Source organism: Sebastes umbrosus, chromosome 6 (genome assembly GCF_015220745.1).
Source record: "Sebastes umbrosus isolate fSebUmb1 chromosome 6, fSebUmb1.pri, whole genome shotgun sequence".
Taxonomy (NCBI): Eukaryota; Metazoa; Chordata; class Actinopteri; order Perciformes; family Sebastidae; genus Sebastes; species Sebastes umbrosus.
In genome coordinates this window covers 107058-251236 of record NC_051274.1, presented here as the reverse complement: position 1 = coordinate 251236, position 144179 = coordinate 107058, and the positions used below count along the sequence as shown (strand labels likewise).

Here is a 144179-nt window from a genome sequence, read left to right as displayed (position 1 = left end):
TATGCTGAAAGGTTATTATGGAATTATTTGCCCAATGATGCCAAAAACGTTCTGCCTACCCTCGCTTTAAATTCACTTTGACATGTAAAATTGGTGGAGTGACCCTCAGAACACAGATGGAAAGAGCAACAGAAAAGTCAAGAATTAGGTAATTTACAGTTGGTTCAATTTATGTGTTCCCTTACGCCTACATCTTACTTTTCACATTTTATTTTTTAAACACCAAATTTACAATTATATTGCTTCTGGTTTGTCAAAAATACTTTGTGTGTTCAAAACTTTTGAATGTTTAAGAGCAGCTGAGCCCAGTGTCCAGTCATAGCTAACATTAAGTAATCTTTTTGGTTAGGATGACTGGAAACTATTGACCTGGAACTTATGTTATAAGTATCTGTAGAAAACTATGGATGCTACTTTAATTTCAAGTTTTTGTATGTCTTTTCCCAAATAAAACTTACTTAAAAAGTGATCTTTGTGTCCACAGAGTGTTTTCATCCTCGTCGTCAAAGCCTGGGCAGGTTCTAGCCCTGGGCAGGTTCTACCCTACTGTATTAGTGGACAAAAACACTCGGTAATTATATCGCTATTGCAGGGTGAGTAAAAACCAAAGAAAACTGTTATAATCTACTTCTCTTTATACAAGATTTACATCAGCACAGTACCTAAATGTGCATGATATTTCTAATCGTACAGACAAGACAACTCAGTGAAAATATTTGATCAACATGGACACATTGGACTGAACTCAACCTACCGGGGTAAGGGTGAGCACATCACTTTTGGCTCCAATTTTCTGTTCAAAAGTATTTTACAGTAAGATCCTTTCCACTTTCTCTTCTTCCTCCCACTCCCCTCAGGCGCTGTGTGGGGATGGACTGGGATAAAGATGGAGACATTTTGGCAGTGATTGCTGAAAAATCCAGCTTCATCTACCTCTGGGATGCCAGCGTCAATAAATCATCCCAGATAGACAGCAGCATGAGGTATGGCAATCATGCACCATATTACCAAAGAGGGAGAAGATAGTGTTGGCTTAATTCTCTGGAAATCCAATGCCAGTGTCAGCACATTCATAATTCCAGACTATATCACTCAAACAGAGCAACTGTCATTTTTATGTAGACAACTGTAGCTGTAAAATTATTATTAATCGCTCCCAATACTTCCTGCTATCATTTGTTTCACTCCCCTGGCTCCTATGCCAGGATCCTGTTTGTGGACTTCAGCTCTGCATTCAATACCATCAGCCCAGCTCTGCTACAGGACAAGCTTTCCCTACTGAGCGTGCCTGACTCCACCTGCAGGTGGATCACAGACTTTCTAACTGATAGGAGTCAGCACGTAAGGCTGGGGAAGCAAGTCTCCGATACCCAGACCATCAGCACCGGTGCCCCCCAAGGCTGCGTTCTCTCCCCACTGCTCTTCTCCCTGTACACCAACGGCTGCACCTCCAGACACCAATCTGTCAAGCTCCTTAAGTTTGCAGACGACACCACCCTCATCGGCCTCATCTCCGAGGGTGATGAGTCTGCTTACAGAGGTTGACCATCTGGCATCCTGGTGCAGCCAGAACCACATGGAGCTGAACACTCTGAAGACAGTGGAGATGGCAGTGGACTTCAGGAGAAACTCAGCCCTGCTCCCCCCCCTCATCCTGCGCGGCTCCCCAGTCAATACGGTGGAGTCGTTCCGTTTCCTGGGCACGACCATCGCCCAGGACCTCACCAGTAAGGCCCAGCAGAGGATGTACTTCCTGAGGCAGTTGAAGAAATTCAACCTGCCACAGACCATGATGGTGCACTTTTACTCGGCCATCATCGAGTCCATCCTCACCTCCTCCATCACCGTCTGGTTCGCCGCTGCCACCGCCAGAGACAAGGCCAGGCTGCAGCGGGTCATCCATGCTGCAGAGAAGGCGATCGGCTGCAACCTTCCCTCCCTCCAGGAGCTGTACACCTCCAGGACCTTAAGGAGGGCAGGGAAGATTGTGGCCGACCCCTCCCATCCCGGACACCATCTCTTTCAGACTCTACCATCTGGCAGGAGGTTAAGGTCCATCAGGACCAAAACCTCACGCCACAAAAACAGTTTTTTCCCCATGGCAGTGGGGCTCTCCAACAGCCCATCCGCCCCCCTGTGACTGTCTCCCTCACATACACACTACTGCCCCTCCCCCCCCCCTGCCGACACTGACTCTCCCCCTCTCTCAATATTTGCACTATCTGTTTACATCATGTTTATTTTTGTTTATAGCTTATTTTGTAAATTGTACATTTTATTCTTATTTTATTCTACGTTTTTATCTATTCTTTTGTTATTATACTGTTTGACTGCACCAACAAAGCCAAAGAAAATTCCTAGTGTATACCTCTTACACCTGGCAATAAACACCTTTCTGATTCTGATTCTGATTCTGAAATTTGACACAAATTCAAAAGGTCCCATATCATGCTCATTGTCAGAGTCATACTTTCTACTAGAACATGTTTACATGCTGTAATGTTCAAAAACACTTTATTTTCCTCATACTGTCCCCCAACCCTTCGTTTTAGCGTATTTCAACGGAATTGCGTTGGTAGGCAACAGCTAGGGTCAATGCTGCGTCCCAAATCACATACTATGCACTACATACCCATTATGTGTAGAGATGTCCAGAGATGGTGCATTGCGGACCTCTATGGGGAGAGAGTTCCAGAGGGTGGGGGCTGTCAAACTGAAAGTGTCTGTCCCCAAAAGTTTGCATTTTTGTGTGAGGGACGGAGAGCTGACCCGTGCCTGAGGATCTCAGGTTCCGGGGCTGTGTGTAAGGGTGGAGGAGGTCAGATAAGTACTGAGGAACCACTGGTAATTTACGTCGTCACTTCCTGAGAGCCTCCTTGCTGGTTGGAGACGTGCAACCATGGTAACCATGGTAACCAGTGCCAACCTCATGTGACCAAACAATGATTTGTGAGAACCATAAAGTCTGAACTAATTTTTAAAAAATATATTACGCTTAGCAAATTGAAATCTTATACTTACAGTTTAATTGAAATTTAATTAATTTTATTGACGTTACAGAGCTGTCCGTCAACGTGTGTTATGAACTTGTCGCCATTACATCATTGCATTGTGGGATATTTATGCCGCCATAGAGTCCAGCGTTTGCATACTATTGGTTTCACACTAAGGTTTCGGACATACTAAAAAATCTCACATACTGTTTTAACGTACTAAATAGCATGCTAGTTCTGGAATTTCGGATGCAACACTTACACGGCAACCAGAAAAGAACTGGGACAATGGTAAAATTACTGGGAAGTGGTCTAAATATTTTACAGTTATGACATCACAAAGTTACATAAATCCTGACAGCATGGTTAAAGGCACAGTTTCTGAATACGTGCTGTGTATATTTCTCTGTGGATTGAGCATTTTGATACTGTCAGAGTATTTACATAGCACTTAAACCTGCTTTTTAATAAAGAAAAGACATGGAAATCTCACTTTTTACAATATGGGACCTTTAAAGTTTATAATAATGATGTTATTGTTTAACTTCATGGCATATGTTTACCGTCCTGCAAGTATTTAAACTTCAGGTGAGCTTGTCTGTTGGCAAGAAGATACTGATGCTCTTCAATATCAACGACCTTGAAAACTGGATAGAGTTGACCTTCCAGCGCCACTATGGAAACATCATGTTCTACCGCTGGTACTGCACAAGATCACACACTGATGAAACACTGGTACTGAATCATGGCAGTTAGGTATTTGTACTGAAGTTAGTTCTATTCCTCTCTTCAAGGTACGGTAATGGGTGGGTATATACTGATTGGCTTCTCCCATGGGTACTTTGTGGTTATTTCCACTCACATCAGGGAGATTGGGCATGAGCTCTATCAGGCTCACAACCATAAAGATAGCCTCAACAGTGTGGCCATTTCACCAGCGTTAACAAGGCTGCCTCCTGCGGGGACTACAGGACACACAGGCCTTCAAAAGAAACAGCATAGCCAATCTTGTTTTTTTGTGAAAGTAAAAAAAGCCCTGTGTTTCTTGCTGCAGCATAAAGATCCACGAGTTGTCTGAGCTCAAAGATACTACTATCAAAGGGCCATCTTGAGCGCACCACCCACTTCTCCCTCATCTGCCTCTCACTCTCCTCCTCCAGGTCTGGACCAGCTGAACTGGACAGATGACGGCCAGCTGTCGGCGGTCTCCACACAGAAAGGGACGCTCCGAAACCTCAGTATGAAACCAATAGTATGTGAATTGCAAACTAATTCCGGTAAAATGTTACAGTATGCAACGCTGGACCATGGATGTATAAAGAGAACTGGATACAGCGTTGGAGGCAGGCTCCCGTTCATTCCTATGAGAGTTACTCGGTGGCGCATGAAGCCAAAATGGCTCAACTGTCGAGAGAAAAAGTACCCGGATCATCGCCGATCTTCCTTTAACTCCTCCTCTCAGCCCTCGCTCCAGCCTCGGTCTGGGGCTCATTCACATGAACGGAGGAAGGGAAATAACTCTGGATTCGGCTATTAGTGCATTTTACACTTTTAGGACCTAATAATGTAAAGGGACTGTTTGTAACTTCTTACACATATAAATCAATCCGTGTCAGTGTCCCATGCGCGCTTGCGTGTGTCTACGCTGTTCAGACTCAGACTCCAACACAAACTACAGTGAAGCACCAAAATCTCTTGGTTGTATCTAGTGAAGCCCATCTGTTAAACAGTGTTGGCCGCGGTCGGAGGACGCGGGGGAGACCTTAGCTTTGGTCTCCAGGGCCGGAGTCTCTGCTGTACTCTGCTCCTCTGCTCCTCTGCCTGTCTTTACTCACACACCGCGCTCGTTCTCTCTCTCGCTCTCCAGCTCTCACGTGCATGTGCGCACACTCCACACTGCAGAAGAGTTAGTTTAGCTCTGAGAATATCTAGTGAATGTACAGTGACAGGGCTCCTCAGCGAGAAACGTTACCATCTCCGACCAAAACTCCGGTGTCTCCCGTTCCCTCCGGCCGCGGTCGGGAGGCTGAGGCAGGAAAAGCCAACTCTAGGATCAGCATTGATTCATGGAGAGACCTTCGTCTGGTCAGCTAACATTACTGCCAAGCAGCTGAAATATAGAGTGATATTGTGCTTTTAGCTGGCGTGTGTCGCCTCACTGTGTTGATCGATGCTCGTTCATGTCTACGTAGAGCGAGCACAAGCGCGAGCAACAGGACGCAGACCTTTGTTGACTTAACGGCCACAGGTGTTGCTGTCAACAAGACATTTCTGATTCTTACAAATAGTCCCTTTAAATAATGGCTATTCAAGTGTTCATACTGGGTAGTTCATTTACTTGAAGAAAAAAAAGATCCGCTGATATACAGACGTCTCTTTCCCGATGTAAAGCTATGGGAAAAGGTCTTTCTGGGCCCAATGGCATCACGTGACGGACACGGAAGTTGTATTACCCCCGTTTGGCCATTATGAAAGTTGGCATCAACAACCGGCGCTCTTCTTGGGGTCTTGCGCTGGACACTACAGCACCATAAATGTCCCACAATGCAATGCAGCAGTAATGACAACGTTCATAACGAACCTTGGTGGACAGCTAACATCGATAACGCTTCAATTTAACTGCAAGTATAAGATTTCACTTTACTAGACATAATATATATTTTAAATTAATTCAGACTTTGATTCTCACAAACCGTTGTCTTAGTCACATGAGGTTGGCCCGGGTTACCATGGTTACACGTCTCCAACCGGCAAGGACGCTCTCAGAAAGTGACGACGTAAATTACAGCTGAGTGTGTCCGAAAAGATACTATACTACTGTTTATACACACAAAAGTATGTTGAACGATAGTACACATATTGAGTATGTAGTGCATAGTATGCAACAAACACCATGTTATGTTGTCCGTTAATATTTGTTATTAAACGGCTTTGTTGAATACTCAATTCTGATTGGTCAATCACAGCGTTCTACGGTCTGTTGTTTCAGACAGTTGCCATGTATAACAGCCTGTTACTATGGGCACAGTTGATGTTAGACTCTGGCGGACTGTGTTTTGTCAAATTATTGACTTCTTAAGTAAGTAGCCATATAGTAAGCAGCATAATGTACAGCTACGGGGTCATTGTTGTGAAATAAACCCTGACAATGACTGGCTCGCTGTACATTATCCCTTACTTAATCATGTAAAGTATTGCTTTGTTTGTCAGTCAGGTTTTAATAAGCTGAAGGACATTGAGTATTTGGGGACGATTGCCAGCATGTTCCTTAACCCAGACTACGCAGCAGCGCTGTTTGAAGGAAAAGTGAGTCAGGGCTTTGTTTCTCTTTTTATTGACCAATTGATTGATTATTGAGCAGGCTTCATCATTTATTGTTGTTTTTTTTAGCGTGAATATACTACAGGTCTGTGTGTGTATGTTTGGATAGAAGGCAAAGACCAGTATGAGAATAAGCAGATGAAGTTGTTTCCAGACGATGACAGACAATGTCGGCTCCTTTGCCACGCACTCACCGCCGACTTCCTCTACTACGGCACTGATGTAAGGCTCAGCACATCCTCACCTCAGTCAGCCAACTACATTTTGTTTAGTAGGACATAACAGGAGGACACTATTTAGCTTAAGTAACATGTTTCCTCGGTAGCTGTGTGAATGTAAGCATGTTTCTCGTAAAGCAAGTTTACAATGAAGCTCCTCCACAAATAATGATCGGAAGCCTGACTCCATATGTTCTCTTTTCATTATCTTCCCCTCCCTTTATCCCTGCCTCTCTTTTTCTAATGGATGTTATCATCTCTCTGTCTGTCTGTATCTCAGTCAGGTAATGTGGTGTGTGTCTTGTTGGAGGACTCGGAGACTGTGAGCAGCTACAGCCACACGGTTGGTGTGAGGAAAGTGTTCCCAGACCTAAACGGTGCACGGCTGGTTTTCATCGACGACAAGAACTGCGGCTTCCTGCTCTCCCCTGCAAATATCAGTGCATGGTTATGGTTACTTGACACATCTATGCACGTATACAGATAAACATATAGTACAGTGTACTCCGTGGTTCTTTGCACTCTAATAGAAGCAGCTAATCAAATACCCAGTGATGAAATATGGTAAGACGGGTTGCATTCATATTTTATAGAGGTAAGAAAGTAATAAAATAAGGATAATGATGAATAATAAAGTTTATTTATATGGCACTCAAAACCAGAGATTACAAAGTGATCAAATAACAGATTTGGATTAACAAGAGTCTAAATGTGTGTGTGCGTTTGTGTGTGTCCAATCCAGGCTACAGACTCCTGCTCTGAGCTCCCAACTTCTCTCCCACCATCACCGGAGTGCTGTGGGACAACTGGCCTGCTGACAGAGGAGTGTTTGTAACTTATGATGATGACAAGGTCTACACCTACGCCCTGCACAAAGCCATCATATATGGTAGGGTAACGCCACGCCATCACACACACACACACACACACACACACACACATGCACACACACACACACACACAGCAACTGTGTATATTTTATTATGTAAATCAACAAAATACTATCATCTAACATCTAAATGCATAATGCAAAAAATTGGGGTTATATGTATGTATAATATGCAAGAATGAACTAAAAACAATGTATAGACTAATACAAAAATAATCCCTCTCCATCATGACTGATGACCTACTAGCAGTGTGTGGTGGTGTGTGTTTCTGCAGAGACCCTGCAGCCCTCTGCCTGGATTTTCTCTTTTCTTCTGATTCTGCTTTACTTGGGACGCTGCTGGCCGTCTGCCAACAGCCTTTGGGCCCCACGTGGGGGTGTGACGATGTGGGGATGTACAAACTACTCTCTAACCGAAAACGGGAGGTAAGCACACAACTAAAGAATTATGGCTGCAACCAATAATAAAACAGTCAAATTAAAGCTACTGCTCAGATATGCAGGGAAAAAACAATCATGAACTATTCAACTTAACACTACGAGCTCACCACGGCAGCAAACAAAAACAATCTGAAGCACTATAAAATACACTGCTGAATCCAGCACACACGATTATCAACCACTGTCTACATCAACCACAAAACACACAGGCTGTTTCTGTTCTGTTAGTTTACTTTATAAGATACGGCAGGTGTAAAGTATTTATTCAAACAGCTCATAGTGAAGTGAGACAAACAGGATCATCAACGAGGGGAGACGGGAAATATAAAACATTCATCCACAACATTTACTCAAACTGCTTTTTCAGTTCCAGCACCTAAACAGTGGTTCCAGGTTCCTGTTACTTTATAATGTAAACAAACAATCCGTCAGCAAGGAAATAAAAGCCTCTTGTCTACGGGACTAGTCTCTTGAGTGAGCTCCAGCCAGCTCCTAGCGGTCTCTGAGCGTGACTACCCGGCTGGCTGGCAGCGACCCAGGCAGGCGCTAGCTAGCTGTCACGGCAGTTTGTGGAGCTTCTAAACTCCGACAATGGTTGAGCAAATGTTCGATTCACCATCTAACTTCGTAAAACTGCCGATATTAATAATCTACACAGTTGATTTCTCGCCTCAAAAACTTTCAGAAGTGAATTTATTGATGAAAAAAATAGCCTTAGAAAATATAATATAAATATAAATAAGAAATATATGTAGATATATATCTATATTGTTTTGGTCATGCACATGCTATACATTTTCACTATATTTCCTAAGTGACCTTAATTTGTCATATTTTGTTAGCAGCTCTTATTTTGAAAGGGCGCGTTGCCTGTCTCACTCAATATAGTACTTGTGAGAGAACAGCATCATTGTCGTGTTTTCCCTCGTATTCATATTTCCCCTTTTACAGGTAAGAGAGTGTTGAAAACATCTTTTGTAATTCATGACAGCTCCTTCATGTTACAGGGCTTGAATAGATGGTAATTACCCGCAAAAAGAGCCTCTTGAAATAGTTTTATTTTACTCTGAGAAAACTGTTATGCTAGCCGTTTCAAGACGGGAGCTAGCATCATTCGTGCTGGGTCGAGCTCCATGCAGTTAGAGCGAGGAGAGTGAGCGGTTATTTTAGAACCTCCTGTACAACATGCAAAGAACTGTGGCACTGCAGGTGTACAGAATGTAATGTTGAAGATCAAAAATGCGTTGAACATGTGTTTTCACTGATAATTCTTACTATAGTACATGGTTTAAGACTAAGATCTTGGTGAAACGTTAGAATTTGTTATTTCAAGGTGAAACAATACATTTCATTTGTAACTAAAGTAAAACTGAATGTTTCACAGAAAGTGTAATTTGGTTAAAACTATTTATAGAAATCTGATTTTATGTTTGCAGTGAAACTGAGATTATTTCTAATTACTGTGAAAACTGATTTTTTTTGTGTTTTGTTTATAATATAGTGACAATCCAGTTTGTTTTGTAAAACAAAAGAGTCACTGTTAAGTTGTGTTCTCATCTGTAATGTTAGTTATGTGAACTTTAAGTTGTATTATTTTGGTGAGCACTTTTATTGTAAGTTATACGTCCTGTTTTATGTGACGTGATTTCCTGTGTAACTGTCGTGATTGTTTCTGTCTACGGCATATGTTACGTTACTGCACTTCACGGCAATGAGGAATGTGAGCGGTAAATTACCCATGCCATGGCTACTGATGTGTTTACCAGTGCTGTGAAGAGAAAGAGAAAATAAACAAACCAAACGACATATACGGTGTGATTTTATTACAACATGGACAACGAAGCAGAAAACACAACAGGTTATGGGCCGAGGCGCAGCACAGGAGGAAGATGGCAAAGGTTAGTTTTCAACGGAAACAAAAATAACTACGAACTTTGGGAGGTGAAGTTTCTTGGCCACTTGAGAATAATAGGCTTGAAGGAAACAATACTCTCCGCCACTGACCCCGATCCAGAAATTAATGCAGAATGCTACGTGGGACTAATTCAATTCCTTGATGATAAAAGCCTCTCGTTGGTGATGAGAGATGCGCCGGATGACAGAAGAAAAGCCCTACAAATACTACGGAGTCATTACGCCAGTCAGGGTAAGCCAAGAATTATCGCCTTGTATACAGAGCTAACTTCCCTAAGGGAAGAGCCTGAAGAGACTGTGACAGACTATATCATACGTGCTGAAAGAGCAGTAACTTCCCTAAGAAATGCAAAGGAAGTGATTAGTGATGGACTAATAATAGCTATGATTCTGAAAGGCCTCCCAGAGTCATACAAGCCTTTCGCCATCTATACGACGCAGAGCAGCGAGGAGTTGACGTTTACTAAGTTCAAAAGTAAACTCCGAAGCTATGAAGAGACAGAAAAGTTCGACACCAAACCAAAATCGGACAATGTGTGAAAGTGGACACAAAGTCAGTGACCTGCTACAGCTGTGGAAACCGCGGCCATATGGCGAGAGACTGCTGACAAAAAGGAGTACCTAAGTGGTGCAGCTACCCTAGGAGGTCGACACACAGTGACGAAACATGCAGGAGGAAAACCAGTCACAAAGATGATGCAAAACAAACTGCGGAGAGACAAGAAGACAACGAGGAAGAACAGACATTTGTATTCAAGGCCAGCCAAAAGTTTCTACTAGACAACATTAAAAGAAATGTAATAATGGAAGATTGTGGAGCTTCATCTCACATCATCAGAGAGGAAAACCGATTTGTGAGATTTGATGAGACTTTTGACCCAAAGAAACACTACATGGAGCTAGCAGATAGAAGCAGGATGAACGATGTGGCATTGAGGCGAGGTGACGTAGAGGTGTCTTTGCAGGACTCCAAGGGGAAATGTGTCACAGTCACACTGAGAAATGCCTTATTCATTCCAACGTATCCTCAGAGCACATTCTCCGCGAAAGCAGCCACAACCGATGGAGCTAAGCTTCAAGGAGGGACAAAATGAACTCATAAAGAAAGATGGAACAATCTTCCACATCGTGGAACATGGGAGATTGTACTACCTGAAAACGGTAAATAACCACGGACAATACATTGATGATTCAGTAAATGACAAGATGTCCAGTGACAAAGTGAATTTAACTTGTGATGTCAAAACATGGCATGAGATTTTGGGACACTGCAATGTAGACGATGTATTGAAATTGCCAGATGTAGTAGAGGGCATGAAGATCACAGGTAATAACCAAGATAGAGTGTAATGTTTGCACAGTGGGAAAATTTGTCAACACCAGAAATAAGAAAACAGATGCAAAAGCTAATGTGCCCTTGGAGTTGGTTCATACTGATTTGAGCCAACCAGCCTAGAGGGACACAAATATGCCATTTCATTCACAGATGATTTTTCAGGCTCAGTGTCTGTGTACTTCCTTAAAAACAAGAGTGAGACAACATTAGCAATGGAGAGGTTCCTAGCAGACAGCGCACCATACGGCACTATAAAATGTATCAGATCAGATAACGGCACAGAATACATGAGCAATGCTTTTCAGTCACTATTAAGGGAAAAAGGTATAAGACATGAGACATCATCCCCTTACTCTCCTCACCAAAATGGTACAGCCGAGAGACAATGGAGAACCCTTTTTGAAATGGGAAGGTGTCTACTATTAGAAAAGGGATTACCAAAAGTACTGTGGCCTTATGCTGTTCAAAATGCTGCTCATATTCGCAACAGATGCTACAACGACAGGACTAAAAAGACGCCATACTTCATGATAACAGGAAGAAAGCCAGATCTCTCAAAAATGTGGGTGTTTGGATCAGATTGTTACGCAAACAAGCATGATCACAAGAAACTGGACCCTAGATGTGAAAAGGGAATATTTGTAGGGTACAGTAAGAACAGCCCAGCATACCTGCTCTATAATCCACATACAGAAAAGGTGTCAAAACACAGACTGGTGAAATTCATTAAAAAGAACAGCGTTGAACAACAGACACAAACAGATGAGTGTGATTCAGAAATCCAGGCATACGAAAACAGAGAACATGGTAATGAGAATAGTGCTGATGTGCCACAGAGTCAGGACAGTACAGAAAATCAGATCCTATGTGAAAACGAGGAGAGTGTAAACACAGATGATACAGATGGGTTACAACAAAATACAGAAAACGTAACCCTAAATGAAAATGAAAACAGTACAGACGCAAAAACTAGACATAATCAAAACCATCGCTACCCAAAAAGAGGAAAGAAACCTCCAAAATACTTGGAGGATTATCTCCCAGACTTTAAAGATAATGATGTAACTCAAACAATTGTCGATTATTGTTACAGGACTGTATGTGGGATCCCCCAAACCTATAGTGAAGCCCAGATGTCACCCGAGGCGCCCAGATGGGAACACGCTATGAAGGAGGAGATCAACTCACTTAAAGAAAATTACACTTTCGAACTGAGCCCTTTACCAGAAGGTAGAAACACAGTAGGAGGAAAATGGGTCTTTGCCCTCAAAGAGAACACAGAAAAGGGAAAAATCTTCAAAGCTAGTGTCGTATCTTTCCTGCGACAGTGCTGTTGAAGTGATGAGAAAGGATGCTCCGCGGACACTGTTCTTGCTGGTACAATAGAGTTTATTACAAACAAGCAACAAATGTCATAACGAACGTCTAGAGCGTCCAGAGGTCTCAAGTCAAATCTGAAAGTCCTCCACTTTGGGGCTCTCGCGCCTCCTTATATCTGTTTCATGTCATGTAACATCTGAGCTGAGCGCATGACCATGTATGGCTCCTTTGTCCTATATGTTTATCTTTTAGCCCCCGGTCATATCATATGATCATATGTCTCCACGCATGCTTCTTACTCATAAGTTTACAATTAGGGGTCTCACTGTTTTGTGCAAGACTTGAAAATATACCACATATTCCCCCCTTCGAGACTTACACAAAGTCTCGAAAAAATAAAAGAAGAGACATACAGGTGTATTAACATGACAAATTTAACAACCCGCCCCTTTTACCATTGAAACAACTGTATGGAGTATAAAAGTGAGAGTGAAAAACCTGTCAGGCAGCTAATCTTTCTTGAAATATCCATTAAACAATGTAGACAGGAAAATTCTCTCACGGTCCCTCTGCCAAGGCGACCATACGTAGTACTCCATAATACTGAAATGAGGAAATTTAACAATTTGTGTGTGGAAATGACTTAAGCAAATACATATGGAACTCTCAGCAAATCAAAACAAAACAATGTCCAAAGTCAGGCTGGTCGACCCATCGCACCTTTCTATGGACCTTTTCCTGCCTACCCCACTGTCCCTAAACATCGAGAAAAAGAAAACATCTGAGGTCCCATTATATTTAGAAACCATCATTTGCCAAGCATGTAATACACAAAAAAGACAATTCATTTTTAATAATACTAATGTAACATCTAAGAGAAGACATAAGACTGTATAACACTTCAGTTTCTCAGCAGCCTTGACTCCGGTGTAGTATCGATGACGTCTTGACTCGGGATGTTGTATCGCCAGTCCACGTTCAGAGTTCTTCAGGCCATTCGTATTTTCATGTTTGAAGTGTCTGAACCCATTCAGCCCATCGGAGTCCCCGACAATCCACCACCCTCACAGTGGTCTTCCCCCAATATGTTCTAGAATGAAAGACAAGAAAACCAGTATCTTTTGCATACAGAACAGATACAAATTAAAACATCAAACACAGAATAAGAACACTTCTATAAGTAAAAATGTGAAATTAGAAATCATATAAGAACACTTCTATGTGAAATTAGAAATCATATTGTCCATTAATCATATTGTTCATTTTGTTGCCATACCCCCCTTTTGAGACTAAACAAAGTCTCGAAAGAGCAAAACAAAATCAACACTACAAACTACGCAAGCAAAAACAGAGGTAAATAATAGGATTATAATCATATGAGATATTTAAAATGGATATTCCTCCACCAATTCAATCTTTATCGCGTCATCAGCTTCGTGTAATAATGGCATCAGCGTTTGATCGCCGGGCAGCACAACTCCAACCCATTTAATTATCATAGCCTTTGCAAAGGTCAACAACAGCGTGCAAAAACAAAACATCACACACAACGACAGAACGAGCGCTACCAAAACCTGAACTAACACTGCTCCTAGTGGCCCCAATTTATCCTGCAACCAAGCATTTGCAGACCATCCCGCGTCTTCTGATGGGCCAAACGCATCTCTTATGAGCTTCAATGCCTCTATGACACTAGTCATATTATCAGAACTATCAGGAATCAAAGTGTAGCAGGCATCTCCCGTTAAATTTAAAGCAACACATAAGCCCCCTTGTTTGGCCAAAATATAATCAAGAGCCATGTCATGTTTCAGCAACGTCAATCGGTGACTTCTCTGAGTGTTTGACAAAAATTCGAAACCTCTTATGGTTTCGTTCGCAAAGCCTTGCAAGGTGTAGGTAATGTTGTCGATGTGATCTGCCAAGAATGTCACCCCATACCATGGAAATAATCCTATTCCCCACTTTTCTCCTAAGCTTATTCTCCAATGGTAGGACTCCAGTTTGTGAAACTGTGCCAACTCACGTTTTCTCCTACTACGTGAAGCGACATCAGATTGAGCCTCATCTGGCCCTACTCCCTTCTGGATAGTAAGAACCTCATATGGAAGTTTCAACAGTGACATATAACAGCATCCTGTCCACCCATATGGTAGAAATATGTATGCCTTATTACCACAGACCCACCAAATATCCTTGAAATTTCCTATAGTCACATTCCCCGGCAATATCTGGTTATGTACCCTTAAAATTGTCTTCTTTTTGTGTTGTGGTACCTGAAAAGATGCTTCATACGAATCATTACTATTCCCACGTTCCATTTTACCCAAGTCCATCATATATTTATCACACTCTGATAACCCCATAAACGTTCCCGGCCCTTCATGAGTTGTATTTGAACAAAAACAGCTGGTAGCTCCCACTGCTGTCACCTCCATTATATCAGGGACCGCTGTTCTGATATCTTCATGCTGATCAAGTACATTTACATATGGTAATTCCCTCAACCAAGAACAATTAAATCTAGGCCTAAACAGATGCACTGACCAAGACATCAGTATATCTCCTGCTGACTGCTGGTGATACAACAGCCATGATAATGCATAACTTTGACACCTAGTGGTTAGTGGTTCTGGTATAGTCTCTAAAATCGAAGACCATGTGTTCGGCGATAGGATTTTCACCAGACACGGACCATCCTTTTTCACAACCGATCTTACGGAGTGGGTTACTTGCTGGAACCATAAGTTCCTACCTGCCCAAGGGTCTGCGATCTGTAACACTGAAGGATCAAACCCAAATGCCTTCCATTTAGTATCTCTCTTTTGTATTGTATGGTATTGATCCATCATGTACTCTGGTATCTGATCAGAGTCAACAAAGTTATTATCTATGTTTAAAATAGTCCTCTGAGCTGTCATAGATGCCTCTACATACTTCTCTTCTATCCTCTGTTCTCTTGTCGTATCTTTCCTGCGACAGTGCTGTTGAAGTGATGAGAAAGGATGCTCCGCGGACACTGTTCTTGCTGGTACAATAGAGTTTATTACAAACAAGCAACAAATGTCATAACGAACGTCTCGAGCGTCCGGAGGTCTCAAGTCAAATCTGAAAGTCCTGCACTTCGGGGCTCTCGCGCCTCCTTATAATGTGTTCATGTCATGCAACATCATGCAACATCTGTGCTGAGCGTATGACCATGTATGTCTCCTTTATCCTACATGTTTATCTTTCAGCCCCTGGACTTAGCGTATGAACATATATGTCTCCACGTATGCTTCTTACACATATGTTTACCTTTAGGGGCCTCACGGTCTTATGCAAGACTTGAAAATATACCACATATTCCCCCCTTCGAGACTTACACAAAGTCTCGAAAAAATAAAAGAAGAGACATACAGGTGTATTAACATGACAAATTTAACAATCCGCCCTATTTACCATTGAAACAACTGTATGGAGTATAAAAAGTGAGAGTGAAAAACCTGTCAGGCAGCTAATCTTTCTTGAAATATTCATTAAACAATGTAGACAGGAAAATTCTCTCACGGTCCCTCTGCCAAGGCGACCATACGTAGTACTCCATAATACTGAAATGAGGAAATTTAACAATTTGTGTATGGAAATGACTTAAGCAAATACATATGGAACTCTCAGCAAATCAAAACAAGACAATGTCCAAAGTCAGGCTGGTCGACCCATCGCACCTTTCTATGGACCTTTTCCTGCCTACCCCACTGTCCCTAAACATCGAGAAAAAGAAAACATCTGAGGTCCCATTATATTTAGAAACCATCATTTGCCAAGCATGTAATACACAAAAAGACAATTCATTTTTAATAATACTAATGTAACATCTAAGAGAAGACATAAGACTGTATAACGCTGCAGTTTCTCAGCAGCCTTGACTCCGGTGTAGTATCGATGACGTCTTGACTCGGGATTTTGTATCGCCAGTCCACGTTCAGAGTTCTTCAGGCCATTCGTATTTTCATGTTTGAAGTGTCTGAACCCATTCAGCCCATCGGAGTCCCCGACAATCCACCACCCTCACAGTGGTCTTCCCCCAATATGTTCTAGAATGAAAGACAAGAAAACCAGTATCTTTTGCATACAGAACAGATACAAATTAAAACATCAAACATAGAATAAGAACACTTCTATAAGTAAAAATGTGAAATTAGAAATCATATAAGAACACTTCTATGTGAAATTAGAAATCATATTGTCCATTAATCATATTGTTCATTTTGTTGCCATACCCCCCTTTTGAGACTAAACAAAGTCTCGAAAGAGCAAAACAAAATCAACACTACAAACTACGCAAGCAAAAACAGAGGTAAATAATAGGATTATAATCATATGAGATATTTAAAATGGATATTCCTCCACCAATTCGATCTTTATCGCTTCCTCCTCATCCACGTCCGTGTCAGCTTCGTGTAATAATGGCATCAGCGTTTGATCGCCGGGCAGCACAACTCCAACCCATTTAATTATCATAGCCTTTGCAAAGGTCAACAACAGCGTGCAAAAACAAAACATCACACATAATGACAGAACGAGCGCTACCAAAACCTGAACTAACACTGCTCCTAGTGGCCCCAATTTATCCTGCAACCAAGCATTTGCAGACCATCCCGCGTCTTCTGATGGGCCAAACGCATCTCTTATGAGCTTCAATGCCTCTATGACACTAGTCATATTATCAGAACTATCAGGAATCAACGTATAGCAAGCATCTCCCGTTAAATTTAAAGTCATACAAAGGCCCCCTTGTTTGGCCAAAATATAGTCAAGAGCCATGTCATGTTTCAGCAACGTCAATCTGTGACTTCTCTGAGTGTTTGACAAAAATTCGAAACCTCTTATGGTTTCCTTCGCAAAGCTTTGCAAGGTGTAGGTAATGTTGTCGATGTGATCTGCCAAGAATGTCACCCCATACCATGGAAATAATCCTATTCCCCACTTTTCTCCTAAGCTTATTCTCCAATGGTAGGACTCCAGTTTGTGAAACTGTGCCAACTCACGTTTTCTCCTACTACGTGAAGCGACATCAGATTGAGCCTCATCTGGCCCTACTCCCTTCTGGATACTAAGAACCTCATATGGAAGTTTCAACAGTGACATATAACAGCATCCTGTCCACCCATATGGTAGAAATATGTATGCCTTATTACCACAGACCCACCAAATATCCTTGAAATTCCCTATAGTCACATTCCCTGGCAATATCTGGTTATGTACCCTTAAAATTGTCTTCTTTTTGTGTTGTGGTACCTGAAAAGATGCTTCATACGAATCATTACTATTCCCACGTTCCATTTTACCCAAGTCCATCATATATTTATCACACTCTGATAACCCCATAAACGTTCCCGGCCCTTCATGAGTTGTATTTGAACAAAAACAGCTGGTAGCTCCCACTGCTGTCACCTCCATTATATCAGGGACCGCTGTTCTGATATCTTCATGCTGATCAAGTACATTTACATATGGTAATTCCCTTAACCAAGAACAAGGAAATCTAGGCCTAAACAGATGCACTGACCAAGACATCAGTATATCTCCTGCTGACTGCTGGTGATACAACAGCCATGATAATGCATAACTTTGACACCTAGTGGTTAGTGGTTCTGGTATAGTCTCTAAAATCGAAGGCCATGTGTTCGGCGATAGGATTTTCACCAGACACGGACCATCCGTTTTCACAACCGATCTTATGGAGTGGGTTACTTGCTGGAACCATAAGTTCCTACCTGCCCAAGGGTCTGCGATCTGTAACACTGAAGGATCAAACCCAAATGCCTTCCATTTAGTATCTCTCTTTTGTATTGTATGGTATTGATCCATCATGTACTCTGGTATCTGATCAGAGTCAACAAAGTTATTATCTATGTTTAAAATAGTCCTCTGGGCTGTCATAGATGCCTCTACATACTTCTCTTCTATTCTCTGTTCTCTAACTTCAACAATGTCCTTACTGCTGTTCACGCTAGGCTCTATGTTTGACATTTGCTTCTGGATTACATTAATCACATCCTTAAAGGTCCAAGATGTCATATTAGATGTCTGCGTTGTATTTACAAATGTCGTAGATGCCACGGATGTCGTCGCTGTTGTAGCATTCATCCCCTTTGAAGTCATAACTAGAGTAGTAGCCTGAGTAGGTGTATGAACATTCTTAGTTGTTTCCGGAACTGACATAACAAGCTTTATCTGTGTATTAATCACCTTTGGAGTGGTTACTGTAGTAAATTGTTTCTGAACTTCTTTAGTACTCATAGAAGTTCCAAAATGTCTCAACTCTTTTATCAGGAGTGACACTCTACGAGTCACACGACCTTTGATCCAATAATTTTGATATGGAACAAATTTAAACTCCGGTTCTTCATAAGAACACATGTATTCTCCTTCGTCTTCCCGAGTAACGTTACGCAGGACAAGGGAACAATCATCTTTAATTTTCATCCATCTAACCTCATTAAACAGAATATACTTCCTCTGACCACGAGGCACAATGTCATCTTCAGGTCTTGTCAACAACAAATCTTCACCAAGACTATTTTCCCATTTGGGAAGCAAGTTACCTCCATTATTCCATCTCCCACATTGACAAGGAAGGTAAACTGTTCCTCCTAACTTAGCTCTGATCACAGTACTCAAAGGAGGTGACGTTATAGATATCACCTGAGGCGCCTTTGTAGTTACATGTGATGCATTTATACTTTCAATAGCTTTTGCCATTGAAGGAGTAGATTTCTCTTCCATTTGTCCAGCTTTCGTCTGGAGAGTTGATGTCATCGTTGTCAATTCTCTTGTTTCCCCAACCTCTTGGGAGTCTATACTCTTATTCCCCCCTAGTATCACTAGAGACACCACGCGAACTCCAAATCCTAACTCGGACCGCTCACTTCCATTATGTCGATCGTAAAAAGAACACCTGTAATCACCTTGATCTTCCTTTTGAGGCTTATATACATAGAGACTACAGTCTCCCTCAACCCTCACTCTCCTTTTGTCATTAATTAATGTATATTTCCCTAATGGTACTGTCTCTGACAGATCTAGGATCTTACCATGGCTATCTTCCCACTGAACTCTGAGTTTCCCTTTACCACTATTTTCTTCTGTACACTGACATGGAAGCCGAACTGACTTTCCCAAGGTTACTTCAACCCTGGTTCTAATAACGGTCTGGTTTGACTCTTCTCCTAACTGGTCTCGGGCTCCTTGGTCTAACTGGATCCCTGGGTTGTCCTGCAGCGGAGTCACCGCCCTTTGATATCTCTGGCGCTTTGCAGGCAACTGAAATAGGTCCTGCTGGGTCTGGGACATGTTGAAAGACAATGTCTCTAAATCTTTTTTCCTGTCCATCAACTGCCGAGTCATTTCTGGCATCATCAGGAATGTGTACAGAAACATCAACATTGTCCACAACCTGGGTGATCTCTCCTTCTGAATTCTGACTCTGGGGATTTTCATGCATCCGCCCTTCGGCTGCATGTTCTCCCTTATTTTGTTCCACAGAGTCATCTCGACTCTGTGAGGGTTGTACCTCTTCTCTGGGTGCTTTAACACAGTGTGATAAATGATACCATGTGGGAGACCCCTTAACCTGGACCGCGGTTCCAGTACTGCGAACCACTTCAAACGGTCCCTCACGGCGTTCGTTATACCACTTCCGTCTAAACACCTTCACGAACACCTGGTCTCCAGGTTGCACTGTGATCCTTTTTTGCTCATCGAGCTTCTCCTGCACCTCCTCCTTAGTTTGCCTGTCAGACACATATGTGGATATTCTTTTATGTAGATTAACCATGTATGTGACATACGTTTGCATTTCATCTTCTAAAAGGGCCAAACTTGGACCTTTCCCACTTGTCCGCAGACAAGGCGTTGGCATCAGTCTTCCTGTAACCAACTCATGAGGTGTCATATGTAAATCGCGGAGCTCACTAGAGCGACATACCATTAACGCCAATGGAAGTGCTGCTATCCAATTTAACCCCGTGTGCTGGCATATTTTGACAATACGGTTTTTCAGAACACCATTCATTCTTTCGCAAATTCCTTGACTTTGTGGTCTATATACTGCCCCAAGACGCTGTTTAATTCCTAGTTTTTGCAAAATCAATTTCACCGTCTTATCCACAAACTCTTTCCCATTGTCTGAGGATATTCGATCTGGAAGATTCTGTACCAAAGGTGTTGAATCAATAACAGAACCACAATAATAGTAACAATCTTTATTTGTGTATCAGCGAAATAAATACAAACTTGTGTGACACGATCAAATAAACACAACAATTTCACTACAATGGAAAATGTAACAATATACACAAAAAAGTAAAATACTATTAATGTAAACTAAAATTATTAAGCATAGCTTTTCAGTGGCTTTCAATCTGATTGTAGTTGTGTTGTGTTTGTAAAAAGCTGTGAGGTCAAGAGCCCTGCAGTGAGGAGGAGGAGGATCTATAGCCCATTTCACCGTTTGTCCCAGTTTATTTCCTGTTATACCCAATTACATGAACATGAGCCCAATCTGTTGTATAGCAATACAATTTCAGTCTCCTGAGTGTCATATTATAGTTTAATATATCCATATATAACATACTGTAATATTCTTTGGGCAAGTACTTTTCCAACTTATCTGAACAAAATATTACTGCTTCAGAAACAGTTTATTAGATTAGCAACTTTTTCGAATGCTGTTATACCAAGTGCACTTTTTTTTTTTTAAATTGCAGTTTTAATTAACTATATATGACATCAACATTCTTCAAACCTGTGCATTTGTCTTTAAGGCGAGATATAAGGATGCAGATTTACCTCATTGTTTTAGATATTATTTTGTTAACAACTCTCAATTCCATAATTACCCAACCAGACAGGCTGAGAATCTTCATCTTCCTCCGTATAAAACATCCCATGGTCAGTTTTCTATCAGATTTCGTGGAACTACTCATAGAATGAAAATGTCCAAATCTAATGGATTCCTCTGTGTCATTGTCTGTGTATAAAAAGAGACTTAGAAATGCTCTGCTGACAAAAACATTTGATTTTGAAAGAAATTATCACTCTTTAGAAACTGTAAATATGGCAATTGCTCCTGCTTCTACGTATTTTTTTTTAACTTTACTCCTACACTTTACACTGTATATTTTTATAAGTGAAATGTTTTGAACACTATCATCTAAAATGGTGATTTTTGTCATGGTAATATTTGTACCTATTGTATGTCCTTTGGGTGTGGTTTTTATATAAGCCATTGTAGGTTTCTGGTACCAAAACCTCACACGTATTTTACATTCCTTTCATGTGAATTGTTTTTTACTGTCTTTTTATATATGTGAAACAAATAAACAAATAGATCATATTCATGATGCTCATCTTTCATCTCGTTAGGGTGGCTCGGTCCTGTATCTGCCATATTTCAGCTGCTACATGGTTTCCAAATGTATTGAATGCATCTGGAGTTGGGTCAGCAGCAAATTGTGTAGGTGATTTTGCTAGTGACAGCAAATTTTGCTGTCACTAGCTCCTGCCAAAGCTCAAGTAAATTCTCCTCCATTGCTTGTTGTTGTTGACAATAGGCCCAATTCCAATCCGGCCCCTCCACCCCCCACTCTGTGGTGGAGTGCACTCTGTTTGTAGTCACACTCACAGCTCAATGAAGCTCCTTCTTTAAGGTGGAGGGGATCAATACAGCAGCCACTTTGGGACCAACTTCCCTTTCTCCTGCTCTCTTGAATTTCCCTCGGGATCAATAAAGTTACTATCTATCTATCTATCTATCTATCTATCTATCTATCTATCTATGTAAGGAAATAAATATCAGAATCAGAAATACTTTATTGATTCCTGGGTAGAAATTGAGTTGTGTTTTGCTCCCGTTCTAATATAAATATAAATATATAAAAATAGAGAAATCATAAGAAAATATAAATAAAAAATATATATAACGACAGTGCAAATAATACTGCTGAAAAATAAAATATATGCAAATAATATAAATGCATTCATTTATAAAAATGCAAGAATAGTGTAAAATAAGAATATTAGTTTAAATGTTCTGTATAAATACATGCAGTGTTTATGCCGGAGTAAACCAGATCATTGCACAGCTGAATTACTGCACTAAATTATTGCACTGTTAAGTCAGTATTGCACAGTTGAAGATATAATAAATTATGGGGCTATAGTAGCTCCTGATAGGGGTAAAAAAATAGAAATATATGTTGTGTGTGTGTGTGTGTATGTATATATATACATATATATATATACATATATATATATATATATATACAAGCTAATGGACATGTCTACCGTTTTCTAGACTGGATAAGGGTATATTTGATCCTAAATATAATCGACTTACTTTATGTAGTTGACGTCTGTATGACAATAAAGTAGAATAAATTAAATGTCTATCAGTTTGAGTAGATTATCAGTAAATGTTTGTACCGGTAGTCGCACTGAACTGACATCGGAGCATGTTCCATGACGAACACTAAACGGCGTTGCTCGTCGTCAGTAAGGGCAGCTGGTTAGTCTGCATCGATATAGGCTGCATCCCAAAGCTCTTAATTGCATCCCTGTTTCCCTCACTTGCGTCTTTTCCTTGCGTCTTAGTCCCTCCCACCAGGGAAGCATGGAGAGACGCAAGGGGTCTTTCCCATTAGTGCTTTTATACGGCTTGACTCCTCTCCTCGACTCGTCGACTCGCGTCTTAGTCCCGCCCACGGGAGATGCGAGCGGAGGAGGCGAGGAAAAGACTCGAGGAGAGAGGAAACGAGGAAATATGTTTTTAGAGACATGAGACGTCGTTTCCTCTGAAGCGTCACGTGAAGCGACGTCCGTTTCTGATGACAGCAGCAGCTGATCACATCTGGATCAAATGTCAGTGAGCTTTAACAGCTGTTTGTGTCTGAATTGTACTAATACTAACAAAGACAAGTGCAAGCTGCAGTCTGTATTTCTACTGTGGACTGAGTCCTGCTTAGAGGCTCAGGAAACATCTCTACTGGCACAATAACTTTATATTCTTTATTCATTATTAGCATCTTTAGTTATTGATATTCTGATTGTGAGCTCATTATTTCATAACGCAAATATGACTACGGTGTTTTTTGAACACTGGATATTATTTATTAGGCTAAAGGGAAATGTAAATGATGTAACTCATATCAAACCCGACGTTCAGGAATTATCAGCCTCATGTGACTGAATGGAAATGAGGATAAATGATGTAAATGTGTTTGTTGCTGACAGACATACTCTCCTTCTCTCTCTGACTTTAATAGTATCATTAATAAAAGTTAACGGGGAAATAACGGATCATGAAAAGACAAATCATTCTAATAAATAAAGAAAGTTATTTTAAGTCAGTTTGTCAGGTATTATAAACCCCTCTCAGTGTCGAGCTCCTTCAGTGGCGGTGTGTGAAGGATAGATACTGCAGGTCCTTCTGCTGCTGTTCAGAGCTTCAATTAACACAGATTTTAACTAGATGGTGAATCAGAAGACAACTAAACTATAAAACGTTTAATCTGTGATCTGTTTTCACTCCGGTATAAAACTCCAGTGATGTTGAGAGGTAAAGTTATCAGATCAGTCTGATCGGCAGCAGCGTCCAATCAGTGACTGATATCCAATAAGGGGGCGTGTCGGTCGGTAAAAGACTTCCGTGGGGGATACACTGGTGTATCCTCGCTCATAGCTCCTCCGGCAAGCCTCCTCGATCCTCGATCCTCGCTCCTCGATGCACAAATAAGAGCTTTGGGACGGTCTTCAAGATGGCGCACCAGAACAACGTCCGGTTCAAGCGAGGATCGAGGAGCGAGGAAACGAAAATTAAGAGCTTTGGGACGCACCCATAGACTCGCTGTTAGAGGGTTTTATAACCCACTTCCGCTCCCCAGTGATTGGTTTGGGATGGCACTGAATATGGAGGACCCTCCACTCGAACGGTGTGGAAGTGGGTAGGGAGCAGGTAGGGAGAGGGTGTAGGGATTAGACCGCAGCCTGTTTCCCCCTAGGTGCAACAACAACTTTGGTCCGTGTTGCAAATGCAACACAGACAGTAAAGTTCCTAAGTAGGCTACCCCTCCTCCATGTTTCCCGTGTCTTGCGCTCTCATTGGCTGTAGTCAGACTCCCTGGCAGGTCCATACTTTAACCTGATAGACATCTGTGAGGAAACACAATTCAAAGACGGTCTTTGAACAGTTCACACATAGCGCTCGAGCGCCGGTTTGCGAGCACCGAGCCAACGCCGCTAAAAACTGTCGGCGAGTGGAAAATCAGCACCAAAGTCGTGTAACTAGCCATAAACAAGCAGATAAAAAATTCGGGTCTTGGTCGGCGTCATGACGTAATCTTACGTATTCATGGTCCGAAAAGTGACGCAGGGCGTGCAGCGGTTCAAAGAGGAAGGAAGATGGCGGATAACAAAGGCGAGGAAGATATGGAACCGTCCGCTAATTCGGACTCGGTGCCTTCAGCGCAAGATAACGAGCAGCCAGAGGCGAAAGTTGAAAATGCAGTAATAGTCATAGAAGCGAATACAAAGGATGGTGACGAAATCGAGTCCGGTAATAACGCTAACGAGGCCTCTACACCCACCAGCGACGGCGGCAGCGGAGACGTTAACAGCGACGGGGCTGTTGGTGCTGCTGGTGCAGCAGAGGAAGCCAGTGGTAGCGTTAGCAACGCCGTCAGCCCGGCGGGGACTAGCAGCACCAATGCAGAGCCAACGGCAGCTGAAACTAACCCGGCCGCCGCGGATGCTCCTGTCGGCGGACTCACCACTGAAATGTCCCCCCCACCTACGGCTCCAGCGGCCACGCCGGGATCCACTCCGGGATCCACGCCGGGATCCACTCCCATCAATTTCTTGGATACGTGCGCAGTGTGTAAACAAAGTCTTCAGAGCCGAGACTGTGAACCCAAACTTCTGCCTTGTCTGCACTCCTTCTGCCTCAAATGTATCCCGCAACCGGATAGACAGATCAGCGTCCAGGTACCTGGACCACACGGGCAAACTGACACACACATCGGTGAGTTTTTTCACGAGTAACGTTAACGTTAACGTAGCTAACGTTCGATCTAGCGACGAGTCCTCTGTTCGGTCAGCTGATGGTAGTTACGATGAACTGCTGTCTGTCAAACGTTCGGGCTTCAACAGTTGGAGGGGCAAACTTCATTTATTGACATGGGCTAACGTAAAGTGATACCTAGCTAGGGGGTTGATCGGACACTTTCCATCTAGCGGTAGATACACTGATGCTTACCAGCCATTGAATTGAATGTCACACTATTGCATTGCACAGAAGAAGGTGGCGGGTCTGTCTGTGGTCCAACTGTTCACCACTTGTTCCATCATAATATAGTGCTTAATGTTAAACAAAAACATAAACATAAACCAAAACGATCGGTTGAGATGGTGCCAAAACTTGTAATTCACGTTATGTCCTATCATGGTTGTCATTTGGCACATTTCCAGTGGCTTCTGTTATACCAGTCTCTCGGGATTGAGCTATATATTTCCCCTCCCTCCGTAAATGTAGTAATTAATTTATTAGATATTGTTGTAATGACTTATGATGCTTGTCAGTAGATTAACAACTAGCGTTGGATGACATGAACATGAGTGGATGCTGATCAAACACTGCGCTACTAGTCAAACTATTCAGTTCCAACTAGAAACAGTTAGATATTCTCTAGTGAAGATAGTAGAAAAAACAGACATTATTAATAAACATTGCTTTCCTAACTTTGTAAAACAAAATGTGACGAATAAATACATAGATACAAGTGTCAACCCTTTTAATTCAGCAACAAATTGGCAAATTAATATAAAATGTATATAGTAGGTAAACATGAAGTTGAATTTAATAGATCGGCCCCATTGTCACCGATACCCGATGCAGCTATTTGAATCAGTATCGGCCTGATATCTGATCCAGTATCGGTATCGGTGCATCCATACTTGTCAATATGTTTGCTACCTTACTGCTTTTAAAAGATGCACACATCACACGTCCGCCTCAAAGATTCATTTACATTTTTTGAAAGCTTGATTGTCAGATACCACACAAAAGCCCCAAGAGTCAGTCAACAACAGTCCAGCTGGTGTAACAAATGCTTCATTCTGAGAGCAGACTAAAAGCAAAACTGTAGTTTTTGTAATGTTTTCACTTCCCCTCAGTAAAAGCAGACGAGGTTGAAAAGGTATATTCACTCCTCAAGAGTAAATGTATGTTTTGTCTCTATTGTTTTTTTTACTATTCAATCAATAATTATCCTCACATAGCCTCTCTCTTGAAGGTAGACTTCAGCAAATTAAACCTCAGCCTCTTTCCTGCCATCAGTCAACATTTTGTAGAGCAACTCAACTGATAGTATACTGGCAGGTGTCTGGACTCATTTCATGTTTATGTGAACCTCTACGCAAAAATAATTTGATTGCATTGCTGTACCAGAAACTGTAACTCCAACATCCATGTAAAACAGATCGAAGCACTGCCAGTCTACAAAAAATTAGTGTTGTATTTCAAGTTCAGCGAAGGACCCCTTACAAGTGTCTCATGGTGACATCTCATATTACTCCTTATTCTTCAGTTTTTAGTGTTGAGCTTAGAGTTTTATCTCCCCACAGTACCTGCCACCAAGCTATAACTTTATTAGTCCCAGTCTCAGTGGAGAGTTTTAATATCACATGGTCTAAAATGCTGTTTTCAGGAATTACATTAGTATTGTTTCTGGAGATATTCAGTATCACATAGTCTGAATTGTTTATATAGAACTGCCGGGCTTCTGGGGTAAAACTAATATATTCAGTTTTGGGAGGTTTCTATTTGCTTTTAGTAGATGATGTGGATGTGATGTGGATATGACCTCACTCAGCCCTACAATTTGAAATTGACATGGGAAAATGTTTTTACTTTAAATGTCCCTTTGGCCACAGTTGCTGCTCATTCATACTCTGGCTGTAGTGTTGGGAGGTGGGGTCTCTCAGTTAGGGTAATGAACTACGCAGCATCTGGCCCAGTCTCTCCATACTCCTTTCCTCAGCTAAAGCTCTAACATCTCAGAAAATTATTAATTGGCCACTTCAACCCTAACAGTTAAATCCTACCAAAAGTTTCTTAGCAACTGGATTTATAGCACTGATTAACATGGCTTCAAATAATAGATTACAAATTATGTCATTCTGCCCGGTCACAACACTTAGCCAGGCTACTGATTGATAGTATTAAACCCTGTGCTTTACCTGGTCAGAGGAAAGCTGGGATAATGATATGTTTCCTTTTTGTTAATCTTTTACGTGATAATCAGTTAAAGTGCATATTTATTTCTGAAGTCATGTACATAAAATGAGGAAATGTAAGGGCCAAGTGAGAATGCTGAGTTCAGAAACAACTTCACTGTTTCCTACTTAGACTGACTTATGGTGCCTTCAAATGGGTTTGTGTTTACCATGTTCACGAAGAGTCTATATGAACGCCCCCCCCCCACGTGGTATTCATGACCTCGTAAGTGGAAAGTTCTAAAAGCTCAGAGTTCACGCGTTGTGACGTGTTTGTTGGCATTGTCAGAAATGGCGGAGGCCATGGAAGTTCATTTTGCGGCGTATAATAAGTAGGGTTGTGTATTGGCAAGAATTTGGCGATACAATACATATCATGATACAGGGGTAACCATTCAATATATTGCGATTTATTGCAATACTGAGAGCAAGGTGATATATTGTGATTTTTTTCCTAATTTAATCTAACTGTCATAGTATAAAGACACACCACCATATGTATAAAATCTTAGTTAAAAAGTCACTATGTGTAATTGCTACTATGGGGACTAACATCATAACCTTTATTTAACTAGGAAGTCACATTGAGATTAAAACATCTTTTACAAGTGAGACCTAAAACATCATTACACATGAATACAATAGGACTCATTGGATCCACAACAGTCTCAGCTTTACAGTCATACCCAATTTATGCAATTCCAAGTCTGTTTAGGGACCCCTGTATGCAGAAACATTCAAACACACCATTTTAGTATAGGCGAAAATAACACACTTCTACTGCATGCAAAAAACAGCATGTGATTATCATAAAGTGGGCATGTCTGTAAAGGGGAGACTTGTGGGTACCCATAGAGCTCATTTTCATTCACATATCTGGAGGTCAGAGGTCAGAAGAAGAAGAAGAAGAAAGGCACGTTATTAATCCACGTGGGGAAATACATTTTTTTTCACTGTGTTATAGACAGGACACACACACACATGCACAAACAGGACCTATATACATGCGTTAATGAGAGAGATGTCAGAGCGAGGGGGCTGCTCCTGACAGGCGCCCCGAGCAGCAAGGAACCCCATTGAAAATTACCATGACAGTTTTTCCTCGCCAAAATTTAGCGAAACTTTGGAGCGTTATTTAGCCTCGTTCGCGACATGCAAGTATCACAGGGTTAGTACCGTGGGACTCCTTAGGTTTTCTAGTTTCATATGATGCCAGTACCTTCACTTGAGCTTTAAAACTGAGCCCACTAAAACCTCTGAAAGACAGAATAGCTGCCAGGTGGGCCATTTTTAAGAGGTTAATTAAAAATCGATACAGCATTTTGGAGAAGCGATACAGTATCGCAAAACCTAATATCGCGATACTCATGTGTATCAATATTTTCTACCACCCTTAATAATAAGTGAATATATTGTAGCAGTATTCTCATGACTTGACCACTTCAACGCCAAGCATATAGTGTACACGACTTCCCATGTTGTAAACACAAGCTCACAATCACAACCTTCATTGAAGGCACCGTGAATCATCCTCACGTTGTACTTCTCCTTTGTAATGTCTGCTGTAATAGATAGTAGCAGGACGTTATGTGGCATGTTGTTTATCTTCTTACTAATGTAGGCCTTGGGATATCCAGTAGTACCTGTCAGGTGTGTCTAAAGAATGCCATTAAATGTGCATTGACCTGCACTAGGGTTGTGTATTGGCAAGAATCTGTCGATACGATATGTATCATGATACAGGGGTTATGATTCAATATATTGCGAGATATTGCGATACACTAAGCAAGGCGATATATTAACATTTTTTTATCTAATTTTAGGAAAACTGTCAGTATAAAGAGCACACCACCACATGCATACAATCTAAGTAAAACAAAGTTAACTTTTTTATGCAATCAGAACAGTGGGATTTCCAGTGGGAACATCCAACATCATAGCACTACTTTGAGAGGCACATACACTGAGAGGGCACATCTCATGGTAAATGAAATAAAGTATTGACTGAGTAAAGTTTTTTGCATGTAAACTATTAATTAAATATCGATAGTGTTTATGAGAATTGATACAGTATCACAAAACATAATATTGCGGTATTTGATTTTTTCACTATTTTCTTACACCCCTCACCTGCACAATACTAGTCTTTTTTCTCTCTCGTAGCATTACTCATTGCTATTTGATTGCTTCATGATTAAATATGACAAATTACAAAATACAAATTATTTTCTGCTGGAACAAAATTACCATTTCCTATTATAATCTAAATAAAACTCCAAATCTACTTTGTGGTTTCTATTTTCTTGTGATTAAGTGAAAGTAAACACTAACACCAAGCAGAGTTGAAATGTGATTTTATCTGTCACTTCTACAAGATAAGTGACGTCCCCTGAGATTTCTATCTCTTCCTGTATTTCAGGGAGGTTTGGTATTATCTTGAACCCAGTGTAAGCTTGGATAGCATCACGCTCTGGTCAGTCACTTGTACTAACTTACCCAGCACTTGCATAACGACTAGGTTAATATGTATTTGGCAAAGCAATAGCCTGATTTGGCCCTAACCCAACCTGTTATTGGGGTTAAATATGCTATTATAGTCTTGTTTCCCCTTCATATATTCTTTTGATGAATGTGGAGAAACACAAACCTAATCCTGTTTTAAAATAAGGTTTTAATTGTCGTGTTTGTGTTGATTGGGGGTGGGGGGTGTATAGAGGTGGAGCTGAGCATGTTCCAGTTCAAAGTGACAGCTGTGTGGTGTGTGTGTGTATTTAGGGGTTGTGTGGGTTCCTCACAACACAATCCCAGTCCAGCTGCTTTCACAACCAATCACTCAGAGCCCCATGCAGCTGGAGCTTACACAAACCGGCTGTGTGCTGCTCAAACCAGTGTAGACCGGCTCAAACCGGCTTCAACTGGTTTTTACCTCAGTTGGCTGGTGAGGGGGAATTTTATGGGTTTATGAGGTAGAGGAGGAGGGGTGACATATATATTATGCTGACTCAATTTAAAACATTTATGCGAAGTTTAATAATTTGCATGATATTAGACTTCAGAAAATAAGTGGCAAAGTTAATGCAATGAGCTAATTATTTGTAGGGGTGTGTGATTATAGCAGTAATTCAACTAATTCCATTAACAAAGCCAACTAAAGCGATTAAGTGAAACAGTTCTCGTTGTTTGGCCATGTGATTTAATATTCTAATAAAAATGCCATGGATGACAAGATTGAATCTTCTGGAGACAGGCACTAAATCAATTAGCAGTGGGTGTCCCATGGTGCCAAGAATTTTTTATAACAGGAATTTACCTAAAGGAAATTATGGAAATAAGCAGAAAGTATGCCGAGGACCTCTTATTAATCCTCTTTTGTTTGAAGCAGGACTATTCTTAGCCGTAAGTTAAGGGGACTTCATAAGAAGTCAGGTAATAGCTTTCATATGGGCTTGTCCTTGATGGTCACTGCTTCTTAGGGATGCACCGATCCGACTTTTTCAGTCCTGATAACGAAAGCGATATGTGGGCTTTGGGTATCTGCCGAAACAGAGTACCGATGTGATACCAGTGTTTGATTAACGACCTGTATGCCTCACTGTGTGGAAGTGACTGGATCATTCTTTTATGTGTAGGACAACAACAGGCTGGACTTAAAGATGGCTTTCTTAGCTTTGTAAAACAAAATGTAACAAATAAATGCATAGATAAAAAATTACTGAATTTGTATTTATTATTAAAATGCTAAATCATACACCAGCAACTTGGTAAAAAATCTTCAGTATTAGCAGGAATTACAATTCAAGTGTAGGCCCTATTAATGCAGCGACAAATTGGTCAAAACTTCAACAGGAATTAAAATGCCAGTATATTATGTTTATGTTATGTAAACAGAATTAAATTGAATAGGTCGGCCCCATTGTGACCGATACCCGATCCAGCTATTTGAGTCAGTATCGGCCCAATATCCGATCCGGTATCGGTGCATCCCTACTGCTTCTTTGGTTTTGTCTGAAATAACACGTGTAAGCCAGTGTTTGACCTTTGGATCTCATTTGACCTGTGTTTCTTTTCTGTCTTTAGTAAACGTTATGCGCTGTTCAGTGTGCCACCAGGACTACAAACAGAGTGACATTATTGACAACTACTTTGTCAAAGATACGACAGAGGCCACCAGCACGTCTGATGAAAAGGCTGCACAGGTATGTCAAAACGGTTGGCCTTGTGGCCACAAGGCTTTGTACATAAGTGTATCTGCATACCTGGGGGATTCTGATATTTTATTTTCTGATAAAGAAACAACAAAGCAAAGTCTTATTTTCCATGATTCAGGCAGTTGTATATAGATGTGCACCAATTCCATTTAGTCCAGCCTGCAACCGTTTTCGTGTGATAACTTTCTTGATAGCTGCCAAGAGTATTTTGAAGAGATGTTCACCCTGTGCCACAGGGTTGTCAACCTCTATTAAAAGTAAAAAAAGTAAAGTAATCAACCTCTATTCCAAATATAGGAAGAAGCTACGTAAGTCCTATTTTTTGGGGGGTGGGAGGATACTGTACACAGTACTGTACTTTACTTTGCTATTGTCATCTATAGTGTTTGTTTGCATAAAAACACACAATTCAAATGATTATGATTATTTAAATATTTGTTTTGATTAAAATAAAGCTTGTCATCAGTAGTCGAAATGATGTATTATAAGCTGCTTAGAGCTAGCGTTAGGAAATTAAACAGATCATAATTCCATCTTATCTATTTTATATTGCTGTGAAAACTTCTCCTTCAAACAGCTGGATTAATCATGTTTCGCCAAAAACTTAATTTTACAATATTACATTTGAACACATCATGATAACGTTGTAATTTACCTTCAACCAATAGTCATTTTACTGAGCAGAGCTTGATGCCTCATAATAATAACTCAATGCCACCTCCTTTTAATGTTAGTAGCTCTGTAATTTAACCAAGCAGGACTGTGCTGCCCTCCGGCTGCTAACAGCTAACGTTACTAACTCTCCTCCTGTTGATTTCAACACAGATTTGTTGTTCACAGTGTCGCTTTATCAGCGTAAAAATAAGGTGCGTCACCTCAGGTTTAGTAGTAGTAGAGCCATGCTGTTGAGCGCTTTTTTTTTCTCCACCGTGGCTCTGGTCCCAAACAAACTGAAACATGATACAGCGTGCGTATGCGTCCTTGTGCATGCATAACTGTCGGAATCATCAATAAGAGGAATCGATAGATAGGGGGCATGACATGCTAAGGAATCGGACAACTACGGTTCTCTATTCCCATCAGTAGCCACTAGCGTTTTCCCTGTCTGCCAAAGTGGCGGGTGGCAACAATTTACCTGCATTTTGGCGGGTGGCGGGTGCTACTTTCAAGTGGACAGCTCTAAGTACAAGTGTGAATGCACTCAAGATGCATTGAGATATGATCCGATCGGAGCGCTTGTCTGCCTCGCGGCATGGAAACAGTTTCTGTGCAATACTGTATCCTGTCTGTATTATATTCAAATATATCTTATCTGTAGGCTATATACACGATCAGCCATAACATTCAGACCACTGACAGGTGAAGTGAATAACATGGATTATCTGGTTACCATGGCATCTGGCAGTGGGGGGGGGGGGGGGGGGGGGGGGGGGGGGGGTATATTAGACCGCAAGTGAACATTTTGAATTTTAAACTTTGTGTTGGAAGCAGAAGAAATGGGCCAGCGTAAGGATGTGAGTGACTTTGACAAGGACCAGATAGGGCTGGCTAGATGACTGGGTCAGAGCATCTCCAGAACTGCAGCTCTTGTGGGATGTTCCCGGTCTGCAGTGGTCAGGACCTATCAAAAGTGGTCCAAGGAAGGTGAACCGGCGAACTGGCGACAGGGTCAGACCCGAGGCTCATTGATGCACGTGGGGAGCGAAGGCTGGCCCGTGTTGTCCGATCTAATAGAAGAGCTACTGGAGCTCAAACTGCTGAAAAAGTAAATACTGGTTCTGATAGAAAGGTGTCAGAACACACAGTGAGGAGCAGTTTGTTGCGTATGGGGTTGCGTAGCCGCAGACCGGTCAGGGTGCCCGCGCTGACCTAATGTTATGGCTGATCGGTGTATCTACAGACTATCAGACGAGGCATGCAAAGTGCATTATTATCATACTGTCAGTGATGTCGTGTTTTTGTTACGTTGCGCTGCACAGAGCCGACACCCGCCTGCTTGGTTGCTCCCTCTCATCCTCTGCTCTGAGGCTCTGTGTCCGCGGCACGGAGGTCCCCAGGGACCACTGATAGACAGTAACATTATATTTCTATGTTAAAGGTGCTGTGACTTCTTACACGTATAAATCAGGTCGGTGTCTTATGCGCTCGCGTGTAGCTACGCTGTTCCAACACAAACTACACGGAAGCACCAAAACCGCAAAGTTCTAACTAGTGAAGCTTGTCTGTTAAACAGTGTTAACTCTTCCTGCTCCAGCCCCCCGACTGTGGTCAGAAGACACAGGGGAGACCGTAGCTTTGGTCTTCAGGGCCGGAGTCAATGCTGCTCTGCCTGCCTGCCTTCACTCACACACCGCGCTCGTTCTCACTTGCTCCAGCTTCTCATGCACACACACTGCAGAAGACGGGAGTCTGAAGCAGGACAACACAGTATCAGCATTGACTCATGGAGAGACCTTGGTCTGGTCAGCTAACATTACTGCCAAGCAGGTGAAATATAGAGTGATATTGTGCTTTTAGCTGACATGTGTCTCCTCACTGTGTTGAGCGATGCTCCTTCATGTCTATGTAGAGCGAGCACAAGCGTGAGCAACAGGACGCTGACTTTTGTTGACTTAACGGCCACAGGTGTCGCTGTTAACAAGACATTTCTTATTCTTACAAATAGTCCCTTTCATAAAATGTACCCAAATTCACGAATATGTAGGATATTAATACTGACATTCATGTAATATTTCCTTGCAACGTTTGCTGTTTTAGTCATGTGTTTACTACGTGTTTATTTGCATATAGAGTGGGGAAGTGAGATCCGATTACAAGTGGTCACTTGAGACGCATGTGGAGACGCCTTCTAATGCCAGGTGTGAACAGACGTACTTGGAGCTGTCCACTTGTGATCGGATCACCCAAGATGCATGCATGTTAATGCCAGGTCTGAACATGGCCTATGAGTCCAGTACTTTTATATGCTTATTGGTGTGATCTTCTCAAGGTGTGCACAAGCTGCGAGGACAATGCAGGAACCATAGGCTTTTGTGTGGAGTGCGGAGAATGGCTGTGTAAGACCTGCGTGGAGGCCCACCAGAGGGTCAAAATTACCAAGGACCACAAGATCCACACAAAGGAGGATGCTGACGCAGCCTCCGGTAAGATGGCTGACCCTCACTGCGAGGGCCGACCAATGTTTATCAAAGCTAAAACGACAAAAAGTCTAAATAAGACTAACCCCAGTCAAAGCACAGTGAACGTGGTGCTGCTGATAGGCTGTTGCCATAGTAATGGTGCTGCAGAGTCTGATTGCTTAGATGGTAACTGTAGCTGGGGGACCGTACACCCTGAAGCTTTGACCAGAGTTTTCTGAGGCCTTTTCTGTTTGCAAAAACCTAAACTGGCTTTGACATGACTTTTTTTGCTTTCTATTTTTGTCTTTCTTTTGTTCTGTCTTTCTTTCACCGGTTTCTATGATTAATTTGCCTCACTATTGATTTCTATCTCTCCATTTAAGCATCAGTGGTGTCTTTTCTCTCGTGTGTCTATAGAGTCTGTTGGTGTGCCCGGACAGAGGCCTGTTTTCTGTCCCGTCCACAAGCAGGAGCCACTGAAGCTTTTCTGTGAGACCTGTGACACTTTGACCTGTAGGGACTGCCAGCTGCTGGAGCACAAGGAGCACAGGTAGCTCAACATCTAACACATCCCACACATCTATAGAGACTGGCCGCAACCAAGGGCTGAAATACTACCAAAATGCTTGTAGCTAGCTCAAAACATCAGATTTCAGCATGTCAGGATTATTTTAGCGCCCTATTTCTACCAGGGGAGCAGTTGATAACTGAAATGATATGCCATGGGATGGGACAAATTATCTGTTATTGTGCTAATGTTAGCTGTGTTAGCAAACTACTTTAGTTATCTAAGGCATTTGCAAACAAAATACTGCATAGTTTTCTGATTTATCCACAATCCACTATAACACAAGTTGCATACTGTCAACATGCTTAGTGTAACTTACAGAAATATAGTTAGCCTGAAGGCCTTTTCACACCGGGGCCGAAAATTAAAAAAACAAAACAAAAATGTGAAAGTTTTGTTGCCTATTTTTCGTGTTCAAACCTTTCACACCAAGGCCGACACGAATATTTGCGTTCCGTGTCTTCCACCGAAAATTAAAGTTTCACACTGTCACACAATCCTCAATGCACAAGTTGTTTTAACTATAATAAACCCACAGTAAACTCTACGCACTGGAGACGGCTTGTTATTATTCCAAGTGTGCAGGTCTGTGTCGAAAGGTCACATTTCCAATGAAGCATGTTATTGTTACGATTGTAGATGCTGAGCTTATTGCAGTGGTTTTTATCATTCATGACTGGACTCGATCATATGTGTTTATTATTATGTGATAAATGGCCTTTAATACAAGGCTAATGGTCACTTTATAATGGTCAGTTTACCTCCGGGGCTCTGTGGATTTCTCAAGGAAAGACAGTGAGTTCATATGTTTCCATTGCTGGTAATAACAATAACAGGCTAATAATAACAAAGCTGTACCGGATAGTTTGAAACATCGAAGCTTCATTCACAACACTGACATTGTAATTATTACTAATAACTTTGAGAAACATTACGTGTAATAGTCCACCTTCTCTCTCCCTTACACACACAGAGAGCGACTTGCCGGCTGGCACACACCTGTAACGGGGCGGTCTAGCAGCAATGAGCTCTATCCATAAACAAAATTATGACATTGACGTCTAAGAAAATCTATTGATCTTATGATCAAAAGTCATTAGTTTATCGTTAGTTAAGTCATTAGTTGGTTTGTTTTTATCAGCATTCCAAACAGCTGCGGAACAATAAAAAGCATTGCAAATTAGGAAAGTTTCAGATTGGGTGTGGATAGGCTCATAGAGATAGATGGGTTTGAATTTTTAAATTGACGTGTGATATATTCGCACAAATTATTCGCATTTGGTCTGAAGAGACCTTAAAACTGCCATTTTGACAAAATGCTAACTGCACACGTAGGCATACTGAGTGTCCACAGTTTTCCAATTCTTCCTGCTGATGACTCACTTTTGTCTTCTTAAAGGCTCAGTTTTTCGGTTCGGCAGCTTATAAAAACTTATTTCTGTGTTATCTACCCTGTTGGTAGTGCATCCCACCACACAGCAGCTTTGAGGCATTTTTCTGCTGTTTGCTAGCACATAAAATTGACAAGGAGGCCCCTTCACGCAATACAAAGTCAGTGGAGATAGATGAATTGTTTTCCCCTCTGGTGTGGGGGGGACTTAATTGCGCTCTGTCTCTATTTTACTAATGGACTGTCGTTCTAGTGTCTATTAGCTTCTTTAACTGGTAATGGTTTAACTGGTATTTTTGGACTAAGTCTGCTAGCAGTCAATATTTTGCAACAATTTTCATGTCTGCTTATCAAATTTCTGTATTGGTTGTATACTGGTTTGGCATGTTTTCAGACAGTTTACATATACTTTATATTACTGCCTACAAAGTTTTTGATTGAATGCCTACCCTATATGCAGCCATTGGTTTCAGTTCATTTCAGTACATTATGAAAATCAGTTGCAGAGAGACCAAATGCACACCAAAGATTATGACAAACCGACCATCAGGTTTCGAGATGTGTTTGTCTTAAACACTGATTTACAAAGCAGCCGCATAAGTCACCTCCTTGATCGAGGTAATACAAGGACAACAATGGCCCAGCAATGTAGTCCTGTCTGATTAATTTTGTCCCTACATTATGCTTTGTCATTCACATTTATTTGTGTAACTCATTATCAATACATGTCTCAATGGGCTTCACAAGACCACATCGACAACAATTCCCTACCGAGCCGACAAAACGGGACGACATAAGGGGAAAAACAACATCAGGAGAGGAAGTTCAAAGACACCTCCTGTGTCCCCCGTGGTATCTCAGTGGCATTTATACTAAATGAACAGAAAGCTGATCAGTTTCAATAATCAGAATCTGAAATATGTTATTGGTCCCCGGGGGGAATTGGGACAGGTGCTCTTATATAAACATAAAGAAATGTAAGAAAATACAAATAAAGGAGTATGTAACATGTAAATTATGTACATAATGCTACGATATATAACACAATATATGTAGAGAAATGTAAGTAAATAATAAAAATAAGAATACAAAATGAGAATATGAGAAATATGTACAAATATGTGCATTACAGACATACAATGTATGACATATAACCAGAAGTGGGATCTATTAAGTGTGTTGAATATAAATGCAACAATAGTAGAAATATGAATTAGATAAGAATATTTCTTGAAATATACAATATAAATGCAGTATTAATAAATGCAATGAATTAAAATTAAAATCCAAGTCCAGAAAGCAAAAAAAAGTTTGTTATTCAAATCCTGAAGGTGTTGAAACTTCAGGGTTCCCACGCCTCCCGGAAAACAGTTGATCAATTTCTAGTCATTAAAAACACATGGAAATGAGAGGGAGGGTAAAACGTCCTAGAAAAAGATTTCAACATTCTCCTACTTTCCTGTAGCTGATAATGAACTACTAGGCTATCTATCAGAGTTCCCCAACATGGAGAACATTGCCATCTGAAAGGGCTAAGATATGTTCAGGACCATATGAACGTTCAAGTGGTAGTGTATGGATGAGAGTATTTTGAGCTCTCAGTTGTGTTGTGGAAACGCTGTGAACACACCCCAAGTTAAGTCACATGTTAGCACATGCAGATTGGATGACATTACATAACATTGCTTTCTTCCCGTTCCCAACGTGTTTCCAACAGTTGAATAATGTTAAATTGGTTAGCATGATTGGCTCAGCTGCTAAAGTTCACATGCTTGCTACCTTGTTTTGCCTACATCTGCAAGTGTTTTTGCATTATTCTGTAATCAGTTTGTCATAAATTCTAAGCATGTAAGAGATTATTTATGGATAAGTTATAGCCATTGACTGCCTGTCTTTAAATCAGACGGTGGATGGCACAATCCCTGTCTGTCATACCAGCTAGATCATCACTGAAAATGTCCTGGAAAATGATCTCTAGACACAAATCAGGACGATAGGGACCGAACTTTAGTTTTCACACTTCACAACCATGATATCAAGTCCTCAGCACAAGCCCATTGGTAGGTGATACCAGTAGTTTGAAATTCTTGTGACTTGAAGCCCTGTTGCTTTTTCATTTTAGTTATCTAATCAGGGACTGATTTACATCTTGCAAGGTGAATGGAAGCTCCCACCTGGAATACTGCTCTTACCTACTACAAAGCAATAATAGCAATAATTCCCTGCTCAGATTCTCATAAATCCTATATTAGTAATTAGTAAATCCGTGGTCATTCAGTTCACTGAAAGTTGTTGGTAACTAAAAGTGTGTTACCCTCCTCTACTCTCAGGTACCAGTTTCTGGAGGAGGCTTTCCAAAACCAGAAGGGCATCATTGAGACCAGCGTGGCCAAACTACAAGAGAAGAAGAACTATGTCCATTACTCTGTCTCTCAGGTGCAAAGCAGGTGCGAGTTTTTCATCACCGGTATCCTCTCCAGTGCTGCCCATAGACATAGTTACTGCATGTTAATACCCATGGCAGTGGGCTGACAAATGCAGTCAGCATTTCTATTGGTGGCTAGAGTCTCTAAATGGAGTGTTTTTTTCATCTAGGTTAAAAGAGCTGAATGAGACGCACAAGAAGGTGGAGTATGAGATCAAAATCGCAGTATTTACTCTTATTAATGAGATCAACAAGAAGGGCAAGTCCTTGCTGCAGCAGTTGGAGGTAAGAGAATATTAATTAAGTCAGTTTGTTTGGCTAAGAGCTGCATAAAGTAATGCAAAACCATTTAGAAAATAGTAGTACATTTATTGTAATGTAATAGGTGTATTGTAATCACATCTTCTCATTTATTATAAACTGGAGAAAAAAAAGTTCGGAAACTTGTGTTTGGTTGATTATTTCTCTGTTGTTCCAATGCTAATGGTCATTGTATTTTACATGGTTGGAAAGCCTGTTTATTTACCTTCACAATGATGTCCAACTTGTAAGGATCATGCATTTGTGGGATGAGCAGCACAGCTGATTATGTGGGGAGCGCCCAAGAAAAATGTTCCAAAATGCTCCGTCAATGGTAAACAGTGTATTCTCCTGTTGGTATTGACTCTTGTTTTGAGTTGTTTGGTGGATTGGATGATTGAACTCTCTATCAGTAACAAGGAACAAACAAGACATATTGGCTATTTTACACTTTATTCATTTAATCCACCGTCAGGAGCCTCAGTAGCGGTGGAAGATCCATATGCAGCCAAAACAGCCTGGCTCCTTCTACTCATGCTGGTCACCAACCTGGTCACACGTTGCTGTGGGATGGCGTTCCATTCCTCAACTAGGATTCGTTGCAGGTCAGCCAGCGTGGTTGTGTTGGTCACTCTAACAGGTACAGCACGCCCAAGCTGATCCCACAAGTGTTGAATTGGGTTGAGGTCTGGACTCTTGGCAGGCCGTTCCATTCTCTCTACTCCCACATTGTGGAGGTAGTCTGTGATAACCCTGGCTCTGTGGGGGCGAGCGTTGTCATCTTGGAGGATGAAGTTAGGTCCCAGATTGTGGAGATATGGGATCGCCACTGGCTGCAGAATCTCATCCCGATATCTCCGTGCATTGAGATGGCCTTCAATGATGACAAGCCTTGTTTTGCCAGTGAGGGAGATGCAGCCCCCCCACACCATGACACTGCCCCCACCAAAGGCTGTTACTCCATCAGTGCTACAATCAGCATCTCAGTCTAACCTGCCATCCAACTTTGGCAGACAGAACCTGGACTCATCACCTGAACATGACATTCCCCCACATGTTCAGGTTCCATTGTCTGTGTTGTCGACACCAGCGCAAACGGGCCTGACGGTGAAGGGCAGTCATTGCAGGCTTCCTGGTAGCCTTATGAGAATACACTGTTTACCATTAGCAGAGCATTTTGGCAAATGTCTCTTGGGCGCTACCCACATAATCAGCTGTGCTGCTCATCCCACAAATGCATGATCCTTACAAGTTGGACATCATTGTGAAGGTAAATAAACAGGCTTTCTAACCATGTAAAATACAATGACCATTAGCATTGTGACAACAGAGAAATAATCCACCAAACACAAGTTTACGAACTTTGTTTTTCCCAGGATATAGATTGGGGCTGTCAAAGTTAACGTGATAATAATGCGTCAACGCAAATTTGTTTTAACGCAACTTGCAATTTTTAAGGTTGTAGCAGGCTCAGTTTTAAAGCTAGAGTGAAGAAACTGGTATCCTGTGAAACTAGAAAACGTAACCAACGGTATGATAGATTTTGTTGAGGAAAAACTGGCATGTCCATTTTCAAAGAGGTCCCTTGACCTCTGACCTCCAGATCAGTGAATGTAAATGGGTTCTATGGGTACCCACGAGTCTCCCCTTTACAGACATGCCCACTTTATGATAATCACGTGCAGTTTGGGGCAAGTCCTAGTCAAGTCAGCACACTGACACACTGACAGCTGTTGTTGCCTGTTGGGCTGCAGTTTGCCATGTTATGATGTGAGCATATTGTTTTATGCTAAATGCAGTACCTGTGAGGGTTTCTGGACAATATCTGTCATTTGTTTGTGTTGGTAATTGACAGATATACATCCATTTGCATAGAGTAAGCATGTTTTTTCCACTCCCATGTTGATCAGAGTATTAAATACTTGACAAATCTCCCTTTAAGGTACATTTTTGAATTGCGATTAATTACGATTAACTATGGACAATCATTCGATTAATCACGATCAAATATTTTAATCTATTGACAGCCATTTTATAGATATTAAATATATCTTGATATTTCGATGCATTCTGTTTACTAAATATGTTGTCACATGCCATGAATTACACAGTTTCCTCTTTCTCATGCCTACTTCTCTATAACAGCCTTGTTGTGACTTTTTCCCCCGTCATGTCTTTACTCAGTTCTGTCATTGAATCTGGTTTGTTATATTGTATATACTTGACTACTTCCCCATTTGCTGAGCTTTTATTTATTTAAATGTTTTTGCTGCATTCTATTATAGACTGCTGTAATAACCCAAGCTCTCCACAGGGATCATTACATTTTAATCTAATGAAATCTAATTATCCAATCCATCTACATGCACATTATTCTAACATTTTTGTAATAGCTTGGAACACTCATTTATCTAGCCTCTTTCAGTAGCAGTCCCTTAACCAGAATAATCTCACTTTCTGTCTAGAGTGTGACCAAAGAGCGCAGTATGAGGCTTGTGACTCAACATAAGGATACCACCCAGCTGGCCCAACAGATCCACCATGTGCTCAGCTTCTGCCAATGGGCCATCACTACTGGCAGCAGCACAGCGCTGCTCTACAGCAAGAGGCTGGTATGTTTCTCATGAGCCTCAGATTTTCAGCAGTTGGAGAGGCTAATGCCGACAGTGTTCCCCGAACAAAACTGAAGTTACACCGCAGACAACATGGCTGGTTTGTCATTACGAAAAAGCATTGCACTTTGGTCTGGTTTGGATCACAATTTTTGCTGTACTTTAGAAAAATTATACTAGTTTTAGTGTTAAATTGTAGTTTTTAGGAACGTTTGAGTTGTGTCTGCTTAGGGTTGTAGCTAGTATATAGGTATTTTTCTGTATGTCCTGGATAGATCATGACATTGTGTTTGGAGTATACTTCTGGATCAGCCTTTTCTAGATCGGTGAAGTTGCAAAACCAGCTTTTTTTCCCACGTGTGGATGGGTTTTATTTATTTTTTACGCTCAAAAAAGGGAGACTTCTGTTTACGTGGATTAGACTATTTCCACAAGACAGTCATCAATTTAGATAATTTAGATTACCTTATAGTGGGTTTGCGGAATAATGCTCCCAGTGGGCATGTTGACAAATGGGCTGCTTGTTTTTCAGCCAGACTCAGTAACCAACATTAGTGTGTGTGTGTGTGGGGGTGTGTGTGTGTGTGTGGGGGTGTGTGTGTGTGTGGGGGTGGGGGTGTGTGTGGGGGTGTGTGTGTGTGTAGATCCTGTTCCAGCTTCGCCAGCTCTTCAAGGCTAGACTGGAGCCAGCGCCCCAGGCCAACGGAGTTGTGCGCTTCTTCTGTGACCCTACCTTCTGGGCCAAAAATGTGGTGAATCTAGGTGAGAGAGGCCTATACCTTATTATTATCATCCTTCCTCAGTCAATATTTCTGTCTTATATATTAACTTTCAGTCTCTTATTGACTTATTCTAATCAAGATTAAGAGAGAACAGTCTGAAATGCCATTGAAATGTCTTTCATCAGATATTTCATGGTCTTTTGCATGCTTATTTCTCCATGACACTCATTATCTGACTGACAATAACTCTATTGTACTGTCAATTGATTGTAGTCCCAGTCTAGTGTTTTCAGGGCAACAGCAGTTCTTTGCCTTTCTCTGAAGAAAATAATTTAATACTGCACTCTAGACCGAAAAAAAACCTATCTGTCACGTTGTCGTGTACTCCAAGTACAAAGCAGAATGGCAGCTCATGTCTTGCCTTACTGTACAGTGGCTATAAACAGCGTGAAAATGAAGCAGTAAGCAATAGATTGAAGTGCTCCGTTGCAGAAATACGTAATAAGTAATATTTCACACCTATCTAGAGCATGTGCAATCCTTTAAATAGTGCTTATTGTTATACCTCGTCTTTTTAATGTAGGTAATTTGGTAATCGAGAAGATACCTCCACCTGCGCAACCGCCCGGTGTGATGGTAGGAGGACCACCGATTTCCCCAGGCCAAGGTCAGCACGGCAAACACCCAGGACAGATCAACCTGGCCCAGCTCCGGCTGCAGCACATGCAGCAGGCGGCCTACGCACAGCAGAAGCAGCAGCAGCAGCATCAGCAACAACAGCAGCAGCAGCAGCACCAGCAGCAGATCCAGCAACAGATGCGCATCGCTTCCCAAATGTCCCAGCAGCACGCCAGACAGGCCGGTCCACCTATGGGTCAGCAGCAGGTATGGAAAACATTCACCAGTTAGGGTAGCACTGTGGAATACAATGAAAATATATGCTCCAATCGACCATAGTGACTCACCAACATATTTGGAGCTTACTTCAGTTTTGTTCTTGGTGCACCAGAGAATTATTTTCTTATTTTATTTGATTTGATCACAGTATTTTATCTCTCCAGACATCTGAGAGCTTTACCAGATAGAGGTCTATCTATACAAGATTAGGAATATTTATAATGGAGCAGCCTAAGAAGACCGCTACATCTTTCAGGTCATTAACTACGAATGACTTAGTTGTCAATTCTTTTCCAAAGCTTGCGGTTTCAGATTGAAAGTCAACTTGCAGAGAATTTGAACTGAATTGAGATAGACAGTAAACAGTCATTAACTTTATTTTAATTTTATCGTACGTTGTGAGGTAATGCATTTGTGAGTAGGAACTGAAATTCGTACCTGCGGTGTGTGTTAAAACGGACATCATGCAACTGCAAAAAACATTGCGTGCATGAGCTTTTTTGTCACAAAACACAACAAGAAGAAAACAACTAAGCAGGCATGGAGGTTGTGAAAAAGGATAATTGGGACTTTAGTCTTTTGCTTGAACTTGTTGCTGTTTGGCAGCAGCCTTGAACCCTCCAACAGGGAGACAGTCCCTACTTGCCACGGCATCACCACACGACAGTTACTTAACTGAATCCTTTTGTTTTTATGAAGTGTTGCCTGTGATGGAGAACGTATCTCAAGCAAGGTACAGGTCTCTGCAAGTTGACTTTTATTCTGCACTGAAATGGATGAAAATGAATTACCTTTCTTTCCCTTCTTTTTTAATTAGTCTATTAATCATCATTTTAGTCAACTAAATTTTAAGAAAGGACAAAATGGCCGTCACAAGGGACAGGAACCCAAAGTGATCTAAGATCACTTAATTAATCACTTAAACCAGTCAAAAGCCTTAAAATATATGATTTAGTGTTGTTAAATAAGAAAAAGCAAGCAGTAACGGATGTATGAAGTGTTGAATTGATAATTCAAGTCTTCAGTTTCGATAAATCTACTCATGTCGGCATTAATTATATGTTTTGTTGCTATAGTTGCATGACCCTGAAATCCGCTCGCTGTTTGCATAAATTGCCGTGGTTGTGCTCATCCACTGATCTGGTTTTCACACAGTCAATGTATATGTATGACTTTCGACAGCCTCCGAGGCTCATCAGTATGCAGCAGCTACCGAGAGGGCCTGGGGGTATGAATGGTGGGCCAGGTCCCCCCATGTACCCCTCCTCCCACCATATGCGTATCGCGGGTCCACCGCAGGGCCGAATGCCCACGGCTCAGCCGAGACATAATGGACAGCAGTATCCCACCATGATGCAGCCTCAGCTCCAGAGACAGGTCAGTGCAAACACACTCAGGTTTCACTGTATGGAAATGGATAAACAGAGGTCATTTGGGTATATGTGATTTTGTTTTTTGTCTAACACATCTGTTGCTGTAAATGTTACAAACTGAAACTGCTGTACCGATGTGCAAATGTGTTAAAGATTGTTTAACCCGATATGTATGGATACAAAAGGTGAGGCCGGCCTGAGGCAGCCTAAGAAAGAAATATGCAGTATTTGCTGTATATTGTTTGTGTGTCCTTTTCTAATACCAAAAATAATAATTTGTGAATACTAACAGACATTTAAATGAGGTTTCATATACAGTAGCTGTTTTGCACATAGTAGCAGCCTGGTTCCAAACAATTATATCTAGTTTTTCATGTTTGTGGGTATGATTGTGTTTTTTATTCTTTAGAATTCATTTAGAATAAGATAATTAGTGGTGAGGCCAGTACACAGTTTGTCCACCAGAGGTCTCTAACAGGTTTATTTTTCAACTGTAAAATGTCCCACACAATCCTTAAAAATAATATTAATAATTTAAAGGATTCTTATAAAAATATTATTGTTTATGTTCTGTGTTTAATTGAAAAAAGTATTGGTCAGCCAATATTTGTTAGGCAGAGTCTGAAGTCAGGCTGATTTTAATGTCTGACTGTGAAATCTTTATGTACTGTATATGCTTAAAAAGAAGGCTGGTAGCACTGCTATCCATCTTTCTCCTTCTCAAGTATGAGTTCAGAGCTGCCAGTGTTAAGATAGAATAATCTAATCAAAGTGAAAATTATAAATTATATCATACATTTAAATTGAAAAATCTAACTTCCATTTTCATGTTTGAAAATACATTTGACCAAAATAAATTGAAAACTCCATTGACAAATGACATGTTACTGCCAAGTATAACCCCTATCGTGATATGTAATGGGGCTTTGCGATTTCATTTGCAGTAGCTTTAGTCAGCCAGACACATACAAGCCCAAAGAAAGCATTGACAGGTAAAAAGAAAAACAAGCCCAACCTGCAACCAGACTAATATGCCGTTATTTATTTTAGCAGATATCTCAACCTTGGCCAGAAACCTAAGCAGGCTAATGCTGTCCTCTGATTCGCCACTCTCATAGCATCATTTTTACTTCAACAGGCAGCTGTTTTCAATGAAAAAGTTCTGGAAACTCACTGTATACTACCTGCTCAGCACCAAACAGCAGGCAGACACAGTTAGCGACTAGCTGGTGAACATAGTGGAGCATTTAGCAGCCAAAGTGCCAGATCTTTCCCTCTGGAGTGGGGCAGGTACAAGCTGGTTGGTGGCCCAAAACAGTGTTTGGCTGTGTGTTTTATCTCCATTTCTGTCAGATACCAGACATGCTGTTTGTTGTAGTTGCCCTTATTGTGATGTGATGACTTATGATAGACAGCACTGCTGGCCATCCCTCAAAGTACCTAGATCTTAGACTCGTCCCCAAAGCGGATTGATAACGGTGGAAACAAAACCGTAGCCCTCAAAAATGGCTACATGTTACATAATGTTTTGTGAAGTTCCTGTTTGGGACAATGACGCCTTTATTCAAATGAAATTGCAACACAATGTTTTCTCTGTGCTATTTTTTTAACAGAATTCAGACAACAAATTAAAGCAAAAGTCCAGTTTGCATTTTCATTTTCAAGTTTATAAATGGACCTTTGGAGTTCTCTTCCAAACAAACAAAAGTTATGTTAACATTCAGTGTTACTCACCAAAACACATTGTGTGTATCCTTGAGGTCTAACAAACGCGTCAAGAGCATTTCCCTCCTCATAAAACATTTGCAAAAACAGATTTTTGAAAAATTAAATCCTAATGTCTTTTCCTAACCACTTTTCCTTGACCTCGATGGTAAACGTCGTGAGAGAGAGTTCATAAGGACTTAGGAAAAGACAACTGCAGCGCTCAGAGCATCCTACTGCACTTACACAATAGGCTCCGTAATTATGATGCCATGGCGGCGGATGTTATTGATGCAGATCTGCCGTGGTGAAACTCCGAAGATGGACTACAAAAGGCGCTGCTTCCCCCCATGCATTATTAAATGGTCGTGTCTAGAAGGGAGCCCGCAAATTGCAAAATCTGATCTGACAACTGCAAAAATTCTTGTGAGACTCACTGCCTGACTACCTATCCTAAGCAAGGTCAATGCCTAACCTTAACTATTCAAGGTCAGTGCCTAACCTTAACTATTCAAGGTCAATGCCTAACCTTAACTATTCAAGGTCAATGCCTAACCTTAACTATTCAAGGTCAATGCCTAACCTTAACTATTCAAGTTTAATGCCTAACCTTAACTATTCAAGGTCAATGCCTAACCTTAACTATTCAAGTTCAATGCCTAACCTTAACTATTCAAGTTCAATGCCTAACCTTAACTATTCAAGTTCAATGCCTAACCTTAACTATTCAAGGTCAATGCCTAACCTTAACTATTCAAGGTCAGTGCCTAACATTAACTATTCAAGGTCAATGCCTAACCTAATTAGCTCTTTCAGCGAAAGGCTCCTTCACCCGTGGTGTGTGAAACAGAGAAACTGTTACAGAGAAACTCTGTAACAGTTTACATCAACATATAATAAAGGATTCTCTTACATAACATGGACAACTGGTGAAAAATATGACTTCATTACCAAGGTTGGAATTGAAATAAAAAAAGGGAAAGAGTATAGGAAAGTTTAACAAAACAGGGACCCACTCATAGAAAAACAGCTCCATAGTGCTTCTAGAGGTCTAAAACTCCACAGGGAACCTTTTTAAGCAGAAAAACAAAAAACAGTCCATTTCACATTCAGTTAATATAATTATTGCAGGTTATACTTGGGAGTGCACTGAAAACTGTTTGTTTTGGCATCATTTTGGCAGTAATAGCACATTTTCAAACACGGAAATGAAAGGATTTGTTCAGGCAAATTAAATTTAAATTTGATCAAATTCTTTAATTGAAATACTGGCATACCTGAACATCCATATCCAAAATGCAGACGAACCAATTAAAACATTGTTATACAGGTGTTTTCATCATTCAATACTCTTTTGCACTGCCTTCCCAATATATCTATACATATGAAGCTGATTATTTGCAGATAACAGTATGAAAGTGTACATTTACTGCCTGCATGTAAGCTTAGGTAAGAGACACCTCCACTATATCCAGCCCCTTTTTCTTTGTGTCCAGATGTCTATAGAATCTGAGATGAGCCACCAAAGGTTTCGTTTCTTACTACAATCGGGGGTTTGGCACCTTTTTCCTACTTTGTCATTTGTGTCTTGTGGAGCATGTGTCACCCAAATGCATGATCATGCAACCATGTTGTTTTTCCTACAAAATGTTTTTTTGCTAAAACTCAGTGAATGACTTGCGTGAATTGTTCCTGTCGTCCCTCCTTTCTCCCGGTCAGTGTATCTTTTGGTCATTCGATTTTCCTTTCACAAACGGATATTAAAAAACAAAAAATGAGTGTTTATTTGATTTTCATTTTAAAATACAAAAAATAAAATTGAAATACAAGGCGTTTTTCTTCATCAGGGTCAAAAAGGGATGAACTTACCTTAAAAAAATGGGTTGATTTTCATTTTCTATTTCTAAAAACAAAAAATAAAATCAATAGAAGACATCCATCCATCCATCCATCCATCTGCAACCGCTTATCCCATTAGGGGTCGCGGGGGGGCTGGAGCCGATCCCAGCCGACATTGGGCGAAGGCAGGGTACACCTTGGACAGGTCGCCAGTCCATCGCAGGGCTGACACATATAGACAGACAACCATTCACGCTCACATTCACACCTACGGGCAATTTAGAGTCCACAATTAACCTAACCTGCATGTCTTTGGACTGTGGGAGGAAACCGGAGTACCCGGAGAAAACCCACGCTAACACGGGGAGAACATGCAAACTCCACACAGAAGGGTCCCAAGCCCGACTAGAAGACAGACACAAAAAAACGCCTGTTTTTTTCATATTCTGCGACCGGATGTTGCCATTTACAAAGTAAGAGTGCGTAAGAGTATGTGCTGCGTGTGAGGACGGTGCTGTGTATGAGAGAGAAAACAGTACGGTGCTGCTGTGTAACTGAAGGTGATGGACATGGATCAGTATGTAGTTTTTTGAAACAATAAAAGAGTGTGTCTCAGGGAAGAAGACATGACTGCAGAGTAACTAACTAGTAAGGTAGACAACGAGCTACAGCCTAATTTTAATCAAAACTAGCCGTCCAAATATATGAAATATGCTTTTGCATAATTTTGTATTGGGAAAAATATTCAATAACTTCAGTATTATACAGTGTAGTACCATCAAAATTACTTTACACATCAATGGTCTCCTCATAGTTGTACTACAACACTTAGTTTGGACAAATATACTTTTGCATAATTTTGGTGAATTTTTAATAGAAAAAATATTCAATAACTTCACGGTTATAAAGTGTAGTGCCACCAAATTGTCTCCACATATCAATGGTCTGTTCATGGTTATGCTACAATACTAAAAAAGAATATTGTATCGTTGCCATGAAGACCATTGTAGCGGGCAAACTTCCGTATAAATTAAACCAATTGTAGTATAACCAGGAAGAGACTATTGATGTGTGAAGACAGTCTGTTATCTGTTTTCTCTCATACACAGCACGTTCCTCACACCACAGCACCGTCCTCACACACAGCACCGTCCTCATACGAACTCTTACTTTTGTAAATGGCAACTTCCGGTCGCAGAATATGAAAAAATTGGTGTTTTTTCATTTCTGTCTTCTGGTGATTTAATTTTTTGTTTTTAGAAATAGAAAATGAAAATCAACCTGTTTTTTAAGTTTAGTTCATCCCTTTTTGACCCTGATGAAGAAAAACGCTTTGCATTTAAATTTTATTTTTTCTATTTTAAAACAAAAATCAAGTAACCACTCATTTTTTTTTTTTTTTTATATCCGTTTGTGAAAGGAAAATCAAATGACCAAAAGATACACTGACGTCTCCCCTTCCTTTTTCTTTCTTCCTTCCTTTCATTGTCCTTCCTTCCCTCCTTCCTATGGTCTTCTTTTCATCAATCCATCCCTCTCTCTTTTTCTGTGCAGCACTCCAACCCAGGGCATGCAGGCCCTTTCCCGGTGGCATCCCTCCATAATGCCAACCCCACAAGTCCCACTAGTGCCAGTATGGCAGGTGCCCACGCTCACCGCGGCCCTGCCAGCCCTATCATAGGTCCCATCGAGCTCATCCCCTCCGTCACCAATCCTGAGAACCTGCCCTGCCTACCTGAGATCCCGCCCATTCAGGTGCGCACATTCTAACCATGTATTTGTTGTTTTTGTAGGATTCATAACATTTCCTTTATTTACTTTTAAAGGGACTGTTTGTAACTTTTTAAGCGTATAAATGTAGCGGGTCGCCACACATGCGCGCTCGCATATGCGCGTTCGCGTGTGGCCGCTGCCTCTCCTCCTCTGCCTGCCTGCCTTCACTCAGACACAGCGCGCGTTCTCAGCTCGCTCCACCTCTAGACGTGAACGCGCGCTCACTCCACACTTCAGAAGAGTTAGTTTAGCTCTGAGAATATCTAGTGAATGCACAGGGGACGTTTGTGCAGAAATAACTGCTGCAGCTCCTCCAGACCAACAGAGGTTTCCCGTGTCTTGTGAAGTGACGGAGCTCCTCAGCGAGTAACGTTACCGTCTCGTTACCGACCGGGTGCCGGTGTCTCTCTGCTCTCTCCGGCTGCGGGCGGAGAGAGCAGGGAGACACGCTGCAGAGCCCCGCTGCATCAGCCTGCGCTGATGCAGGAAAAGCCAACACTAAGATCAGATCTAAATCATGTTCATGGGGAGACCTTCGTCTGGTCAGCTAACATTACTGCCAAGCAGCTGAAATATAGAGTGATATTGTGCTTTTAGCTGACGTGTGTCGCCTCACTGTTTTGAGCGATGCTCGTTCAGGTATATTTAGAGCGACCAAGCGCGAACCCGACGCTGACTTTCGTTGATTTCATGGCCACAGGTGTCACTGTTAACAAGCATTTCTGAAAGTTACAAATAGTCCCTTTTAAATTTTTGTGAGATAAATTCATTTTCTAATTGAAATGAAACACATATCGAATGTATCTATTGAAAGTATTGCATAATTAACATTATGATAAACAGTTGAACATTTTGAGACCAAGAAGAAGGAGTACAAATTTGTAAGCTGCGAGTAGCGATGAACGGGCCCTCGCACCTCCACGTGCATCGGGGGGTACTGGCAGGACGACGATCGACGCGGCCAGGCACAATGAAACCAGAACTCTGATGAGTGCAATGATGCCTGCCACAAGACTCTACGACAAACGGTTCATGAGTTATGAAAGGGGGCGTGGCTAATGTTTTGGGGCGGGGCTGTGAGTGTCTTTTTGCAAGTAAATGTCCTCAGGACTGGACTCTTATCATGCCTGAGAAATTTGGGGCAGATCAGACTATGTACAGTGGAGTTAACTCCGTTAACTTATCTTACCATTTTTGTTACCAAATTGGAGGTGAATCTGGTTAACTTGCTAAGAGAAGTATGCCAAGATATAGCGACTGTAACTTCCTGTTGCCACTAGTTGGCGTTATGAGTATGAGTGAAAATTTTACTGTAGATGTCTTCATGCCAGGACGCTCATCAAACGTCTTTAATTTGGAAAAGAACTGACCATCTGGAGTCGAGTTACAGCGGTTTGTTTGTTCATGGCGACTAATCAAAATTCACCATGCCGCCACGGCGCCACCGTTCAATAAAAATTCTCAATTTTCAAAAGGAAGCATCATCAAGTTCTTAAGGCTTTTCTGACCCAATTTGAGGTGGATGTGATTAATTTGTGAGGCAGAGTACATCAACATGTAAAACATTACATTTCCTGCTACCACTAAGTGGCGCTCTGACTGCGAGCCAAAATTTGCATGTGGATGTCGTTAGACAGGGACTTTTATTAGCCGAAGTCACAACAACTTCCTGTTTTTTGGCGAAAGGAGCCTTTTCGCCGCCATGCCATGGTAACATAGTTCGATAACTTTTTGATCTTTGGATAACTTTTCATCACAAAGGTCTTAAGATACTAATGACCAATTTTGAAGTTGATCAGGTTAAATCTCTAGGAGGAGTTCGTTAAAGTACAGCGCCTGGAAATGGTAAAAAGACAACCTAACATTCAAGATGGCCGACTTCCTGTTGGGTTTACGATATACCTCCAAATGACTTTTTTTTACGTCTCAACATGGTTCATATAACTACCAAATTTCCTACATCTAGGTAAAACATGTCGTCAAGGCTACTCAATACGGGGCACTAGTGAGCCAATTTGTCACACCTGAGCATGAAACCCATATCAAAGATATATTTCACGCACTTCTGATGTGTGTGCAAAATTTCAAGCGTTTGTTAGTAGCCCAAGCACCTAATTTTTCCGCCCAAAGACACACAATAAAAATAATAATCATTAGAAGAACAATAGGTCCTCATACCCGACGTTGTCGGTGCTCGGGCCCTAATCAGAAGAACAATAGGTCCTCGGATCCGACGTTGTCGGTGCTCGGGCCCTAATTAAAGCTGCAAGCAGCGTTGAGCGGGCCCTCGCCCCCTAGCGCACGTCGGGGAACACGCTGTCGTGCATTCCCATGAAAGTCGGACACTGCACGCCTCATGTGGCCAAAATGACCGTTTGTGAGAATAACAGTCTGAACTAATTTAAACACTATATTATTGCCTAGCAAAGTGAAATCTTATACTTTCACTTAAATTGAAGCATTCTTGACGTTACAGAGCTGTGCATCAATGTCTGTTATGAACATTGTCGTCATTCCTCATTTGCATTGTGGGATATTTATGCCGCTGTAGTGTCCAGCGTTTGCATACTGTAATATTTCACCAGGAATAGTATGCAATTTGCGTACTTTTGGTTTTCATACTAAAGATTCAGACATACTAAAAAAATCTCACATACTGTTTTAGCGTACTAAATAGCATGTTAGTCTGGAATTTTGGATGCAACTTATGTCTATTGACTGGTGTTCTTTCCCGTGGTTGAGAGTCAAGTTTCTATTAAATATATTCCTTTACAAAAATCCATTGACCTCTTGAGTAGCTTGATTCTCTCTTGATATTTTCCCTACCACTGTGCTTTTCTAGCTGGAGGATGCAGGTTCCAGCAACCTTGGACACCTCCTGTCTCGCTACATCACAGCCAGCACGCAGCAGCACCTTGGCTCGTTGGACATGAACCCCTCACCTGGACTGTCCACACATTCTCCTGGATCTTCAGGTACCCACACATTCAGGGAGATGGACTCCCATTCACATCGCACAGAGCTTCCTGTTTAATGTTTTTTGCTTCATTTCCTTCTTTGTTCTAATCACATTCATAATGGCCTGCCATTGGCTCTAACTGTAAAACACTGCCAAATGTTCAGATGTGACTTTTTACACACAGGTAATTCACTGGATTGACAAAAGCAACAACATTATTTAATGTATAAACCATTTAAATTCAGTTTCCAGAAAATGATCATGATATACCATTACCATGTTATAGAAGTATATAGTGTAAAATATTGGCAATGTTGCCCACCCTTCATCATATCCTGTATCTCCTTCCTAGATACTGTGTATATCTTATGTCCCTAGAGAAATTAAACTTTCATGTACTTGTACAATAAGAAATGATCACTGCTGCTTCGTCGTCACCTGTTTCCTCTTTCCTTTCTGTCTTCAGGTCTATCGAATGCCCACACACCAGCACGACCTTCAAGCACGTCCAGCACAGGCAGCAGGGGCAGGTAAGAAGATATGAAGTATTTTAGTAGCAAAACACATTTCTAGAAAATATTAAGACGCCAGAGTCCAAATTAACTGGATCAATAAATTAACCAAAGACTTAACCAAACTTTTAATTCTAGCAGTGAGTCACGCTGCTAAAATGAAGTGGTCAGAGTGACACGATCGAAGTAAGCAACAATCGATACAGACGAGACTTGGTCAAGCTGCATATGCTCAGCAACAGCAGGAGCCAACGTTCTAAGAGCATGACCCCGTCTGTATTGCAGCTTAAACCAGACGCTTGAAAACCTGTGGCTGGGTTAATGACAGAAGGTGGATGTGAAAGTGTGACACCCCTTGTCTCGTACAAGCATTTTATTAGTTAACAATGACTCTAATCTTTACCTAACCTTAATAAAGAAGTTTTAGTTGCCTAACTTTAAACAGTAACCCCAATACTCTTCTTTGTCACACAAGAAATCACCAAACCCCCTTAAAGAATGTGTCAGTCTAGGTCTTGCTTTATTAAAGCTGAAGTAGGCGAGATTAGAGCAAATATGATTCAAATATTTTTTTTATATAGAAAACAGTCGCTATATTGTGACAGTAGTACATGAAACAGGTAACCTGAAAAAATCATGTTCCTCTGGTGTCCTCCCGGTGCTCCTAACGGCATCTACAAGATTTTACAGACCAGAGGAAAACAAGCAGTCAGAGCTGATCTGAGGTCTGCTGTCCAGCTGCCGTCTATGAGAGCCGGCTGTCAATCACTCGCAAACTCCAACCAAACGGTCAAACTAGTCAGCGCTGATCAAATATGAATCAATATTGTGTAACTGTAATGTCTATTTCTCTCTTCAGATGTTCTCAGAATCATCTTGTAGTGTACGGTTTAGCTGTAAAATGAGAAAGTTTGTGACCCTGCCGCCATTGTGAAATCTGGTGAAGGATCGCCAAGATCTGGTCACATGACTGGAGCACAGCCAATAGAAACGCTCTCTCAATGAAATGACCTGTGATTGGTCAAAGTCTCCCGTCACAGGCTAGATGTTCTAAAGCCTGAAAACAGAGCCATGAGGAGGAGCAGAAGTCTAGTTTTCTCTCAGAACACTTGAATTATAATATGCTGAAAGGTTATTATGGAATTTTTGCCCAATGATGCCAAAAATATACTGACTACTGAAGCTTTAACACTAACGGGCCAAATGAAACAAGCACAGTGTTTGTTTGTCCTGTGTTCAACGTACTGTATGGACTGAAGTCACTACAGTTATTAGACTTGCAGTCTCAGTGAACTTAACAAGTGGAGTCATAATTAATAGTAAACTGGTTTGTAGTTGTTAATGAGTTAAAACAATTACGTTAATCATTTCTGCGTGGTTCATTTTTGTGTGTGTTTAAGCTGTAGCTCTGCGGGGAGGGCGGGGCCAGGAGGTGGAGCTGCGGGGGAGCAGGTGAGGGTGAAGCAGGAGCCTGGTACAGACGACGGCTACAGTTGTCCAGCTTCTTCTCTGAAGACCGAACGGGGCAAAGATGCTGGAAGGAGTGCCTGCATGGTATGAATACTGTTCTTCATCTATTAGCTTTAAAATGTGTGATAAAAGTACTTCAACAAGTATAAATTCATCCATATACAATTACATTTGTCGAAAAAATTGTTCAGTTATTTATGATCTTACCCAAGACAGACAAATGTCCATTGTAAAGTATGCTAAAAATAGATATGCCTGATAACTGGATGAATTCTGACAGAATCCATCAAACTTTGCCTTGGACATACTCAGATATGAGCTTCTTATTATTAAAGAAAATTGGGAAGATCACAAGGAAGATGGAAAATGGGACTGCAGTATGGAAGAAAATGGGAAATAGATACAAGATTATACATGTGCTAGGACTGATGAAATAAGAAAAGTCAGGAAATAAACTTTGCTCCATGTCACATATTCTTTGACATTGCTTCTGGGGCTCCATACTTACAGACCGTATTCTAAGATATACGTTAAAATAAAACAATTGTTCAGAAGATTATCATACTGTTTAAACCATCTAATGTATTGGTCTGTGTTTAACCGCCAGATGAGCAGTCCAGAGAACAGCCCCCATCCTGTATTGGGAGTCGTATCTGCCGGCCAAGATGCTCTCAAGGCTTTAGGGGAGCGCATCAAAACAGAACCCCAATCTGAGACATCTTGTTCTGGACTAAATGGCTCCAGTGCCTCTTCTTCCACTTCCACTATGACCTCCACTACCTCATTATCCTCCGAGAACAGCAGCAACACAGCAGGCGCTCCGCTCACCAATGGAAACTCGGACACCAAAGGGGGAGGGGCGTCAGCTGGAACAGGCAATTCTGGTGGGAAAGAGGACGACCCCAATGAAGACTGGTGTGCTGTTTGTATCAACGGTGGTGACCTGCTGTGCTGTGACCGCTGCCCCAAAGTGTTCCACATGAAATGCCATGTACCCACCATAAAAATCTTTCCAACGTAAGTGATCAGTATAGGTGGTTTTGTTTTTGGGTGGTGTATTTTTATAACAACAGTTTAGTTGCTGTTGCACACTGCCACGGCACTCATGCTGAAACACGCAAATGCACACAAGAAGAACTGCAAAGTTAAAAAAGAGCAGAAAAAAGCCAAAATAGAATGGATGAGATGCTACATTAAAGCCAGAACATGTTTTAGGGGCTGTACATATGCTGCTTCTAAGAACGCGTAGAAAACGCCAGCCGTGCCACTTTTATCCAAGGTGATTTGGAGGTTGCGTTCCTGTCACACCTGTCGTTACCAAGCAACCAAAACCTGCGCGCTGCAATGACGATAATGAATTGCAGTAATTTAGCAGTAAAAGCCTCACTGACTAAACTAAACAAAGTCAAAACAAAGATAACTGGATTTCAACCACCGATTTGAGGGCGCAAAAAATGCGGCATGTGTACGGCCCCTTAGACATTGACTAAATTGATATCCGGTTTGTAGTAACAGGCTCATACTAGCAGCGAGATACCTCTGTCTAAATATAATGTCTAAGCACATCATGCATTACCACAACATTTGGCTTTGGCTGCAATTCATTGAGCACGCAGATGAAAGGTCATGTTAACATAATGTCCTCTGTGTGATTTCTGTGTCTTAGGGGTGACTTTCTCTGCACATTTTGCCGGAGTCTAACAACCCCTGAGATAGAGTACTGTGATGACAGCAAGAAATTCAAAGGAGAGCAGAGCCTGAGTCCTGAGGATCAGCGGGTCAGTACAGCCAAGACACTCTCAAAGTCCTCTTCATGTTTAGTACAAGGCAGCTAATACTCTCTCTGCATCTCTCTGTAGAAATGTGAACGTCTCCTGCTGCACATCTTCTGTCATGAGCTCAGCGTGGGCTTCAGGGAACCTGTTCCTAGCTCTGTAAGTAGCTACACACGCACGCACACGCACACACGCACGCACGCACGCACGCACGCACGCACGCACGCACGCACGCACGCACACAAGTTCAGCCAGTTCCACTACCTGACGGCCCAGATCCTGTATCTTTTGTCTTATTCCCTTCCTTCCTAAAGGTTTATTTTTACTCCTTTGTTTTATTAGTCCACGTACGTACGTGGACTAATAAAAACAAAGGAGTAAAGTGTTGTTGTTCTGCCCCAAACAGATTGCACGCAGATTGTCACAGTGGTGTTTTACATAGACATGGTTGCCACTTGGAATAACAAAGAAAAAAATATTGTGGGAAAGTTATGAAACCAACTGTACTTTTGGTTAAAATTCCAAGATAGTTTTACCTCTTTTGCAAACCAGGACAGTTTTGAAATGCATTGACTGAAAACAACTGGCACGCCTTTTTGTTTCCTGTGTGCTGTTATTTGTTTCTTGTTTTATTTTATTGCATACTTTATTCTATATTTTATGCTTTGTGGTTAATAATTCATTGGTTAGCTCTTGGTAGGCTAATTATTTTATGAACTCATAAAATGCTTTGAGACATGCTTGTGTTGAAGAGCTGTACAAATGAACCTAATTTCATATAGCCCTCACGTTGGTAAATCAGAATCAGAATCAAGTCTGATTTGAGTTTTCAATAGTTAAAAGAAGAGACTATTTTATGGTTATTTATATTTGCAGTATTCTCCACGTGCTGGGGGCAAATGGAAAATGTTGTAGTCGTTGAACTTTATGAAGCTTTTTGACCCATTTGGTTTTGCCGTGCTCCCTTACCTTTAGTGCAACATTGACAAGACATTCTTATTTTTGATTACTGTTTAGGAGGGTGTCCCTGTGGCCTGGTGGTCAGGGGCACACGCCATGTGGCCTCGTCATCCCTGGTTCAGTTACGGCCTGAGGCCTTTCTTGCATGTTTTACCCCGTACTCTCACTCCACATTTCCTGTCTGTCTCTTCTGTCAAGCTATCAAATAAAGACACAAAAAAACATCTTAGAAATAAATAGGGGGTTCATCTAGCAGCACTATAGGTGCAAAGAACCTTCTTGGAATTGCTCGGGTTATCCCTCCTCTTGTTCATTCTTGTTTACTGCCCTAAAAGTATCTGGTCCCACAAAAGTCTCAGCTTTACAATCACACCCAAGTTATGTAATTCTAAGACTGTTTAGGGACCCCAGTATACAGAAATATTAAAATACAGCTTTTCAGAATAGGAGAAAATAACACATTTGTACTGCATGCAAAAAACTACTTGGTTTTTGCCCAAAACGGCATGTGATTATTATAAAGTGGGCATGTCTGTAAAGTGGAGACTCGTGGGTACCCATAGAACCCATTTACATTCACTGATCTGGAGGTCAGAGGTCAAGGGACTCTTTTGAAAATGGACATGCCAGTTTGTCCTCACCAAAATTCAGTGTGTCTTAGGAGCGTTATTTAGCTTCCTTCTTGACAAGCTAGTATGACATGATTGGTACCGATAGGATTCCTTAGGTTCTTTAGTTTCATATGATGACATTTCTTTGATTTGTAGCTTTAAAACTGAGCTATAACCTTCAAAAGACAGAATAGCGGTCCGCCTCAGCGTTTTGGAGAATCAATACAGTATCTCAAAACATAATATCGTGATACTCATGTGTATAAATATTTTCTTACACCCCTACACAAAAGCATCAAAAAGGTTTACTATTTCCCCAAACCTAAACCTCAATTCCAGTGCCTTTGGGAGTTGATGTCTGATTTCTGAGTTTCTGTTTCTGCCAAACCGAAAGCCTCATTGTCCTCTGCCTCTCATGTGAAGGCAAATAGAAACTTTTTCAACATCCTCTGAAATAGTTAGAGACGTTGTCTGAACCAGTTTTGTTCAACCAGGTGCCGAACTACTACAAGATTATCAAGCAACCCATGGACCTGAAGAAGGTGAAGAGGAGGCTGCAGTTACGGAGCTCCCAGTACTACCAGTCCGTCCAGGAGTTTGTGTCCGATATGCGCCTGGTCTTCACCAACTGTGCAAATTACAATGAGGTGAGCAGCATGAGTATTGAGCCTGCTTTGGGAAATGGCTTGTGTGTGTGCATGCAGACGAGGGTTAGACTGGTTAGAGTTGAAGTTTGAATTGCCACAAGCTAATGACCATTTTCCTGCCCCAAAAATACCAGGTATTAGGTATTGATTATCACCTCAATGTAGTAGTCTAACCTGTGAAAACACAGCCTGACATTGGTAAGGGGTTACTACTAACACTGACTGTTGGAGGTTGGAGTATAGAGGCTTCACTGTGCTCTCTTCACACTGTCTGAACCCTGTTAACACTGTCTGCATCACAATGATAATAACAAGTTTGGTTTTTAATGGGTCACTGTGGTCACTTGATTATTTCATATTCGTATATGGGGAAATAATTTCTTTGAATGTATATTTTGGATGTATTTATTTAGTTTGATTCTTTGTTGTGGGTATCCGTTTAACTGCCTCTGATCTGGTGAACCCTCTGTGTCTGGTAAAGACACAGTCTTGCTTGATATGTCACTGAGAAGGATCCTTTATAAGCATACTGTATATGATCATGTACTACACTTTCCAACCACATGAGGGAGCTTCTGTTTTATCAAGTGAACAAAGTCTGGAATGACAACCCAGACTTCCCTGAGCCATCACTTAATTTGTTGATGTTAAAGGCTCTGAGCTGCAGGACAACCTCAACATATATACCATACCATATTATTATGGAACCAAAATGAACAGCAAGCAGGGTTCTCACCTGAGAAGGATGTTGGTAATGCTCCATACATCTGGTGTCATGTTAGTTTGCATAACTTATTGATATTGAGCAAGACATCACTGTAATGTAATTTGATTACTCAATTCTTTAAGTAATTAGTAAGTTATTATTTAGTGTGCAATTACTCATGTAATTATTCAGGTGATATAGGGCATCACCCATGGCAACACATATATAAAGGTCTAGGTTTTCAAGATAGATCGAAGCTCAATTCTCAATAAGAATTGTTTGAGCCTCCAGCTCTCGAAAATTTAACAATAGTTAAATCTTCGAGAGCTGGAGGCTCAAACAATTCTTATTACAACCATTTGAATTTGTATAATTAAAGAACCAGTTTCTCTTTAATAACAGAAAGTGCCTTCAGGTACTTCTTCAGACATTTAGAACAGTTATTTCATGAGAACCTGTGTCCACCTAGCATATACACAACAGAAATGTAATATTTCTTGGTATGAGTATTAGAAAATGTTGAACTGATGAACTAGTACCAACACAATGTAGAATTTCAACTAAGAAATGCTGTCTCTCTCCAGAAAAATCTGCCTATAAATCTATTTATCGACTTAAAAAAACAAAACAAAAACACATAATGGAAATTCTATTTCTCAAAGGCGATCAGAGGTTTTTCTGGAGAGCTTTGGAGAGCAGCAGTACTTAAAGCGGCAGTTAATTGAAGTCTTTGATGACGTTGATAGCATTCCCGGAAAATACTTTCTTCAAGAATAAACTATTTTCAGTCGGCTACATTTACATAATCTATGATTGATTCTTTTCTGTGCTTATATCAGTTGTAAAGGCAACTTTCTTGACACATACTATCAACATATAGAACCTTAAATAATGCATTTGTTTACACATAAGTGGTGAAGAAAAATCAAAGACAGAACTGACATTTGGTAAAACAGGAAATCTGTCTGTAAAAAAAAAATATATATATATATATATATTTATTTATATATATATATATTTATATATATATATATATATATATATATATAAATAAATATATATATATATATAAATAAATATATATATATATATATATATTTTTATATATATATATATAAATATATATATATATTTATATATATATTTATTTAAAAATATATATAATATATAATATATAAATATATATATATATATATATTTATATATATATTTATTTATATATATATATCTATATTTATATATATTTATATATATATATATATGTAGATATATAAATATATATATCTATATATATATATTTATTTATATATATATATATTATATATATATATATATATGTAGATATATAAATATATATATATAAATAAACTGGGGGGAAAAAAAGTTCGGAAACTTGTGTTTGTTTGTTTATTTCTCTGTTGTTACAATGCTAATGGTCATTGTATTTTACATCGTTGGAAAGCCTGTTTATTTACCTTCACAATGATGTCCAACTTGTAAGGATCATGCATTTGTGGGATGAGCAGCACAGCTGATTATGTGATTAGTGCCCAAGAAAAAATGTTCCAAAATGCTCTGCCAATGGTAAACAGTGTATTCTCATAAGGCTACCAGAAAGCCTGCAATGACTGCCCTTCACCGTCAGGCCCATTTGCGCTGGTGTCGACAACACAGACAATGGAACCTGAACATGTGGGGTGGGGGGGCGGGGGCGGGGCATCTCCCTCACTGGCAAAACAAGGCTTGTCATCATTGAAGGCCATCTCAATGCAGTGAGATATCGGGATGAGATTCTGCAGCCAGTGGCGATCCCATATCTCCACAATCTGGGACCTAACTTCATCCGCCAAGAAACAACGCTCGCCCCCACAGAGCCAGGGTTATCACAGACTACCTCCACAATGTGGGAGTAGAGAGAATGGAACGGCCTGCCAAGAGTCCACACCTCAACCCAATTCAACACTTGTGGGATCAGCTTGGGCGTGCTGTACGTGTCAGAGTGACCAACACAACCACGCTGGCTGACCTGCAACGAATCCTGGTTGAGGAATGGAACGCCATCCCACAGCAACGTGTGACCAGGTTGGTGACCAGTATGAGGAGGAGGTGCCAGGCTGTTGTGGCTGTGTATGGATCTTCCACCGCTACTGAGGCTCCTGACGGTGGATTAAATGAATAAAGTGTAAAATAGCCAATATGTCTTGTTTGTTCCTTGTTACTGATAGAGAGTTCAATCATCCAATCCACCAAACAACTCAAAACAAGAGTCAACACCAACAAGAGAATACACTGTTTACCATTGACGGCGCATTTTGGAACATTTTTCTTGGGCACTACCCACATAATCAGCTGTGCTGCTCATCCCACAAATGCATGATCCTTACAAGTTGGACATCATTATGAAGGTAAATAAACAGGCTTTCCAACCATGTAAAATACAATGACCATTAGCATTGGAACAACAGAGAAATAATCCACCAAACACAAGTTTCTGAACTTTTTTTCCCCAGTTAATAAGCATAGATTATAAACTAGAGATGAACTAAAAGTATCATGTTCCCTGTAGTTTCATGTAGCCTTTGTGACTAAGTAGACTTAAAAAGAACAACAGACAGAGTGCAGACTTTACTTGCTGTTCATTTCTGCAGTAACAGTTTAGGCTTCTGCTTGAGCACAGTAGACTGTAAACAGATTTCTGATCTGTTATTATTTAACCTGCCTGTGCTGTGAAATATTTTCTTCCCCCCTGCTGCTTCACTGTGTTTGTTGTAATGTTATTGCCCCTTTTTAGATGTCTCGAATAATCCAGGTTTATGATGAGGAGAAACAGATTAATACGCAGGTAAGCCGTTTCTAATGGAGAACAGATGTCCTGTCTCCTCCCACTGAGGCTCCAATGAATGTTTTTGCCCTTCATCTTAGCATCAAGAATTCGTGAACATCAGACTTGGGGCAGTCATATAGTTTCCAACTATAGAAATGATGCATAAAAAGGCTGAAAATGGATTCCATTTCTTTCCATTTAGTCTTAAAGAGAGGTGGTAAGAATGGTATGATAGGTTTCAGGGTCTGGAGGTGTTGAAAAAGTCTTGATATTTGGTTATATTTACTTCAGAGGTCTTGAAAGCAGTCAATTTAAGGGGCAGGTATACTCCATCAGCACTTCTTGTTGGATAGCTTTGAATATATCTCCTCCCTCCACACCTTTCTGCCATTGGATCTGGAGGGTCTGTGCCTGCCCATTTCTGTAACTTTCAGAAAACAGACGAAGCAACTTTCGGATCCACTTAACGTCGTGTTTGGCCAGCTGTGCGTGGTCGGACAAAACGCTATACGAACCACAAACTCATGGGTGGGTCGGGATGGAGGAGAGGGGATATCAGTGGTAACCGCTGTATGAGCATAGTGCAGTGCAGAACCAATGGGCATAGGGCACAACAGAAAGACTCACAATGCACTAACATGCATTAAAATGCATGCGCAGCTGGCCCGGCTATGTAAACAAAGCACAGAGAAGCTCGGATTACAACACACACAGAGGGAGAGCAACTTCATTCTCTGCTCAGGTAGACATTACGCCTCTATATCTTTACATAGCAAACGGTCGTTTGCTGCTAATTAATGCTCTGGAACCCTTTATATAGAACCCTTTAATATAAAGAATCAATTTATGTAAGATGAGAATGAACGGTTATGTGAGAGTATAATGCTATGTATATATGTGTATATACAGTATACATATATTTCTACACAATACATTGGAGTGACTTAACACCAGGCTGAAAAGCAGTGTTTTGCTGCCCTCTAGTTGGAGACTGTTTCACCTCTGACCACACCCAGCATCACTGATGGGTATGGTTGGCTGTGCTCACATGTGTACTCTGTTCAACCTGTAACCACTTATACTTTTACTGCAGCAAAGTGAAAAGTTAAACCACTGGAGGTCAGCAAATACGAGATTTTCAGGGGGTGTTGAGTTCCTCTTTAATGTGAAAGCAAAGTATACATATATGTAGAAGTGAAGATGTTTAGAGTTGTTCCGATACCAGTATCGGAAATGCTGATACAGCCCAAAATTCGGGATCAGGTATCGGCGAGTATGTCAGTCTATGCACCGATCCAATACCATCATTTATTAACCCAGAAGAAAAATTAACTTGTTTAACCAGAATTCTGTTCTTCTTAGCTGCTCCAAAACAGCAGTCTTCACTGTGCTGTCGCCCTGGATGGATCATGGCTGCCACTGGCTACTACTGTTTTAGAGCAGCGAGGAAGAGCTAGTTTGTCAGGTGATGATAGCAAACAACAACAGTGTAGAGGGTAACGGTAACGGTAGTCAGAGCGAGGAAAATGTCAGCCATTTGGCAATATTTAAAAGTGGAAAATCCAATAAGTAAAACTGTATGCATTTGTTCATGTTTTAAGGGTTCAACCTGAGCCAGGTCATACAGCAAAGATAGTAATCATATCACATCCATACATAGTCAGTAGTAAACAGTTGTTAAATAATAATAATGATAACTATATATATTTTTTTTTCTTATCACGCTGGTATCGGATCGGTAGTCAGTATGGGCCGATACCGCAAGTTCAGGTATTGGAATCGGCATCGGTAAGGAAAAAATGGTATCGGAACATCTCTAAAAATGTATAGTTATGCGAGTGAAAATGTGTTTTGAAAGTTAAGTGTAAATTAATGTTAAAAGTATTTGCAGGTGAGAGGCCCCAAAATGATTTATGGCTTGCATGGCCGCTAATAGTTTTGGTTCATGATGTTTTTAAGCAAATCGCTGCACATGAGCAACAGTCCAGACTTCATTTTGAGTGGCTGTGGTGTCATTTATTGCCAGTAGAGTTAAGATAGCTGACCAAACACACAGAATCGGGGGTCTCAAATTGATTTACTTGGGGGCCACAGGTCGTTCTCTCATAGCGAGGCCGGTTGTAGTTTGAGACCCCTGAATTATAAACGTAGGTAATCTGAAAAGCTCCAAACAGTCGTGGTGGGAACACTTTGTTAAATGAATATTTATTTATTGTATGTTTTTAGTTTGTTGGTGTGTTGTCTGTTGAGAAAGCAGGGACGTCAGTGGATGTTGGAAAGGCATTAAGGCTTTTCTTTTCATGTGACATCTACAGAATTTTTTTTTTTTTTTTTTATGTATAAGTGGTATTAAAAGTATTTTAAATGTTCATGTTGTTCTAACTGGTATTGAACAACCAGTTTTCAACAACCTTTTAAAACTGCAGGTGCTTTAATTTTGCCCTAATGGTTGATTCATTGACTCTTAAACCGTATGGAAGTATTTGAAAGCAGCCTTATTGAAATGTGGAAATGTGTCATGGAGCCACAGTGGGACAGGGCGGCAGGATATCTCTGCTCTGTACAGCAAAGTTGAGCCGGGGCCAGCCTACCACCAGGGGTCTTAACCACATCTAATTTGTCTCCTCATTCTCCTCTTCCTCCTCCCTGCTTCAACCCATTCATTTCTCCTGCTTAATGGTACTCTCACCACTTACTGCCTCCATATCACTCTTCACCCTCTTCTTCTCCCACCCTCTCCTCCTCCTTCGGCAGGTGGGATCAGAGATGGCGATATCTGGCAAGGCAGTAAGCCTGTACTTTGAGGAGAAATTGCTGGAGATGTTCCCAGGCGAGAGCTTCCCCGAAACCCCTGAAACACCTGAAACCGAGTGCCCGGACACAAAGGAAAAGGAGGAGGACTCGGACGACTCTGAAGACGACTTCTTACAGCCCAGACGCAAGCGGTTAAAAATTGATGAGAAATTGGTCCACATCAAGTGAGAAGCAACCACAAAAGAAACAAGAGAAGTGAAAAACTGTCTTCCTCACGTCAAACACTTCTCCTTTGTTTGAGGCAGCAGACAAAAAGGACGAGAGCCGCTGTACAAACCGCTTGGTTTATCTCATCCTTGCCTTTTCAAAGAATTACTGTCAACTACATTAGACATCTGCCTTTATCAGAACTCTGGAGGACAGAAACATAGAAAAGCTGCATTCCCTCCTTATTTCATGGACACTCGAGCTCGCTTGTACAGATTTTGAAGTAGGACTTGTTTTGTAGTAGTTAAGTTAATGATTGCTCCCTTTCTTTTCTATCCATTTTCATTTGTAGATTTGTTGTGACAGTTGCTTTATAAGACATTTGAATCCCCTGTGCCCAGTTCTTAATGTATTATATCTATACTTTGACATGAAACCAAGTATTTGTATGACTTTGTGGAAACGTTATGTAAATAAGAGAATCTAGCCCACTGAAGGTATTCCTACAGTATAGATGTTTGGGTGCGTCATCAATAAAACCTGTTCTTGAAATATATCAAAGAAAGTGTGTGGTGTGGAGTAGGTTTGGTGTTGCCATGTACATCATTTTGGTTTAATTTCTCCAGGTTTCAAGAATCCTGGTTTCAAGAATCCTGTCTTCAAAATGACTGCCTCCACCACAATACAATTGAGGGTGGATGGAATCTCTATAGTAATTCTTGCAATCTTAACAGCTACCTGTGTTTACAGAAATAGTGTCCCCTTCACTTTGGATAATCCACAGACCTCACTGTCACCAGCACAGCAGGAAAACTACAGAAGTTACTGGTAACATCAGGCAAGGCAAGTTTATTTCTAGAACACATTTCATACACAAAGGCAATTTGCCGTCTCTGAGCAGCAATCACTCGTGAACTCCGATCAAACGGTCAAACTAGGCAGCGCTGATTAAATATGAATTATTATTCTGTTACTGTAATGACTATTTCTCTCCTCACGTTTTCAGAATCATCTTGTAGTGCACTGTTCAGCTGTAAAATGAGAAAGTTAATGACCCGGCCGCCATGTTGAGATCAGTTGGGGAAATACCAAGCACCGCCCACCAGCCAGAGCAAACTTTCTCATTTTACAGCTAAACGGTACACTACAAGATGTTTCTGAAAACATTTTATGTGAGAAATTACAGTATTACATTACAGTAACAGAATATTAATTCATATTGGATCAGTACTGCCTAGTTTGACCGTTTGATCAGAGTTTGGGAGTGATTGACAGCTGCCTCCGTTGAATGAACAGCCAATAGGAACGCTCTCTCTCTAAAATGACCTGTGATTGGTCAAAGTCTCCCATCACAGGTTAGATGTTCTAAAGCCTGAAAACAGAGCCATGAGGAGGTGCAGAGGTCTAGTTTTCTCTCAGAACACTTGATTTACAATATGCTGAAAGGTTATGAATTTTTTGCCCAACGATGCCAAAAATATTCTGCCAACTGCTGCTTTAATATGCTAATTAAAAGAGTATGGCAAGTTGGTTCATTGAGAGTATTTAAGATTCAGTCAAAGGTAATGCTGATTATAGGAGATTTTAACCCGGATTTAAAGGTGGTCAAAGTTAGTGCCAGTGTAATCCTCTGGAAGTTTGTTCAACTTTGTGGTGCACATTAACTAAATGTTGCGATGGCTTATGGCTCTATGATAAGAAGAAGTCGGCATTGACTCCATAAAATATCGCAGCCTCGGCTTCTGCATTGCCAATTTCAGTCCCTTCTTTGTGTTGTTATAAGCAGGGCCTGCTTAAGGCATAGGACATATAGACGGTCCCCGAGGGGGCCACCTTCTGGGAGCCCTTCCTCATTCTCCTCATGAGCTAACAAATGAACAAATCAAGAAATAAGGAGAAAGAAAGAGATAGACTTCACCCCTGTAACTCTTGTTGTAGTGGAACTGACTATAAACACTTTTAAGCCAACAATATCAGGGACCAATTGTTTATTAATATTAAAATAAATACAGTTATTTATGAGACTAAAAATCTTAATTTTGGTCTTATAACCATTGTGATGTCTGATGAGTGTTGCGATTTACGAGGTCCCGTAAACCACAACACACAATAGGCATCACAATGGTTTTTAAGACCATTTTTATTTTCATAAAAATCTTAATTTTGAGGGTGTCGGTGAAATCCAAATTTCGTCTAGGGCACCAAAAGGGCTCGAACCGGCCCTGGTTCTAAGCATTTTGACCCATTAAAGAAGCCACAGGTCCGAGTCAGTATACGGGAAGCACGTGACGACAGACCTGAGCATCAAACCGCAGCAGCTGACATCAGCTGACATCAGCGGTCTGAGGTGCTGAGTCAGTCAGGCTGACTAACTGTCTGCTGACATATTGTGAATCACCTCAGAAACTTCAGAAACAGGTCGTGGTGGAATCCTCTTTTCTTTTTCATTCAAAGTGTCCAGTCTTCCAGGTAGGAGGTTTTCTCTTGACAATCGTTATCTTGAAGAGATCAAACCAGGACCAGTCGTTCTGATTAAACAAGTAACCTCTGTTGTATTGTGATAAACAACAATTAGCCATCCCATCATCTCTGCATAGAACAGAAGAGAAGAAGTGTCATTGTTAAATGACTTAAAGCCTAGTAACCTCTCCAAATTTCACTGAGTGAATATTTGCATACAAGCCCTTTTTTTACAGCGGATTTCCCCACATGGACCTGGTATTCTAGGTGTATTGTTTTTCACGACTGCACACTAAAATGCAAAGCTGGTTGAAGAATGCAGGAGGCCTCAGGGCTAATGGCGACTCCGGACTAATGACTGAATTACCATGTGCAGCGAAATAATCCAATTTAACAAGGCTTGTAGATATGTGATGAGAGTATGTGAAATGTGTGAGCCCTGGAACATCAAATCGGCATGGTTAAGTTGGCCCAGTTCTACAGATAAGTCACATTAACATGAAAGCAGACCGTTAGCTTGTTACACAGCATTAACAAATGTGTCGACCAGTCTCACTGAGGTTGATCCTGAACGTTGTGAATCACAGTAGTGATCATTTGTTCATCGACCTTCAAAACCAAAACCAAAAACAACAATCCTGAAAGGGAAAGAAAGATGTTTTTGAGAGATCAATTACAGTCGTTTTGTTCTATGAGACACAATGTTCTGATTATCATGATGTGCAGTAGATTAACCGATAGAAGAATAACCGATGCAAAAAGAGAAAATGTGTTTTTTCTTGCCAGTCTTACCCTCATACTCTCCTTTTATGTTCTTGTGTTAAAATGTAGTTTAAACAACTCGGAGGGATGTCTGTCACACATTTCCAACCCATGACGAGGGATATAATTCTTATTAAATGGACGAAATATACATTCCTGGAGCCCGACCCAGATTAGACTTTTATTTTGAAGTCCTGGCTGGTTTGTATTGGAGCTCACGAGCCGCTAGTCACGTGCCAATTTTGATGAGCCTTGCAGTGACGTTTCAGCCTAACGACCAATCAGATCATGGACACAGACCTAGCTGCTTTATTGCTTCCGTGTTGCCTCTTCAGTCTCTGAGAAGTTGTTGTTCTGGTCTGAGGACTCTACCGCCATGTCAGCAGCCACACAGGCAAGATCACTGGCTTTTATTCATTGTTCTGTTAAACACTTTATCGCCATGTCAGCGGCCACACAGGCAAGATCACTGGCTTTTATTCATTTCCAGTGTGGTATGTTGTTAAAAGCCACAGGCGAGACCAGCTGTCGGTTATTAGCTAGCTGTAGTTAGTAGCTAACAGTTATCCTGTGGTTTCTGATAAGTGTGTTTTATTTTGGTGAAAAAACTAAATGTCTGTTTTCTAGCTTTTCCTAATGTATAATTGTAGCCACACGTAGCACCACTGTATTGAACTGTACCAGCAGAATGTGGATCTAAACGGGCTGTTCTGATGTTGTTCCGTGTTAACTGTTAACTGGAACTCGGTATTATCTCGAGTGTATGTGTTGTTGTCTCTGATGTTTTAATGTGTTGTTGTCTCTGGTGTTTTAATGTGTGTTGTCTTTGGTGTTTTAATGTGTTGTTGTCTCTGGTGTTTTAATGTGTTGTTGTCTTTGGTGTTTTAATGTGTTGTCTTTAGTGTTTTAATGTGTTGTTGTCTTTAGTGTTTTAATGTGTTGTTGTCTTTGGTGTTTTAATGTGTTGTCTTTGGTGTTTTAATGTGTTGTTGTCTTTGGTGTTTTAATGTGTTGTTGTCTTTGGTGTTTTAATGTGTTGTTGTCGCTGGTGTTTTAATGTGTTGTTGTCTTTGGTGTTTTAATGTGTTGTTGTCTCTGATGTTTTAATGTGTTGTTGTCTCTGGTGTTTTAATGTGTTGTCTTTGGTGTTTTAATGTGTTGTCTTTGGTGTTTTAATGTGTTGTTGTCGCTGGTGTTTTAATGTGTTGTTGTCTTTGGTGTTTTAATGTGTTGTCGCTGGTGTTTTAATGTGTTGTTGTCTTTGGTGTTTTAATGTTGTTGTCTCTGATGTTTTAATGTGTTGTTGTCTCTGGTGTTTTAATGTGTGTTGTCTTTGGTGTTTTAATGTGTTGTTGTCTCTGGTGTTTTAATGTGTTGTTGTCTTTGGTGTTTTAATGTGTTGTCTTTGGTGTTTTAATGTGTTGTTGTCTTTGGTGTTTTAATGTGTTGTCTTTGGTGTTTTAATGTGTTGTTGTCTTTGGTGTTTTAATGTGTTGTTGTCGCTGGTGTTTTAATGTGTTGTTGTCTTTGGTGTTTTAATGTGTTGTTGTCTCTGATGTTTTAATGTGTTGTTGTCTCTGGTGTTTTAATGTGTTGTCTTTGGTGTTTTAATGTGTTGTCTTTGGTGTTTTAATGTGTTGTTGTCGCTGGTGTTTTAATGTGTTGTTGTCTTTGGTGTTTTAATGTGTTGTCGCTGGTGTTTTAATGTGTTGTTGTCTTTGGTGTTTTAATGTGTTGTTGTCTCTGATGTTTTAATGTGTTGTTGTCTCTGGTGTTTTAATGTGTTGTCTTTGGTGTTTTAATGTGTTGTCTTTGGTGTTTTTATGGCTGATTGAGTGTGTGACGAAGCTCTGAAAACTTCCCATCTGTGCCATATGGTTCGATATGTGGAGATATTTTTGCCACATTCTTTTGTATACTCTCTTGGAAGCAGTATGTAAACAGTGTTTGTAGGCTTGCTATGTAACTAGAAGAGAAGATGTAGAATATGGGTGTTATTTGTTAATATGCTGGATATTTACAGAGCCTTTTTCTCCAGCAGAATATGAGGACAGACGGAGTCCTTACGCGGGGCGCCTTTGGATTGACCACTCAAGGAAACTTCACTTCATTGTGCCCGAATGGGTCCAAATGGGTTTGGGAAGGGCTCGGGGAATGTGCCCAGGATGCGAGGGATATGGCCAGCATCTACCTAGGCCTCCTGTCCATCCTCTGCTTCATGGTTTCATCACTTCCGTAAGTGTTTGTGTTGGTGTCTGTGGCTCTCAGAGGAAGTGTTCTTTTATCTAAACATCATGTCTAATTCTGTCTGTTGTTTGTGATTGCAGACAGTACTACAGCTCATGTAAAACAGGGAATATGGACAGCGCCCTCTCTATTTGGTTTCTGCTGCTGTGGTTGGGAGGTGACACCTGCAATCTGGTGGGCTCCTTCTTGGCAGACCAGCTTCCTCTTCAGGTAACTTTTAGTGATATAATGATTTTCTCAGTGTAAGGGTGTTTCCCACGACAGATTAGGGCTGTAACTATCAGTTTGATTATCAATTAAGCCATAAATCAATGTTTTTGATAAATTCTTTAGTCTATAAAATGTCAAAAGCAATGATCATAAAAAAATTAAAATTTTCTTTTTCACTGAAAGAAACAAATATATATATTTTTTAATAATAATATGACCAATAAAGCAAACAAACTGTCAAATTTTATAGCTATATTTTACCAGCTAACTATTTGTTCCTTAATCAGTGACGTATATGATCAATTACAATGACTTTATTTGTGTATAGAAGAAAAAATTCATGACCTGTATACATGTGTCTTTCTCCTTGTCATCCAGACATATACAGCCGTTTATTACGTTATAGCTGACTTGGCGATGCTGGCCATGTACTTGTACTACATGACGAGGAACAGAATAGCAGAAAGTGAGTGTTTTTTTTTTCATAACTCAATTTTCCAAATGCACAATATAAGAACCAAGTTCTTGTTTTGAGCCTTATTTGAATCCTAGTGCCTCATTTGGTGTGCTACACACAGGACTTTCTTAACATATGGAACAGAAATAATCCCTGACATGTATTTTATCCCCAACTGTAAAACTGTAGCAATAGTCTACTACACGAACAAGTGTCTCATATCAGTACTGATGAATAATGATCCAACACTAGTCCAGACAGAGGAAGAAGGTAATCGCTGTACCCTGTCATGATGTCATCACATGCCTCATGTTGCTGTGGCGTTTGTTCCCTTACTGGTGACCTTTGACACAGATACCCTTGTCTGGAGGAATGTGCTTAGCTGTGCGTGCCGATACCCATACTACCATATTACTGTATTTAGTATGCCAAAAAAATGTTGTATGTCCCAATACATAATAGGTCAAATGCAGTGTGCCAAAAATACCAGGATGTCCTACTGCACCCAGTCGCATGCTTTTCTGGCAATTCTGACCCACAATCCTCTGCACAGTGCATATATGAGCAAGAGGGTCAAAGTTCAAGGTGCAATGTTATGATGAAGTAGTATGTCCCAATTGTATGCGTACTGCATGGAACTGTAAGTACTTTGGGCAGCTGCAGTATGTACTAAAAGTAAAAATAAAAAGTATGCGATTTTGAACGTAGCCAAAATGTCTTTCCCAGTGTCTATGTTGAACTCAGGTGTTGTCTCTTCCCCAGGCAGGAGGGTTTTGCATGCAGTGGGTGTAGCCTATGTCCTGGGCCTCACCACAAGCCTCGCCCACCTCCCCGGGTTAGGTGCCCAACAGGAAGTTATTCCTTCTGGGTTCAGAAGTCGCGCCTTGCTCGCAACCTCTGACCCTAGTACTATCAAGGTGAGTCATATTTGTTTGTTGGATTAAAGACCTGAGGGTGGTGTTTGTAGTTGTGTCTGGCTTTTTTTTTTGCTGGTGTAATGTTGTTGTGTCTGGCTCTCTGTCGCTTCAGGCTTTTACCCCTAAAGAGATTATTGGTTTCTCCATCGGCTCAGTGTCGTCAGTTCTCTACCTCTGTTCCAGACTTCCCCAGATGTACACTAATGTGAGTATGACAAAGTTTAGATTCCTTATTGGCTGCATACTGAAGGTGGTAGACATTAACTGATACTTATACTTATGCTAATACTAATAACAAATGGATAATAATTAGGGCTGTCAGTCGATTAAAATAGTTAATCGCAAATTAATCACACATTTTTTATCTGTTCAAAATGTACCTTAAAGGGAGATTTGTCAAGTATTTAATCCTCTTATCAATGGGAGTGGGCAAATATACTGCTTTATACAAAAATATGTATATATTTATTATTGGAAATCCATCAACAACAAGAGAGAAATAAACAGTTGGTTTCAAAACTATATGGAATTATACAAGACTCTAAGAAGCACTCCACAAACTACATTAAACAAAAATGGGAGAGAGAGTCAGATTCACAAATAACAGAGGAGGACTGGACAGAGATATGTGAGACTCAGGCAACCACTACAAACTCAGGATCCTGGAGGGAGTTTGGATGGATGAATGTAGTGCGATTTTTCATCACTCCTAAATGAACAGCACTGCAAACAGGCACGCAGAGCGGGGGCCTCTTTTGTAGGCAATGTGGAACCCCTTGGGTTAATCATTTCCATATTTTTGGGGCATGCCCTAAAATACAACCATATCGGCAAGAGGGGGCAACTGAGATCCATTAAATAATGGGAATAAAGTTAAAGTACTCATTCATTACACTATACTTGAGAAAAATACCAGAGATTGTTTTACACAAAGATACATATTTCTCTTGGCAAGTAGTAAGTTAGCTATAACTGGAAAGTGGTTGCAGACTGATCCTCCAACATTAGACCAATGGCGGGGTATTATAAATGAAATATATTGTATGGAAAGACTCGCATCTATTTTAAGGCTTAAATTGGAAAAAAGTATCGAGTACTGGGAAAAATGGATTGTGTATTTACACCATTGAGTAAAGTGTGACATTGTATATCAAGATGTATTTAAAAAAATGTTCTGTGAGCTGACATTGCAACACCCATGATGACTTGATGATGTTTTTTGTTCTCAAATAAAAAAAGAGTTTAAAAAATCAACAAAAAAACAACACAAACAAATGACAGATATTGTCCAGAAACCCTCACAGGTACTGCATTTAGCATAAAACAATATGCTCACATCATAACATGGCAAACTGCAGCCCAACAGGCAACAACAGCTGTCAGTGTGTCAGTGTGCTGACTTGACTATGACTTGCCCCAAACTGCATGTGATTATCATAAAGTGGGCATGTCTGTAAAGGGGAGACTCGTGGGTACCCATAGAACCCATTTACATTCACTGATCTGGAGGTCAGAGGTCAAGGGACCCCTTTGAAAATGGCCATGACGGTTTTTCCTCGCCAACATTTAGCACCCTTCCCTACAAGCTAGTATGACATGGTTGGTACCAATGGATTCCTTGGGTGTTCTAGTTTCATACGATACCAGTAACTTCACTCTAACGCATTAATGCAACTTGCAATTTTTCAGTTGTAGTGGGCTCAGTTTTAAAGTTAAACAAATTAGTGACGTTAAAACGAATTTGTATTAGTGTGTTATTATCACGTTAACTTTGACAGCCCTAACTAATACTAATACTTATGATAATACTAATAACAAATAGATAATAATGATGATTAGATTAAGCATCCTCAATATTAGTTCAGCATCACTGTATATTGCACACTTTAAAATTATAATTGTTACAGTTTTTGTTTTCTAATTCCACTCATTTTCTCATTACACTAATGTTGGTAAAAGTACATCCAGTACAACACGTTCTAAACAATACAATTCAGATAGTTTGGTATCGAGGTGGAAAACACAGTCCTATATCGGGTCAGGTATCCACGGGTACCCAATGAGTATTGTGCAAAACGTGCATTAATTCAAATATTTCCATATTTAAACTGACAGATATTGTTGAAGATAAATCAGATGAGTAGGTGCCGCATGAAAAAAATACATAGTGGTTGTGTAAAAACTCTTCTATTCCTTATTTGTGTTTGTGTTCTTCCCATTTCCCCTCCCGTCCTCTCATTGCTCCCCAAAGTTCAAGAGGAAGTCGACAGAGGGAGTGTCTTACTTCTTGTTCGCGCTGGTCATCCTGGGAAACACCACATACGGACTGAGTGTCCTGCTGAAGAACCCTGATAAGGGACAGGGCGAGAGAAGCTACCTGATCCATCACCTGCCCTGGCTCGTCGGCAGCCTTGGCACCCTCTCCTTAGACCTCATTGTATCCTTTTAAAGACAAAAAAAACATGGCCGCTATTGCCTGGCCTCTGGGCTCTCCTCAATCCCACGTACATGCTACATTTTAGGAAGTGCTGAGCTGGAAGAGAGGACACTTCATATCAGATGGGTTTAGGTCTCATGACTGCACGTGTGGAGACACAATTTACAGTATCAAAGGTCTAAGCACTCACAGGGAAATGAGCTTGTCACCAGGCACCAGCAAAGAAACAAGCTGCACTAGTGCCCCCTGGAGGCCATGTGCCTCTTTGCACCCCACAAAAGTGGTGGACTGAAGTATGAACTTGCTTGCTGCTTTGTTTTCAATGAACACTAGATCAGGCCGAAAGCATGTGACCTGATGATGACTGGGTGTTGTAGTTGTTTTAAGGGCCAGCACTCAAAAGTATCAGGGGAAAGATGGCGTGATCAGTTTGGTTCTCTAAATATTGTTGTCATACCTTTTTAGCTCCTTGCCCAGCTCTGCTGTCACATCTGCAGTTTATTAAAAGCTGAATATCAGTCGGTCCTATCACATGGTACAGCCCCAAGCTTAGATTAACCTGTTGTGTCTCTAGATGAAGATAGATATCACTCAAATGTCTCTACGGTAAAGATGACGCCACAGCACAGAAGTCACAGCACAAACCATTTCTTTAGGTACAGTGGTCACGAGCAGAGTACATACACGGCAGCCTTGTTAAATGCTCCGATACCCAGAGACCAACCAGTACTGCTGTGCTGGAATAATACCAAAGAGTATAGAAGCAAAGCGACCAAACTCTGGTGCTTTTTTGACAACATCCGCTAGATGGCGCTGTGGTAGCGCTGCTGCCATTTTGGACTGAAAACTTCAATGAGTCTATGACCATGAATGTATAAAGAGACGTCTGTAAATCAGAGGATCGTTTGAGGTAGATCAACTTCCCAGTACGAACACTTAAATAGCCCTCATTTAAATCATGATGTCCTGAAAGTTGTAAAATGAACTAACAGCTGAATCCAGAGTTATTTTCCCCGGCATACTGAACATGCATCAGACCCACGGGACCGCACCGCCCTGCACGCTCATATGACATATCTGGTTCTGCCAGCTTCCTGCTAGCTGTATGCGGCTGTAATAATGGATATATTGGCTGTAATAATGGATATATTGGCTGTAATTCATCACTTTTATTATCTTATAATTCAACCATCGGCTGTATGCTGTAGGCCTGTATCTAGCACTACTAGCTACTGGCCGATAGCCGGTTGTTTGGGAACAGAGACGTTAATACATCCGTGGATGTATTAACGTCTCTGTTCCCAAACAACCGGCTATCGGCCAGTAGCTAGTAGTGCTAGTAGCATGACATCATTCATCATCCATGGTCTGTGGTCTGTTGGACCCTCTTCTTCATCAATGGTTTGTGGTCTATCGGACCCTCTTCTACATCCATGGTCTGTGGTCTATTGGACCCTCTTCCACATCCATGGTCTGTGGTCTATTGGACCCTCTTCTACATCCATGGTCTGTGGTCCATTGGACCCTCTTCTTGAGATTGATCTCAAAATCTGTGTGCAACACAATTGCAATTAATTACATTTTAAATTTTTAATTAAGTAAAATTCAGTTGCCACACAGTGAACCTGGGACCTTGGTAAATCCTGGGAATCTGGAGCTTCAGGGCCCACGTTACCCTGTTGGTAATCCAACTTTGTACAGCAGGAGTCACTGTCTGGTATTTAGTAAAATATATTTTTTTAATACCATCAATTTGGGTCATTTTTATTAATTCATTATTCAATTTATTGTCAAATAGCATCTTCTGTTCATCATAGTTGTGTGTTTCTAGCTGCATTAAACAGACTCTTTCCCAGGATTTCTTTAGTTTTCCTTAAGGCTGTGGTTCAGATCTCCATCCAGTTCATAATGTACCGTAAAGCTAAGGTGGAGGTGGACGTCAACCACGATGAGACAACGCCTCTGATCGTGAGCTAAACCAACAACCCATGATCGTACTGGTGGGACATGAACAGACACTCACTTCCAGCAAACCCCCAAAATCACATTTCCAACCAAATCAGGATGAAAGAAAATTGAACATTTTAGTTTGATTTTATAGGTTTATTTATTATGCTCTTTTTTAATGTTTAAATGTGTTTTTATCTGCTAAAGTACTGTGAGATTCTTCACTTGGGTTCAGCTGCAGTGATGTGATTTACACTGCTCTAAATGTTAGAGTTTTAAAGGGACGATCGAGGGTTTCAGGTGTTGGACATGGAAACTCCTCCTGTCAACCTGAACTCCTTTCCTGATTTTAGGTCACAACCTCAATTTGATGTCATGTAGATGTCAGAAACCTGCTGGCCGGGGTGACCAGGCCACACAAAGGTTTCTCTAAAATGATTCCCATGTTTTTTAAGTTGCCAAACCCTTTTGACAGATCTGACACTAACTACTGCATGAAGCCCAGTCTGATCTTGTCGTGGTGATGTGTCAGATCGGAAAATAAGAAATGTTTTGTAAAACATTTCAGAATGCAAATTGTATTTAGTAAATTTTTAATTGATGTTTACACCAAGTGCTGTAATCACAAAAAAATGAGCCTTTATTTTTCTGTTCATTTTAGATATCTTTTTTAATTGTAGACATACTATTACTATTTTACTTTTTTTTTTAAAATACAGACACTTGACCAGTTTTGTTTGCACTGGGGATAAAAGTCACTTAACACAGATTTCACTACCAAGTTTAATTTACACATTTTCAGTTTTCCATTCTCACAGTTTTGCGCAACAAAAGTTGGTTTTGTACTTTGAGAAATGTTTAATATGTTCAGTGGGTCAGTGTGCTGTAAAGATTAAACAATGAAAAATACTTTTTCTCTGTTCTTTTTTATTCTGGGTAGTGTTGGTGGATTCTCCCCATAATTTACACAATGGTGTTAGTCTTTTCATGAATTATATTATTATATTTTATATATACAGACGTAGGCAAAATCGTTGGTACCCTTCCGTTAAAGAAAGAAAAACCAACAATGGTTACTGAAATAACTTGAAACTGACAAAAGTAATAATAAATAAAAATTCACTGAAAATTAACTAATGAAAATCAGATATTGTTTTTGAATTATGGTTCAGCAGAATCATTTAAAAAAACAAACTAATGAAACTGGCCTAGACAAAAATGATGGTACCCTTAACTTAATATTTTGTTGCACAACCTTTTGAGGCAATCACTGCAATCAAGTGATTTCTGTAACTCTCAATGAGACTTCTGCACCTGTCGACAGGTATGTTGGCCCACTCCTCGTGAGCAAACTGCTCCAGCTGTCTGAGGTTTGAAGGGTGCCTTCTCCAGACTGCATGTTTCAGCTCCTTCCACAGATGTTCAATAGGATTTAGATCAGGGCTCATAGAAGGCCACTTCAGAATAGTCCAATGTTTTGTTCTTAGCCATTCTTGGGTGTTTTTAGCTGTGTTTTGGGTCATTATCCTGTTTGAGGACCCATGACCTGCAACTGAGACCAAGCTTTCTGACACTGGGCAGCACATTTCGCTCCAGAATGCCTTGATAGTCTTCAGATTTCATTGCACCCTGCACAGATTCAAGACACCCTGTGCCAGATGCAACAAAGCAGCCCCATAACATAACCGAGCCTCCTCCATGTTTCACATTAGGTACAGTGTTCTTTTCTTTGGATGCTTCATCTCTTCGTCTGTGAACATAGAGCTGATGTGACTTGCCAAAAAGCTCCAGTTTTGTCTCATCTGTCCAAAGGACATTCTCCCAGAAGCTTTGTGGCTTGTCAATATGCATTTTGGAAAATTCCAGTCTTGCTTTTTTATGATTTGGTGTCCTCCTCGGTTGTCTTCCATTAAGTCCACTTTGGCTCAAACAGTGACGGATGGTGCGATCTGACACTGATGTACCTTGACCTTGGAGTTCACCTCTAATCTCTTTGGAAGTTGTTCTGGGCTCTTTGGTTACCATTCGTATTATCCGTCTCTTCAATATGTCATCAATTTTCCTCTTGCGGCCACGTCCAGGGAGGTTGGCTACAGTCCCATGGACCTTAAACTTCTGAATAATATGTGCAGCTGTAGTCACAGGAACATCAGGCTGCTTGGAGATGGTCTTATAGCCTTTACCTTTAACATGAAGGTCTATAATGTTCTTTCTGATCTCCTGAGACAACTCTCTCCTTAGCTTTCTGTGGTCCATGTTCAGTGTGGTACACACCATGATACCAAACAGCACAGTGACTACTTTTCACCCTTTAAATAGGCAGACTGACTGATTACAAGTTTGAAGATACCTGTGATGCTATTTACAGGACACACCTTAGTTTAACATTTTACATCTTTTCTAGAGGTACCATAATTTTTTGTCCAAGTCAGTTTCATTAGTTTGTTTTTTAAAATGATTCTGTTGAACCACAATTCAAAAACAATGTCTGATTTTCATTAGTTCATTTTCAGTAAATTTTTATTTATTATTACTTTTGTCAGTTTCAAGTTATTTCAGTGACCATTGTGGGTTTTTCTCTCTTTAACGGAAGGGTACCAACAACTTTGCCTACGTCTGTATATATATATATATATATTATATAATATATATAATATATATTATATATATATATATATATATATATAATATATTATATATATATATACATATATATATATATATATATATACAGCTCCTCTTGAGAGGAAAAACTCTCAGGGAGCTCTTCCTCCCCTACAGTTTACTCTCTTCACCTCCCACTTTTTTTTCAGTCCAGCAGAGGTCAAGGCCTGCTCTTGGCCTTGATGGTGACCTTTGACCCTTTGCCTTTGCTGACCTCAAACCCTGGTGACTGTGTTTGACCTGCTCCTGGGAGGCCTTGACAGCCAAGTTGTTTTTCATCATTAGCAGATTCACACTGGCCTCTCAGTTGCACCCTCCTCCCTTATAACCCCCACGCACACGTTCCAGCACTATTAAACATAATGCAATCACACACACTCAAAACAGTAAGGGCCCACCCACCAAGGAAGCAAGGTCAGTACAGAAACTATCATGGGTTCAGTGAGTGTGTGTGTGTGTGTGTGTATTTGGGGGTTGAGGGTTGTGAAACAGTGGCAGAGAGATTGTTAAGCGGGTCGGGGAGTTAGCAGGAAGAGCCAGTGATAGGGAGCATCCATCCATCACAGGGGATGAACAAGAGGCTGTTTATAAACACTCTATACTGGGAATGTCTTAATGAGATGATTCCAGTTCCTACAAGCAGGGCAGGGACAGGGTCCCTTGTGGCTCAGAGGTTGCCAGTTCAAATCCCTAGTGCAACCAAAAGGCCCCATGCTGGGAAATGTTATGGTAAATTTAGGATATTTTCAATTTCTGTGTTGACATACAGTACATGGAGACACATTATCTTAAGATGCTATTGTTCCCTGGCTTCATTTTTCATGTTTTCCCAATTATTCCCCATAAAATGTCTATGAATAATTTATTCTCCCCACTGACAGACTTTTGTCCTGCAAGAGGACATTTACAGGAAAAGAAGATCTTTGGTCAGGTTCCCGCACGTCCAGCTAAAACACACATCAAGAGCAGCTGTCTGTTTACTCTGTGTGTGTGTGTGTGTGTGTGTGTGTGTGTGTGTGTGTGTGTGTGTGTGTGTGTGTGTGTGTGTGTGTGTGTGTGCGCGCGCGCACGCGTGTGCGTGCGCGCGCGCGCGCGTGCGTGCGAGAATGGAGGCTGGGCTGGAGTCAACGTTACAAAAACTTAGATATTTGGACAAAGGGAGAGGACGTCTGGACGCTCGGCGCAGCAGGAAGGCTCCCACCATCAGCGGTGAGTCCACCACTTCTGCTCCTAACAAACACAACTGCAACATAAACAGAATAATTCATAAGCCAGTACAATGTTGTTAAGTGATCTCTGACCTGAAGATCGGCACGTTACTGTCCTGCATTCTGAATCTGTCTTATCTATAGGGGTTAATCATTTTTCCACTGTCTTCAACACTTCATTGCCATTTCAATGCAATTTCAGCAGGGACAGAGCTTCAGTGCAATTCAGCTGATTAAGGTTACAGGTGTTACTTATGATGGCCAGTTTGTACATGCTGCATTAAGGTCCAGTAGGATATGATACTGTTTTTTATAAGGAATTCAGTGTATTTGATTGCATCCAGCATACATAACCAATTAGGACTGTCAAAGTTAACGCGATAATATTGTGTTAACGCAAATTCGTTTATGGTCACTAAATTCTTTAACGCGTTAATGCAATCTTTAGGTTGTAGTGGGCTCAGTTTTAAAGCTACAGTAAAGGTACTGACATCATATGAAACTAGGAAATAAGGAATCCATCAATACAAACCATGTCAAACTAGTTTGTCGTGAAGGAGGTTAAATAACACTCCAAACTTACTCTAAATGTTGGTGATGAAAAACTGTCATGGCCATTTTCAAAGGGATCCCTTGACCTCTGACCTCCAGATCAGTGAATGTAAATGGGTTCTATGGGTACCCACGAGTCTCCCCTTTACAGACATGCCCACTTTATGATAATCACGTGCAGTTTGGGGCAAGTCCTAGTCAAGTCAGCACACTGACACACTGACAGCTGTTGTTGCCTGTTGGGCTGCAGTTTGCCATGTTATGATGTGAGCATATTGTTTTATGCTAAATGCAGTACCTGTGAGGGTTTCTGGACAATATCTGTCATTGTTTTTTGTTGATAATTGATTTACAATAATAAATATATACATACATTTACATAAAGTAGCATATATGTCCACTCCCATGTTGATAAGAGTATTAAATACTTGACAAATCTCCCTTTAAGGTTAATTTTGAACAGATAAAAAATGTGTGATTAATCGCGATTAATTATTTGAATAGACTGACAGCCATAGAAAACTTAGGGTTAGGGTTAAACTTGAATCTCACAATAACCTCTACAGATCAGAGGAAATGGTTCCAAACAAATCCTTTAAGTACACACAACTACCATTTGACAATTTACATTCCTTCTCATGATAGCCAAATACCCCCCAACCACACTCACTCACTCACACATGCTCAGACATCAGCTGTAGTGGCATTCCTTCTGAATCCCAAAAATAAGCCACAAACGAGCTGTAGGCACAGTAACTTCAGTCTGACGCGAATGACAGGAGATGTAATCCAGTTTTAAAAACGTTTACTGAAAAAAGTTAAGTATTACATAGTGTCACATAGTAGAAAAAACTGCTCAGAAGAAACTAGCTAACGCTAGCAAGACGGACCACGAGCGTGGATGCTACAACGTGGAATTCTGAATGAAAGTCCGACGCACCTCTTGGAAGAAGAGCTCAAAGCAATGTCGCGGTATGTTTTTGACTGAATAAAAACGTCGGACAAGATGAAAGAAAAGAAAGACCGACAGCTGCTCTGAAGTTAATGAAGATTGATGATGCTAATTGATACAACCTGTTAATTAGCTACGCAGTGGATTTCTCCGCGTGCAAATTCAACAGCCTGCCTTAAGGAAAAGCCATAGAAGTTTCTGCGTTTTTGAGAAGTTGTGATACACCTGTCTGATGAGAAAAGTGGAAATACTTTTTACTCATTTGCACGCAATTTACGCATTGCTTTGCTGATATAATGGCTGAAGATAAAGAAGTAATTGATGCTGTGGAAATGGAATCTAAAAGAAAGAGTAAGTTAACTGAAAGAGCACTGGAGGATAAACTGCATCGGCTGATTGGAACCAGGAGAGGAGTATTAGCTCGGATAACTGGTAAAAGAAAAGAAGTTGACTGTTTGATGAGTGATGCTGACAATTTGCAAAAAGTGCAAAAGTTAATGCATAATGATTTCAACCCTCTCATTGTGGAGTTTAAAAAGCTCAGTATGCAAATAGAAGATCTTCTGCCTGAAGAAGAAAAAGATGCAGATGTGAGCAACTGGGTTGTACCTAAGATGTTGGTTATCAGACAGTTTGAAGAAGAAACTGAAAAATGGATGGATGCTTTAAGTGAAAGCAAAATAAAGAAAGTAAATAGAGCATCTGATGATGATGAGACTGGCAGTAGTAATGATGAAGATGATGATGTATGTCCTGAAGATAGTGCATCACAAGTTGGCTTTAACAAACCAGCACAAAGAAAGAGCTCAAATGTTGGACGCTCATCTGTCATGTCTGTGAGATCATCAGTTTGTGTAAATGAAGAAGCAAAGCTAGCAGGCTTAGTTGAACGTGCTGCAGCTTTACAAGAGAAACAGGAGCTTGAATTGGAAGAAGCACGTATTAAAGCCAAGCTGGAAAGACTGACTTTAAAGGCTGCTATTGCTGAGAAAAGAGCTCAAGTAAAGGTGTTGAAAGACTATGAGAGATCAGAAGATGGCATGAACAGCTATGTCCGCTCATATGTGGCAGGTGGAGCTCGAGTGAAAGAAGAGGAACGGAGACAACATCCGCTCGCTAACTTACCTGTATCTGGAGGTAAGATGTCATCCAGATTGTTGCAATATACACAGCCACAGGTTGTGAGGTCAAGACCCACAGACAACACTGACAGACAACAGCGTGAAAGAAGCAGTGATGGCATTCTTCAAGTAATGCAGAAGCAAAATATGATTACAGAGATGATGGTTACTCAACAGAAACAGGCTCAGCTGCCAGTTAAAGACATTTCAGTGTTCAAGGGCGATCCACTTACCTACAGATCATTTATCAGAGCTTTCGAACAAGCCATTGAACAGAGAACTGATAGTGATCAGGATAAGTTGTACTATCTCCAACAGTACACTGCAGGAGAACCACAAAAACTTGTGCGTAGCTGTGAGCACATGCCACCGCAAAGAGGATTCATGGAAGCGAAAAGACTGCTTAAAAAACATTATGGAGATGAGCTAATGATAGCCAGTGCTTACATTGACAAAGCATTAAAGTGGCCGCAAATCAAGTCTGAAGATGTAAAAGCATTGAACACTTATGCTGTCTTTTTGACTGGCTGTCGGAACACTATGGAAGATGTGGAGTTCATGGAGGAAATGGATAACCCTACGAACATGAGAATAGTGGTATCCAAATTACCATACAAAATGAGGGAAAGATGGCGCAATTCAGCATTTGAAATTAAGGAAAGGAGAGGACACAGAGCACGATTTGCTGACCTTGTTATCTTTATTGATCGTCAAGCAAATGTGGCTATGGATCCAATCTTTGGAGAACTCCAAGACAGCCGCACATCAACAGCCGGCAAAGCCAAAAAAAAAGAGAAACCTTTCAAAAGTGGAATGAGAGGAAGCAGCTTCGCAACCTACGTGTCAGTGGAGAGGAAAAGACCAGATGCAACAGTGAAGCAGGCTAGCACGGTAAAAGCAGCTAATGCCTTTGAAACATCATGTCTTTTCTGTCAAAAGAATCACACGTTGGAGTCTTGCTTCAAGATTAAAGAGCTGGCACACAGTGAGCGTGTTGAATTTCTAAAGTTAAAGGGACTATGCTTTGGATGTTTAACACATGGCCATCTCAGTAGGACCTGCAAGAGGAGAATGGTTTGCAAACAGTGCTCACAGAGACATCCAGACCTTCTTCATTTAGAGAGAGAAACATAAAAATGCATCTGTTCCAACACATGATGTCTGCACGCTAAAGGAAGAGGTCTCAGGAGCTCAGAAGCCAGTTACGCAGGAAATAGTTGGCTACACTGGGGCTGGAGAGACTGAATGTATGTTATCGATTGTTCCAGTGAAAGTGAGATCCCGTAAGAGTGGACGGTCCATAGAGACATATGCTTTCATGGACCCTGGAAGTACCGCCACGTTCTGTACGGAGGAGCTCCGAAAGAAACTGAACGTGAAAGGAAAACCGACTCAGATCTTATTGAGCACAATGGGCCAAGATGAACCTGGTGGACAGAAGCTGATTACCAGTTACATGCTTTCTGACCTGGAAGTGTGTGACCTAGAGGACACAAAGTACATTCAGTTACCAAAGGTCTTCACACACAGCAACATCCCTGTTCAAAAAGAAAACATCCCCAGTCAAGAACAACTACAAAAGTGGCCATATCTGAGCGAAGTAACCTTACCACACATTGACGCTGATGTGGGCCTTCTCATAGGAGCCAACAACCCAAAGGCAATGGAGCCTTGGCACATAATCAATAGTCAAGATGACGGGCCCTACGCCGTGAAGACTGTCTTGGGCTGGATGGTGAGTGGACCTATAAAGAACGAGAATATAATTTCCAAGGATAAGACAGCTCATTACAGTGTCAACCGAATCTCAGTGGTGGAAATAGAACAGCTACTGGTCCAACAGTACAACACAGACTTTCCAGAGCATCATTATGATGACAAGGAAGAGATGTCTCAGGAAGACAAACAGTTTATGTTGTCAGTGGAAAAGACAACAAAGTTTGTGGATGGACATTATTGCATAGGGCTTCCATTAAGGAACGAAGAAGCTAAGTTGCCAAACAACCGTTGTGTGGCAGAACAGCGAGCTACTAGTCTCAGGAGAAAACTGCAAAAGAATGATGTGTTTCTTGAAGACTACAAAGGCTTCATGGAGAGCATACTTGATAAAGGCTACGCTGTAGAAGTTCCTCAAGAACAGCTTAACTGCGATGACAACAGGGTCTGGTACGTCCCACACCACGGGGTGTACCACCCGAAGAAAAAGAAAATTCGTGTGGTCTTTGACTGCACAGCTTCATTTCAGGATGTGTCGCTGAATGGTCAGCTAATGCAGGGACCTGACCTCACCAATACGCTCATTGGTGCTTTACTGAGGTTTCGTGAAGATTCAGTGGCGATGATGGCAGACATTGAATCAATGTTCTACCAGGTGAGAGTTCCAGAAGCAGATGCCAACCTACTGCGATTTCTGTGGTGGCCGGACGGCAACCTAGATGCACTGATGAAAGAGTATCGGATGGCAGTGCACCTTTTTGGAGCGACTTCATCTCCTAGTGTTGCTTCTTATGCATTACGGAGAACAGCAGAGGATAGAAGAGACACTGCAGATCCAGAAGCTGTTGAAACAGTTCTGAGAAATTTCTACGTAGACGACTGTCTAAAATCTTCGCCTACGGAAGAAAAAGCAGTTGCCTTGGCAAAGAACCTTCGAGACTTGTGTGCTGAGGGAGGTTTTAACCTCACAAAATGGGTAAGCAATAGCAGAAAGGTATTGTCATCCATACCCACAGAGCACCGAGCCAGTGAGCTGAAAAACCTTGATCTCACACATGATGTCTTACCCACTGAACGAGCCCTTGGTGTACAGTGGTGCACAGAAAATGATACATTTGCATACAGTATCAAGCTGCAGGACAAGCCACTGACTAGAAGAGGTATCCTTTCTGTTGTAAACGCCATCTACGACCCTCTTGGCTTCCTGGCGCCACTTGTACTTCCTGCCAAGCTTCTTTTGAGGGACCTGTGCAAAGAAAAGCAAGGATGGGATGAAGAAATCAGTGGCAGGCAAGCCGAACAATGGTGTAAATGGTTGGAAGATCTCACCCACCTCTCAGACTTCAGCATTAACAGATGTGTTACATCAGCTATGGACTTTACTCACCAACAACGAGGCCACTTTAATGTAAGCGTCAGTTTCCTGCGAGGATCAGTAAACAGTCCAGGCCATTATCGAGCTGCAGCTACTAGCCAGCAGCTCTCTGATAAAAAGAGGACTTGGCCGCATGATTAAGACGTCCTAAACGGGATTTATGATGTGCTGAATTTATCTCAAAGCTTGTGGTGTGAGTGATTCAGGACTAATGAGTTCAGGGGGTTTGCACATGCCATCAGTTTGTTTGAGGAAAAGTTGACTTGGTATCCTTTTTTCTCTTTGGTTTATTTAAGCTGGTGTTATGTGGAAATGCTAGACTTTGCTATGTTTCTCTGGCGTTCATCTCATCATTCCTTTTTTGTGCAATCATATTTTGGTGCAGTTAGTTGGCGCACAGAAAACAAACTAATTCTGAGTCCAATTGAACTAACCAAACTTGAACGTGGAAGTTTTTCCCTCCTCCCCCCTCCTCTCCCTCTTCTTTCGTGACCCTCATCTCCCATGGGGCGAGCCCTCATATCGTCAGGCTTGTGTCCAACAATGTGTCCAACAGTGTGACACCTCCAGAAGATCCACGACAACATTTGCACGCTCTCAGATACTGTTCCCATCATTTAGCGTCTCTCTCAGCGCTGCTGCCTGCTCTCTACTCTTCTTCCATTCCTCAGAGGTCACAGACAGTTGGAGGAACTGCTGATGGCTTGTTTGGCCTCATCCTGTTAACTGAGAAATAACAACAGAATGCCTCTTCTCTAGCAATGGATTCATGTATCTCTCTAGCTTATTTGTAGTTTTTTCATTCAAATCCTATCGCTCCTTTTTGGAGCATAGGTCGTTGACCACAGTCCGCCAGAGTCTTCTGTCCTGGACTTTCCTCTCCAGTTGATTATTATCACCAGATTATTTGTAGTAATAACTAGAAAATAATGTTTCCATTACGCACTAACATGAAGTTGACGGATTTGGCTTTTACTGAAATATCTCAACAACTATTCACAGATATCCACGGTGCTCAAAGGACCAACCCTAGTGACTTTTGTGATCCCCCGACCTTTCCTCTAGTGCCAGCAGCAGGTCAAAGTTTTCACTTCTCCTGTGAAATATCTCAACATCTGTGTGATGGATTGGCATGATATTTGGTAGAAACTTTCAAGGTTCCCAGTGGATGAATACTACTGACTTTGGTGATCCCCTGACTTTTCTTCTAGCCCCATGATGAGGCTGACATTTGTGGTTTTGAGTGAAATATCTCAACAACTATTGGATGGATTGCCATGAAATTTGGATCAATTGCAATAACTTTGGTGGTTCACTGACTTTTCCTCTAGTGCCATCATCAGGTCCGATTTTTAATTTGCCCAATACTTTGGTTTATGACCAAATACCTGCAAAGCTCATCAAATTCCCATCAGCCTCACCTGTACTTCGTGTTTAGTGCTAATTAGAAAATGTTAGCATGCTAACCCGCTAACTATGATGGAGAACATGGTAAACATACCTGCTAAACAAAAGCATGTTAGCATTGTCATTGTTAGCATGTTTGCTGATATAAGCGTTCAGCTCAAAGCATACAGTATATAGATCAGACAGAAATATCAGTAGCAAAATTACTGGAAAAGTACCTTAAAAGTAATCTTATCAATATAGTTATTAGGGCTGTCAATCAATTGAAATATTTAATCGTCATTAATTGCATAATTGTTCATAGTTAATCATGATTAATCGCAAATTGATTGCACATTTTTTATCTGTTCAAAATGTACCTTTAAGCGAGATTTGTCTAGTATTTAATACTCTTATCCACAATCAGTGGACAAATATGCTGCTTTATGCAAATGTATGTATATGTTTATTATTGGAAATTAATTAACAACACAAATCAATGACAGATATTGTCCAGAAACCCTCACAGGTACTGCATTTAGCATAAAAATATGCTCAAATCAGAACATGGCAAACTGCAGCCCAACAGGCAACAACAGCTGTCAGTGTGTCAGTGTGCTGACTTGACTATGACTTGCCCCAAACTGCATGTGATTATCATAAAGTGGGCATGTCTGTAAAGGGGAGACTCGTGGGTACCCATAGAACCCATTTACATTCACTGATCTGGAGGTCAGAGGTCAAGGGACGCCTTTGAAAATGGACAATCCAGTTTTTCCCCGCCAAAATGTAGCGCCCTTCCCGACAAGCTAGTATGACCTGGTTGGTATTGGTGGTGTTAAAACGTATTTGCTTTAATTGTTTTATTATGGCGTTATTTTTGACAGCCCTAATAGTTATTCATCTTATTTGTTCACCATGTAAAGGTAGGCTTGTAGTGTTAAAATCATCCAGTCTGTTTCGGACATTTGGACTGTTATTGTAGGTTTTTGCTATCTTTTAGTTTGTGCTTTTCCCTAAAGTACATTTATCTCGAAGCTGTGTTGTCATCATGCACTGTGATCACATGTGTACCAGTTTACCCTTTGGACACTATCTTCAAAAGAAAGTCACAGCGCAGCTAGCAGCCAAATTCCTGTGTCATTTGTCACTGAGATCGATAGTGATCACTCCAGTGAAGGCTACAGCTTCAGTGAGCAACACTCTGCTATCCAGCGGTCGGTCCTGGTTCCCTTAATGAGCCAGTGAAAGGGATGACATGCGGGTGGGAGGCTGCCGTTAATCCTCAGTAAGCATGCTGCATGTCAAATGGCCCTAGTCAGAGATTTACAGGCCATTGTTGAGGTCACTGCTCTGTCTCCTCTGGGCAGTTCAGGACTCGACTCCTTTGGCTCTGCCCCGGCCTGGTTAACTATCTGTGGGGGAGGCGGAGGTCTCCGAGCCCCTTGAAATCTAACTGCTGTCCAATATTAACTGCAGCACAAACAGAACAGCGGTAAACAAAAGCAGAGTAAACACACTCCCAAAGGCTTGGAAGACAAACATGGACACAGACACACACACACACACACACACACACACACACATACACACAATCATGTAAGTATAGCAAGCGTCACAAGCAACATTTAGTCAATGAAAAACTTTTAACAAATGATTTAATGGTGGAAATTATTTTATTCGATTCATGAGATTAAATTGAGAAAATGTTCCTTTTTCCCAGCCCAGATGTTGCACGCTGGGATACATCTATTCAGGCCAAACCTCAACACACACACGCACGCACGCACGCACGCACGCACGCACGCACGCACGCACGCACGCACGCACGCACGCACGCACGCACGCACACACACACACACACACACACACACACACACACACACACACACACACACACACACACACACAATGAGTGTTGAGTGTCCCTCACTCTGCCCATGAGGGACAAAGTCTCATCTTTCCCTCCCTCCATCCATCCATCCCTGCCATCCTCTAATCTGTGAGGTCCTGGCCAGGTCCAGCTGTTTGGACCACAGTCCCATCCCTGTCCTTTCTGGGTGTCCCCGCTTTCCCTTTCGTCTACCCCCAGGGGACAGTTAAGACCTCCTCCATCACATCATCCACCACAGACCAAGACTCTCAGCTGCACTCGTCCTCTCTGCTTTTTTAAATATAGGCTGGGATATCAGCCTGGACAGCTAAGAGAACTGGACGCATCCTGGGGATTGAGGAATGTCTCCGCACAGATCCTTCATATCTGTGTGAATCCTCTGAGTAATTGTCTGTGTGTGTGTGTGTGTGTGTGTGAAGATAGATCCCGTATTACTAGCTGGAGAGAGGATCATCTGTCCAGATGAGAGAGTGGACTGAGTTGGAGATGAGCTTTTCGGCAGGGGGGTTTCTATCCTCCTCGGATGGTTACTGCTCCACAGAGCAGCTCCAGTATTACGGTGAGTCCACTGGGACACGTCTGGCTCTGCTTCTGTCTCTTTTGTCTTTCTTTTCTTCTGCCTTTTACTTTCTCTCCTTCTGTTTTTTCTTTGCTTCTCTAAAACAAGTTATGTGACATATACATTTTTACAATAATAGATAAAACACTGAAGATGGACTGCTATGAGAATTTATGCCTTAATTAGACTGTTGGAATGGGATACCAATATATTTAAACCAGGAAGTACAACAAATACGCAATATTCAGACATGAGTGTTCATGCCTATTTTATTTGCTAAGTACTTCCAGTGTTATCAGTCAATAGTAAATTCATTCAAATGATACCGTGTGATGTCATAGGTTCCAATGGCAGGTACAGCTGCTATACTTTGTTTTCTAATGTTGTAAAAGGTTGGTTCACACAAATTACTAACATATTTTCTCACTTAATGCAGATAGTTTTGGTTGAATTTCTCCACGTCTTTTTAGATATTCATTTCTAAGATTTCAGACTCCATTCCAATACAATGAATGGAATAAATAAATATATAACAAAGACATTTTCTTTGTGGTGCCATCAGATAATGACATCTAGAAAATTCATAAGCAACCGTCTCTTTCTAGAATCAATGTCCTCTAACTCTGGGTTGTCCACAGGACACACAGTTGGCCTGTTTCTTCAGTAGAATGGAGTTCCCATGAAAATGTGTTCACAGTTTTCATCAACTTGGCAAATAAAACCCAAACTATCTGCATTGTTAGATACTATCAGTGTTAAACGTGCAGTAGGCAAACTGTTTTTGGCAGCATTGGGCAAAAATTCCATAATAACCTTTCAGCATATTGTAATTCAAGTGTTCTGAGAGAAAACTAGACTTCTGCTCCTCCTCATGGCTCTGTTTTCAGGCTTTAGAAAATCTAGCCCGTGACAGGAGATTTCACAAGCCAATCACAGGTCATTTCAGAGAGAGAGAGCGTTTCTATTGGCTGTGCTCTGGCTGGTGGGCGGTGCTTGGTATTTCCTCAACTGATCTCAACATGACTGCCGGGTCACAAACGTTCTCATTTTACAGCTAAAAGTACACCACAAGATGATTCTGAGAACATTTTATGCAGGAAATAGACATTACAGTAACAGAATATTGATTCATATTTGATCAGCACTGCCTAGTTTGACTGTTTGATCAGAGTAGGTGAGTGATTGACAGCTGCTCAGAGACGGCAAGGCTCCAGCTCGGCTCTGATTGGTTGTTTTCCAGATGCAGATGCCGTTAGGAGCACCGGAGGACACAGAGGCACATGATTTTTTTACCCGTCTCATGCACTACTGTCAGGATATAGTGACCGTTTGATAAAAATAACTTTTTAAAAATCATATTTGCTCCATTTCTACCCACTGCTGCTTTAAGAGAGAAAGTATGTTTTGTTTTGTAATTTAGGTGAACTGACCCTCTGAAGTGACACTATGAAAGGGACGTTTAGTGGACAGGCCCATTAAACTGATGTGACCTCAGTCCTGACTGAATCACTCAAATCTACTCATGTTTATATCCACTATTATTCATCATTTTCAATTTATACTGTACATTTAACATTATCCTATGTTTGTCACTTGTTTAACTAAGGTTACGTAGGCTTCCTTTAAAGGTCCGGTGTGTATGATTTTGGATGATCTATTAGCAGAAACGGAATATAATATTCATAACCATGTTTTCATTTGTGTATAATCACCTGAAACTAAGAATTGTGTTCTTGTTAGCTTAGAATGAGCCTTTCATATCGACATAGGAAGCGGGTCCTTTTCATGGAGCCTGCCGTGTTGTACCACTATGTTTCTATGGTGGCCCAGAATGGACAAACCAAACTCTGGCTCCAGAGAGCAAAGAGAGGGCCTTTCATGTTTCTACGTTACCTGAAGGCCACCATATAGGTTCTGCGACACGCTTGGAAAGGGAGGAGTGAGCGGAGGAATATTCAGTTGTTTGCAATCTGCAACCACAGAGCAAGATGCCACTAAATCCTACACACTGTACCTTTAAGTAAGCGGGTCATTTATACATTACATTGTTACTCAACGACAATGTGCACTCTGTGTGCAATGCAAACATATCTCATTCACTCTCACAGTTGATGAATGAATGGCAACCGTTTATTTACCGCCTTTGAGAACTTGCTGACATGAAAAAACACGTTCTTGAGGTGGTTCAGCCGGCTCGCTGCATTCACAGCACGCAGGGAGGCTGAGTGTGCATCGTAGGATCTATTTATACTGACGTGTATCATCAACAAATTCACCCTGTTGTCTCGCCTCCTGCCCCTTAGAGCTGGGGGGACGAGGGGGGTGGAGGGGGCGCTATGGGGGGTAGTTTGCTGGTGTTGTTTGGCTCCCTAGTGTGCGTGGGACTGAAGGGAAGCTGAGGAGTGTTTAGACAGTGTTCAAATGGTTTACAAACAGTTTGAACCACAGCTCTGTCACATGCAGCGAAAGCAAGGACCCCCCCAAACCATCGCCGCCACAGTCTGGTGAAGACAGGAAACATCTGGAGAGAGAATGAAAGAGGACAAAAGGAAGTGAGGAGGGGTGGCCCTTAAAGTGATGATTCTGACATTTACTCAATCAGAGCAAGGGTGTCGATCAACGAAATACACCAGTTTTCTACATCTAATGTCATTTGTCACCAAAACATCCAAACGAATTCTGGGGTCCAAAATTTGTCAATTTGATGACACTTTGTCAGTCAACAATCTTCAATTAGTCAAGGTTAAAAGACTAATGAATAGTAACAGTGGCAAAGTATTGAGAGTACCAGCCCTTACCCCTTTCCTTTGGACTTGGATAGATCAGAGAGGGTCGGGTTGGCTGTGTCTTTAAGGAGGAGGGAGAAAGTCTCACTGAACACCTTCACAAAATGACGGAGAGACATTTTTCAGCCCTTTAAAGCAGCAGTAGGTGAGATTTGAGCAAACATGATTAAAAAATATTTTTATAAAACAGTCACTATACTGACACTGACACTAGTACATGAGACAGATAATCTGAAAAAAATCATGTTCCACTGTGTCCTCCAGTGTCCTCCGGTGCTCCTAACGGCATCTGCAAGATTTCACAGACTGGAGGAGAACAACCAATTAGAGCCGAGCTGGAACCTTGCCATCTCTGAGCAGCTTTCAATCACTCACAAACTCCGATCAAACGGTCAAACTACACAGCACTGATTAAATATGATTAATATTCTGTTACTGTAATGACTAGTTCTCGCAAAAAATGTTTTCAGAATCATCTTGTAGTGTAAAATTTAGCTGTAAAATGAGAAAGTTTGTGACCCGGCAGCCATGTTGAGATCAGTTGAGGAAATACCAAGCACCGCCCACCTGCAGTACACTACAAGTTGTTTCTGAAAATATTTTACGGGTCACAAACTTTCTCATTTTACAGCTAAACAGTACACAACAAGATCTTTCTGAATACATTTTATGCGATAAGTAGACATTACAGTAACAGAATATTGATTCATATTTGATCAGCGCTGCCTAGTTTGACCGTTTGATCAGCGTTTGCGAGTGATTGACAGCTTCTCAGAGACGGCAAGGCTCCAACTCGGCTCTTACTGCTTGTTTTCCTCCAGTCTTTGAAATCTTGCAGATGCCCTTAGGAGCATCGAGGACACAAAGGAACATGATTATTTCAGATGACCTGTCTCATGCACTACTTTCAGGATATAGTAACCGTTTCATAAAAATAACTTTTTTAAACATATTTGCTCCAATCTGGCCTACTGCTGCTTTAATTACTCCTTTAACAACGCTACAGAGCTACAAGGATCGTTGGTTGGTTTTCCTGTCAAAGCTTAAAGGCGCACTTTAACTACAATTTAAAAGAACATGCATTTTCCACATAATCAGATTGACATTAGCCCTCATCTTCATGCAACATGTTTTACCCTTTAAATTTCCATCTCCCACAGTCCTGAGACTCCTGACAGTTGGGTGGGCTCTCCGTTTAATCAGCTCATAACAGATCCCACAGCAGTCCCAGTCGTATTGGTCCAGCTGTTCTTTCAGAGGCTGCCAGTGGTCACACATGTTTTCTCAAAGGAGACAGGACTTGCAAAACACAAGCTGCCGATCCACACTCAAAGACGTTTTAGTCCATCACAACACTGAATGACCATTACAGACTGAACAAAGCATCCAGAAAAGGGGATCAAAAAATCCTAAATGGTACTCGGAGCTCTCAGCTGCATCCTGTTTCAGCAAGTTCACAAGGCCACATTTCTGCTTTTTATTATATCCCCCAAGAACCATAGAAGCAGTGAAATGACACGAGTCACGTAAGACCACATTCCTATGACGCTCTTTGACTTTGTAACAGCGTCATAGTGTTGCTTGAAATGTTCATTCACATTTCTGCTCTTGCTATTGCACTTGTTCTCGCCATTGTCTTTTTTCTGTTGCTCAGATGTGTGTGTGTGTGTGTGTGTGTGTGTGTGTGTGACATATTTTTACTTTATTTTAACTTTTTATGTTGTATGATATTGACAAGATTACATTTTTGGGAAGGATACCTGCTGGATGCCATGTACTGTATACAGGGAAATGAATAACCAGATTTCTCATGCTCCATGTAAACATCACATCCCAAATAAGATCAAAAGGATACAACTCCAAACCAGGACACTAGTGTGCATGTAAACACACTCATTCTTAAAGGATACATTTGGTATTAGTTTATATTTATCTTATTGTCAGCAAATCCAATGAAAACACCAAAACCAGCAATGTTTTCGTCCATCTCTAAATAGTTTGTGACTTCCCTACCCTGTATGTGGCACTCAGCCCCAAGCCCATTGGCTCCTACAGAACACGTAAACCTGTAAATCCCTGTCACAAATATATAGTTTCATATTTTTAAAAATCACAGTCATTTTCTAAAATAGCTGGTCACTGTAGTTTTTAGAAAACATTACTCTAACAGTAGGAAACAGGGCATTTGTAGGGGACTATTTTCAGCAGTGGCTTAAAACACATTTGGTGCTCTATGAGTATTTCAGGCAGCAGGATAGTGCATGTAGGACTGACTCAAAATATACTACAGTGCCCATGTTCAACATAATGCAGGAAGATATTGTTTGGTTACGGTGTAACCTTTTTTCTCTGAGTGAGAGACTATCTCTCCAGCTTACATATTCCATATGTATGGGGAATGACCTCACTTAGGTCAGGTGACGTGGATACTTATTTAAGACACACCGGCACTGCCGACAACGCCCAGACGCGAGTCTATAAAGTGCATGCGCTGGCATGGGATCATTGCTAGTTTTGATCGTAACGGGTCTCTTAGCGGCCTTATACTGGAGAGATAGTCTCTCACTCAGATAACAAAGGTTACACCGTAACCAAACGTTCTCTATCGTATCGAGACTATCTCTCCAGCTTACATATTCCATATGTATGGGGAACTCTGTAAGACACACCGTGAGGAGACGGTGCAGACCAATAATTAAGTACATCTCAACAGACGAACTATTTACAAATGTACACCATTACACTCCAACCAGTTAACAGGCCCTGCCAGATGCTAAGGCCTCTACTGGGAGAAAAGCCGCTCAGGGCAGCCCGCAAGACGCTAAGCTGACTGAGGGGAGACACTTATCCCCCCAACAGGGGGACCTGATAAAGAGGCCCAGCCCTATGGGCAGGTAGGATCAAGTCACATTCGGGTTGCACCCAGCACCAACTCGCCAGAGGAGGTGCCGGCTGCAACATTTAAGCGGTAGAATCTGGTGAAGGTAGAAGGCGCTGACCATGTGGCTGCCGTGCAAATCTCGTCTAGAGAGGCACCCCGCCACAGTGCCCATGAGGTCGCTACACTTCGTGTCGAGTGCGCACGCACCCCTGGTGGCAACGGCCCATCCGTCTCCCTGTAAGCCTGTTGGATTGTCTCAACAACCCAACGTGACAACCTTGACTTCGAAAGTGGCCTACCCAAGCACTCCGGTTTGAAACAAACAAACAACTTGTCCGTTTGTCTAAACACCTGCGTTTGTTTTATGTACATCGCCAAGGTCCTAACCGGGCATAGTGTCGGCTGTTGTCGGTCGGCTCCCTCCCTCTCTTGAGGGGAGTAAAAATGACGAAGCTCAACTGACAGGCTCATGTGCATTTCCGAGAGTATTTTAAGGAGGAAAGCTGGATTAGGGCGAAGGATCACCTCCGCACCATCCGGCAGAAACCTGCAGCAGTTTTGATGAATAGAAAGAGCCTGCAGCTCCCCTATTCTCCTCGCAGAGGTCACTGCCAGAAGGAAGGCTGTTTTAATTGACAGCCATTCCAGCTCTGCAGATGCACTAGGCTCAAAAGGGGGGCGCTGCAATGCCCCCAGGACGCGTACAGGCCAAGGGGTCCACCTGGTGTGCCTCGCACCATGACAGGAACACCACCCCACCGATAGGAGTAGGCTGCCCTAGTTGAGGGCATCCGAGCCCCTTGGAGGGTTGTGACTACCCGCTCTGGCAACCCCATAGCAAGGAACCCTGTCCTCTCAGGGGCCCGGCCCAGAGCTTGAGCCCCTGCCTGAGACAGCAGGTCTCTCCTGACTGGAAGCTCCCATGGCACTCCGTGCAGGAGAGGTGGAATGCCGACTTAAAACCCTGCCATGTGGGGCCAATTGGGGGCCACCAGAATCACTCTCCTGTTCTCCGCCTGCACTCTCCGAAGAAGAGGCGGGAGAAGGCTGAATGGGGGGAAGGCATACAGTTGGCCCTGAGGCCATGGATGCGCCAGAGCGTCTGTCCCGAGAGGGGGGTTGTCCCTCCCCAGGGAGCAAAACAGAGGGCAAAGTGTCGTCTCCCTGGAGGCAAACAGATCTGCGTCCACTGGACCAAACCGGCGACAGATCTCCGATACAACGGGTTGTAGCCTCCACTCCCCCGGGTCCAGACTTCCTCTGGACAGCTGGTCTGCTGCTGTGTTTGTAGAGCCTGGCACATGCACCGCTCTCAGAGACAGAACCTGGGGGTGCACCCGTGTCCAAAGCTTGTGTGCCAACCCACACAGGAGGGGGGAACCCAGGCCCCCCCCCCCTGCCTGTTGACATAGGCTACAGCTACGGTGCTGTCGGTTCTTACCAGCACATGATGCCCACGGAAACGTGGCATAAAGTGCGTGAGTGCGAGGTGAACTGCTCTCAGCTCCAACACGTTTATGTGCTGACCTGTCCAGTGACCGCTGACACCCCAGCATTTGTGAACTGCACCCCAACCCCCCAAAGAGGCATCTCCTGTTACCAGCTGGCGAAGAACCACTGGATCCAACATGCTTCCCTCTGCAATGTTGCCTGTGTGCTCCCACCAATGAAGGGCCACACGAAGCCTCCGGGTGACCGACACCTCGGTTGACAGGGACCTCTGAGGGCACAACCCCAAGCTCAGGAGACACCTCTGCACAGGCCGCATGTGCAGAAATGCCAAGGGTACCACCTGAACAGCAGCTGCCATCAGGCCCATGAGGCAGAGACACAGTCTCCAGCTGACCTTTGCTCTTAACCAGAACTGGGAAAGACAGGCCATCTGTTTCCCCTGGGCGGGCTCCGACCTGCTTTTGTTTGTGTTGAGGCGTAGGCCTAAACCCTGGATGCTCCAGGAGCATGGACACATCAGGTAATTCAACACCTTGAGGCCCAGACGCCGAAGAGATGCTAGGACAGCATCCATGCACCTTGTGAAATTCTGAGGGGCAGAAGAGATACCGAAGGGGAGGACTCGAACTCGTAGGTCCTGCCCTTGAACTCGAACCTCAGGAAGCGCCAGTGATTTTCCCAGATCTCCCTTCTTTTGGTGTCTGAAATTAGGCGTCTTCGAGGTCGATTGTAGCGAACCCGTCGCCTTGGCTGACTGCCTGTCTCACCCTCGGAATTGTCAGAATCTTGCATCTCAGGGGACGGAGATACTTGCTGAGCCCCCTGAGGACCAAGATTGGTCGGAGTCCCCCGTCCCGTTTGGGGACAAGGAAATAATGAGAGTAAAACCCTGCTTGCCAGTCGCCCTGTTCCACCTCTCTTATGGCTCCCTTGACAGGAGTGATGTCACCTCCGCCCGCAGCAGTTCCCTGTGCTTCGGGTCCACCAATGTAGCCCGAGGAGCTGAATTTGCCAGAGGAGGACTGCACAGAAATTGCAAACTGTATCCCTGGGTCATGGTAGAAAAACTCAGGGACTTGCGTCCAGAGCTGCCCATGCCGCATCTCGTGCCGAGAGGGGCCAGTGGCGGACCCCTAGAGGGTCTCTGACCTTGGCCACGCCCCCCTTTCTTTCCTTGCCGCCGAGCCCTCTGCCTATAACCCTGGGGTTGAGGTGCCCTCTGTCTCAGAGGGCACCTGGAATCTCCCTAGCATAGTGCCGGGCTTCCCTGGCCTGTTGCGACATACTTACCTTTCCGGACCAAACATGGCAGAGGGCTCAACAGGAAACTGTAGGAGTGTGTCTCGGTCTTCCTGCTGCAGCCTGGACTGCGACAGCCAAAGGTGGCGCCTCACTGTTACTTGCTGCTACTACAGCGTGTAGCCGCGGACTACGTGTTCCGTACCCGCCGGAGCAGGACAGGAACACATACCCACACCGGTCAACGTTCGCCGCTGTAGCCGATTTAACGGCACAGCTGACAAACTGCCTCTGGACGCGTTAGCGACTCTCGCAATACGTCCTGGAAGCCCCGGTACCTCGGTCAACCGGATTAGCTGCCACGCAGCACACCGGAGACCTTTACTTTCCAAAGGTAAAGGCCTTGGGCGCTTAGCCCTCTAAAAAGGTGAAGTCTGGCTTCCCTTGTGCAAAGAGGCATGATAAAACAGTCTATGCATGATGCTGGGTCATTTTTAGCCCTCAGTGCATGGTCATATCCTAAGCATGGAACACACCTGTCATGCCCATCCTCCATTGGCAAATTAACACTACAACCAAAACCTGTAGGAATGGCCTGCAGTGTCTGCCATACTGACTGAACAAAATATATATATATATATTTGTTTTAAATCCAAAGAATGCCTCTCTTCCGCACTCTTTGTCTTTATTTTATTTTATTTTCCCCAGAAATGAAACAACTCTCTAATACCCAGGAAGTGATGTCACCAGGTAGCCAGTCCTGTGATAGTTGACCCGGAAGCGGCACATGAGATTGTTTACATCTTTTTTTTTTTTTTTTTTTTAATGTTGGATGCTACTGCCAGCAGCGTCTCTTTCCTCCCGGGACTCAGGTATGCCCGCCCGGCCCTGTGTTCTGGGGTTGTGTTCGGGAGAGAGATGGGAACTTCTCTTAACAGCTCTCTTCTTGCTGCGACTACAGCGTGTAGCTGCGGACTACGTGTTCCGTACCCGCCGGAGCAGGACAGGAACACACACCCACACCGGTCAACGTTCGCTGCTGTAGCTGATTTAACGACACAGCTGACAAACTGCCTCTGGACGCGTTAGCGACTCTCTCAATACGCCCTGGAATCCCCGGTACCTCGGTCAACCGGATTAGCCGCCACGCAGCACACCGGAGACACGGTAACCAGACAGGGACAACAGCAGTCCGGGGAGGCTGCCAGAGACAGACGCCCACTCCTTACACCAGGTAAGTGGACTCTGTAGTGGATGCTGTAACCCTGATATTCTGGTTTGAGTTAGCTTTTTCCTCTTTCTGTATCACAAGTTCTGCACCAAAGTGGAGATCAAAATGGCAATGATCCCACGCCTGCGCATGCGCTTTATAGACTCGCATCTGGGCGTGGCCGGCAGTGCCGGTGTGTCTTAAATAAGTATCCACATCACCTGACCTAAGTGAGGTCATTCCCCATACATATGGAATATGTAAGCTGGAGAGATAGTCTCGATACAATAGAGAACACCCAGTGCAACAGTGTGACTCATTGATGTGTTTCTAATTTTTGAAAACAATGGAGCTCTACAGAACAGAGGAATAAGATAGGGTGTAGCGACACAGATCAGTTCATTGTTGGTTGATAGTCTTTCCATGAGGTTTATTGACAATAGGAAAAATATAGAATATCACCAGCCTTATCCTAAACCAATGGGATGTCAGTTACGGAAACAAAGGCAGTTTCATTTGATGTAATGGGCAGAAAGGCAGCATCAGTGAGGAGGCACTAACCAGGAAGTGGTTGTTTTCCAATTAGTTGACAGTTTTCTAAAAATAATCAAGTGCCTTTTTCATGTGGTCTTAAAATGTCAGATCTAAATGCTTAAATACACTTGCTTGCAGCCTTTTCCAAAGTTTCACACTCTTTTGCTTGAAGTTTGTCAAAGAAAACGGAATCTGATCACAAATCTGAACACAAAATTACAAAAGCCAGACTGAAGTGGTCTACGTCTACAGGTGTACACCTGGAGGGAGCGCAGGTAGTTGTGTGACTCTGTCAAACTTTTGTGATTTACTAAGCCTCTCATTGTGTGGAAAAAAGGCACATAATGGGAGTAAATCAGTGCTGAGAATTTGGTGAAGACAAATTCTCAAAAAAGGGTCTCAATGGCTGAGAAAACAATTCAAACGCGCAATCAAGCGCAGGACAAAGACGAGGATAAAGAAACAAGCGTGCTTCTGAAGGAGATGAAAGTGATTCAGATGAAGATGGATAACGAAAAACAACTTAACAGCAAGGTGGATGGGATGTATGGTTCGCTGGAAAAGATTCTGAAAGGAGACCCTTAGAAGTGTGTTAAAGGTCTCATATTATGCTCATTTCCAGGTTAATAGATGTATTTTAATGTTGCACTAGAACATGTTTACATGCTGCAATGTTCAAAAACCCCTTTATTCTTCTCATAGTGTCTCTCTCACTCAGCCTGCATTTAGCCTCTGTCTGAGAGATCCTGATTTACAGCCTGTCTCCTCCCACTCTGCTCTGATTGGTCAGTGTTTCTGTCAATCAAACGTCCTCAACAACACAACGTCACAGATAGAGAGAGAGAGCAACCTGTAGTTTTGACTGTAAGGAGAGGGAGAAGCAGCTAGAATAGAGCTTATAAACCACTTTAAAGTTTATAAACCAGAAACTTCACCCAGCGCACGTTACCGGAGGAATCTGATCAGAAATCGGCGACAAATGAACAACATCTGCGGTCCAGATTCCAGGTTTTCCTGACGGTTTCTCTCAGGTAAATAATACTATTTATATCTCTGTTAGTTAGCTCAGTGTTTACCTTATGCATCAACTCTGTAAACCGTAAACATACACTCTGTTTTACGTTTGTCTTTACAGATCCATCTGTGAGAAATGACCGACAGAATCATCCCAGAGGAGAGCAGACAGCTGAGAGCAGATAGCTGTGAGCAGATGGGAAATACAGAGCTAACCCGTTAGCATGTAGCTACATGCTAACGGGTTAGCTACATGCTACCGCTATGAGACGGTGTGTAACCACAGCGACCATCAGGGTGGAAAATAGAAGATGTGAAACAGTAGTCAGTTCATTATTTCTGGTAAAAGACACCTGCTAAATGTATGGAAGATCAGAGTAATGGTATATTATTTACAGTAGGAGCTGTCTCTGTGTTATCATGACTACAGACCACTGGAGCTTAGCTTACCGTAGTTTACCAGAGCTGAAAGACTTTCTCCTGTACCATGTCAACATAACTAACTAACAGGTGGGATGATTACAAATGCTGTGTATAATTAATATTGTCATCTGTCTACTCAAATAAAGTTTGACTGTGAAACAGAAATGTGTTGTGTTGCTTACAAGTCACTATTTACTACCTGTACTCTTCTACATGCATGACATCAAATATATATAATATATAAATATCACCTGTTTAAACAGTGTAATTACATAAAACCTTGTGAAAGAACATGTTATATTTAGATGATGGGAGTACATGAAGCCTGTTCTGCTGGTTCTTGCAGACTAACAGTAGGAGCTACTTTGCTCAAGTTCGGTTGAGGAGGAGAGACAGTGACGCGCTGTGGGGCGGGGTCAGCTACTGAAGGTTCTCTCTGGTTCAACCAGGAAACCCTTACATGGCTTGCATTTCTCTAATGACGTCAGAAGAGAAGGAAAAAAAGCGAAGTGATTTTCTACACTCATTTCCGGACAAACGGAGCAGGAGAAAAAGAGAGAGGATGGTCTTTTATGATACTATGGTGACCTGTAGACACACTGGGGACAGATATTGATGTTTAAAAGACATGAAAAAGTGCATTTTGCATAATAGGTGACCTTTAAAGAAATACAAGAAAATATTGATTTAGATATCGGTGGACTAAAAGCACGCTGGGATCAGCTGGAAGAAAACCTTCAATCAAGCAACTCAAGCACCCCTAAAAAGTTTGATTCTGATGTGTCGTTTGTCATTATGGGGTTACCATATGACGAAGATTTAGCTGGAAAATTAAAAGAGCTTTTGGAGGTGGGTTGTGCTTGTGAACAGTTTTTCGACACCGGTCGCAGTGCAGCGATTGCGAGCCAGAGGCCCAGGCCCAGTAGCTAGGGAAAAGATGGCCGTGCTGCATGGGAAAGCTGCAGCCCAACCCGTAAGCACAAGTGATTCTTCTTGTTTGTCTTTAGTTCACTGAAACATAAATGGATGAAATTAACCCAGATATTATTTCACTGAATGAAATAATCTGGTGGCTATTATTGGTTTTGAAATAACAGAAATAGACATATAAGAGCTCCAAGGGGCTCAGGAGGAGTTGGAGTTCTGATTGCATTGTTCAGCTGAAATTTGCCAGTACCTAAAATGAAAAAGTTTTTTTTAAATTAAAATTTTTTTTATTTGAAAGAGCCTGTCAAAACATTCCTAGGCATTCCTCGGCCAACACAGATGTACTGAAAAACTTTGGGTAAATGAATAAAACATTTTTTAAATAATATTTAGTTTTGTGTTTTTGCATTTGCACCATTTTCTAGACATATCAGCGACGTGTGAGAGCAGGTGTGTCTGTGAGGTTTATTCTTATTTTAAATGACTCCTTTTCCAAAAGGCGACGCCAACTCTTCAGGCCATCAGTAAGCCATTCACCTGTTGCCATAAAGGGAGGCTGCGGGGATTGAAAAAGGCAGCACTGCTTTACAATTCATACCTTTTATTGTGTGTCATTTAGTCTCTTTTGAAAGACCTGAGAGTCTGCCAGAAAAAAAGTAAGAAAGGATTTTTTTTTCTTTATTTCTAGTGAGAGTTCACATGATTTCCATTTACATTAAACTGACATTTGAAAAAGGTCATGAGGCATTCACTGATGTTTCTTTAAACAGATCTTTTTTTGCGAGCTGTAAAAGTGACACCTGTGAGAAGCAATCTCCTTTTTTTCCATTTTTAGTTAGCTTCAAAAATATTGTGGCTTTTGGATGAGACCGACCAAACTGAACATCTCGGAACTTAACATGCTGCTATTTTTTATAATTTTTTTTAACACTAACACCCATTTGTATTAGTGTAATAGCTACTATCTCTTCATTTCATTGTTAAAATATCGCTAAAAGTGGAGAGAGAATGGCTAGTATGGGCAGGTCATAGTTAGATGTATTTGACATTCGTTATGTTCTCACAGGCATTGGTTTGTTTGTTTGTTTTTGTGCGTTTGTTTGTTTGTTGGTTGGTTTGTTTGTCGGTTTGTCAGTTGGTTGGTTTGTCTGTTTGTTGGTTGGTTGGTTGGTTTGGTTGGTTGGTTTGTTGGTTTGTTGGTTTGTTTGTTGGTTTGTTGGTTTGTTGGTTTGTTTGTTGGTTTGTTGGTTGGTTGGTTTGTTTGTTTGTTTGTTTGTTTGTTGGTTGGGTGGTTGGTTTGTTGGTTGGTTTGTTGGTTGGTTGGTTGGTTTGTTTGTTTGTTGGTTTGTTGGTTCGTTGGTTTGTTGGTTGATTTGTTGGTTTGTTGGTTCCCCACCCCCCCAACCGGTCACGGCAGATTGCCGCCCACCCAGAGCCTGGTTCTACTCCAGGTTTCTTCCTGCTAAACAGGGAGTTTTTCCTGGCCACAGCGCACTTGTTGGGATCTCTCTTGTTGGGTCTCTAAACTATGGTGTACGGTCTAAGACCTGCTCTATATATAAAGCGTCTCGAGATAACTTCTGTTATGATTTGACGCTTTTTAAAAATAAATTGAATTGAATTGAATTGGTTTGTTGGTTTGTTGGTTTGTTAGTTGGTTGGTTTGTTTGTTGGTTGGTTTGTCCGTTTGGACGATAACTCCAAAAGTCTGTGATGGATTTAAATGAAATTAGATCCATTAGATTTTGGTGGCGATCATGATCTGACTTCAGGAATTTTTTTGAATAACTCCGCTCAGCCTGTGCATCAACATCACAGGCCACCACAGGGGGACAGCGACATACTGTACATGAAACCTGCCTTGGCGGAGGTCTGCTCTCTCCGAGTGCGCTTCTAGTTGCTTTATCATCCTTATTAGTTCTGAGTGACATTTCAGGCTCATTTACCATACAGTTTCTCTGACATACTTCATGTAATACTATGCCCTGCCAATATTAGCATCCTCAGACCCATTAAAACTATTGGTACATGTGAAATAGTGTTGTAGCAACAATGCAAGATCAGTTATTGGGACTGGCTGTAAAATTTTAAAGAGCTATGATGCTCAAAAATTATCTGGCCCATTTTACCTGACTCCACCCTACAGTTTGAACATCCAGATCTGCATTATAGTTTTGTGATTTTCTCCTGTTGATTGTCCCCAGAAGGATCTACAAGAGGAAGAGATTGTAATACATTTTTCAGTTACCTACTTAAGTTTATTCTCTTGACACGGATGCTATTTATTCATGTGGCGATTTAAATAGTGGTATTGCTGATAAAGAGGATTGTATTGGGGATTTAGACAATATTCCACCTAGAGTTGCTATAGATCTGAGTAGTAATGCCCATGGTGAATCATTTCTTGACTTTCTTAGGGATTCTAAATGCTGTGTTTTAAATGGCAGAAATAATCCCAAAAATTATGATTTTACATCTCTATCAGTAAGAGGAAAAACTGTGGTTGACTACATAATAACACCTCATGACATCTTGTGATGATTTTAAAGTAATTACCTCAACGGATCTTATGAATAGTAATGATGCAGCCTATATTGATCTCACTGGAGAAAGATGTCACTTACCTGATAATTCCTTATTGATGGTAAAATTTAAGGTTTGGGTTCAAATAATTGAGGAAAACATATCAGTTGTTCAAACAAGAAGAACTTTTCTTGAGAATTTTCTATCCTCTAATATGTGTGCTCTGCTTTGTTGGAATTTATTAGACAACTTGAAATTTGTAAAAGTACACAGAGTAGTGTTGATGGATGGTATAATCAGTTGTGTGATATGTTCATTTTAGAAATGGATAAATGTCAACCCATAAAATCTAATCAAAACGAGGCTCAGAAAAGAAGGAGTTCCAAGCCTTATTGGAAGTTCCACTTTAAAAAGCTGTGGAATGAAGGAAAATGGCTGAAAGGGAACATCTCAGATGTAATGACCCTGTGAGTAGACAACAGCTGAGGGATAGATAAGGGCAAGCTCAATTTATATTTAATAGAAATTTACATTTAAATTTTTGAGAAGACAATCTTTAAAATTTGGTTACTTACAAACCAATAATCCACAACAATTTTGGAAGGAAATCAATAAACTGGGACCCAGGAGACAGCAGAAAATACCTATGGAAGTTGTTCTTAGTAATGATACTATTGAAAGTAGGAAAGAGTTTGTACTCAAAAAATGGGAGCAAGATCTTGCTGATTTATTTTCAGGAAATCATATTCCATCTATTTTTGATGATATCATTTTTAAAGAAGCATGTGATTTAAAAGTTGGAGTTCGAGAGAAATATGAACCAAGACGGTTATTCATCAAATGTATTTTGGAATTATCATATTACTTTAGGTGTGGAGGAAATCCCAAACAAAGTATTAAAGTCACCACCACTTCTAAAAGTGCTTTTTGTTTTTTAAAATGTTCCTTAAAATACAGTATTATTCCTTCTGCATGATATAAATCTATTATCAAACCCATTCCAAAATCATAGAAGACTGATCCAAGAATACCTCTTAATTACAGGGAATCAGCATTCTTATAGTGTAGAAATTGTATTCTAGTATTTGAATGTTAGGCTGACCAAATACCTGGAAACTGTGAAATATTTCGTTGATGAGCAGAATGTGTTTAAGAAAAATCGAGCCTGCATTGATCATATTCACTCAATTTCAACTATTGTTAGAGCAAGAATTGCGGAAAATAAATCTACTTTTGTATGTTTTGTTGATTTTATAAAGGCTTTTGATTGGATTCAGAGAGATTTACTTGCTTTAAAACTTTTAAAAGCAGGGGTAGATGGCAGATTTTATAAAGTGTTCAAATCATTGTACAGTTGTTCTGTTGCTTCGTTAGAAGTAAATCATTTACAAACTGATTGCTTTAGTACTCCCTTTGGTGTTAAACATGGTGATGTTCTTTCTCCTATACCCTGTTCACAGTTTATGTAAATGACTTGGCATTTGAAATTAAGGAATCTAACTTAGGTATACATTTGAATGATTTAATTCTGGTCATTTTGTTGTACGCAGATGATATTGCTCTACTGGCTGAATCTGAGGACAATTTACAAAATATGTTGAATTTGTTAAAGACCTGGTGTTAAAGATGGAGGTTGTCAATAAACCAAGGTAATACACAGATAGTTCAATTCAGGAAAAAAGTTATTAACAGAAGTAAGAAAAAGTGTACACTGTACACAGTAACACTGGAATATGCACCTGAATACAAATATTTGGGATTTACACTTGATTAATTTATGACCTATGAAGTTGGAATTAAAATCTTGACAGGTTCAGCTGGGATAGCATTAGGGTCTGTTGTTAACAAGTTCAAAATTTGTAAAGATCTTGGGTATTTTACTTACTTTATGATGCATGTGTCTCCCCCATATTAAATTATGCTTCAGGCATATGGGGCTTCAAATATTGTAAAATAGCAGACTCTATACAGAACAGAGCTGCACGCTGTGTTTTAGGTGTTTCATAAGTTTGCTCCTACTTTGGCTTTTCGGGGTGATCTGGGATGGATTTCTGGTTCAATAATCTGAAAATTTTAAATGATAAGATTGTGGAATCTTTTGCTTAATATGTCAGAATACAGGATCAATAAGAAGGTTTTTCTTTTGAGTACATCACATAATGCTCCATGGACTACAGAACTTAAAGCTAATTTTGAGGAAGCTGAATTACAATACATGTATAGTAATAATTTATCATGTAGCATGAACACAATTAGAAAAAAGTTACTTGCTAGATTTTAAGAAAAATGGTTGAAAAATATATTGTTAAAACCCAAATTACGAACATAAATTATATTCAAATCAAGCACACATTTGTAATGCTTATAAGTCGGCTACTTTTGTTTCTCAAGCTTGGAAAAATGTCAGGATGATTTATTTGTTCAGTATTATTTGTAATTTATACTGCTACTCTGGTTTCTGCCTTTGTCTTTTTTTCTTTTCTAAATGGTGAAATAAACATCAGAGATGCTTTGCTACAAGCAGAAACTGCAGGAGCAACTTAGGACATGGTGTTGCACGTTCCTCCCCTAAATATTGGTGGCAAGGTGGTCAGAGCATTCACATTGATGGGAACCCTTCTGCATCTTCAGCAGGTATCTCAGGGTCACAAGCGTTTCGCCCCTTAGCCTGTACGCTTCACCAGAGTGGGGCAGTGGAGACTACATTAGCCTTCACCTGCAGAAGGGTTCCAAATGCGGGCTCTTGTCAACCACAGCCACCTTGAGCTACTCTCGGCTACCATGGCTATTTCCCCAGTGGCTTTCTTCAGTTGTTAAGGTTCTAAACCAATCCTCTGTAAGAAGTAGCGCACTGATGTTGCTGGGAAACCGCGGCAGCCAATTTCAATGGGGAATAAGGCTGCATACCAACCTTTGACTAGCGCCTCATCAATCAAATCCTGGTACTTGGCCTTCTTCAGTTGGTAAGAAATGGGTAGCCTGTCCTCCCAGGGCACTGTGAGTTTGGCTACCAAGATGGTTTTTGTGCTCCTTGATAAAAGAATCATGTCCGGTCGGAGTGAGGTTACCGCCACCTCTTCTGGGAAGACGAGCCTCTTCTTGAGATCCACTGGTATCTCCCAGTCAGAAGCTCGATGCAAAATGGAGGGCGGGTTCTTGGCAGTCGTTCTTGTCTTGGTAACCTTATTTCCTTCTCTTTGGAAACCGATGAATCCGGGCGGTGGTGGTGCCTGGTGTGTGTTGGCTTTAACCCTCTGTAGGTCTGTCCATTTGGCAATTTCTGTAAGGACCTTATCGTGCCTCCACCTGTAACGGCCTTCACCCAGAGCTTTGGGACATCCAGTCAAGATGTGATTCAGGGTACAGAGGGTTTGCTCCACACTGTTTGCAGGATGGGTCCTCTTCTTTGCCCCAGATCTTTAGGTTGTTTGGGGTTGGCAGGAGATTGGCCACAGCCCGCAGGAGGAAGGACAACTTGCCCTGGTCGGTACCCCAGAGTTCCTTCCAGGACAGCGAACGCTCGAGTGCCTGGAGTGCGTCCACCGTCCTTGGGAGGCGAGCCCTACCGCTTTAACGCGGCGGTCTTCTTCTGCTGCCTCTCGGACTCTCTGCACCACAAGTCCTCTCCTGCCTTTGGCATTGGCCTTACTCCATGTCTTGGCGTTGTAGTTTCCAAGTCCTAACCTTCCTTGACAAACCACCCCAACGATTTCCTGATGTTTCCAGTATGCTTCAGCTTCCTTTACCACTTCCTGAGGTTTCCACTTCCTGCCACACTTGAGGGTCTTGTTAGCGTGTCTGACTTTCTCATCCTCAGACAGTAGCAGTGTGCTGACTGCTCTTGCCTTGGTGGCTTTGAATTCTTCCACCACTGATGAGACTGGTAAGCGGAGCTTGGAGGTCTTGCTGTACAGGTTGACCGAGCTGAAAGTCGGGGGAACACCCAATAATGATGTCTTGTACGCCCGTTTGGGCTGGGCATATTATTTATGCATGTCACCATAATAATAAAATCAAATTAAAACACAGGCAGGGCCGGCTCTAGCCCTTTTGGTGCCCTAGGCAAAATTCGGCTTTTTCATAAATAATTGTATTTATTATAATATAAATAAACAATTGGTCCCTGATATTGTTGGCTTAAGGTGTTTAGTCAGTTTCATGACAATTTACACTTTTATTAACAAATAAGTGTGGCAGTGCAGATGAAAAAGTGTGCAAAAGAGAGTTACAGGGGTGAAAAGTGTCTTTCTTTCTTTCTTTCTTCATTTGTTACCTCAATGCAGAAAATGAGGAAAGGTGCCCATCAGCATTTTTTTTTTTCTTTTATAATTTTTTTTTTTAGATCCCCAGAAGGTGGCGCCCTAGGCAACCACCTATGTATGGTGTTTTTTTTTTTCACCTTTATTTATTCAGGAGAGGTTCACTGAGAGCAATGCTCTCTTTTTCAGGAACACAATGATCACATTCACACAGTTAAACATTCACAACTGGAAGCTGCCCAGTACAACCACAGTCTGATCTGCTGGCCAATGAGCACCTCCACTGGAGCGGTTGGGGTAAACGGCCTTGCTCAAGGGCACCTTAGTGGTGGTAATGAGGGAGGAGCAAGTACTGCTTTTTCACTTTCCCCTCGCAGATTTATCCTGCCGGTCCGGGGGATTGAACCGGTAACCGGAAGGAAAAGCATCCTCACGAGGGTGCATTTCTGCTCCGTGTGCACAAATGCAGTCCCGCGAGTGCGGGGCTGTAATGAGCACTCGCTCGACCCTCTCTACGCGCTCGCAACTGCTCAACTCGATTGTCAAGTTGACTTTTGGGACTTTAGAGGCAGGAATGGAATAGACAGTGGCTGATGTGTCTGCTCCTTTGATTGGTCACTTTCAACACCTACAGTCTCTGACGGCGAAGGCAGAACATGAATAATTCATGAACACGTGACACCTTTGTCCAATCATAGAGCACTGAACACGTGACCATCCACTCCTCCAATGAAATGCCAACAACAACAATAATAGTTAATTAAAGCTGCAAGCAGCGATGAACGGGCCCTCGCCCCTCCTTGCGCATCGGGGATGCTGGCGGGACACGGACCGACGCAGCCGGGCACGGTGAAACCGAAACTCTGAAGAGCGCCATGACGCCTGATACAAAGCTCTACGACAAGCGGTTCATGAGTTATGAAAGGGGGCGGGGATAATGTGTAGGGGGCAGGGATAACCATCCCCAATGAAACAGGAACTCTCTGCTGAGTGATATGACACTTCCCACAAGACTTTACTACAAACGGTTCATGAGTTATGAAAGGGGGCGTGGCTAACGTCTTGGGGCGGGGCTATGAGTATATTTTCTCATGTACATGTCCTCAAGACTGTACCACCATCATGCCTGAGAAATTTGGGTTAAAGCCTATAAAACGCTAAAAATGACATGAAATCCAATATGGCCGACTTCTGGGTGGGCGGAGCTAATGAAACCCAATGAGGAATATGTTTCAAATGATGAGTGGGATATGCATACCAAATTTCATGAATATCGGATCAACTTTAGATTTCAACGCGTTAGGGGGCGCTATGGAGCCCGCTGGCGACGCCCGTTCCCAATCACTACAGAACATTGCAATTTTCGCCACTCCCGACGCATGTTCCAATTTTGGTGAGTTTTTGGGGATGGGAAAGGCCTCAAAAACGCGATCTCGCAGCAGAAAAATAATAATACTGACAAAAACAATCGGTTCCTTGCACTTCGTGCCAGGACACCGTTGGGGTCCTGGCACTTTCGTGCTCGGGCCCTAATAAATATTACCAACTTAATAGACACTCTCTGCTGAGTGATATTGTACCTCCCACAAGAGTCTAGGACAAATGGTTCATGAGTTATGAAAGGGGCGGGACTAATGAGTAGGGGGCGGGGATAACCTTCACCAATGAAACAGGAACTCTCTGCTGAGTCATATGACACCTCCCACAAGACTCTTCGACAAACGGTTCATGAGTTATGAAAGGGGGCGTGGCTAACATCTTGGGGCGGGGCTATGAGTCTATTTTTGCATGTAAATGTCCTCAGGACTGGACCCTTATCATGCCTGAGAAATTTGGGGCAGATCGGACTATGTACAGTGGAGTTACAACAACTTCCTGTTTCATGGCAAATGGCTCAAAATGGCCGCCACGCCACAGTTAGATCGTTCAGTGAAAACTCACCATTTGAATAACTTTTCATCCTTGAGGTCTTAAGATGGTCTTGACCAAACTTCAAGTCAATCTGATTAAATCTACAGGAGGAGTGCGTTAAATTGCACGGCCTATGAAACGCTAAAAATGGGCGAAAATCGCATATTAAATTAAAAATGGCTGACTTACTGTTGAGTTTTGGGCACACCTCCCAGAGGCTTTTTTTGTGCGTCTCCACATGTTACATCTGTCTGCCAAATTTCATACATGTAGGTGAAACCGGAGCGAGGGGCAGAATTTTTCCAATTTTCTAGGGGGTGCTAGCGAGCCATTTTGCAACACCCAAGCCCGAAAACCTTAAAATATCACATTTTTCACCGCGCCTGATAAGTGTGCCAAGTTTAACAACTTTTTGAGCATGTTAAGGTCGTCAAAAAGGCGATTCATTTGAGAGAAAAAGAAAAAGAAAAAAAAGAATAGTTCCTACAGTTTCTATAGGGCCTTCACTGGCCCGACATTGTCGGTGCTCGGGCCCTAATAAACACTACAGTTTCAATAGGGCCTTCGCTGGCCTGACGTTGTTGGTGCTCGGGCCCTAATAAACACCCCCTGACTTTGACTCTCAGGTTTAGGAAAATGAAATCAACGAAAGTCAGCGTCGAGCTCGCGCTTGCTCGCTCAAAATAGACATGGACGAGCATCGCTCAAAACAGTGAGGCGACACACGTCAGCTAAACCCACAATATATAACCCAATATATATCACTATATTTCAGCTGCTTGGCAGTAATGGTAGCTGACCAGACAAAGGTCTCTCCATGAATCACTGCTGATCCTAGTGTTGGCTTTTCCTGCCTCAGCACAGGCTCAGGCAGCGGGGCTACTCAATGAGTTACGTTATCGCCTCCCGACCGCAGCCGGCAGCCGCAGGGAGACACTGGCACCCGGTCGGTAACGAGACGACAACATAACACGTGGAGGAGCCCCGTCCCTTCACAAGACACGGAAAACCTCTGTTGGTCTGGAGGACCTGCAGCAGTTATTTCTGCACAAACGTCCCCTGTACATTCACTAGATATTCTCAGAGCTAAACTAACTCTTCTGCAGTGTGGAGTGAGCGCGCGTTCACGTCTAGTAGAGGTGGAACGAGTACGCGAGAACGCGCGCTCTGTCTGAGTGAAGGTAAGCAGGCAGCGGAGACGAGGCTCCGGCCACACGCGAAAGTGCATGTGTGGCGACCCGCTACATTTATACGCTTAAAAAGTTACAAACAGTCCCTTTAAATTTATTAGATGTTATTTTTATGTTTGTTTTTAAAAAAAAAAATCTATCAAAGCAAAAGAGAAAAGAAAAGCAAGAAACCTTTGGAAAGCTCTCAAAAAGGGTATTCCTTTCTAACCCCCTTAAATGCATCAAAACATTGACTGTGATTTAATTTTATATATGAATAATAATTTATACTCAATTGCTTCCCAGATACAACATTGTGATATTTGGAGGAGTGGATGGTCACGTGTTCTGTGCTCTATGATTGGACAAAGGTGTCATGTGTTCATGAATTGTTCATGTTCTGCCTTCGCCCTCAGAGACTGTAGGTGTTGAAAGTGACCAATCAAAGGAGCGGACAAATCGGCCAATGTCTATTCCATCCTGCCTCCAAAGACTCAAAGTCAACTTTTTATGTTGAGCTGAGTGTGTAGAGGGTCGAGGACTGCATTTTCTGCACACGGAGCAGAAATGCTCCCTCACAAGGATGCTTTTCCGCTCGCAGATACTGTTTTGTGCGCGCGCGGGTTTTGATACTAATAAAAAGCCATACCTATGCCTTAAGCCTCATTCGTTTTTAAACCTACATTTTTGAACTACAAAACAATTAATACAAGTTTTTGTCCTTGGACTTCCACCCTTTTTCCATTTCAGACATGCTGGCTGACCCTCTGGGCTACCCCCTACAGGACCCTGACCTCCAGCTGCTCCCTTACAGCCAACAACAGTACAGCCCTGCCAACCTGCCCTTCTCCCTCTATGGCTCTCCGCCCTCCTCCACCTCCTCTCCCTCCTCCTCTTCTTCCTCTTCGCAACCCTGCCATCCTTCGTACCACTACAACCCTCATTGCCTGGAGGCCCCCTATGAGCCCAGCCCCGAGCCCCACTGTGGGGGCCTAGCTGAGGGGCTCGGAGCGGTAGGACTGCCCCTGGGGCGGAGGACACGGGTGGGGTCAGGAGTGAAGGGCAGAGGTCAGGAAGAGCTGTGTGTGGTGTGTGGAGATAAAGCGTCAGGGTATCACTACAACGCTCTGACCTGCGAGGGATGCAAAGGTAGTTCTCACTTTTTAATTTTGTTTTCTTTCCGCTAATGCTGTAGTTGTACAAGGTAATCTAGCAAGGTTTTGTTTCAATCTCACCAGGTCCTTCCTTCCCCTCCTTTGCTTGTAGGTTTCTTTAGGCGTAGTGTGACTAAAAAGGCTGTGTATCACTGTAAGAGTGGCGGTGGCTGTGAGATGGACATGTACATGAGGAGGAAGTGCCAAGACTGTCGGCTGAGGAAGTGCCGCGCTGTGGGAATGCTGGCTGAGTGTAAGCAACCTCTACTGTACTTTAACTCAATAAAAGAAAAGTATTGATGAGTAATCAATACCCCCTTAAACAATATGTATTTAACTGATTTGACTTGAGTCTGAAAATGCATATTTTTTCTCAGGCCTTCTGACGGAGGTGCAGTGCCAGTCCAAACGACTGAGGAAAGGAGGGAAAGGCAGAGGACAGGAGGAACAGGAGAACACAGACAGCAGGAGGGTCAGCTCTACCAGCAGGCTACCTGGACAGGTAAAGCAGGACTGACTCAGTCTGATTGGATGGTTGCCTGAGTGGATGGTGTTTTTTTTTTACCGTAGCTAGGGCAGTGTTGGTCTGTTGATTGAACCATTCTGGTCCAGACTGAAATATCTCAACAAGTTTGGGATGGATTGCCATGAAATTTTGCGCAGACTTTCATGGTCCCCACCACAGAAAAAGAATCCTAGTGACTTTGGTGATCCCCCTACTTTTCCTTTAGTACCACCATGAGGTTGAAATTTTAGGTTTTTAGTGAAATGTACTTTGTATGTGTCAGCATATTAGCATTCTCATTGTGAGCATATTGAAAGTATAGTATGGTATGTAATAGAAAATGTTAGTATTCCTCCTTGGGAGTCTTTGGTTCTGCTAGAGAACCATTGTCAAGTGAACCTTCGTCACCGGAGGAATAAGGGTTACCTGGGACCTCTAGAACTTGTAACTCAACCAATTTTTCTATTAACTTAGCTTTTATCTCTTTTTTAACACTATATCTTGACACTGCAATGTCAAAGTGTGCCGCAATGCTAAGCAAATCATCTTTACGACATGACTCCACTTTATCCAAATTAGGACCATCTACAAAATCCTGAAGATTAAATGCCATCTTTAAACAAATTGCAAACTACCACAGTGACTCATCATAATCAACTTGGTTGTCGAGTTGTTCAAGGGAAAATAGAGAAAGATCCCGGACGAGCCCCCACTTGTTACATCCACTAGGTGGAACAATAACTGAACAAACAATCAATGATTAGACAAAGTCAAAGTGAAGTGCAAAGTTAAAGGTGTTTATTAAAGATGACTAAAGGTTGACAAATGTGGTGGAGGTAGGGACAAAATGGTTGTGCCAAATAAACAAAATCAATAAATCAAAACCAGGCCTAACTAAGTGTCTGCCTTCTCTGGAAACAACACAAACAAAAGGCTGACTAAATTATCTAAAAAACAGCGGTGTACAAAACATACAGAGGGTGGCACCAACCAATAAACCAAGTGTTTCTAGACATGAACAAAACTACGTGAAAAGGTGTACAGGGTACCCCCAACTTACCTAGATCCTCTACCTCCTCACCACAAACTAGTGATGTTACATGCTGTGCCGAGGCTTCGGAGCGTGTGTCGAGTAATCCAGGAAGTTTTCCTCGATGGGCGTATCGAGGCTTGTATCGTTTTAGACCAATGACGTCATTGATGACGTCCGAAGCCTCGCTGCCCGGTCATACCACGTCACTGGTTCAGGAAGTGGTTCAGATCTTCACTGGTTGAATCAATAACACAGAACACTAATATTACCCCTCCTGCCATTATTATATTATATTACACTACACTACAATACAATTATTGACCAAAGGATTGGTTTACACACATAAGATACATTGCTCACAAAACAATTACAGTTTATTATACATGTATGTTATATACTCATAATATACTTACTAGAAAATAGACATTATATTATATAGATATAAATGGATTACATGGTAATATATATTTTTTTCATTGTTTATAGTCATTCCCAACAGCCTTTACTGGCTCTAAATACAGTACATCACAGATCTGTGCTCCCAGTACACACCAAAAACTGACAATAACCTGATATTTTCAGGTGGAATTTCATTCATTCATTCATTCATTCTCACTGTGCAATATAATTTTTCCACTTGTTTATTGTCAATACTGTATATACTGCTCCTATTTTTATACTTCCTTCTATTTAAATGGTTCATATTTTGAAACACTTTGTTTAGCTCTTTTTTTTACTGTGTTAGCTGATGCATCTTGTTTTTTGCACTATCCCATTTGCTGCTGTACACTACAAATTTCCCCACTGAGGGACTAATAAAAGGAATATCTTATCTTATCTTATCTTATCACATGGTTAAGATCATATCTGCCCGTTTTACACTCTTTGACCACCAGGTGGTTTCGTGTGCACATGAAGCCCTGAGAAATGAACCCTTTTCCGAACCAATTTGCTGGAAAGCTTCAAAGCTTCATGAAGCTTCATCTCGCCATCACTACCACAATCCTTATCTTTTAATTTCACCCCAAAATCAGATTTCTGCACAAGTCAAATGCTTCAGTAGAATGAGTCAGAGAGTGAGAGGCAGCCCGGAGTGTGCTTCTTTTGAACAGAGCCCACGACAGCGATTGGCTAGATGGCAGGAGAGTGAGCCAATCAGCAGTTGAAAAACTCTCCACAGGTGGACTCCAATCACCTCCATTATCACTTAGACCTGGCAGCACCTGCAAGACAAGGGGGAAGGGCAGAACAGGAGAAAAGAACAGAACAGGGGTCTTTCCCATTAGTGCTTTTATACGGCTTGACTCCTCGACTCCTCGGCTCCTCGACTCCTCGACTCGCGTCTTAGTCCCGCCCATGGGAGATGCAAGCGGAGGAGGCGAGGAAAAGACTCGAGGAGAGAGGAAACGAGTAAATATGTTTTTAGAGACATGAGACGTCGTTTCCTATGAAGCGTCATGTGAAGCCACGTCCGTTTCTGATGACAGCAGCAGCTGATCACAGCTGGATCAGCTGTCAGTTGGCTTCAACAGCTGTTTATGTCTGAACTGATCTAATAGTAATAAAGAAACAGAGTTATCAGAGCAGCAGTGTTTCCTCTCTGTAGCCTGTTACCTGTTTAACAAACACCTGCACATGAATAACAGCTGCAGTCTGTATTTCTACTGTGGACTGAGTCCTGCTTAGAGGACCAGGAACCATCTCTACTGGCACAATATCTTTATATTATTTATTCATTATTATCGTCTGTATTAATTTATATTCTGACAGTAGAAGTTATGTATTAGTGTGAATGTTTGAGGGAAAAGTGAAATGATATAACTCATATCAAACCCGACGCTCAGGAATTATCAGCTTCACATGTGACTGAATGGAAATGAGGATAAATGATGTAAAAGGTATAAAAGACAGACCCTCCTTCTCTCTCTGACTTTAACTGGATACTTAATAAAAGTGAATGAGTGAAATAACAGATCATCAAAAGAAAACTCTTTCTAATAAATGAAGAAAGTTATTTTAAGTCTGTTTGTTGTCAGCTTTTATAAACCCCTCTCAGTGTCAGACTCCTTCAGTGACGGTGTGTGAAGCAGAGATACTGCAGGTCCTTCTGCTGCTGGAACACTTCACCATCAACATGGTCCGTCTGCTGTTCACACCTACAATTAACACAGATTATAGCTAGATGGTGAATAAAAAGACAACTAAAATATAAAACTGTTAATCTGTGATCTGTCTTCACTCTGGTATGAAACTCTAGTGATGTTGATGTATCAGATCAGTCTGATCGGCGCAGCGTCCAATCAATAACTGATATCCAATAAGGGGGCGTGTCGGTCGGTGATAAACTTCCTTGCAGGAAACACTGGAGGATGCACTGGTGTATCCTCGCTCATAGCTCCTCCAGCAAGCCTCCTCGCTCCTCGATCCTCGCTCCTCGATGCGCATTTTATGAATTGGGACGTCCTTCAAGATGGAGGACTGAGATCGATTTCCGGGTCACAGCCGGAGGATCGAGGAGCGAGGAGTCGAGGAGGCGAAAAATGCTGAAATGAGAAGGACCTCAGGAGAAAGGCTCTGCAGGCCTGTCTGGCCCTGCAGGCACATAACATATGTCATAAAAAAATGTCATAAGCTGCATCTCATTTCATCATTTTTCGCCTCCTCGTCTCCTCGATCCTCCGGCTCAATTCTCATTTCCATTCAGTCACATGTGAAGCTGATAATTCCTGAGCGTCGGGTTTGATGAGTTACATCATTTAAATTTTCCCTGAAACATTCAGCCTAATACATAAATTCTACTGTCAGAATATAAATGAATACTGACGGTAATAATAAATAAATAATATAAAGTTATTGTGCCAGTAGAGATGGTTCCTGAGCCTCTAAGCTGGACTCAGTCCACAGTAGAAATACAGACTGCAGCTGTTATTCATGTGCAGGTGTTTGTTCAACAGGTAACAGGCTACAGAGAGGAAACACTGCTGCTCTGATAACTCTGTTTCTTTATTACTATTAGATCAGTTCAGACATAAACAGCTGTTGAAGCTGACTGACAGCTGATCCAGCTGTGATCAGCTGCTGCTGTCATCAGAAACAGACGTCGCTTCATGTGACGCTTCAGAGGAAAGGACGTCTCATGTCTCTAAAAACATATTTCCTCGTTTCCTCTCTCCTCGAGTCTTTTCCTCGCCTCCTCCGCTCGCATCTCCCGTGGGCGGGACTAAGACGCGAGGAGAGGAGTCAAGTCATATAAAAGAACAAATGGGAAAGACCCATAGTATAGTATGCCATAAAAATGCCATAGTATAATGTCTCATTAAAAAAGTATTTAAAGGTCTCATATTATGCTCATTTCCAGGTTCGTAGATGTAATTTAATGTCGTACTAGAACATGTTTACATGCTGCAATGTTCAAAAAACCCTTTATTCTTCTCATACCGTCAGCCTGAATATACCTGTTCAAAGCCTCTTTTGGAGAGACCCTGATTCACAGCCTGTCTCCTCCCACTCTGCTCTGATTGGTCAGCGTTTCTGTCAATCAAACGTCCTCAACACAGCGTCACTCTCTCCCCCTCCCCCTGAGCTCAGCTCTGCTCTCACAGAGAGAGAGAGAGAGAGCTACCTGTAGGTCTGACTGTAGCTCTGACTGCAGGGATAGAGAAGCAGCTAGGAAGAGTTTATAAACAACTATAAAGTTTATAAACCAGAAACTTCACCCAGCGCACGTTACCGGAGGAATCTGATCAGAAATCGGCGACAAATGATCAACAACAGCGGCCAAGGCTCCAGGTTTTCCTGACGGTTTTGCTCAGGTAAATTATGCTATTTATAGCTTTGTTAGTTAACTCAGTGTTTACGTTCTGCATAAACTCTGTAAACCATAAACATACACTCTGTTTTACATCTGTCTTTACAGATCCATCTGTGAGAAATGACCGACAGAATCATCCCAGAGGAGAGCAGATGGCTGTGAGCAGATAGCTCTGTTTACATGGAGATACAGAGCTAACCCGTTAGCATGTAGCTACATGCTAACGGGTTAGCTACATGCTACCGCTATGTGACTGTGTGTAAAGACAGCGAACATCAGGGTGGAAAATAGAAGATGTGAAACAGTAGTCAGTTCATTATTTCTGGTAAAAGACAGCTGATAAATGTAGTAAAGTAATCAGAGTAATGATGTATTATTTACTGTAGAAGCTGTCTCTGTGTTACCATGACTACAGGCCGGTTGACGTTACACTCACCGGAGCTCACCGGAGCTGAAGACTTTATCGTGTACCATGTCAACATAACTGCAGGTGGGATTAAAAATGCTGTGTATAATTAATATTGTCATCTGTCTACCTAAATAAAGTTTGACTGTGAAACAGAAATGTGTTGTGTTGCTTACAGTCACTATTTACTACCTGTACTCTTCTACATGCATGACATCAAATATATAATATATAAATATCACCTGTTTAAACAGTGTAATTACATAAAGCCTTTGTAAAAGAACATGTTATATTTAGATGATTGGAGTACATGAAGCCTGTTCTGCTGGTTTTTGCAGACTAACAGTAGGGAGCTACTTTGCTCATAGTTAGGTTGGGGAAACCCTTGTATGGCTTGCAATTCCCTAACGAGGTCACCAGTGTAAGGAAAAGCTGCGCAGCGTATTTCCACACCCATTTCCGGACAAACGGAGCAGGAGAAAAAGAGAGAGGATGGTCTTTTATGATACTATGGTGACCTGTAGACACACTGGGGACAGATATTGTTGTTTAAAAGACATGGAAAAGTGCATTTTGCATAAAAGGTGACCTTTAAAAGTATGGCATGTCAAAAAAAAGTCAGAATATGTACGTAATAAAAAATGTCATAGTATAGTACATCATAAAAACATATGATAATGATATAGTATGACATAAAAAAATCACATGTATGTATGTCAAAAAATGTCACAGTATAGTATTTCAAAAATGTCATAGTATATTATGTCGTAAAAAATGTCTTACTATAGTATGTCATAAAACAATGACATGTCATAATATAGTATGTCTTAAAAATGTCATGAAAAGGGTAATAGTATAGGATGTTATATAAAAGTAATTGTTTAGTATGTCATGAAAAATGTCATGATATAGTATGCCATAAAAAGTCAGGAATAACGTCATAAAAAAATGGTGTTGCCAAGTATGTCATAAAAAGTAATTGAACAGTGTCATAAAAAGTCATAGTATAATATGTCATAACATTTTTTGTAGTAAAGTATGTCATAAACTTGTCTTAGGCTATAGTATATCATCAAAAATGTCATAATATAGTATGTCATAAAAATGCCATTTAAAAGCTAATAGTATAGTGTGTTATAAAAAAAAGTAATTGTTTAGTATGTCATGAAAAAAGTCATGATATAGTACATGAAAACGCATACAAATATCTCATAGTAAAAAAGTCATAGTATTGTGTATGATAGGAAATATATGTCACAGTATAGTATGTGATAAAAAAAATCATAGTATAGCATGTGATAAAAAGTCATAGTATAATATATGATAAAAAATGTAATTTAGTATGTCACTAAAAAGTCACTGTAAAGTATGTCATAAAAAAGTCTTAGTATAAAAGTCATAGTATATTATGTCATAAAAAATTTAAAGTAGTGTAGTAAAGTAGTATAGTAAAAAGTAGTAATGTAGTACAGTAAAAAGGCAATAGTATAATATGTTATAAAAATTGTTTAGTATATCATGGAAAATGTCATGTTATGCAATAAAAAATCATAATGTCATAAAATATCATAGTATTGTATGTCATAAAAATGTGACTGTATAGTTTGTCAAAAAAAGTGACGTAAAGAAAGTCATAGTATTGTGTGTCATAAAAAAATACATATACAACATAGTATAGTATGTCAGAAAAATGACATTAAAAAGTCATAGAATTGTATGTCAGAAAAATGACATTAAAAAAGTCATCATAGTATTTTATAAAAAATGTCACAGTACAGTATGTCATAAAAAATGACGTAAATAAATCATAGTATTGTATGTCATAAAAAACAAAACAAAAAAGTCATAATATATGTGATAAAAAAGTCATAGTATAGTATGTCGTAAAAAGTCATAGTATAATATGTGATTAAAAAAAGTCATGGTATAGTTTACCAAAAGAAATGGTATAAAAAAGTTATAGAATAATATGTCCTAAAAAATGTCATCGTATACGATGACATTTTTAGTATACTATAGTATAGCATAAAAATGCTGTAATATAAAAAGTCATAGTATATTATTACATAGAAAATGTCTTACTATAGTATGTCATAAAAAAATAATAGTATAGTAAAATGCTAGTATAGTAGTACAGTAAAAAGGTAATATTATAGTAAAAAAAAAAGTAATTGTATGTATGTCATCAGAATCAGAATCAGAATCAGAATCGTGTTTATTGCCAGGTGTAAGAGGTATACACTAGGAATTTGCTTTGGTTTTGTCAGTGCAAGTAAACAGTATAATTACAAAAGAATAGATAAATACATTAGAATAAAATAAGAATAAGAAAATTGAAATTCTACCAATATACAATATACAAAATAAGCTATAACAAAAATAAACATGATATAAACAGATAGTGCAAATATTTTCGGTGTGCAAACAATCAGGTGGGGCATTAGTGTGTGTGTGTGTGTTTGAGAGAGAGGAAGTCGCAGGGGAGCGGAGGGGCTGTTGGAGAGCCCCACTGCCACGGGGAAAAAACTGTTTTTGTGGCGTGATGTTTTGGTCCTGATGGATCTTAACCTCCTGCCAGATGGCAGAGTCTGGAATAGATGGTGTCCTGGATGGGAGGGGTCGGCCACAATCTTTCCTGCCCTCCTCAAGGTCCTGGAGGTGTACAGCTCCTGGAGGGAGGGAAGGTTGCAGTTGATCGCCTTCTCTGCAGTCATGAAAAATTTCATGATATAGAATGCCATAAAAAATCATGTCATAAAATATAGTATGGTATGTCATAAAAAAGTAATTGTATAGTAAAAAAGTGACAGATGTCATAAAAAAAGACAAAAAAAGTCATAGTATAGTATGTCGTAAAGAGTCATAGTATAATATGTGATTAAAAAAGTCACAGATGTCCTATAAAAAGACAAAAAAGTTATAGTATCGTATGTCATAAAAAAGCCATTAAAAAGTCGTAGTATAGTATGTCATAAAAATGACATAGAAAAGTCATAGTATTGTGTGTCATAAAAAAGTCATCGAACAAGTCTCAGTATAGTAGCTGGTGATCATGTAGTTGGTTGTTGAATTGTTGGTTAACTGGTGAACATGTAGTTGATTGTTGAATGGTTGGTTAGCTGGTGATCAAGTAGTTGGTTGATTGAATGGTTGGTTAGCTGGTGATCATGTAGTTGGTTGTTAAATGGTTGGTTAGCTGGTGATCATGTAGTTGGGTGATTGAATGGTTGGTTTGCTGCTGATCATGTAGTTGGTTGTTCAATGGTTGGTTAGCTGGTGATCATGTAGTTGGGTGATTGAATGGTTGGTTAGCTGGTGATCATGTAGTTGGTGGTTGAATGGTTGGTTAGCTGGTGATCATGTAGTTGGTTGATTGAATGGTTGGTTAGCTGCTGATCATGTAGTTGGATGATTGAATGGTTGGTTAACTGGTGATCATGTAGTTGGGTGGTTAGCTGGTGGTCATGTAGTTGGTTGTTGAATGTTTCAGAACGTGGGTTAGGGGTTGATGGTTCAGTAGAAGGTATTTTGTTCAACAGGTTGTGTTGATTGGTTGGGTGCTTGGCTGGTTAGGTCACTAGGTGGTTTGTTGGATGATTACTCATTTTGTGTTTTTCTTTTGGTTAGTAAATTGGAAAAATGATTAGTTGTGTAGCTGGTTGTATAGTTAAACAAACCTGTATAAGACAACCCCTCAGGTGGTCAAATTCACACAAAAACATTTATCTTTCATCTCAATGCACTTTCTATCTTGTAGTTTTAACATGGGGAAGTGAATCATAATCCTGATACTGGTTTAACCTTGTGTTGTTAACTTCCATCTGCTCCAGGCTTTGTCTGTCAGTTTAACCCGAGACCAGAAGTACATTGTGGACAGGATGGTGGAGGCCCATCGACTGTACAGAGCACAGGACAGCAGCCACTCCAGGGTAGGTCACAGGGTGGAAACATCAGTTGCACTTCCAAAAACACAGTTTTTTATGTTGCCCTCAAGGTTCCTTATCTGTCTACTCAGTTGTTTGAGTGGCCGTGTACAGAAGAAGGGGAGGGCTTGTCTGATGTTGTATCACCCCACCTGCAACGACTGCTACAATTTGCCAGAACAGTACCTGGTAAGATAGACGGATATATGTGACCTTCACAATCTCATCAATATGCTTTCTGCTGTTTTCACAGTAGAAACAAAATATAGAATCTAATAATGGGAAATATTCTCAAATTATAAGGAAACTTAAAGATCAAAGAGAGGTGATTAAAATGGTTTAGTAGAACTTCATCAAATTCCATAATTTGATCAACATTTCACTCAAGAAATCCAGAAACAATCAAATAAACATCTACCATATATAAAAACAAATAATGATGTTCCCCTCACAGGTTTTGACCTCCTGGATTTTTCCAACCAGCACTCTCTCTTGTTTGTCTCTTCACTGGAGGTCATGTTCCTGTTCTCAGCTCAGCAGTTCTCCCACAACCCAACAGGCCCCAGTCCAGGTGAATACAACAACACAACACACACTTTTATGATTCATTGTAGCATTCAAGTCAGGGTGAAGCAAATTCAGTCAGATATTTAGTTCTAAAAAACACCTTTTTCACTATCATCAGCTCTGCAGATTTTTAGTATGTCAACACACAACTGGCTGAGAAATGTAGAGTCTAAGGAAAACATCCACAGTAGGACGCCGGTCAACTCAGGTGAATCCAGACATACCCTCACTCAGAAAAAAATATCTAAGATATTACAGGCTTGGAAAAAAAATAGTTCAAGGTATACCAAATGAAAATGAAAAATGTCCTATTTGCTGGTGTGAACAGGAGGCAGTGAGGATCTCCTCGGACCGGTGCTCAACTTCTTCCACAGCATGTCAATGCTAAGGGTGACGGAAGCTGAATACACCCTGCTCACTGCTACGGCTCTGCTCTGCTCAGGTCAGACTAGGAATCTGTACGTTTGGTCTGAAATAATCCAATTAGCTGTCAAGTCAACACAGTTTTATGCTCTATTCAACTGTAAATAATCATTATAAACCCATCTGGAGCTCTTCAACAGGTTGAGATAGTAACATGATGCCTCTGAATGATTCATTCTGTCTCAAAGGGTCTGACTCTAATGGCTCTTCAGCATTTTTAAAGTTTGACAACAACTTCACTCAAGCAACACATTTGACTTTTTCCATCCAGTAGCTGTTTGACAACTTTAAACCTGCAGTAGGCAGAATGTTTTTGCCATCATTGGACAAAAAATCCATGATAACCTTTCAGTTTGCCAGTGATTGACAGCTGCTCAGAGACGGCAAGGCACCAGCTCGGCTCTGATTGGTTATTTTCGTCCAGTCTGTGAAATCTTGCAGATGCCATTAGGAGCAGCGGAGTACACAGAGGCACATGATTTTTTTTCAGATTACCTGTCAGGATATATTAACCGTTTTATAAAAATAATTAGTTTTTTATCATATTTTCTACAATTCTACCCACTGCTGCTTAAATGCGTCAGTCCATGTTTGGATATAAACACAAAGAAACAGATCTTGTCTATGTTTCAGTGTTATGAACCGGCCTCTCTCTGTGTCCCTGTCCTGCAGACCGTGCGTCACTGCAGGCTGCCAGCTGTGTTGAGAAAATGCAAGAACTGATCCTGGACCTGCTGTCCAGGGTGTGTGGGGCCCAGGCTGGAGCTGCACGAGGGGGGCCGCAACGGTTTGGCCGCTTGCTGGGCAGACTGACGGAGCTACGAACCCTCCGTCACAATTACCTCCTTCTGACTAGACAGCAGCCCAGACACTGACAGAGAGGACACACCGGAAATGGTGAAAACTACCAATATCATCTCTGGGAAGTTTCATGTTTGAATTGAAGGACTGGGACTGAAATGTTGTGGACTGCTGTTTTTTGTTTGGACAAAAGATATACTGTAGGGAAAGATACAGGTCTTTTTATAACTGTTGTATACAAGTAACATGTACAATTACAGTACTCTTCACTATGCTCAGTGTTGTTAAAATAAAATACTGACTGTATTCTAGCTGCAGTTCATCGGTGGAAAAGATCATTTTCTGACTGAAATCAGGGACTAAATGGACATCACTTTCACCACGACTGTTATTATTATAGTATGTAACTGTAGTCAAGTATCCCAAAAGGTTTTTAATAGAGCATTTATTTCCCAAAATGTGGAAATACTGGTTCAGACAAAATATTTGTTGAGCAGGTAAAATATGCAGGTAGTACAAGCTTATAAAGGTTTATTTTTTCCATTTGATAAAATGGGGCTCTCGATAATAAATAGGATATTCTGGGGGTCAACAGAGAATGAAGGTGGTCGTGAGTAAAATCATCAACATCAAATGGTTTTTGCCCCATCTGTTAAAATGTTAGCTGCATGTTTTTCAAAATGTCTAGGTATCATTGGATAATTCATAATTCTTTTGTAATTTCAAAAATAAAAAAAGGAAATACCATGTAAAACTACCATTTTTTTTCTGGTTTAAAACGAAAACCAAAAAAACATGGTATTTCCATTTTTTCTTTTTTAAATTACAAAAGAATTACAGATTAACCAATGATACCCAGACTAATCTGCTGATTATTTTCTCCATTAATCAATTGATTGTTTGGTTTGTAAAAATTCTGAAAATAGTGAGAAATGCCATCCCAGTTACCCTGAGCCCAAAGTGACACCTTCAAAGTGCTTGTTTTGTCCAACAAACAGTCCAAACCTCTGAATTATTACAAATACATTAAAATTCTTAAAATAATTAAAAGGGGGAAAAAAATCAGCAAATCCTCACATTTGAGAGGCTGGAACCACGAAATGTTTTTACATAAACAATGACTGAAACAGTCAAAGTATTTGCCAATTAATTTGCTGTCAATTGACTAATTCATTTGTCAACTAATCATTTCAGCTCTACCCTGTATATACTGTTGGGTAGTTTAATTTATAACAAAACGTCTTGTTTTATAAATCTTATTCCTAAAGTAGCTAAAGCTGTCAAATAATTGTAGTGAAGTAAATAGTACAATATTTCCCTCTAAAATGAATTGAATTAGAAGTAGTCAAATTTTTACTTAAGTACAGTACATGAGAACATGTAGGCTACTTACATTTCACCACGGCATAACCTAAAATAATAAAGCTTTTAAAATTTGATTTTGACTCACAGTCTCCTGACAAGTATATACAATTAGCTAATCATTTTGTCTTTAGTTTAAAAAGTTTAACAAGTTGCAGACAGAATTAGTAATTAGTAATTACCAATTCAAATTAGTTTGAGAAAGTAACCCTGCCCAGGGGTCAACCACTACAAATAAACTCTCTACTTAGGCCTATTGCAAAGCACTGTCTCAGATAATGTCAAATAATATAGAAATGCATGTTTGCATAGAGCTTTGAGGGTGTCGGGTAGGGCACTGACCTTATGGTTCAATGTCCATAGATTGACAGTGTCTGGACCTGCTGTTTTACTGTTTTGCTCCATTGCTAGGAAGCATGTTTAGAAACAGCATTTTGAGAATAATTGACAAACATCAAAATTCAAAATAAAATGAAAAAATATCTCCTGCAGTTTCTTTACTTACAGTACATCTTGCCTGTCTTAGGTCCATAGTCGGACAAATGTTGTCTCTCCATAGACCTTACAATTGCTTTATGCAAATGTATTTATATATTTATTATTGGAAATCAATTAACAACACAAAACAATGACAGATATTGTCCAGAAACCCTCACAGGTACTGTAGCCCAACAGGCAACAACAGCTGTCAGTGTGTCAGTGTGCTGACTTGACTATGACTTGCCCCAAACTGCATGTGATTATCATAAAGTGGGCATGTCTGTAAAGTGGGAATTTTCAATCAAATATCTTGAGTTCAAAGGTCAAGGGACTCCTTTAAAAATGGCCATGCCAGTTTTTCCACACCATATTTAGTGTAAGTTTTGAGCGTTATTTAGCGTTAGTGTTTAGCGAGCACGCTACAACTTAATAATCACAAGTTGCGTTAATGCGTTAAAGAAATTAGTGCCGTTAAAACCAATTTGCGTTAACGCGTTATAATCATGTTAACTTGTTTTTGGTTTAAAACAAGAAAAACATAATTAGGGCCCGAGCACGAAAGTGCCAGGACCCAACGGTGTCCTGGCACGAAGTGCAAGGAACCTATTGTTTTTCTGGGGATTATTATTAGGGCCCGAGCACGAAAGTGCCAGGACCCAACGGTGTCCTGGCACGAAGTGCAAGGAACCTATTGTTTTTCTGGGGATTATTAGGGCCCGAGCACGAAAGTGCCAGGACCCAACGGTGTCCTGGCACGAAGTGCAAGGAACCTATTGTTTTTCTGGGGATTATTATTATTCTTTTTCCGCTGCAAGATCGCGTTTTTGACGACCTTAGCCATCCCCAAAACTCACGAAAAGTGGAGTATGCGTCAGAACTGGTGGGAAATTCAATGTTCTGGAGTGACTGGGCTCGGGTGTCTCCAGAGGGCTCCATAGCGCCCCCTAACGTACGCAGTTTTTCAGAGAAAGTTTCTTCGATCTTCACGAAATTCAAGTATGTCATTGCTCACGCCCTCATACCTGGATTAAATGATTTTGAGATTTCTTCGGCAAACAGGAAGTCAGCCATGTTGGACTTCCTGCGTGATTTTAGAATTTACGAACGCATATTTGAAGACTTTAGGATGCACAAAAATTTATGAAACTTTACACACACATCCAAACTAGTAATTACTTCATTTTAGTGGTGAAATTTTGCTTGGGCGTGGCATGTTGGCTCTCTAGCGCCCCCTTATGTCTTTCAGATTTTGAACATACCTTTAGGTACTCGAAAACTCATGAAATTTGGCAAGATGATAGACACCTGTGAACTTTATTTAAATATATAGCCATTAGGCTCAGTGTGTTTAGCCGGCTCTATAGCGCCCCCTAACGCGTTGAAATTTTAACTTCGTCAAAGTTGATCCGATAATCATGAAATTTGGTATGCATATCCCACTCATCATTTGAAACATATTCCTCATTGGGTTTCATTAGCTCCGCCCACCCGGAAGTCGGCCATATTGGATTTCATGTCACTTTTAGCATTTTATAGGCCGCGTACTTTAACGAACTCCTCCTACAGATTTAATCAGATCGATTTGAAATTTGGTCAGGACCATCTTAAGACCTTGAAGATGAAAAGTTATTAAAATCGTGAGTTTTCACTTAACGAGCGGAACGTGGCGTGGCGTCCATTTTGAGCCATTCGCCATGAAACAGGCAGTTATTGTAACTCAACTGTACATAGTCCGATCTGCCCCAAATCTCTCAGGTATGATGGTGGTCCAGTACTGATGACATGTATATGAAAAATTATACTCATAGCCCCGCCCCAAGACGTTAGCCCCGCCCCCTTTCATATCTCATGAACCGTTTATAGTAGAGTCTTGCGGGAGGTGTCATATCACTCAGCAGAGAGTGCCTGTTTCATTGGGGATGGTTAGCCCCGCCCCCTACACATTAGCCCCGCCCCCTTTCATAACTCATGATCCGTTTGTAGTAGAGTCTTGTGGGGGGTGTCATATCACTCAGCAGAGAGTGCCTGTTTCATTGGTGAAAGTTATGCCCGCCCCCTACACATTAGCCACGCCCCCTTTCATAACTCGTGATCCGTTTGTCGTAGAGTCTTGTGGGAGGTGTTATATCGCTCAGCAGAGAGTGCCTGTCGTAGAGCCTTGCGGCAGGCGTCGTGGCGCTCGTCAGAGTTTCGGCTTCACGGTGCCCGGCCGCGTCGGTCGGCGTCCCGCCAGCATCCTCGACGCGCAAGGGGCGAGGGCCCGTTCATCGCTGCTTGCAGCTTTAATTATTATTAGGGCCCGAGCACGAAAGTGCCAGGACCCAACGGTGTCCTGGCACGAAGTGCAAGGAACCTATTGTTTTTCTGGGGATTATTATTATTCTTTTTCCGCTGCAAGATCGCGTTTTTGACGACCTTAGCCATCCCCAAAACTCACGAAAAGTGGAGTATGCGTCAGAACTGGTGGGAAATTCAATGTTCTGGAGTGACTGGGCTCGGGTGTCTCCAGAGGGCTCCATAGCGCCCCCTAACGTACGCAGTTTTTCAGAGAAAGTTTCTTCGATCTTCACGAAATTCAAGTATGTCATTGCTCACGCCCTCATACCTGGATTAAATGATTTTGAGATTTCTTCGGCAAACAGGAAGTCAGCCATGTTGGACTTCCTGCGTGATTTTAGAATTTACGAACGCATATTTGAAGACTTTAGTATGCACAAAAATTTATGAAACTTTACACACACATCCAAACTAGTAATTACTTCATTTTAGTGGTGAAATTTTGCTTGGGCGTGGCATGTTGGCTCTCTAGCGCCCCCTTATGTCTTTCAGATTTTGAACATACCTTTAGGTACTCGAAAACTCATGAAATTTGGCAAGATGATAGACACCTGTGAACTTTATTTAAATATATAGCCATTAGGCTCAGTGTGTTTAGCCGGCTCTATAGCGCCCCCTAACGCGTTGAAATTTTAACTTTGTCAAAGTTGATCCGATAATCATGAAATTTGGTATGCATATCCCACTCATCATTTGAAACATATTCCTCATTGGGTTTCATTAGCTCCGCCCACCCGGAAGTCGGCCATATTGGATTTCATGTCACTTTTAGCATTTTATAGGCCGCGTACTTTAACGAACTCCTCCTACAGATTTAATCAGATCGATTTGAAATTTGGTCAGGACCATCTTAAGACCTTGAAGATGAAAAGTTATTAAAATCGTGAGTTTTCACTTAACGAGCGGAACGTGGCGTGGCGTCCATTTTGAGCCATTCGCCATGAAACAGGCAGTTATTGTAACTCAACTGTACATAGTCCGATCTGCCCCAAATCTCTCAGGTATGATGGTGGTCCAGTACTGATGACATGTATATGAAAAATTATACTCATAGCCCCGCCCCAAGACGTTAGCCCCGCCCCCTTTCATATCTAATGAACCGTTTATAGTAGAGTCTTGCGGGAGGTGTCATATCACTCAGCAGAGAGTGCCTGTTTCATTGGGGATGGTTAGCCCCGCCCCCTACACATTAGCCCCGCCCCCTTTCATAACTCATGATCCGTTTGTAGTAGAGTCTTGTGGGGGGTGTCATATCACTCAGCAGAGAGTGCCTGTTTCATTGGTGAAAGTTATGCCCGCCCCCTACACATTAGCCACGCCCCCTTTCATAACTCGTGATCCGTTTGTCGTAGAGTCTTGTGGGAGGTGTTATATCGCTCAGCAGAGAGTGCCTGTCGTAGAGCCTTGCGGCAGGCGTCGTCGCGCTCGTCAGAGTTTCGGCTTCACCGTGCCCGGCCGCGTCGGTCGGCGTCCCGCCAGCATCCCCGACGCGCAAGGGGCGAGGGCCCGTTCATCGCTGCTTGCAGCTTTAATTATTCTTTTTCCGCTGCAAGATCGCGTTTTTGACGACCTTAGCCATCCCCAAAACTCACGAAAAGTGGAGTATGCGTCAGAACTGGTGGGAAATTCAATGTTCTGGAGTGACTGGGCTCGGGTGTCTCCAGAGGGCTCCATAGCGCCCCCTAACGTACGCAGTTTTTCAGAGAAAGTTTCTTCGATCTTCACGAAATTCAAGTATGTCATTGCTCACGCCCTCATACCTGGATTAAATGATTTTGAGATTTCTTCGGCAAACAGGAAGTCAGCCATGTTGGACTTCCTGCGTGATTTTAGAATTTACGAACGCATATTTGAAGACTTTAGGATGCACAAAAATTTATGAAACTTTACACACACATCCAAACTAGTAATTACTTCATTTTAGTGGTGAAATTTTGCTTGGGCGTGGCATGTTGGCTCTCTAGCGCCCCCTTATGTCTTTCAGATTTTGAACATACCTTTAGGTACTCGAAAACTCATGAAATTTGGCAAGATGATAGACACCTGTGAACTTTATTTAAATATATAGCCATTAGGCTCAGTGTGTTTAGCCGGCTCTATAGCGCCCCCTAACGCGTTGAAATTTTAACTTTGTCAAAGTTGATCCGATAATCATGAAATTTGGTATGCATATCCCACTCATCATTTGAAACATATTCCTCATTGGGTTTCATTAGCTCCGCCCACCCGGAAGTCGGCCATATTGGATTTCATGTCACTTTTAGCATTTTATAGGCCGCGTACTTTAACGAACTCCTCCTACAGATTTAATCAGATCGATTTGAAATTTGGTCAGGACCATCTTAAGACCTTGAAGATGAAAAGTTATTAAAATCGTGAGTTTTCACTTAACGAGCGGAACGTGGCGTGGCGTCCATTTTGAGCCATTCGCCATGAAACAGGCAGTTATTGTAACTCAACTGTACATAGTCCGATCTGCCCCAAATCTCTCAGGTATGATGGTGGTCCAGTACTGATGACATGTATATGAAAAATTATACTCATAGCCCCGCCCCAAGACGTTAGCCCCGCCCCCTTTCATATCTCATGAACCGTTTATAGTAGAGTCTTGCGGGAGGTGTCATATCACTCAGCAGAGAGTGCCTGTTTCATTGGGGATGGTTAGCCCCGCCCCCTACACATTAGCCCCGCCCCCTTTCATAACTCATGATCCGTTTGTAGTAGAGTCTTGTGGGGGGTGTCATATCACTCAGCAGAGAGTGCCTGTTTCATTGGTGAAAGTTATGCCCGCCCCCTACACATTAGCCACGCCCCCTTTCATAACTCGTGATCCGTTTGTCGTAGAGTCTTGTGGGAGGTGTTATATCGCTCAGCAGAGAGTGCCTGTCGTAGAGCCTTGCGGCAGGCGTCGTGGCGCTCGTCAGAGTTTCGGCTTCACGGTGCCCGGCCGCGTCGGTCGGCGTCCCGCCAGCATCCTCGACGCGCAAGGGGCGAGGGCCCGTTCATCGCTGCTTGCAGCTTTAATTAGGGCCCGAGCACGAAAGTGCCAGGACCCAACGGTGTCCTGGCACGAAGTGCAAGGAACCTATTGTTTTTCTGGGGATTATTATTATTATTCTTTTTCCGCTGCGAGATCGCGTTTTTGACGACCTTAGCCATCCCCAAAACTCACGAAAAGTGGAGTATGCGTCAGAACTGGTGGGAAATTCAATGTTCTGGAGTGACTGGGCTCGGGTGTCTCCAGAGGGCTCCATAGCGCCCCCTAACGTACGCAGTTTTTCAGAGAAAGTTTCTTCGATCTTCACGAAATTCAAGTATGTCATTGCTCACGCCCTCATACCTGGATTAAATGATTTTGAGATTTCTTCGGCAAACAGGAAGTCAGCCATGTTGGACTTCCTGCGTGATTTTAGAATTTACGAACGCATATTTGAAGACTTTAGGATGCACAAAAATTTATGAAACTTTACACACACATCCAAACTAGTAATTACTTCATTTTAGTGGTGAAATTTTGCTTGGGCGTGGCATGTTGGCTCTCTAGCGCCCCCTTATGTCTTTCAGATTTTGAACATACCTTTAGGTACTCGAAAACTCATGAAATTTGGCAAGATGATAGACACCTGTGAACTTTATTTAAATATATAGCCATTAGGCTCAGTGTGTTTAGCCGGCTCTATAGCGCCCCCTAACGCGTTGAAATTTTAACTTTGTCAAAGTTGATCCGATAATCATGAAATTTGGTATGCATATCCCACTCATCATTTGAAACATATTCCTCATTGGGTTTCATTAGCTCCGCCCACCCGGAAGTCGGCCATATTGGATTTCATGTCACTTTTAGCATTTTATAGGCCGCGTACTTTAACGAACTCCTCCTACAGATTTAATCAGATCGATTTGAAATTTGGTCAGGACCATCTTAAGACCTTGAAGATGAAAAGTTATTAAAATCGTGAGTTTTCACTTAACGAGCGGAACGTGGCGTGGCGTCCATTTTGAGCCATTCGCCATGAAACAGGCAGTTATTGTAACTCAACTGTACATAGTCCGATCTGCCCCAAATCTCTCAGGTATGATGGTGGTCCAGTACTGATGACATGTATATGAAAAATTATACTCATAGCCCCGCCCCAAGACGTTAGCCCCGCCCCCTTTCATATCTCATGAACCGTTTATAGTAGAGTCTTGCGGGAGGTGTCATATCACTCAGCAGAGAGTGCCTGTTTCATTGGGGATGGTTAGCCCCCCCCCCTACACATTAGCCCCGCCCCCTTTCATAACTCATGATCCGTTTGTAGTAGAGTCTTGTGGGGGGTGTCATATCACTCAGCAGAGAGTGCCTGTTTCATTGGTGAAAGTTATGCCCGCCCCCTACACATTAGCCACGCCCCCTTTCATAACTCGTGATCCGTTTGTCGTAGAGTCTTGTGGGAGGTGTTATATCGCTCAGCAGAGAGTGCCTGTCGTAGAGCCTTGCGGCAGGCGTCGTGGCGCTCGTCAGAGTTTCGGCTTCACGGTGCCCGGCCGCGTCGGTCGGCGTCCCGCCAGCATCCTCGACGCGCAAGGGGCGAGGGCCCGTTCATCGCTGCTTGCAGCTTTAATTATTATTCTTTTTCCGCTGGTAGATCGCGTTTTTGACGACCTTAGCCATCCCCAAAACTCACGAAAAGTGGAGTATGCGTCAGAACTGGTGGGAAATTCAATGTTCTGGAGTGACTGGGCTCGGGTGTCTCCAGAGGGCTCCATAGCGCCCCCTAACGTACGCAGTTTTTCAGAGAAAGTTTCTTCGATCTTCACGAAATTCAAGTATGTCATTGCTCACGCCCTCATACCTGGATTAAATGATTTTGAGATTTCTTCGGCAAACAGGAAGTCAGCCATGTTGGACTTCCTGCGTGATTTTAGAATTTACGAACGCATATTTGAAGACTTTAGGATGCACAAAAATTTATGAAACTTTACACACACATCCAAACTAGTAATTACTTCATTTTAGTGGTGAAATTTTGCTTGGGCGTGGCATGTTGGCTCTCTAGCGCCCCCTTATGTCTTTCAGATTTTGAACATACCTTTAGGTACTCGAAAACTCATGAAATTTGGCAAGATGATAGACACCTGTGAACTTTATTTAAATATATAGCCATTAGGCTCAGTGTGTTTAGCCGGCTCTATAGCGCCCCCTAACGCGTTGAAATTTTAACTTTGTCAAAGTTGATCCGATAATCATGAAATTTGGTATGCATATCCCACTCATCATTTGAAACATATTCCTCATTGGGTTTCATTAGCTCCGCCCACCCGGAAGTCGGCCATATTGGATTTCATGTCACTTTTAGCATTTTATAGGCCGCGTACTTTAACGAACTCCTCCTACAGATTTAATCAGATCGATTTGAAATTTGGTCAGGACCATCTTAAGACCTTGAAGATGAAAAGTTATTAAAATCGTGAGTTTTCACTTAACGAGCGGAACGTGGCGTGGCGTCCATTTTGAGCCATTCGCCATGAAACAGGCAGTTATTGTAACTCAACTGTACATAGTCCGATCTGCCCCAAATCTCTCAGGTATGATGGTGGTCCAGTACTGATGACATGTATATGAAAAATTATACTCATAGCCCCGCCCCAAGACGTTAGCCCCGCCCCCTTTCATATCTCATGTACCGGTTATAGTAGAGTCTTGCGGGAGGTGTCATATCACTCAGCAGAGAGTGCCTGTTTCATTGGGGATGGTTAGCCCCGCCCCCTACACATTAGCCCCGCCCCCTTTCATAACTCATGATCCGTTTGTAGTAGAGTCTTGTGGGGGGTGTCATATCACTCAGCAGAGAGTGCCTGTTTCATTGGTGAAAGTTATGCCCGCCCCCTACACATTAGCCACGCCCCCCTTTCATAACTCGTGATCCGTTTGTCGTAGAGTCTTGTGGGAGGTGTTATATCGCTCAGCAGAGAGTGCCTGTCGTAGAGCCTTGCGGCAGGCGTCGTGGCGCTCGTCAGAGTTTCGGCTTCACGGTGCCCGGCCGCGTCGGTCGGCGTCCCGCCAGCATCCTTGACGCGCAAGGGGCGAGGGCCCGTTCATCGCTGCTTGCAGCTTTAATTTTTTTTGTTTTTTTATTTAAAACCAAAAACGGAAAAAACGAAACCATGGTCTGGGTGGTCTGGGTATCATAGGATAATCCGTTATTCCTTTTGAATTAAAAAACTAAAAAACTTTTTTTTAATTTTTTTGTTTTAAACCAAAAAAATGAAAAACGGATCCAACCCGGGCCGTTTTTTGTTTTTGCTAATTCCTTTTATCATTATTCATTTTTGATTGAAGAATGGGAGTCACGTGGGTTTTTTGTTTTTTCGTTTTAAACCAAAAACGAAAAATGAAATCCCGTGGTGCTCTGTTTGTTTTTTGTTTCCAAACGAGAAACGAAAAAAAACAAATTAAAAAAACTATCCAATTTTAGTTTCTTCAAGTTTCTTTTTGTCATTTTCTCTTTTGAATCGAAGAGCGGAGAACGGCAGTCACGTGACCCGGAAGTGAAGGCAAACATGTCAAAATAAAAGCCAAGAAGATAGTTTGGTCATTCTATAAAAGTGTAACATTATTTAAGCAAAGGATCGAGGTAACAGTAGAAGATAAATAGGCTAAATAAATACATACTGTACCTAAAAAAGCCTAATTAATTATATATCCTAGACACATGCACTGTGCCAAAATCATGGAAATTCTCAATAATTAGGCCTGTGCTAAAAAAGCCGGGCGCAAGTAAGCCAAATGATCTTCGGCCTATCGCAATAACCTCGATATTGTGTAAAACCATGGAACGAGTTCTTGCCAACCACCTGACCAGCACAGTGGCGACTAAGCTAGATCTGCTCCAGTTCGCTTAAATAAGAGTGAAAGAGGCCCAGACGACGCTGATTCTGCTTAACACATTCACAAAACACCTTATGCATCCTAAAGGATTTTCCAGAGCTTTATTTGTGGATTTTAGCTCAGCTTTTAACTCAATGAAGATGCATATTCTCCTGAAAAGGCTCATTGATCTCAACATCAACACAGGGTTAGTTGTGTGGATCAGAGGGTCTGTGTCAGGGAGAACATGTCAGACATGCTGCCAAAGGCTGTGTTCTTTTCCCTGTGCTATTCTCTCTTTTTACTAATGAATTTATGATCAATGAGAAACATTTTAGACTGTTTAAGTATGCGGATGACATGGCCTTAGTTGGCCTTTTACAGGAAACAGGCCCACTAGGTGAAGCTGCCTATCTGGCCCACACTACAGCCCTTCAGACATGGTGTCACACTAGCCAGCTAGAAATCAATGTGGCCGAGACGAAATAATGCTGCACAAAACAACATCTGATCACAGAGCCAGTTTCACTTGATGGCCAACATGATGAAACTGTGGAACACTTTAAATACCTTGGTACAGTCCTGGACACCCAGGTGAGCTTCTCTGAAAATACAGAGTATATTTTCAAGAGATGCTCACAGCGACTTTATCTTCTAAGGAAACTTAGTGGCCTCGGTGTCAGCCAGCAGATTTTAGAATTAGTGTACAAAACTATTGTTGAGAGGATTTTAACCTTTAACCTTCCTGCCTGGTATGGTCACCTACACTGTAGATATAAGAATAAAGGATTGTGTCAATTGCTGGCAAAATAGGTGGTAAACCCCAAAAGCCCTTGACTCAACTTTTTACAGAAAGGACGAGGAAGAAAGTGAGGAGTATCCTGGCAGATAGCTCCCATCCTCTCTTCAGCCAGGCGCTATAGAGTCCCTCTGGCAACTAAACATGTGTTTAAAAAGTCTTTCATCCCAAATGATATCAATATTCTTAACTCAACACAGTGACTGAGCAGATCTGAGCCACAGACACTGACATGAACTGTTTTTAATGTGTAACATAACCTGTCTCTGTTTTTTACTAACTTCTATTGTATTGATCAGATCATATTGAGGGGCCGTCAGCTTTACAATTTAGTTTGGAGGGAGATTCGATATCAGTGAAGTCAGTGCATTTTATGAGTAGGCCTTCTGTGACGTTACCCACCGTAGGGGTCAGAGGTCACCACTCCTCAATCCCAAAGGATTTTCTTTTCAGTCAAATTTTCAATTTTGACGCATTTATAGATGAAAAGTCAAGTCAATAATCATGGTCAATGATAGATAAATATGGTTGATCAGCATGTTTGCCAACCTTCAGACATCATAGTCTAAAATGATGATTAATCAGCTTGAGTTCACTAAAAAACTGAAATCACTAACTTTCTGTATTCTGTTTGGTGGTTTATGATGTTTTTCAATCATTTCTAGCCTATTTGCTTTACTCGGGTGACTCTTTACAGCCATCTGAAGACAGCAGGTATCTGTTAAATCTACAGTATCTGGAGTGATGAAGTGGCCTTCAGTACAGTACTATTGTCATGACAGACAGAGCTTTATTCTGTCTAGCTGGCATTAATGTCATAATCGCTGGTTGAAAAATCAGCATTATCATGATGTAGAACTACTCGGCTACAGCCTTCCTAATGGAGTGACGGGATCAGGTGGAAGTGTCAGGTGTGTTGAAAGGAGTAGCCACATAGTGCTTCTCACCTGCCGACATAAAGAAACAGCCCATAGTAAGAGTGTGAGAGAGAAAATTGTCAATTATGTGAGAGATCTGAATAACATCTGTAGAGACCCTCCCTGTAATTTATCACACACTTTTTGGATAAAAGACATTCATGTGTTAATGAAAATAACAAAACAAAAAAATATCTATGTATGTACTTATTTGTGTATTTATTTAGCCTATTTATCTTCTACTGTTACCTCGATCCTGTGCTTAAATAATGTTACACTTTTATAGAATGACCAAACTATCTCTTGGCTTTTATTTTGACATGTTTGCCTTCACTTCCTGGTCACGTGACTGCCGTTCTCCGCTCTTCGATTCAAACGAGAAAATGACAGAAAGAAACTTGAAGAAACTAAAATCGGATCGTTGGTTTAATTTGTTTTTTTCGTTTTTCGTTTGGAAACAAAAAACAAACAGAGCACCACGTGATTCCATTTTTTGTTTGTGGTTTAAAATGAAAAAACGAAAAGCCCACGTGACTTCCGTTCTTCAATTAAAAACGAATAATGAGAAAAGGAATTCGCAAAAACAAAAAACGGCCTGGTTTGGGTTCGTTTTTCATTTTTTGATTCAGAAACCAAAAAATAAAAAAACGTTTTTTCCTTTCTGAATTCAAAAGGAAAAACGGATTATCCGATGATACCCAGACCGTGACTCTCGTTCTTCAATTAAAAATGAATAATGATAAAAGGAATTCGCAAAAACAAAAAACGGCCCGGATTGGATCCGTTTTTCGTTTTTTGATTCAGAATCCAAAAACGAGAAAATGGCCGTTTTCTCATTTTTGGTTTAAAACGGAAAAATATAAAATCATTTTTTTGTTTTTGAATTCAAAAGGAATAACGGATTATCCAATGATACCCAGACCCATGACTCCTGTTCTTCAATCAAAAATTAATAATAATTAAAGCTGCAAGCAGCGATGATCGGGCCCTCGCCCACGCGCGCACGTCGGGGGAACGCGCACGTCGGGGCACGTACATGTCTTCAGGGCAAGACTCTTATAAAACATGTCAAATTTGGGGAAGATTGGACAATGTACAGCCAATTTACAACAACTTCCTGTTTCCTGTAGGGGGCGCTATGACTATCACGCATAATACCACATATATGTCTTCAGGCCTGGTCCATTATCCAGCTTGTGAAGTTTGGAGCAGATTGGACTATGTAAAGTCAAGTAACAACAGCCTCCTGTTTCTTGGCGAAAGGCGCTTTTTCGCCGCCACGCCACGGCAACATAGTTCGATAACTTTTTGATCTTTTGATAAGTTTTCATCCCAAAGGTCTTAAGATACTACTGACCAAGTTTCACGTAGATGTGATTAATTTCTGAGGCAGAGTACATCAATGTGTAAAACATGATATTTCCTGTTACCACTAGGTGGCGCTATGACTGTGAGTCAAAATTTGCAAATGGATGTCGTCAGACAGGGACCTTTATCAGGCATGAGAAATTTGGAGCATATAGGTTAATGTACGACAAAGTTACAACAACTTCCTGTTTCATGGCGAAAGGCGCTTTTTCGCCGCCACGCCACGGCAACATAGTTCGATAACTTTTTGATCTTTGAGTAACTTTTCATCCCAAAGGTCTTAAGATACTACTGACCAAATTTGAAGTTGATCGGGTTAAATCTCTAGGAGGAGTTCGTTAAAGTACAGCGCCTGGAAATGGTAAAAAAAAGCCATAAAATCCAATATGGCCGACTTCCGGTTGGGTTTACGGTATACCTCCAAGAGGGTTTTATTTACGTCTCGTCATGGTACATATACCTACCAAATTTCGTAAATTTAGGGGAAACGTGTCGTCGGGGCTACTCAATAGGGGGCGCTAGCGAGCCAATTTGCCACACCCGAGCACGAAACCCATATCAGATATTTATTTCACGTACGTTTTATCTTGCATGAGAAATTTGGAGCAGATTGGTTACTATACGCCAAAGTTACAACAACTTCCTGTTTTTTGGCGATGAAGCTTTTTCGCCGCCACGCCACGGCAACATGGTTCGATAACTTTTTGATCTTTTGATAAGTTTTCTTCCCAAAGGTCTTAAGATACTACTGACCAAGTTTCAGGTAGATGTGATTAATTTCTGAGGCAGAGTACATCAATGTGTAAAACATGATATTTCCTGTTACCACTAGGTGGCGCTATGACTGTGAGTCAAAATTTGCATATGGATGTCGTCAGACAGGGACCTTTATCAGGCATGAGAAATTTGGAGCATATAGGTTAATGTACGACAAAGTTACAACAACTTCCTGTTTCTTGGCGAAAGGCGCTTTTTCGCCGCCACGCCACGGCAACATAGTTCGATAACTTTTTGATCTTTGAGTAACTTTTCATCCCAAAGGTCTTAAGATACTACTGACCAAATTTGAAGTTGATCGGGTTAAATCTCTAGGAGGAGTTCGTTAAAGTACAGCGCCTGGAAATGGTAAAAAAACGCCATAAAATCCAATATGGCCGACTTCCGGTTGGGTTTACGGTATACCTCCAAGAGGGTTTTATTTACGTCTCGTCATGGTACATATACCTACCAAATTTCGTAAATTTAGGGGAAACGTGTCGTCGTGGCTACTCAATAGGGGGCGCTAGCGAGCCAATTGGCCACACCCGAGCACGAAACCCATATCAGATATTTATTTCACGCACGTCTGACACGTGTGCAAAATTTCAAAACGCGTTCATTATCCCAAGCACCTCATTTTTACGCGCAAAGACATAATAGAATAATAATAAGAATTAAAGCTGCAAGCAGCGATGATCGGGCCCTCGCCCACGCGCGCACGTCGGGGGAACGCGCACGTCGGGGCACGTACATGTCTTCAGGGCAAGACTCTTATAAAACATGTCAAATTTGGGGAAGATTGGACAATGTACAGCCAATTTACAACAACTTCCTGTTTCCTGTAGGGGGCGCTATGACTATCACGCATAATACCACATATATGTCTTCAGGCCTGGTCCATTATCCAGCTTGTGAAGTTTGGAGCAGATTGGACTATGTAAAGTCAAGTAACAACAGCCTCCTGTTTCTTGGCGAAAGGCGCTTTTTCGCCGCCACGCCACGGCAACATAGTTCGATAACTTTTTGATCTTTTGATAAGTTTTCATCCCAAAGGTCTTAAGATACTACTGACCAAGTTTCACGTAGATGTGATTAATTTCTGAGGCAGAGTACATCAATGTGTAAAACATGATATTTCCTGTTACCACTAGGTGGCGCTATGACTGTGAGTCAAAATTTGCATATGGATGTCGTCAGACAGGGACCTTTATCAGGCATGAGAAATGTGGAGCATATAGGTTAATGTACGTCAAAGTTACAACAACTTCCTGTTTCTTGGCGAAAGGTGCTTTTTCGCCGCCACGCCACGGCAACATAGTTCGATAACTTTTTGATCTTTGAGTAACTTTTCATCCCAAAGGTCTTAAGATACTACTGACCAAATTTGAAGTTGATCGGGTTAAATCTCTAGGAGGAGTTCGTTAAAGTACAGCGCCTGGAAATGGTAAAAAAACGCCATAAAATCCAATATGGCCGACTTCCGGTTGGGTTTACGGTATACCTCCAAGAGGGTTTTATTTACGTCTCGTCATGGTACATATACCTACCAAATTTCGTAAATTTAGGAGAAACGTGTCGTCGGGGCTACTCAATAGGGGGCGCTAGCGAGCCAATTTGCCACACCCGAGCACGAAACCCATATCAGATATTTATTTCACGTACGTTTTATCTTGCATGAGAAATTTGGAGCAGATTGGTTACTATACGCCAAAGTTACAACAACTTCCTGTTTTTTGGCGATGAAGCTTTTTCGCCGCCACGCCACGGCAACATGGTTCGATAACTTTTTGATCTTTTGATAAGTTTTCTTCCCAAAGGTCTTAAGATACTACTGACCAAGTTTCAGGTAGATGTGATTAATTTCTGAGGCAGAGTACATCAATGTGTAAAACATGATATTTCCTGTTACCACTAGGTGGCGCTATGACTGCGATCCAAAATTTGCATATGGATGGTGTCAGAGAGGGACTTTTATCAGGCATGAGAAATTTGGAGCATATAGGTTAATGTACGACAAAGTTACAACAACTTCCTGTTTCTTGGCGAAAGGCGCTTTTTCGCCGCCACGCCACGGCAACATAGTTCGATAACTTTTTGATCTTTGAGTAACTTTTCATCCCAAAGGTCTTAAGATACTACTGACCAAATTTGAAGTTGATCGGGTTAAATCTCTAGGAGGAGTTCGTTAAAGTACAGCGCCTGGATATGGAGAAAAACGCCATAAAATCCAATATGGCCGACTTCCGGTTGGGTTTACGGTATACCTCCAAGAGGGTTTTATTTACGTCTCATCATGGTACATATACCTACCAAATTTCGTAAATTTAGGAGAAACGTGTCGTCGGGGCTACTCAATAGGGGGCGCTAGCGAGCCAATTTGCCACACCCGAGCACGAAACCCATATCAGATATTCATTTCACGCACGTCTGACACGTGTGCAAAATTTCAAAAAAAGTTCATTATCCCAAGCACCTCGTTTTCACGCTCAAAGACATAATAGAATAATAAGAATAATAATAAGAATAATAATCATTTGAAATACAATAGGTCCTCGGACCGACTTTGTCGGTGCTCGGGCCCTAATTAAAGCTGCAAGCAGCGATGATCGGGCCCTCGCCCACGCGTGCACGTCGGGGGAATGCGCACGTCGGGACACGTACATGTCTTCAGGGCAAGACTCTTATAAAACATGTCAAATTTGGGGAAGATTGGACAATGTATAGCCAATTTACAACAACTTCCTGTTTCCTGTAGGGGGCGCTATGACTATCACGCATAATACCACATATATGTCTTCAGGCCTGGTCCATTATCCAGCTTGTGAAGTTTGGAGCAGATTGGACTATGTAAAGTCAAGTAACAACAGCCTCCTGTTTTTTGGCGAAGAAGCTTTTTCGCCGCCACGCCACGGCAACATGGTTCGATAACTTTCTGATCTTTTGATAAGTTTTCATCCCAAAGGTCTTAAGATGCTACTGACCAAGTTTGAGGTAGATGTGATTAATTTCTGAGGCAGAGTACATCAATGTGTAAAACATGATATTTCCTGTTACCACTAGGTGGCGCTATGACTGTGAGTCAAAATTTGCATATGGATGTTGTCAGACAGGGACCTTTATCAGGCATGAGAAATTTGGAGCATGTAGGTTAATGTACGACAAAGTTACAACAACTTCCTGTTTCTTGGCGAAAGGCGCTTTTTCGCCGCCACGCCACAGCAACATAGTTCGATAACTTTTTGATCTTTGAGTAACTTTTCATCCCAAAGGTCTTAAGATACTACTGACCAAATTTGAAGTTGATCGGATTAAATCTCTAGGAGGAGTTCGTTAAAGTACAGCGCCTGGATATGGTAAAAAAACGCCATAAAATCCAATATGGCCGACTTC

At 41.5% G+C, this 144179-nt stretch overlaps 3 protein-coding genes and 5 long non-coding RNA genes across 15 annotated transcripts in view; 6 read left to right on the top strand and 2 right to left on the bottom strand.

The window, feature by feature from the left end:
* The window catches only part of LOC119489269, a 1018-nt gene extending 35 nt beyond the window's left edge, over positions 1–983 (top strand). Inside the window, exons 1-3 of the long non-coding RNA XR_005207141.1 lie at positions 1–571; positions 694–758; positions 858–983. The exon at positions 1–571 is cut by the window's left edge and continues 35 nt beyond it. This is a non-coding gene — a long non-coding RNA (uncharacterized LOC119489269). The remainder of the gene's footprint in view (positions 572–693; positions 759–857) is intronic.
* Positions 984–7052: 6069 nt separating this feature from the next.
* LOC119490469 lies at positions 7053–7553 on the top strand. Its single transcript, XR_005207416.1, has 2 exons — positions 7053–7096; positions 7275–7553. It is a non-coding gene; the product is annotated as an uncharacterized LOC119490469 (long non-coding RNA).
* A 16696-nt stretch (positions 7554–24249) lies between these two features.
* trim33 (tripartite motif containing 33) lies at positions 24250–66663 on the top strand. 4 transcript variants are annotated; one of them, XM_037772114.1, is made up of 21 exons: positions 24250–25495; positions 31825–31943; positions 34945–35098; positions 35492–35624; positions 39363–39479; positions 39628–39742; positions 42223–42369; positions 43014–43131; positions 43675–43976; positions 45171–45365; positions 48562–48618; positions 50459–50659; positions 53520–53652; positions 54103–54166; positions 55549–55702; positions 56226–56635; positions 57285–57396; positions 57478–57552; positions 59459–59611; positions 63109–63159; positions 65896–66663. In XM_037772114.1, the coding sequence occupies exons 1-21, from the start codon at positions 24877–24879 to the stop codon at positions 66121–66123; spliced, it is 3657 nt and encodes a 1218-aa protein (XP_037628042.1). In that variant the 5' UTR covers positions 24250–24876; the 3' UTR covers positions 66124–66663. The 4 variants fall into 4 exon arrangements, with proteins under 4 accessions (XP_037628042.1, XP_037628043.1, XP_037628045.1 ...); XM_037772115.1 differs by lacking the exon at positions 63109–63159 and having other exon boundaries at positions 24251–25495; XM_037772117.1 differs by lacking the exon at positions 48562–48618 and having other exon boundaries at positions 24252–25495.
* A 1889-nt stretch (positions 66664–68552) lies between these two features.
* Positions 68553–69491, bottom strand: LOC119490326. The gene is made up of 3 exons (XR_005207378.1): positions 69355–69491; positions 69073–69200; positions 68553–68691 (listed from the first exon to the last, which is right to left on the bottom strand). It is a non-coding gene; the product is annotated as an uncharacterized LOC119490326 (long non-coding RNA).
* A 79-nt stretch (positions 69492–69570) lies between these two features.
* slc66a1 (solute carrier family 66 member 1) lies at positions 69571–78448 on the top strand. 3 transcript variants are annotated; one of them, XM_037773650.1, is made up of 8 exons: positions 69571–69718; positions 71366–71559; positions 71652–71781; positions 72160–72247; positions 73001–73155; positions 73268–73360; positions 75407–75592; positions 77483–78448. In XM_037773650.1, the coding sequence occupies exons 1-8, from the start codon at positions 69701–69703 to the stop codon at positions 77567–77569; spliced, it is 951 nt and encodes a 316-aa protein (XP_037629578.1). In that variant the 5' UTR covers positions 69571–69700; the 3' UTR covers positions 77570–78448. The 3 variants fall into 3 exon arrangements, with proteins under 3 accessions (XP_037629578.1, XP_037629577.1, XP_037629576.1); XM_037773649.1 differs by having other exon boundaries at positions 69586–69718; positions 71363–71559; XM_037773648.1 differs by having other exon boundaries at positions 69715–69784.
* A 2817-nt stretch (positions 78449–81265) lies between these two features.
* On the top strand, positions 81266–126228 carry nr1h5 (nuclear receptor subfamily 1, group H, member 5). 3 transcript variants are annotated; one of them, XM_037773335.1, is made up of 11 exons: positions 81266–81412; positions 90831–90966; positions 114045–114443; positions 114561–114701; positions 114826–114950; positions 124034–124132; positions 124219–124315; positions 124581–124697; positions 124812–124901; positions 125022–125135; positions 125789–126228. In XM_037773335.1, the coding sequence occupies exons 2-11, from the start codon at positions 90870–90872 to the stop codon at positions 125989–125991; spliced, it is 1482 nt and encodes a 493-aa protein (XP_037629263.1). In that variant the 5' UTR covers positions 81266–81412; positions 90831–90869; the 3' UTR covers positions 125992–126228. The 3 variants fall into 3 exon arrangements, with proteins under 3 accessions (XP_037629263.1, XP_037629264.1, XP_037629262.1); XM_037773334.1 differs by having other exon boundaries at positions 81280–81412; positions 90827–90966; XM_037773336.1 differs by lacking the exons at positions 124812–124901; positions 125022–125135 and having other exon boundaries at positions 81279–81412; positions 90827–90966.
* LOC119490123 lies at positions 101613–102670 on the top strand. The gene is made up of 2 exons (XR_005207334.1): positions 101613–102099; positions 102204–102670. It is a non-coding gene; the product is annotated as an uncharacterized LOC119490123 (long non-coding RNA).
* LOC119490124 lies at positions 102799–120790 on the bottom strand. The gene is made up of 3 exons (XR_005207335.1): positions 120655–120790; positions 105289–105292; positions 102799–103022 (listed from the first exon to the last, which is right to left on the bottom strand). It is a non-coding gene; the product is annotated as an uncharacterized LOC119490124 (long non-coding RNA).
* Positions 126229–144179: the final 17951 nt, after the last annotated feature.

Excerpts from the sequence above, each read along its gene's own strand:
- trim33 (XM_037772114.1), top strand. The coding sequence starts at position 24,877 with ATGGCGGATAACAAAGGCGAGGAAGATATGGAACCGTCCGCTAATTCG. Across the intron at positions 56,636-57,284 it reads ACCATAAAAATCTTTCCAAC|GGGTGACTTTCTCTGCACAT; the intron begins GTAAGTGATCAG and ends TCTGTGTCTTAG. Across the intron at positions 57,553-59,458 it reads GGGAACCTGTTCCTAGCTCT|GTGCCGAACTACTACAAGAT; the intron begins GTAAGTAGCTAC and ends TTGTTCAACCAG.
- slc66a1 (XM_037773649.1), top strand. Across the intron at positions 73,156-73,267 it reads CTGACCCTAGTACTATCAAG|GCTTTTACCCCTAAAGAGAT; the intron begins GTGAGTCATATT and ends CTGTCGCTTCAG. Across the intron at positions 75,593-77,482 it reads CCCTCTCCTTAGACCTCATT|ATCTCCATCCAGTTCATAAT; the intron begins GTATCCTTTTAA and ends GCTGTGGTTCAG.
- nr1h5 (XM_037773335.1), top strand. The coding sequence starts at position 90,870 with ATGAGAGAGTGGACTGAGTTGGAGATGAGCTTTTCGGCAGGGGGGTTT. Across the intron at positions 114,444-114,560 it reads GACCTGCGAGGGATGCAAAG|GTTTCTTTAGGCGTAGTGTG; the intron begins GTAGTTCTCACT and ends CTTTGCTTGTAG. Across the intron at positions 124,698-124,811 it reads CCCAACAGGCCCCAGTCCAG|CTCTGCAGATTTTTAGTATG; the intron begins GTGAATACAACA and ends CACTATCATCAG.